Source organism: Erithacus rubecula (assembly GCF_903797595.1).
Source record: "Erithacus rubecula genome assembly, contig: SUPER_Z_unloc_1, whole genome shotgun sequence".
Lineage (NCBI taxonomy): Eukaryota > Metazoa > Chordata > Aves > Passeriformes > Muscicapidae > Erithacus > Erithacus rubecula.
The window spans coordinates 652,057-796,235 of NW_027635590.1; the positions used below are offsets into that span (position 1 = coordinate 652,057).

Here is a 144,179-nt window from a genome sequence, read left to right on the forward strand (position 1 = left end):
GGTGCTATCCAGGGGGAGCACACAAAGGACTTAGTTAGATCTGCTCTAAGGATACTGTGCAAAGACCATATTGTTACAGTTTTTAAATACCTCAAATCATTACTGTTCATCTTCCCAGAAAGCAGTGACTCCTGTGGACAGTAGCTAGTAGCTCCCTGTTCTGCCTTTCTATCTCCTCTCTCTCTCTTCTCTCTTCCTCTTTCCTTTTCCTTCTCTTGGCAAGACAACAAAAAAGGTCGGATGATTTATCTAGGTCTTTCCTGCATATTGGCCATCTTAATTGAATTTCTAATGTTTGGAAGACCTGTTTTGTGGTAATTTCAGTTTCTCTTCAGTGCAATTTACCATGTCATTGGATGCACATCCTGTTATATGCTCCTTCAGCTGGACATTTATCTGGAATGGAATTCCCTTCCTAAACCTAACTCAAAACACCAATGAGGATGTTGTCATTTTTGATTGCTAGTAACTACAGAGTTCTCAGAGTTCTTTTTCAGTTTTGCTTTTCAGCAGTCAAGTGCAGTAATGTAATCCTTCTACTTTTTAAAAATTTACAGATGTAGAGAGCAGCTACAAATATACAGGCTTGGTGAGGCCTATATAGGCTGGCAGAGGATTTTAGACAACTAAGTGCAAAGGTCTACAAGGTTATTTCTGTCCTCTTTTGTTTTGCCTGTGTCTGTGCATGCCAGAAATCCCCTGCAAAGGACTTGTTAATCTCTCTGCAAGAGGACACACAGTATGTTCACACACCCACAGCACATGCAGGCATGCATGCTTGCTTTACTCCTGGTCTTCTGCTGTCAGTTTATGTAATGGAAAAGAGCAATTCAGTATTTTTATTAGATGGTGGCGGCAGAAAATGGTGTTTGGAAACTTCAAAGAAGTCCAGAATTAACCACTTTTGAGGAGAAATCTCAGTCCTCCTTTTGTTTCTGAAATAGCTGCTGACCAGTAAACAGGAAACACACCAACCAGGCCTAAACCAGCCCAGAAGGATGAGAAATGGCAAAGTAATTATGTTTGCCATGCATGCAGTCAGTGTTGCTGAAAACGAGAGCTAGCAAGTATTTGTGAAAGAAGGACAATTTGCTTAGTGCTGCACTAGAAGACGCATCCCCTTGCCAAGGGAAAAGTCTGTCATCTATATTAGTAACTTTTTGTATGTGTTGACCTGCTTCAGTAATGCTGGACAGAAGGGTAGAAATCACAATGGCCTTGTTGTCATATACATTTCATCAAAGTTGGTCTCTAGGAAGAAGAGAAGGAAGACACAGTACTGTGTGTAAGTGAAGGCAGAGAAGAGTCAGGTATTCTGTCTTTGGTGAGCTCCACAAAAGCCCAGGAGTAGAGTTAAGCTGTGCAGCTGGCACCCTGTCTCCTGTTCCAAGCCAGCCAAGGCACACACTGCCCTCTGTCCACTCAACCAAAAAGAGCTCAGGGTCAAGAGAGACACTCTAGGTCTTAGAGGGAGACCAAAAGGAAAGATTCACATGGTAGAGTAGATACTGGGAAGAAATGGATGAAAAACACACCATTTCTGTAGAAAGAGCGATTTGTTCAGATTTTTATTATACCAGGCCAGAAAGTAAAAACCAGCTAGTTAAAAAAACTTGCCTATTTTCTTGCTGCTTTTTTCAGCTTTAATGATTCTTGTTTCAGAGTATCACAGAGTTGTTAGGCTAACATGTAGGGTCTGTCTTCAAATTTGTTAGACTAGGATAGTATTTCACAGAGAACCTCTTCTGTGTTCTCATGCTGAGTTTCACATTTGCTTCCCACCCTGAGCAAATACGCAGTTCTTGTTTCCATGCATAACTAACAGATCTGAAGACAGAATTATTTAATACAGATCCCAATTGTTATGATTTTAAATTCTCTTTGTGGCCCTGCAGAATCACTGAAATGCTTTAAAGCTTAACTCCTATTAGAACTTTATCCACCAGAGACTGATTTGTTTTCTATCCTGTGCTGTCACATGTGCCAATATAGTTGAAAATGCAATTACACCATTTAAATATTCTCAGCTGCAGAAATTTTTAAAATAAAAATTGTTACAGAAAATCTTCAGATACTTTTAGGGAATAATTAGCTTCTGTGTAAATGATGGGAAATTTACATCCTGTGGCTTGAGACTAGGAAGCTGGAATTATCATTTGACTTTGAAAAACTCATAGACTGCATGGTCGGTAAAGCTTCTATGTGACAAACGCAAACAATTTTTTATTCCAGCAGAAATAATGAGGTTGGTATTTGACTGTCATTGTGGCCTTTGCACATGCCCAAGAGAAACACTGCAATGTGTTACCCAGAGAAGTTGTTCATACAAAGATCATGGGATAAATTACACACCATAGAGGCCAGTGAAAGTAACCTGTGTAGAACTGGTTGCTTGTAAAATAAAGGTCAACTGTGATAGCAGAGCCAATGCAGTCAGCCATGCAGGCTGGTGCTGTAGTATGTTATGCTGACACATCAATGTAAAGAAAAAGAAACTACACAAAAACAATTTGTTATATTAATGTTCTAAAATCCAGCTGTTCAGTTCCACATTGAACAAATCATCAATTGCAATTTTAGATGAGCTTCCTTGTAGATTTAAAGGTTTAATGCAAGAGGGGAATTGTGCACTCTCCTTTTGTAAAGGTGAGGTTGTTTGCTTTTCACCTATGCACTCAGAAAAATACCACTATTGTGAAAAATCATGTCCTTACTTTTCTCATATCAGAAGTACTGTGAATTGCAGCAGGAGCTACTGTTGCCTCCTCAGACACCACATTCCCACACTGGAAGATGCAGCTTCCTGCTGACAATAAATCACACTGTTCTCCTCTACTTTGTCTCCAAGTACAGTCAGCATGAGTTCAGCTGTGTATTCTGCCTAGTTACTGAACAGTCAATAGGGTACAGGGAAATTTTATTTGTCAAGGTAAGCTTCTGATTTGGCACTGAAATCTAGAAAGACGACTAGCAAAAAATGTTGAGTGAAATAAGCTGTGTCTTAAAATTAAATTTCTCTCACATGACTTCTTGGCAGAGAAGATGTCTGAAATGAGCTGTAACTACAAGAGACTCAGAGACTGCCTGGCTCTTCTGCTTCACCACCATATGCTCACAAGCTTTCCTTGCAGTCAGCTGCTATACACTCATCATCTCTGACACTGGTGCAATTTATTTCTATTTCTAAATTCCCCTTGGGTTGGGGATAAGACTGTAGCTTCTGATAGCTTTTTGTAAAACCATATAAGCCAGGTTTTCTCCTCTGACCCATCTAAATCTTTAGCAGCCTGCATTTTATTTAAGAGGTAAGGCTTACCTCTGTATTGGAATAAATACTTCAAATACCTTTGAGAAAGCAAAAAGCCATCTCTCTGCAATTTATCTATACAACCTTTCTCCCACATTTTCATTTTCCTAAGGAGAAGCATTTTGTGTAAAACTTATTGATATCATTCTTAAGACCAAAGCCATGAATACATTCCAACATAACTAATTTTCTTTTTTGACCTCTGACTATCTTATTGCAGTGTTGGCAGCCTCAAAGTTTGACCTATTATGCTAATTCTATTGTAAAAAGTATAAATAAGTTTCCTTTATTTAGATCCAACATCTAGGTTCACTGCAATAAAAGACTTTGTAATAAAATAATCACTGACGATATCAGGGAGCTTTTCAAGCATGTATTTAGGTCCTGTATTAATAGTTCATGTTCTGTTCTTTAATCTGGTTTTAACTGGGTGAAGTAGCACCATTTCAAGAGACAGCATATTAACTTATTAAGGAAATAAAAGGCTAAGTAGAATTATATCACTGAACAGTAACTATGGTAGATAATGTTCAGTGTTTAAGCTAGGGTAAGTATCTGCAAGCCAATAGTGAAGAAACTGTGAATGGAGGCACCTATTACAATGAAGACCCTTGGAAGGGGAAGGAAGATAAATCGTTATAACAGTATGGACATCCTCTTGCTGAGAAAGTGCATGTGGAACTAACAACAAACACCACTCAAACCAAAGCTTCTCATGCTCTATGGCACTGGCAATACTCTGCCTTTCTTTTTTCAAGGCCTTCTCCTGCTGTGGATTGTTCTGGATCACAGGGTTAAATACACGAATAGTCTGCCTTGAAAATGTGGTTGAAGAGCTGTGGAATAAGAGCCAGTCACGTACTGGCAGTCAATTCCCCTTTGACCTGTAGCTCAAAGGCACATCAGAAATGCAATTTAACTAATCTCATTAATAACATGATGAAACCCATATCGTACACATTGGAGGGCAACTGTTATGCTAAAACTAATTTGCATTAAATTGTAGGAGTTTTCCATAGTCCAAGTGCAGAAAGAAGTACTCTTTTAGCCTGTTTGTTATAAGTTGCTGATGTCAAATGCCTGGAAAAAGTATTTGTTGTGATGTGCTCAATTTTCAAGATGCAAACATCTGACACAGGTATGTTGGTTGTAATTAAGTCACAGAGGCTTCTGGTGTGAAGTTGCCTCCCTCTTTGCAGAATTAGTTTCCATCTGTCCATCTACACAGATAAAATGTCTCTTGAGCATGTGTGAAGGCCACAATCAAAGTCAAATCTCAGTGAGATTTCTACTAGCATAAAAGAATCATTGAGATCTATCTCTTAGAATTCTGCACAGGCAGATGGAAACGAGCTAATGTCTCTAGGCTGCTCCAGTGTTACTGTTTGAGAAAATGAAGAAAAGATTTCCATATCTGTTGCTGCATGTGCTCTGAAGAGCATGCAGAAAGCCTGACTTGCATTTAAAACCAGGAGCAAAGGCACATGTCATAGTAATGAATCATTTTGTACAGCGAAGTACCTATCTCCACCAAATCCTCCTAAAAAAGACTTCTAACAAGAAAATTTACAGGCCTGGCCTCAGTGGGAAAATGCCTATTATAAAAGTTTGCTTTGTCCTGAGTAAATTGGGAGAAGAGCAACTTCTGGGCAATGGCTCATCTGTTATGGCAATGTGGTTTATAATTTCCTTTTCCAGATAATGCCATAACAAAACATGAACACGTCTAGTGGTTTTTCCCCACATCTGCCTGACCTAAACATTCAGTAATGAAGAAAAGACAATCCCTATGCTTTCCATTTTCCCCAGTGCTACTCAGGTGCTAAATCACTCATTTAAGATAAATAAAATAGGAACTTTATCACTGTCTCCTGGTCACTAAGCTTTTAGGATCTCTCATTTGATGTTGACGTTTTTTCCAGAAGTCTGGAATTTTACTTGTGTGTTCAAGTGGTCTTTCTGGTTAAAATTTTACATTCACATACAGTCATATGTACCATGAGAACTAGTTCTCGCTGCAGAGAGATCTGGATTGCAACAGGATAAGGAAATCCCAAGGCCCATTTGCAACAGTATCTAGACTGCCCAGTGTGTTTTCCCTTATGGGTATTATTACTCTGACTCATGCCTGGCATAAAATTTGACAATGTGTTGTTGCCATACCCACATCTCTAAATCATTCCATGTTCAGGAATTTTTTCTCTTGCTTCTATTTAATGAGTCAGCAGTTGAATTATGTTTGTTTAATTTATGTCCAGCAAGAATGACTTGTTAGGCTATTTTCTTAGCATCCTTTTGAACAGTGTTCATTTTACAGAGGGGAATCACAAGATTGTTTTTGTTGCAAGAATATTGAAGAACATCATAAATTAGATCAGCCATGCCCAGATAATTTCTGCATATAATCTGTAAAATTGGTCTTTAAAGTTATTCCAGGGCAGGAATGTATTTGTTCAGATTAACAATGCCTTAAAGGATATGGACAAAAAATTCATGTCAGCTCCTCCTATCCCAACAAATATTCTACCTCTGATGTGCAGCCTGTTTTTCCTGCTGGTAGTTTGCTGTGGGTGGGTATGGGAGGATGTTTGGAGCGTGGAAATGTTATTACAAAGGCAAGTCAAGACTCCAGAAGCCAGGGCTCCTAAAGCCTATGGTGTTTGTGAAGGTTTCTCATGTTTATCACTCTGGCCGCACTTGTTTCTCCTGTCCATGACCCCTGCCAGCACAGAGCAGCTCTGACTTTCGAATCATGCTGCCTGTGAGCCTGTGGGCTTCTCTTTTCCCTGTCTCACCAGTATGTCCCAGGTAGTGATAATAGCTATTTCACTGAGGCCAGATGGTGGCTCAGTCTCTGAAAAGGGCTTCCTCCTGCAGGCAGGGACAGCAAAGAAGGAGTTCCTCAAGAACTGCCCCGTTATCACAAAGCAGTTTCTCTTCCTCCATAACAATGTAAAGCTACCCTCAGCACCAATACTGGCCTCCTGAAGGAGCAGCCTGTATCATCTGAAAGAAACATTTACCCCATCTCAGCTGGGAATCTGTGTTTTCTGTGCTTCTAAGCTTTGGGGTGTCCTCGATCCCTCAGGTCAAGGCAGGAAATGCATGGGGCTTCAGCTCTGCTCTGCAGCTCTGCATCCCACGCTGAGGTGAGTACCTCACCATTATCACCCCACCCGTGCCCTTCATCTTCCTTCTGAGTGTGAGCTCCTACCAAGTACTCCAGCCTGTCAGGAAATGCTTCATCTTGCCTTCACCCTGCCATTGCAGGAGGTAGGGGTCTTGCTGGGCGTTGGCATGAAGCAGGAGTAAGGAGCTGACACCTCCTGGCCCAGGGTTTGACTGGAGCACTGCTCTGCACAGGGAGGAAGGCTGTCTTAGGGTGGCTGCTGACAGCACCTCCTCATTGCTGTGGTGGGGATCACAGCCTCACAGGGCCACAAAACAGCTGAGGGTGTCAGGGGTCTCTGCTCCAGCCCACCCTCCTGCTCCAGCAGGGTTGCTGAGGGTGAGCTGCCCAGGTGAGATGTGAGTGAGCTGGATTTAATTGCAGACAGAGTTTGCATTAGACAGAGTCTGCAAACTCTCTGCAATTGAAGGCAGCTAGGGCTCCAAGACTGCAGACAGTAATCATATGTGGTTTCTCACTTCCCCATCATAGGAGAACTGGCGCTGTGGGTTTGCAACAATAAGCCCTTGCTACTCCAAGGAAAGAGCTGATCATGTTTTCTCCTCTCCTAGGGTTGTTTGTAAGTACTTTTTATCTGAAATGATTACAGAAGAGTAGAGTTTGAACCATGGGATTTACTCTGCTAAAATGATTGATTTTAATTTCTCAAATTTAAACTATAGTCAAGCTAATTACAATGCAATAATAACTAATCATTTTTGAACTCCAGCTCCAAATTCAACAGTTTATTTAAAGAATCTAAAATTATTTCTATGGATTTTTGTGTCTAAAATTAATGCTGTCTTTTTGAGAAAAAAAGTTTCAGAGACAATTTTAGATCAATCCTTTAGTCCTGAAAATTGTTTCAGTGCCTTTAAATCATTGTACAAAGACAAGTCTTTGAGCAGTTTCTGAAAGGTACTCACAAAAATTTGAATTAAAATACTGTTATCAATGTTTAAGGATTATTATGGAGTGCGTAGATATTCCAGGTAGAGGTTAGGGTGTCTGTCAGTGGTTTTCTCACGGACACGAAAACCCTCTGCCCTGGGCAGACAGGCAATGGGACAGTATTCATTTATTGTGCTAGACTCTGGATCATTGTTTCACACATTAGCATCTGCCAGAAATGAAAACTAAAATTAATAAGTACAATTATTTAAGGGATTATTTGGGCACAAATAGATTACAGTATAAAACCTGTCAATTTTTCACCTCTTATGAGGCCAAAGTAAATCAGGTACAAGCACTTAAAGGAACAAGACAGTGGAAAGAAGCACGTCTAGTCCAGCATCCATGAGGACAGTTTTAAACAGTGTTCCCCTGCAGAGCTGGCACAGTGTTAAACAGTTCTATACACCTGATTCTGTGCCACTCACATTTTGATGTCTCCTCCTGGAAAAATCAGTATGTGGTGCTCAAAAACTTCTCACCCAAGAGTTCCTCTGTCCAGTTCAGAAGAGCACAAAGGCCAGTGCTTCAGATAACTCTAATAGACTCAGCTGACTGAACTTGCTGCTGTGCCACTTCATCCCAAACTTAGGTGTCTTTCTCCTTGCATCAGCACCAGTGAGCCTGGCTGCATCTGGAGACTTGTGTTCAGTTTTGCCTCCTCGGAACTGAGCAGCCACTGACTCCATGGAAAAAGTCAGCAGATGCCACAGAAATAGAGAGAGAAGGTGATGGAGCACTTGGAAAGGGATGGAGAAAATTGTTCAATCTGGAGTCAAGAAGGGAAAGGAGGAGTCTTTTGGATGTCTTCAACTTCTTTTCAGTGAGGAAAAAGAAAGGTGAGAGACAGCTCTTCTCCGAGGTACAGAGGGACAGCATCAAAGACACTTGCCAGAGACCTAAAGGGCCCCTTATTCCCCAGAAAGATGCTTGACTGAGGAAGAGAGATACAGAGAAGCCATGGGATCTCCACTCTTGTAGATCTTCCCTGCTCTGCTGAACAAGTCCTGAGGCAACCTGGTTCAGCTGTCACTCCTTTAAGCATGGACCTTAAAGGTGTAGTGGGGAAAGTGGTGGACCACAGACCTCCAGAGGTCTCATGTGAAAAAAATGTTCTACAAGTCTATGTCACAGCTTCCTGAACACTATTTCAGCTCATTTTCCTGAAATAATCTCTGTAATCTGTCAGCATTCTAGAGCTGATAGGAGTAGTATTAAGTGTGTTGGGTGAATCTTTGTCTTGCAGGACAAACACAGACAATACAAGACAATTTGTTGTGAGGCTTCTTTGTCCTTAAGTTGTAGTATTGGTGACAATTGCCCTGGGAGCAGGTCACCAAGTTTATTTCTACTGCCTCTTCCTTGTGAAACTATGATACCTTGATTTATCCTGATTTCAGAAATTAATAGTGTTTTAAGAAAAGAGACTTTTAATGTGTCATGTTACAACCAGAAAAATAAGCTGGGGTTTTTACAAGATTTAAAGATTTAAGAAAGCCTTACAGGAATAAAGGGAGTCAGAGGCTTCTGCAAGTCAAGCTAGATGATGGCTACTGTAGAGGGCTAAGGGAAGTTGGTGGTAGAATCTGTAGTAGTAGTAGTACCAGGTGCAAGCAGGTACAAGAAAAGACTAATGGCCTAGTCCAGGTAGGAAAGTTGCAGAAGATATTTATGAACATATTACTGGAGAAAACAAAACTAAACAAAACAAAAATAATTTTAGCAAGAAACAGGATAGACCTGAAGTCTAACACAGGTATATGCTTTCAGTTTATCCCAAACTTGGAAAACTATCTGTTTGACATGCTCAAAACATGAAGGTTTTCAGAGGAAAATTATCATAGAGCTATGGAACGATGTTTCCCTTTATAGATGGCTCTTCTAAGAAACAATGTGCAATTTATAGCAAGATGGACTTTGGGATTATTTTCTATTTCCTGGGTCTGAGCCTTGTAACCATGATTTTCCCTGGCTTCCTTAGCAACAAAACATCAATGTCAAACTGAAAACAACTGAGCTGTGATGTTTTCTTCATAAACTAAAATTACATTCTTTGTATTCCTCTGGTATCCAGCTTCCCAAATGCACCCATTGTTCCTGCTTGTTTTGTGCCTGTTGCACTAGAAATACTGAAAAAGAAGTGCTGTAGTCTCTGAGCTGTACTTGGGAATCTAAGAGCCCTCATATCTGAGCTTCAAACTTCTGCATGGCTAGAACAGTGTTTCCGTCTGTGTTTTTTTTATCTCTGGGAAACACCTTTATCTTCCTTTTAAAGCATACTGAGCTCCCTAAAGGTCTGGCTGCTTTAGGAGCCAGGACTCAACCATCAATATCTCTTAGCACTGTAGTCTAAATATGATGCTGCACTGGTCACCATAGTAATACCCTGTCACTCTGAGTCTTTCGTGCATTTCTCATCATGCAAATACGTTTCTCAATTTTCTTTTTTAAATCTAAGCAGTAAGCCAACCCACAAATGTCTTGGCATGATCACCCTATTAATCACTGACATTGCTTTTTAGGAGCCTGGCATCTTGTTTCATCCTGTGTTTGCAGTCTGCTCTTTGATATTAAAGCTGACTTGTGAGGAGGGAAGAAAGGTGGGATGGAAGCTTTACTGCCCTCCAACTCTTGCCCACTCAGAGCTGCAAAAGCTTATGGAAGTTCTATGCCACTGAAATAAACCTGCAGCCTGCAGATCCTCCCCCATGTGCTTGGAAATGTGGCACAGATGGAGCTGTACTGTCTGTGGGGATTACATACTGGGGAGAGTAGCTATGCACAAAAACCCTGTCAGTATTTAAATCCACTCACTGGTGGCTCATGGGGTGAGTGGGTAGAAAAGAACACGGAGAAGAGTTACAAGATCCCAGTATTGGGCTGAGTCCTGTCCTGGGCAGGGAAGCACAGATTGAGAGGTTGTATTCTGACCAAAGAGAGAGAAGAACCTCTGGAGAACCACAATGGAAATGGATTTCCTAGCATCTCTAGAAAGGCTGTAAGTGAGGCTGAAAAATAGATTTTTAATGGGCAAAAGACAGTCAGGGAAAAAAACTTGAACTATATGTATGTTTTCTGTTTGCACAGAATGCGAATTACAATCCAGAGACCCAAATGGATCAGATCACATCAAATGGAAGTAAATTCTGTCTTTTGCTACTGTTCTCTGCAGGGCTGCTTCTCCACAGCTCTTATTTTCAGGACACAGTAACTCCTCCATGCTGCACCCCTCAAAAGCTACACATACTACCAAATCAGGAATGCCAAAAATCTTTGTTGAGATAATATCTCCTCCTCAAAGGAGAATCATGCACTGTTTTGTATTCAGGAGAGTTTCAGGTTTTTCAGTGTCCATCTGGTGTTAGACATGGGGCTAATGAGGAGGAATTAGTTCAGAGGCCACTTACTCAAGTAAGGTCTCTGAGCTCTCACAGATTTTTTGACTGCTTTGCTTTTTAAATGATAGTTGAGCATTTTATGTCTTTCAGATAACATGGTAATTGAGCTGGTACTGTTGACCAAAGAGGCTGTTGTAATGGTCATGGATGGCTGCTCAGTATGCAAATGTCATAATGACACTGAACTCTGGAAAGAGAAAAGCACCCATATGGGAACTGTGTGCTGTAGCATGCAACATATCTTAGAACTGCCCAGTGTTAAATGAGCCAAGCTGAATCTTTAAATAAATGGGTGTAAATTAACCATCAGAGTATTATCTTCAGTAATTGATTAAATTCTAACACATAGCACTCAACAGAATTCTCTTTGACAGAGATTTGGACTCCCCAGCTGAATCCCTTCCCACTCTCACCCATCCCATCCCAAAGTGAAAGGTCATCCGGTAGGAATCTGCTGAGGTATTTTTTAATCTCTAAATGAGGAGCATAGAACAGCTGCAACCCTGGCTCAGATGGCCCAAACACTGTCCTCAGTCTATGCCATAGACTACTGAGCAGATTGACCACTACATTAGACTGGAGATAAATGTGAAGATTTGACTCTCTCTTTACATGAAATTTAATTTAAATGCCTTAGGCATGAATGTAAATACAAAACTTTGTATCCACAAGCAGTGTTAGTTGACATTACTGGCTGGATCTGATTTCAGAGAGTGCTGGCTAAAGGAGCCATATAATTGGTGTTTGCCCTGTTAACTGCTCATTTTCTCCAAAGTCCTTTACTGTGAGCCTGGTTTTCTCCCAGGTTAACAGTGAGGACTAGCTCTCCAAAACCACCAAAACAGTGCCAATAAAGCAGCACTTGAGGTACAAATAAGGAAGAAAAATTTTAAGAAAAAAATCCAGATTTCAAAGCAGGCTACTACCATGGTTGGTACTTCAGAAGTGCTTGTAGTTTTATTTTTCATTCTCATAGAAACATGGCACACTTTCATTCAAGCCAAAAACTTAAGGGAACATAAAAGGGATTTAAGAAGGGAAGCAAGATTCTAACTCAAATTTTCTACTTATTAAAAAAAAAAAAAAAAAAAAAAAAAAAAAAAGACCAATATATTTCAAAAGGGATTAAAGAAATTGATTTAAGAAACCAAAATAAGATCCCTGACTTCCAGAGTGATTATACAATGCTTCTTATACTGCACCCATTTGAAATACCCCAAATCATTAATTACTGGAGAGTAACATCATCTTCAGAGTTCATAGAAGGGATAAATGTGTTGCTGTCCATGACTGGGAACCTTAGCAGATGAAGATTCATTAATCAGAAGTGCCTTTTCCTCAAGAAAAATGACAACTCTCATAAATTTTATCTGTAGTTCTCCTATGTGTGGGTGATTTGGCTGACTCATTAATCGAGGCAGAGATTGTTAATCAGTGGATGACTGCTATGTGTGCCACAAAACCATGATTCAGATTTGCTCCCTTATGGGAATGCCTGATTGAAATAATAGTATGTCTCATATTAAGCTGTAGCTTTCTCATTTTGATCTTTGTTTTCCTAAGAAAAATGGCTCATGTCTGCCTCCTCCAAAGCTTTGCTTTCCTTTGCCAATCTCCAAGACATTCAGCAATAAAACAGTGACCTCAGTCCCTAGCTGTCACGAGGTTTATGATAGCAGGTAGCTGTGTCAAGAGACACTACATCACTGTAGCCCTCTTGATGGAAAGAGCTGCAGTCCTTACTAAATCTGGGAGGAAGAAGGGTACAGGAGCCAGGCCTTCCCTTTCTTTGTTAGGCTCAGTGAGTGTATCATTTCGGGAACTCCATTGTGGCCAGTGCAGGAATTTTAGATATGCAATTACAGATTTCCATCTGAAATGCTTGGCTTCTCTCCACTCAGAGAGCTGATTTATTTCTATGGTGCTGAGGGAACTAGTTCTTCTACAGTTGTGTAGAAGAACTATCCATGTGTGCAGATACAGAATGGGACAGATAACTGTAGCAGTGAAGAGGACTTAGAGGAGTCAGTATTCAAATCTTAGGATTCTTCAGTATAAACTACTGTAAAAAGTTATGTTAGTCATAAGCCTGAAAGCATTGTAGGCTTTGGTACATGTTGCTGGACAAAGGCTAACTGCCTCAAATCAGCAATTCCTTGACTAAAGCTGTTTAAAAGAAATATGAAAAAACCCAACCCAGAAATTCCTCAGCTTTATAGTGGCTGCATTTTAGAAGAAGGACTGCATTCTAAATATCTTTTCAAAACCAGATGTAAATTCACAGCTTCAACTATATCTTAGTTTGGAATACCTTGTATTGAAAGTAAGAGGAATGCACTAGTGTCAGTTTGAAAATACAATAAATCTAACAAACCAGATTGCTTTAGGTCATGGCATATATCCTTGAGACACTTGATGTAACCTCAGGTCATGCACAAAACAGAAGGAGGACACCCATCTCATTTTGCCTGGCAATGCTTTCAACTTTCCCGCAAATGAGAAATGTGTTTGCAGAATATCTGAAAGTGATATTGGCTTTTATGTATACTTATTACATTTTCTGTAAAACTTAAGAAAAAACAAATTCAAACTTCGTATGCTCTCTCCTCCGCTTAGACTCTTTGTCCTCTTTCCTCTCTCTCCTATAGACTTTCAAAGTCTTGTTTTAATATTTTTCCCTCCCTCTCTGCAGTGTTCTTCTTTTCTTAGTATTAATTTGTGCTTACTTTTTCCCTGCTTAGTTTACCTAGCAGACCTCAGGGTGCCTATCTCCCAGCCTCCTTTCACTCCTCTTGCATAGCCCATTGCTTTGCTCCTTGGCCGTTCCTCCTCATTCCCTGAAGCCATTAATTTGAAAGTCCTTGCATTCCTTAAAATTTGCTACTACCTCCTCAGTCTTCTGTGGTATTGTCCACTCCTTCTGTCTTGTTTCCCATCAGTGGCTGAGGCTCCAAGGTACTCCTGACCTCTCTCCAGCTTTCCTACCTTCTTTCTAGCTAGCAAGAGCTCCTTATTCACCCACAGAGAAACCCAGACTCAATCTGTAGAGTTCTTCACCTGTGAAAAAGGTTTATGTGACAAAGTTTCAGTGGAGGGGCTGCAGGTAGACCTTTGTGAGAAGAAGCCACTGCTGCTTCATGCCAGACACACCAGAGGGCACAGCTGAGCTCTTCTGCCAATATGGTGCCACCTTAAGAAAAGGCAAAATAGAGGTGTGAGCAACAGACGCCAAGAAGGGTGAAGAAGGAGGAAGAGGAAGTGCTCCAGATGCTGGGCCAGAGATTTCCCTGAAACCCATGGAGAAGACCATGGTAGAGTAGGTGTGGGTCATGGGACACATACAATGGAACAGTCTGTTCCTGAAGAACTCTACTCTGTGGGGAAGGCCCACGCTGATCCCGTGGGAGGGACCCTACAAAGGAGCAAGGGAACAGGGTATGGAGGAGGGAACAGCAGGTAGGAACCATTATGGCCCAAACACAACTCTTGTTCCCCATTCCTCTTCATGTCCCTTTGTGGCCTTAGAGTTCATGATTTTTACTGAGAAGTCCTCACAGATGTCGTTGATTCTTGTCTCCCTGGTTAGTAATAAATTGTCAGTAAGTCTTTTGTTGTGGCAGTTTGTCCAGACTGCCTATGATGTAGCATAGTGTAACAGTCATGGCTAAATTTCTTCAGTAACTTGAAGGTTAACATGTACACCACTGGCTGCTCAGCCCTGGGCTTCTGTACCACTTAGGAAAGAATTTGTTTTTCTTTTACATTATCAAGAATCTCACTTAGAACTGAGGCCCTAAAAGTGATTTTAATTTTCCTCCTTGTCCTGTAGGTTATAAAGCGACTGTGACCAAACATGTCCACTGAAAACTGTGCTCCCATTCAGAAAGACCAGAATGTGCTGACTGCCCACAATTGCTTTTGAGGCTGAAGCTGAAGCATCCTTGAGGAACCTGTTGAAAATTCTACATGTTGGTGCAAGGGCAAGCAGAACTTACCAATGTTCTTACTGCAACCAGTATATTAAATAAACATGAATTTTTCTTCTTTTCAAGTTCATCGTACACATCCAGATGAAAACAGAGTGGTGTGCAAACCTCCTCCAGAACAGAAATCAAACGTGAGGAAAATAGGGAAGAGACAGGAGAAAGGAGAAATATTTGAAATAAGTTTCTTGAGGGTCACTAAGTGTGGTATTACTTTTGAGGTATGCATTACTTACAGGGTGTTAGGCCTGATTTGTAATAATGTCTGTTTGAGTTCAGGGAATGGATTGTAGGAAACCTGCCCATGGCTTGTGTGTGGGACCTTATATTATCCGTCGCTGCAGACAGAAACTGTACAACTACCTAATAATTTAAATATAACCCCCTTCTGTCTAAGGCAAAAGTCTGCAAGATAGTGGGTATATGCAAGTGAAGTAGTGGCCACACCTGCCTTCGACTGTCAATCCTGCTTCTGCAGTAGAAATGATTTCCTCCTTACCTGGACTGGCCAACTGACATGGCCATTTGCTTCTGATCACCAGTTACTGACTGTGATGACACAAACCAGGAAACTGTTCAGTATCGTTCCCATGGCTACTGACTAGGTACAGAGGTTTAGAACAATTAAATAATTTTGTCAGGAGAACAACTCTTTAGAAGTTTTGTATACGCAGACATAACCTTGAGCCAGATCTATGAAGAGATTAACTCTATCCCAGCCAAATCTAGGATATTTGTCTCCTATATATAGACAGCCTTGTTATGTATCTAAATGTTTGAAGTAATACTGTTAAATAAAGAGTTGGGTAGATATAAATGGCAGGTAAATAAACTGAAAATCAGACTACTGTAGCTAAATTATATTTAATACTTTCAATAGCATTTATTTTGTTTTCATCCTGCATTTCTGTTTCATTTTCATGATGGATTAGGTGATGGATGGGTTGGGCAGTAGAAAATATTTCTTTGTGATAGTTAGCTGTTTTTCCCTCATCCTTAGTAGAATGTAGCATTTTCTGATTTGCAAGTAAAGTGGGAGCCACTTTCTGTTTGTGAAATGTTAAAACTGGTGTAATTTCTACCTCTTTCCTGAGCTCAGGAAAAAAAAATAATTTATGATGCTCTGGTGAACCATTCTTCCTCTTAGAAGTGACTATTATTAATTGTAATGTTTTGAAGGCGGTGCTGGAATCACAATTCCTATTTACCTGCCCACTAATCCTGCAAAATTCCAAGGATGACATTAATCTCTGGCCCACATTTTTTTAGCCTTGCTGAGTCCTTAAAATAGAAATACTTTCAAAATGTCACCTAGAACAAAAATGTCATGCTGAATGAGTGACGCTGATTTGACTGTTAAGGTTCAAGATGGAGGCAACATATTGTTATAATTGCCATTGTATTTTGTGACTAATGAATCCAGAAGCCAGAATCTCTCTATCTTGGTCTTCCAGAAGTTCCTAAACTATATGTACTTGTGCTGATATGCAAACCGTTTCAGAGTAGTGTTCTACTACAACAGACAGCCTTTTCCCTCATGTTCACCTAGAAAAGCTTGGGAACCTTTGATCAAACATGATGAATAAAAGATCAGTCATTCTTCCTCCTTCTCATCTAGCTGAGAGGCAGAGAAGTCAGAGAGGTAGAGGCACAGCAGTAGCAGAGCCAGGATGATAGAGGAGATCCATGCAAACAGTGAGATTTCAATTTGAGTGTGCATCAATTGCTGCTTTGCTTTTTCTTTGCTGGGGAGAGATAGTCCTTCCCTTGTAGGGCTCGACTTGACTTGGCAACTGGAAAACCTTAAATGCTCGGCTGTTTTGTCTCTGCAGAAAACAGCACAGATTTCTCCCTGCTGGGGTGAGCACTTCCTCTTGCTCCCTGCCTTCCCTGTCAAATTCCCAGAGGCCAGAAGGTTCAGGGAAAGTTCAACCCTTGCAGAGCTTTTTGTTGCACATAATTCATGGGTTGACTGGACCTTGTCCTTAATTACCTCTCCCTTGTCTCTGTGTTCTCAGACATTGTTTCTCTTAGAGAAAAAGGCAAAATACTATGCAGTATGAGATGATGGAAGAGTGGAGGAACCAGGTAAAGATCTAGGAGTATGTTCTGTGATTATAAAAAGGAATACAGTCCACTTTCAGTGTCAATATCTACAAGGCATTTGCCTTCAATTTGAGACGTCTAAGACTGTCTTTGGATAATTATCTTACAAAATTGTATCAGTATCTCATCCAAAAGAAATAGCTACTTTGGGAACTTCCACTCACCATTAAACATTTCTCTTTGTCCTAGGTTTTATATAAACTTTTCCAGGTATACATCACAGAAGCAGGAAACTTGTTCCGCTGTGAGACAGGGTCACAAAGATCAACCAGAAAAAAATTGATTTACAGTAAAGTGCCTTGCCTGGCCTTGCCAAGTGTCTTGCCAAGGTGGCTGTTTTTCACTGAGTCACGTTATCTAACTGAATGCTAAATTATAAAAGGTAGTTCCTAGGTGTGGGTACAGCTCTTTAAAGGTCCAGGTCACTAGCAAACTGGTTTAATCAAACAGCTTTAGATATCCTGTTTGCCCTTCATATATATACACATTTGAATCCTTTCCAGTCCTGGGAGTCTATGCTTAAAGTTGAGTACCTCACATGCTTTTGTGGAGCTTCATGTGGTGGTGTTAGTAGTTCCTGCTTTAGTAAAGGCTGTGAGAATCACCTATGTGATGCAGACCCAGATATTTCACAGGATGGTTTGTGTCACTTAGCACAGATGGTCTCATGCAGAATCCCTGTAGCTCTTTCAACAGTCACAATGGAAAGTCTGATCAAGTCCTACCTAAAGCTGTTCAAGACATGATTTCCCCCTGTGTCTGCAGGTGCAGCCTAGTTTTGCTGTACTCAAGCCTAGCCATCTGATACAGCTTATCATAAGACAACTTTTCCATAATGGACTGTAACTATTTCTTCAGAGGGCAGTGGCTGTTTGTGGCTGTGTCTGGCACAGTATAAATATGCTAGTCTCCCAATTGAATATGATCAGAAGGTGAACATAGGAATTCCTGAAGTCTTGATGTCAGTAAATGATTCTTTTTCAGCCTTTTTTACTCCCTATATCTCTCTACTGATTTCTAGATCAACAGCATACTTCACCTTAAAAGCTGCAGCAGCATCTGGAAACATTTGCACTCCAGTACATCTGCTATTGTTACTGATCTGACAAACTTTAGCATATCATCATGTAACCTATTTTTCCTGCCACAGGACACCTGATCATAAGTTTATAAATCCTATGGTGGACTTTCCTAACTACATCCAATTCCATATGGATGAATTAACAGGTGGCCACATTTATAGGAAAAAATGCTTTCCCACAGCATACTGGACATGTGCATTCTGGCCATGTCCATCTACTTACAAAATAATTCATTGTGCGATTGTACATTGTGTGATCTCTTGTAATACCATTGTGAAAAAATGCTATAGAGAAGCCTTGCAAAGAATTGGAAAGCTTAGGAGGGAAAGTCCAAGGATGCTCAGGACAGGTTTAAAAAGGAGATGGTTAAAGGCCTCAGGAATCCCCATGCCTTGCTGATGATCACATATAGGATGGGCTATATGTGTCTTCCCATGGAAGGAAGTACTTTCACTTCAGGATCAGACAGGATGCCATTGGTTTTCTTGGCCACTTGGGCACAGTCCTGGCTCATATTCAGCCTGCCATCAACCAGCACCTCCTTTTCCATCAGGCAGTTTTCCAGCCACTGTTTCTCAAGCCTGTGGCACTGCATGGTGTTGTTGTAACCCAAGGGCAGGACCCAGGACTTCACCTTATTGAACCTCATACAGTTGGTCTGAGCCTATCGATGCAGCTGAGCCTTCCTGCCCTGCAGCAGAGCAACATTTCTGCTTAATTTGGTGTCATCTACTGACTGACTGAAGGGGGCACTTGTTCCCTTGTCCAAATCATCAAAAAAGATGTTAAACAAGAGTGGCCCTAATACTGAGCCCTGGGGAAAAGTAATTGCAACAATTTACCAGCTGAATGTAATTCCATTTGCCACCACTCTCTTGGTACAGCGTTTCATCCAGATACTTACCCACCCAAGACTGCATCAATCCAAGCCATGAACAGCCAGTTTCTGCAGAGAATGCTGTGGGAGACAGTGCCAAAGGCTTTGCCAAAGTTCAAGGAGACAACATCCACAGCCTTTCTCCCATCCACTAAGTGGGTCATCCTGTTATAGAAGGAGATCAGGTTGGTCAAGCAGGATCTGCCTTTCCTAAACCTTTGCTGGCTGGGCCTGATCCCCTGGTTGTCCTGTATGTGCTGCATAATGGCATTCAGCATGATCTGCTCCATGTCCTTCCCTGGCACCACTGTCAGACTGGCAGGCCTGTAGTTCCCTGGATTGTATCTCCAGCCCTTCTTGTAGATGGGTGTCACACTGACTAACTTCTGGTCACTGGGACCTCCCTGTTTAGTCAGGCCTGCTGGTAAATGATGGAAAGTGCCTCTGTCAGCTCTTCCTCACTACCCTTGGGTGGGTCCCATCTGCACCACTTGTGTGTGTATAAGTGGTAAATCAGAACATGCTGGATACTCAAGAAGAAACTATTCCTTTTTCTAAATGTTGCTTTCTCCTGTAGCCTGCTCCTCTTTATAGACTTTACTTCTGGTTTACCACCTCTGCTTTTGATTTTGTACAGGTTGTGTACAAGTGTATCTGAAACTGAATTGCTGGAATTTAAGCATTGATGTTTGTGGTTTGTACATGTGTAGTCAATCAAAAAACTGAGCAGTGTTCTTGTCAGTGTTCAGTCTGGCATACTACAGACAAATTAAAATTGATGGTCGTGAGGAAGTTAGGAAGGCAAGCACCAGCCAGGAAGATAACGTCCTCCTCAGCTGTAATGCAACAACTATAGATGACAGTCACAGGGACAACACACTGCCTTACACAATGGAGCAGGCTGCTGATAACTTCCCTCTTACTGGAGCAAGCTCCAGGTTCTGAGAACAGAATATCCAAGATGCAGAACTCCTGGGACCTGAGTAAGAATTTCTGTTTGGCTTCTCCCTGCTGCCCCCTGCCCTCAGTAAAAAATTAATCATTTAAACACAAGTATATTGCTAAGCTTTTGTGTTTAAAACCCAGACAGCTGAAGGGATCTAAGTTGTATTTATGTAAGTAATTAGTGGCAAAAGATTCTTATTTTTTCAGTCACTAAATCCCTCACTATTTCCAATTTTCTATCTAATGATCATCTTTGAAGCATTAAGAGGTTTTCTGGTGAGGAAGACTTCATATCAGAAGTTTCTAATTGCTAGCTAGCAGTTACATGCTCTGGCAAGAGCATTAGTCTTTCACTTACCAGTGGGAATATTTGTAAGACTAGAGATACTTAAATGGCTGGTATTTGCTTTTTCCTCTTTTACAAATGATTGCTGAATCCATTTGTCTCATACAGTTGAGTGGATTTGGCTAGAGAATGAACTTAATTTATTTGACTTTGAGACCAGAGAGGAAAAAAAAGGATTTTTTTTCCATGTGAAATGGAGGACCTTGAAAGCCAAGTAAGAGTGATGATTGAAGAGTTCAAGAGGGTTGGAATGACTAAGGGTATAGTTAAATATGTATCATTTAGGTTTAAACCTCCTGAGTTTTATAGTATCCTTAAATCATCAAAAAATATGCAGATCAGTTTAGGAATAAAATTGTTCAGCTAGAAACGGAAAGAATGCTTTATCAATTCTTTAGCAAAGGCAACAGGGAGAAAGATATCAACTTGCCAAACCCCTAATATTAAAAGCTATGGAAAGAAGCAGGAATGTTCTATTATTTTATAGATGCAGGAGTTGCATAATAATTACAGAGTTAAAAAGTTATGGATTATGCTTATGCTCAGGTACATCTACAAAAAAATGCTGAACCATATTTCAGAATGTCTGAATTTGGGGAGCAGTGAACCTCTTAACAGCCTCTTGCCAAGTCAGTTTGCTGTTTGATTGGCCTGTCACTTATCCGCCTGTGTCCGTAGGGGATGGCAGCTCATAGCTCCTCCTGTGAAGGACCTCTAGGTCTTCATTTTTAAATCAGATTAATTGACCACATCTCTGAAGCCAGCATGTAGCTGTGGTGTAATTGACATTCAAAAGACTGTTTTCCAGTGGTTCCTGGGCAAGATTGAAGTTATCATACAGTCCTTAGGATGACCATGCAGAATCTACAGGGTAAGAATGGCAGTGCTTGGTCTGGTGATAATTAAAGAAGCGACACTGCTGCTCTACCATCTCCTTTGTGCAGGGATGTCCTGAATGATCTCCAAATGCCCTTTCCAACCTCACACATTCTGTGTGTGTGCTGTGATCGTGCTGAGTTCTTACAGATTGACCATTAAAATATGGTGATTAAATAATTTGCGCCTGGTACATCTGAGTGTAAAAAATAAACTGGTCAATGCTTAAGCTCTTTGGTTTTAGGCTGCAAGATGTTTGAGCCCAGCTCAGAGATCTTTGATTTCTTCATGATTCTCAGGGACTAAAGTGAAACTGTAGGTGTCTAAATTCTTACTATTTTCAAAGACAGGTGAAATATTTACTATTCTCCAGTACTGGGGGACTTGCCTGGTCACCCTGATCTCAAAAAGGTAATGCTTGAGGAGCAGCCTTGCAATGGCATCAACAGACTCTCAGCACTTGCTGATGCAGTCTCATTCACAGGCCCACAGAATCAATGTAGCTCTCATGCTCTGAGAAACTACTGGGAATATTAGTTCTCGATTTTTCTATTTCTAAACACTTCATCATAGTAAGTCTGAAACTAGAGTAACTTTGTCCTTTACTTCCTTACTTTGTGCTTTATTAATTTTATTTGCTACTTTTCTTCTTTGTTTATTAAAATGTGTTGCTTTCTTGGGTTTCTAGTAATTTCTTTGTTTACATCATTACTATTAACATGCTCATGCTGATACCAGTTTCTTTTCACTGTTAGAAGACCTAAAGAAGATTAAAAAATTATTTTACCTGAGGTGTTCGGGGTTTCTTTCTGTCAAGAGGTTCTCAGATTCTGTTCTATCAATTGTTTTAGTAAGAAAAGTTTCTGAAAGCTGGAAATTCAATTTACCCACATTCACATCATGCTCTTACTTGGGTGAAAACTGTAAAGACTAATGCATGTAAAGCTAACTTCTTTAAATAGTTTCTAGTTCTCCTCAAGTCACTCTCTGAAATTCTGTAGCTTGACCACAGCTCACTAACTGCAAAGCAAACAAAAAGTTTCACTTCTCTTCTAATATCCAGTGTTGCAGTTCAGAAAAGGCACTCTAGTTGTGATATTAGAGGCTGTAGTCACTGGAAAAGCTTAGAAACATCACTTATGGCTAACACACACTTTGATGGCATTGCCAAAGCTGATGTTAGCTGATGAGGTTGTGAAGAGAGCAAACCACTGCCTGTGCTCTGAGGGTCAAAAGTCTTGTCATATAGTGGTATATTAGAGAAGATTGTTTTAGTAGGCATGGACATATAATCTTGCTTAAGGAGCCATCTTCTAAAACAATTCTATAGTAAGAGAAAATCAACACCTATACACCATTGCCTTAATGGTTTTTCCAGTTTGCAGTGTTTGGTATGGAAACACCAGGAAAAAACAACCCAACCAAACAAGTAAAGCAGGCATACAATTTATAATTTCATGCATATTCTTACAGTTTGTTACTTCTGCTTCCGGCTACTTGAACCCCAGTTCCAGGGGTCACAAAGAAGCCCCCTTATTTTCTACAACACACAACAAAGGCCCATACAAAGTAACGGTTAAACTGGAAGTTTGTGGTTAAACTGGAAACAGAATTTATATTTCAGATAGACAAGATGCACTCATGTAACTACATAACCCTTGAACTGAAGCAAACAAAATCTAAAATGCTGACATATTTTCCATTAACTCAGTCTTAGCATCTGGAAAACATAGCTCCCAGAGCCAAGCACAGCCCCTGTCTTGGCACACAATAAAAGTTCAGCAGTTTGTAGAACATGGAGGGCTTGTGCCATATCAGATAGCCCATTTCCAATTGCATTTTTAGACAAGGTGGAAGATTGTCCCATGGCTCATTCTTTGTTGCAAAGAAAGAAAGAATAGAGACAAATATGCAGGTATTTTAAAGGATTATATTCAAAATATATGAATATTTGAGAAGGTTGAGTATTTGGTTTGGTGTCTTTAGTCTTTGGACAGGTAAATTTTTAAGTACTTGTCTTTGCAAGTGTTCAGCTGTTTGGTGCAAACTTGAGCATGGCATGGGCTTCCGAAGCTTTATGCATGTTTTCTGACCTCACACCTTCAGGAAGACAGGGTTTTTGTCATTTCATCAGCCAGGATTGTTTTGAGCCACCCACAGTTTGATACCAGTGTGTCTTGTGGCCAGCACTTGTATTAAAGTTTCTCCTTCCACCCAGCTCCTACTCAAGTTTCCACTCTCGTCGGTTGAAATGACACCTGTGCACTTTTGAGGAAAACCTTTCAGAGAGAAGAGGCAGCTTGGAAAAATGCACAGGTACATTCTGCCTAAAAGCCACCCATCTTTGCTGATCTCACCTTCCTGCTCACAGTGGCATGGATTTTTCCAGGCTGGGCAGCCAGCCTCTACTCCTTCCTCTACTCTGTGCTGGTGGCCTCATCTTGAGCACTAGCTACAGTTTCAGGCATCTCAATGCAAGAAGGGCATTGAGCCATTAATGTCCAAAGGAGAGCAATGAAGACAGTGAAGGGCTTTGAGGGGAAGCCATTCGAGCAGCGGCTGAGGTCAGTTGGTCTGTTCAGGATGGAGGAGACTGAGGGGGGACTGGAATTGTCACCATCCTCACCAGGGGCAGGCGGATGGGCAGGCACTGATTCCTCTGGTGACCAACGACAGGACTCAAGGGAATGGCCTGAGCTTGTGTCGGAGGGGCTTTAAACCAGGTATCTGGAAAAGGCTCTTCCCCCAGCGGGTGGCTGGGCACTGGAGCAGGCTCCCCAGGGAAGTGCTCACGGCACCAGCCTGACAGAGCTCAAGAAGCGTTTGGACAATGCTCTCAGCTATATGGTGTCACTCTCGGGTGTCCTGTGCAAGGATAAGAGCCGGACTCGATGATCCTGACGGCTGCGTGCCCACCCAGCGCACCCCTTGGCTCTGTAACCGGCCCACGGCCCGGGCCAGGCCTGCCGGGGGCTCCGGCCCCCCTTTCGCCGGCCCCGCCGCCGGGGGAGGGAGGAAGGGGGCGGCCGGCGCCGTGCCCGGGTGAGCGCCCTGCGCGCATGCGCTGCTAGCGCGGCGCCCCCGCTCGGCTCCGCTCGGGCCGCACTCGGCTATTTCCGCCTCTTTGTTTTAAACTCCGGGCCGAGCCCTTTAAATCCCCCTTTTTTCTTTTTAAAATTTTCTTGGGAAGGGGAAGAGGGGACGGCGTTTCCCTCGGCCTCGCGTTTCCGACTCCTCTGCTCTCTGCCCTGCCGTGGCGCCCGGAGAAGGACGGGCCGGGGAGCGGAGGGTCGGCGGCGGCGGGGGGAGCCCCCGCTGTAGCCCCGAGCGGCGGCCGCGCCCCCCCCCGTCAGGTCAGTGCGGGGCCGGGGGGGGCGCGGGGGTCCCGGCCTTGCCCCGCCGAGGGGCTGGAGGGCAGCCGAGGGGCTCGGGGGCGGGGCGGGCCCGCCCGTCTGCGGGGTATTTGCGGTGTGGGCTGCGGGGTGAGAGGCGGAGGTGCGGGGGGTGCGGGCCGAGGGTCTTCTCCGCCTCGACGGCGTGGGGGCTGCGGAGGAGCGGGCCGGGGCTGCGGGGGCCGCGCTGGAACTTTCGGGGCGGGCGTGGGGTGGTCACAGGCGGGGTCGGGGTTCTGTGGGATTCCTCTCCCGAAACTGTCAGGGAACCTCGGTGGGCCGGGGGAGCGTCTGTCCCCGTCCTGCTGCGTGTGCCCAGCGTGGGGGAAGGTGTGGGGAGAGGAAACCCCCCGCCCCACCCGTTCCTGCCCACGGGAGGAGTTGCCGGTTGTGTGGAGGGGCCTGGGCAGGGGGCAGAACCCCTCAGCTTGGGGAGAAAGGGTCTGAGTGGAGGGGTGAAGATGGCGTTTCCGGTAAGGTGGAGATAGAGAGGACACGTCCCTTGGGTGTGCGACTTCAGCCGTGCAGGTATGTGGCTCCAGCGCTGTGGATCTGGCATATGGAGTCGTGAGGAATAGGAAGTGAATTGATACTCATAGGTAAAGTATAGGGGCTTGAACTGTTTCACAGTCTAAGGACGAATATACATATATGTGCATACACATACACACACACACACACACATATATATATATGTGTGTGTATGTATTCGGGATTAAGAAATTTGCGAAATTCTGAGTTCTAGTTAGTAACTTGTGGTGTCACATTTGGCCTCTTAAGTTGGTCTCTTTTAGCCTGGAAGTGTTGGGTGCTACTTCAGTGCCGTGTGTGGAAAGTTTTGCATGTCCCAAAGTTAATAAGGTTCTAAGGAGGTTTGGTTATTGTGGGTTATCAAGTGCTTGGATGTTCTTTTGCTGCTTCACCTATTTGCAATTTCTCCTTTTTTTTTTTTTTTCATTTTTTTTTTTCCCTATTTTTTGGTTACAAAACTGTTTGTGCAGGCTGTCTGTCAGATCAGTTTGGACTCTTCCTACTTTCCTGCTTTCTGTATGAAGTGCATGCCTCTGAGAAACCAGTTAAAGAAATTCTGGTTTATTACCCCTTCATCTTCTGGAATGTGTTGAAAATATTTTCTTTGGTATTTTTCAAAATGAGACTGTGTATTTTCTTCCAGAGTTTCACATAGCAATTAAGTTTGTGGATGAAAAGCTTTGAGTTAAAAAAAAAAAAAAAAAAAAAAAAAAAAAAAAAGTTGAGATGAGCCTTTATGTTGAGGGAGCAACCCATCTATGTGTCTTCCATTCCAGATTGGTTTTGTTTATACAGAATGAACAATTAAGCATATGCTAGATATGTTGTTAAGAATTGTTTTAGTATTAGGTAGTGTGCTGTTAAAAAATATTAGTTATTTTGGGGTGGGATGCTTGTGAAGTTTTGTGTTCGTTCTTTTATTGACAAATCAGGTTAGAATCTCAACTGGCATACTCATCATGTGTCTAATGAAGGTGCTCTGAAATTCATAAAATTGTTTGGTAACAAGGGCAATAGAAATGGAAACTTTGTACCCTTTCAGTAGCTTTGCTATTTCTTTTGAAGCTGTACTTGTAGACAATTTATGATATGTTTAAGGGAATACAGAAGCTGTGCAGCACCTAAGATACTTGATGAAAACACGTAGGGTGCGTTAGAAGGGGGTCAGGTGGCTTTCTAGAGATGCATAGGTGCACAGTGGCAGAAAACTTGGATATAAAACACTTCATAAACCACTTTTTGAGGAAAATCTATTGGACTTTTTTTTCTGTGGGCTGATCTGGCTGCTTTGATCTTGTTACTCTGCTGTCACTATAGAAAACCAAGACTGAACTCTTGTAAATGTTACAATAAAGTCGACATACAGTTTGTAATTATCCTAGCCTAATACTAATGCCAAGAATGGCAGAAATTAATTACTATGGTGTGAAAGATTTCTGCTACTAAGAGACTGTTAAGTACAGCATTTAGTAGCTGCAGCTGTCCTGCTCTTAGGTTTGTCTAACGTGGTTTAGAGGAGGTCATCACAAAGCTTTGTATTTGAGATACAGGTAAATTTTCTTGTCAAGAACCCTTCTACCCTTGCTTTAATAGCTTTCATTTCTTTTTTCCCATATGGCCATTTAATCTGGGTAGCGTGCCTTTTTAGCTTTTGTCATGTAATGAGCTCCCAGGACTGAAATAATTCTGGACTAAATTCCTGAACTCCTTGAGCAGTGCTGTGAGAAGAAATTGAAGCATTTCCATTGAAACTCTTAAATAGAGCTACTAAGCTCTAAGCCACAAAGTGGATGTGGACATGATGTTTTGAAAAGCGTGCACGTTGAGAGCATTTCATTGTACAACTACTGTCTTAAATTGTGATACCAGCTTGCAAGGAAATGTAAGGACATCTTGTATCTTTAAAAAAAAAATATTGACTACTTCTTGCTTTGTAGCTGCTTTCATTTGGTACATGTATGTGGTAACTCAGTAGTTACTAAGTGGAAGCTTGTTTTGATAGTAGTGTTTGGAGATGCAGTTGATTTAAGACTGTCAGCATTCCTCAGATTTCATTAATCTAAACTCTGGTTTCTTTTTGTCAGTGCTACTAAAGATGTTTAATGATGTTTGAAACTTCTCTGATTTGCTAGGTTAGGGTTGCTGTCATGTTTTAAGGAAATATGGAGGAAAACCTCAAGGCAGTTTGACTGCAGTAGGTTAGAAGTCAGGCAGAAGGTGCCCATGTCTTTTAGCTTACACAAGACTTACTTGGAAGCTCTGTCTTGAAGTAGTTTTGTATTTCTTATAACTCCCTTTTTAGAATACAAGCTTGCTGTATTAGACTGCAAGCTTAGCTGGTATGTGAAAGTTTTATCTGCAGTACAGGAGAAAAAAGAAGCAGGTTATTCTGTGTTAAAAACAATCTTGGCTGTTGTTATATGTAACACGGTTTCATTGCTAACTGAAAAAACACTGTAAATAGTGGTTTGTTTTGTAATTGCTCTGAAGAGCCTAAAGAAAACTTTGCTGCTTAATCAAAATTCACAGAATCATAGGATGTTTGAATTGGAAGGGACCTTAAACATAATTTTGTTCCAACTTCCCTGCTGTGGGCAAGGACACCTCCCACTAAACTCAGTTGCTCAGGGCAGCATCCAAACTGGCCTTGAACATCTCTAGGGATGGAGCATCCACAGCTTCTCTGGGTAACCTGTTTCAGTGCCTCATCACCCTCACAGCAAAGAGTTTCCTTGCAGTATCTAATCTAAACCTCCTGTCTTTCACTTTGAAGCCATTCCCCCTTGTTCTGTCAGTACAGGCTCTTGTAAAAAGCTCCCTCTCTTTTCTTATAGGCTCCCTTCAGGTACTGGAAGGCTACTAGTAAGTCATCCTAAAGCTTTTATTTTTCCAGGCGGAACAATCCTAGTTCACTCAGCCTTTCCTTGTAGGAACTGCTCCATCCCTGTGATCATCTTGATGGCCTCCTCTGGACTTGCTCCAACAGGTCCATCTCCTTCCTGTGCTGGGACCCCAGAGTGGATGCAGGGTTAGGGTTAGACCCATATGGGTTTCACCAGAGCAGAGCAGAGGGGCAGAATTCCCTCTCTCGCTGTGCTTGCCACCACCAGCACCTCCAGGGCTGTTCTCCATATGTTCGTATGCCAGCCCGATTGGCTCACCAAGGCTTCCAGGTGTGGATGCAGCTCTGATCTTTTGCTCAGGTGTCCCTGAGCTTGGGAGCCCCGCTTACAGTTTCATCTAGTGCTCACCCCCATACTTAACTCAGTCGCTGCTGGTGATGCTGCCTCATTGACTGAAAATTAGCTTTTCTCAATTTTACTGAAAAAGTGCATCTACACTTAAATCAACAGAATATGAAATTAAAATAGTCAGTGTGGTGAGAAACTGATTGGACTGGAAACCTTATGTGTTACTGAAAGTTTGATTGAAGTCTGTAGAGAACTAAAGTCCTGCAATCATACTAGAGAGCCAGCATTGTAGGAACAAATAAACCAGCAGTGTGTTTTTCAATTGCACTATTTTCTTTCCCACTTCTGCCTTTTTTCTCCTAAATCAGAAACACTACTTTAGACTAGGAACTTCAAACTGTATGTAGGAACTTGTGGGTCTCTTTATTGCTTTGACAAATGCAACACATACTTTTCAAAGGTAGAGGGTGGTACAGGTCATTAAAAGTAGGAGGAATGACGAACTTTGGTGAGCTCAAGTTACTTGTTCTTTGTATGAGAAAATGACTGTTCTCACAGTTATGACTGCCTCTCTCAAATCACAATTATAAGTTGATCAAGCCAGTGGGTGAAATTGTTGAGGGAGTGAGGTTGAGAACTGGAGTAAATCAAGGTATGCATGGTAGCATTATGATAGTGCAGGGACTGTAAGGAAGAAATATGCATGAGTGATAACCAGTCTTTTTTGTAGTTTTGTTGCCAGTTGAAGAACTTACTTATACTAGCTCTGATACTATTTTTCATCTCTGCAAAGTGACATGGAGAAGACTTACTCTCCCAGCAGATGTTTATTTTGGATGGTCTTAAGAAATAACTATTTTGTATTCTGAATTTTTAACTGACAGTAACTTAGAACTTTGACTACATTAAAAAGGTGTGTGTTCTGGCAGCAGTAAGAATACTTCTTGTTTGATACTGAGACTGTTCTTATTGCTGGAAACTGTTGCTTTATGAATAGCATGAGTCTGTTTTGAAGACAGAAAACATTCTGCATATGTTTGGTGTCAATGAGAAAATACTGTGCAGTACTTAAGAGAGGAAAAGTTCATTTTTTAGGATAATGGAATGAGTTTGATGTTATTTGCTAACTTGCAAATGGCTGTTTTGTCAAGATTTTCACTTAGAAACTTCCTTTTCCCTCTAAAAAACCAGACAGCGTACAATTCCTTCTCTTGTTGGTTATTATCCAGTAACATCACAATTATTATATATAATGCAAATTTTGTGCGAATTATGTTGCTGTTATGCTACTAGTGGTTATCTCTGTTATTCTTTTACAATATGTATGTGAACAATATAGTTTTTGTAATCATAACTGTCATTCTTGCATGCAAATGTGTCAATGAAGTGTTTGGTGACTTTTCAGGTAATGTGCTGTACAGTTTTTTCTAGTTTGTCATCTGAAAGAACAAGCTGAAAGATACAGTATAGCTGGCTAAGTTATAAATTCTTTATTTGTATATAATTGTATGTGACACTTATTGTAATATTTGAACTACTGAGTACACAAATTGGCATAATAAAAGCCATGGGTCAGTTGATTACTTAGTTAAAGGATGTTTCCAAATTTATTTTAACTGACTAGACAAAATGTTTTTATGATAAAAAGTTATCTGTTGTAGTAAGCAGTGGTGATCAGTAGAGCAGATTTGAGGAACAGGATTTTTTGTGTTGGTTTCTTTTATCAACATAGGGCCATTCTTTGTTCCTTCAGAGTGACTTTTCCTAAAAATGATTTGCACATGTAGACATTTAGAAGCTTAAGCTCTGCCTTGGCACTAACATTAAGATGGTCTGGGATCTTAACTCCTGCATTTCAGATGGTTGTATTTCATACATTTTTGCTGTGATAATAACTGGATTTTCTTTCATTTACCTTTTTTCTCTAATATATAAATCATGTTCTAGACACAAGGACTCAGATTGATTTCAGGATTCAAAACAGGAAGAGGTAAGGGAATTTTTAATGTGCTGTGTAAGTACCTAATCATGCACGCTGCTGAAAGTATATATGTCCCTGTTCCTACATCTAGGTATTTACATTTCAGAGCACAACTTCTGTTAAATCTCTATCTCTAAAAGATACTTCTAATAGTATTTTATCACTTAAAGAATCTGCTGATACGCTGTATTCAAACTCATCTTCTTAATGCTCGAAATGGTTTTCTTTCCATCTTTGAGTTGTTCCTTTCCTCTGAGGTCCAGACCCCACTCTCCAGTACAGTGTTTGCCTGATTACTTCTGTCTCTACTTAGGAAAGACCTGCAGCTGCAGTGCTATAGCAAGTGATTAATCTTTCTTGCTTTGCATTGTACTAGTTGTTTTTTTACTGTCTGGTTTTTAAGCTTTACTGAAACTCTTTTTGGAAAAAGTAAGCATAACCTGTTAAATGCTCACTTTACTGGCATATGCAGGTTGTTCTTGCCATGTGCAAACAACATGGAAAAGTTCTTTGGTGTGGTAAGTGCAGTAAAAAATTGTACTACTGAGTGAAATCCATGGTCTTAGAGATTAACATTTACTTTTTATAGTAAAAATTGCATGAGTTTATTTAATTTGTTGAATGAAATAAGTAATTAAACTATCTTTTCCTGTAGCACTTTCCTTAAACTAATTGCAAAGTTGCAGCTTAAATCAATTTATGTTTTAAGATCATGCTTTTTTAATTGGTTTGCCATAAGATGATAATTATTTCACAGATATTTAGTTCAAATATTGGTAAAAGAAAGTTCTCTGATTTATGCATATTTTGTTCTCAGACAAATTGCAGATGCCCAAAATTTTTCTATTTTCTCTTGAAAAATTCATATAGGCCTTTTCAGTGATTGAAATACTGTGGTAATAACATACTTTACCAAAAGTTTCAATCTAACTATTATTGAGTAGGAGGAGTTTAATTGAAATGTTTTTTAATAAAATACATACTTGTTAATATTAGTGTTAGACTTGGTCGCACCAGAGTAAATAATTTATTTGCATACACATTTATTAATTTTATGTTGTACTTCCCTTTCTTGACTGACAAGAATGAGATAGAAATCCCACCCAAGAACATGTTATTCTACATAAATTTCAGAAGACTTGTGTTTATATTAGTAGAATACTTCATTTGTTATTCTCTGACCATAGGTGACAGGAGAAGTAGCCTAGACTTGAATAGCCTTGCATCTGATGTATTGTAGATGGCACCACACCAGGTGAAAAGGACTCTGGCTGGAATAGTTTCTTCACTTCAACTTGCTTGTAATATTCTTTTGAGTTTTGATAAAAGCCACCAGTAGGAGTCTGCACATAGATCTATGTAGTGTTAAGTGAATCTTGGCACTTTCAAGTTTCATTTTACTGTCTTGGAAATACAAAGGTGTTAAAAATACTGTATTAGTTGCAGTCATTTTAAATGTAACATTTTAGGGATAATCTTTAGATAGTGCCGCTGGAAGTTGTTTATCTAAATTTATTTGCTCAAATTTCTGACAGTTTTCAAATTACGTAAGGTTATTTTGTCGGACAATAGTAGCTCTTGGGTTGTGTGATTATGGTTTTATAACTAAAAATGGCTTGAATTTAGACAAAATTTTGCTGACATAGGGAGGATAATATTTTGTTTTGTTTCCCACTGGTTTTGATTTTTCTTTTTGTTTGAACAAAGATGTATTTTACCATGGCCTTTTTTCTAATTTATTGAATTTGTCAATGCTGTGGATTGAAAATAATTGTAGGACTAATTCTTTATATAATCTACTCTGTGATCAGATGTGTTAATCGATTATGGTCTTCAAATGAAATATTTTTGCTGCTTCCCTTAGGGAAGAGAAAGTACATCCTGTCCCCATTCTTCAGTTCCTCTCTTCATCACTTCACCAAATGGGTAAAATTACTTTCATAGTGGAACTTGATGTACACTTTCAAAGCTAGTGCTCTGTCAGAGCATTTGTTCTCCAGTCACAAGCATTAGTTTCCAATGAATTTAATTTCTGGAGGTGTTTGGAAATTTTTTAAAAAATCTTTAGAATGGGAAATCTGGAGTGTAAGTATGTGTGAAAAGTTTCTGGAGTCCTCTTCTGTAGCTTCCATTATTAGGCCTGATGTTACCATAAGATATAGTCACTCTAAGAGTGAAAACAAGGGGAAAATGAGCTGCTTTTGCTTCTCCCCCGGATTCCTTACCCATTTATGGCTTCCCATAAGTAACCTTTTTTCCGGCTTACTCATCCATTATCGCCATCTGCAGGGTTTGACAATTTTAGCATTCAAATAAAAAAAAAAAAACAACAAATGCAGCTCTCTTTTCCCAACTTTAATCCAAAATCAAAGGAATTAATTTTTTTCTTTTTTCTCTAAAATCAATAATTTCTAATATGAAGAAATCTGTAAATCTAAGAACAGAAAGTCATTCAGGTGCCCAGGATTTGTTTTGTGGAAATTGCTGGGAGAACATGGTCCTTTCTGACCTTGTCAGGCAAACTTTTACTGGTGCATGGATGTTGTGATGAATGTTGTGTTCTGAAGAATGGGGAGAGGCAAGTGTCAGTGTGGGTGTCTATTAAAAAGCTATTACATTTTCAATAAAGTTGGTTAGTTAAGTTACTTTGATTGTCTCTTTTGGCATGGTTCAGTCACCAAAAGCAGATCTTCGTGACTTGGAGGGAAGGTCCAAATTCAAGCCTACAGATTCTACTACCAGACTGCAGTAGTTAATAACTTGCAGTGAAAGATTTTCTTCTCTTTTAACTGCATGTCATCCATCAATCTATCATTTGAAATTTGTTATAGGAAGCAATGGGGTCAATAAAAGTGATTTGGCTTTAAGAAATTCCTGAGGGGATTTTAAAAGTGTACCTGGAATACAATTATTAAGATAAGTAGTGGATACAGTGTTTATTTATTTATTCCTTGCATGGACTGTCAGACTCTGTTTAAGATGAGCCTTTTCAGGGAATAGTTTATTTCTACAGTTTTTGAACAGTTTATATCAATGTGCAGGTGAACAGGTTTGGGTGGTAATGGCTATCTCTTTGAATATTAATTATCAGTGCTGTAAGTTCAGTGATGTTTCTAATGATGGATACCATTTTATACAAACTGAGTAAAAGATAATTATAAAATATTGTAGCTCATCAATGACTTGCCTTTGCTTTCTTTGTAATTTGCTGCTTTTTGATCTTAAACTGTGGAGTAGAAAAGTTTATCAGTGTATGAGAATATCATTATGTCTGTGTGAAATGCTGTCATAATCCCTCACAACATAAAAGCCATTTTAGTAATTATTTTAGTCATGATTTGTCTGGTTTCGTGCTAGTTTTCCACATCAGTGTTGTTACTTTGTTTCACCTGTCTGTGCTGGTTTTGTACTTGAAGTTGGCAGTGGCTAGCTGGTTATTTGGTTTGTATTCCAGCTTCTTTATTTTCACTAACAGTTTTCATTACCTATGAAAGTTGACATCTAGGTCTTGTTTTAAGGGATTCTGAGGAGTTTTCTGCAAAGATCTAAATGCAGAACATGTCTTCAACTCGTTTTAGAACTAAAATCAGACTATTCCAGAGACTGTGGAGTACCATTACCAGGATTGGATAGGGAAGAGTGGTTTAACTTTTGCTCTGCTCAGTTGTTTTCTATATTTCTGGTTCCAGAGAGACAGGCTTCTGTTTAGCAAAATGACTACAGGCAAGGCTAGAAAGGGAAACTTCTACTAGCTGGATTATGTGAATCTTTTGTTAGTGTTTCAATGGGTGCTAAGGTGTTTATAAGAGAAGCTGGTGACCAGTTATTTTCTGGGATTCAGTTAAGTAGCTGGTATTTGGCAATTTAGCAAGTGTTTCCTTGGCTACTCCTTCCTGATTGAGCTTTAACTCTTAATGAGCCATAGGAAGGTAATACAGACTATCATTTTGATAGGTCTTAATAATGTATGCTGTTAAAACAGCACTTAAGAATTCTGTCTGTCAGGCAGAGTGGTGGATGTAGCTCTTCTTAGACCTTTCTTCCTGAAGTTTCTCCTTGCTCTTTGTCCATATGAAGCCTGTACTGCCATAAAATTGCCTTAATCATTAATTTGTTGTAGTATCTGTTGAAATAAGCACCTGATGTGTAAGGAGGTTTTGCTTCTAGGTGGCAGTCTCCAGCAAGGGGAGTGGACAGTTCTGATAAGTTGCTTCTAAAACTGCAGAAGTGAGTTTGTCTAGGCTCTTGAAAAAGTCAAACCAACCTCCTGGTGAGATTTTGTTGCCTTGGTAATTTAGGCCTCTCAGCTCCTGCATACTGCCAAGCAAATTTTCTCCATTTTAAAGAAACCAGCAAATACCACATCATGGCAGTGATTAGGTCACAGCAAGGAATTCAGATGTAAGTGCTGAAGCATCTCATGCTCTTGCTGTCTGCTGTGCACAAAGTTCTTCACTGGCACTAACAGACAAGATAGCAGTGGTATAATGGTGTCACTCTGCTTTTTGGTAGGGTTTTAGGTACTATCTATTTATATTGACTTTGATGCAATGCTTGGAATTATTGATACTCTGTATTTACTGTCAGGTTTTCTTGAACTATGACACATTATTAGATTATGCAATAGAAAAAAACTTAACAGTTGAACTTCGGAAATCTTTTCTTTCTGCAACATTGATAGTGAAATATAAAAAAAATCCCCAAACCCACAAACTAACCAACAACCTGAAACAAAACAATGAAAAAACCTCAAACCAAAACCTAGAAAAACAGGAGACGTTTTGATAACTGCAGATATTTTTTCTGTGAAGTGTCATTTCATTGTGGAAGATAACTCATGTTTTTGTGTTTTGAGAATATTTTGAACTGGAAAGTGGAGTAATCCTCATTGCTGAAGTCATTCAGACTGGGAAGTGTAGTAGTTGTTTTACATGAGCACACATAGCAATGTAAGGAAATGTCAGAGGTGCCAGGCTCATATCTCTGTAATTATTTCATTAAGCCTGCCACAAGCATGAGTGAAATCTTTCCTTTGTGTAAAGGGACCAATCCTAAGTACAAACTTAGTAAGACAAGTTCAGAACCTATGAAATATGAGAGATGTGGCTGATGAAATCTAGTTATGAATGTCTTCTGTGTTTTGGTAGAAGATACATTGAGATATCTATGCTGTCTGGTTCTAATGCATACGGCACCTAATTGCTGAAAAGTTCTAAAGGTTAAAAAAACCTCTTAAGATGGCTGGGTTAGTAGTTAAGGGCTGCTCTTTATGTTCCGATTTTGATTTAATACAGTGAAAGTGGTATGTTTGTCATGTCAAAATAAGCTTGGATCCTAAAAGCTAGATTTTTACTGTATTGGAAGGATCTGGTTTCATGCTTATTGGTTGAGTGCAGGGGTTTTTTTGCCCTGTCTTAATCGTCCTTTGTTCAAAGTACTGTTTTTCACTTTCCTTTTTATTACCTGTTGTTCATTTCTTTCCTAATTCCTGTCAGCTATTCCTTCTTCTATTACAAGCCTACCTGGTTTTGTCACTCTAGTGCCAGCCTTCCTGTTAGACTGTTCATATTGAAGGCTGTTACTTGAGTGCAGTTTGCATTGGTACTAAGGGAGAAAAGGAGAGATCTACGAGGTTTTATTTGTCCGGGTTGCTGTTTTTTCCCTGCCTTTGTGAGATTGGCAAGTGCTTATTCATTGCCCTTGATTCTGCAGAGGACACATGGGCCTAAAGGATTTTTGTGCAGCTGCAGAATAGTGTCTCACAATTTTCGAGCAGTTCTGCTCATCAGTTGTGGCCCGATGGAAATGACTTTTGGGCCTTCACTGCTGACTGACTTCTGTCTTTCGAGGGAAGCTCATCAGGTGTTATGAGATGTACTTGAATGAAAATGATTTAACCAGGAGAAAGGTATGTGCAGTACAAGGTCTATTGGGTAGACACTGAAGAAGGGTCCGCTAGAATAGGAGTGGATGCTGCTTTGTGGCAAAGGCACTCTTACTAATAAGAAATTATTTTTTCCTGGTATTTTTTTTTGCTTGCAGTGATTGACAAGTGTGGCTTTATCCCAGCTATTAATGGGTTAATGTGTCATTAAAATTATTTGCAGGTCTCCTTGTTAAAGAAGGGAAACTTTTAGTAGTATATTCTAGCATGTATTTAACAAGAAGAATCTTCCAGTCTTTGTAAATAACATGTAAAAGCCTCTTGTGGTTTAACTCCAGGCAGCAGCCAAAGTAGATTCCTGTATTATCAGCACTGTTCAGCGCACATCCTAAACACATCCCTATACTAGCCACTGTGAAGAGAATTAGCTCTGCCCTATTCAAAACCAGCAGATTCTACCCCTTGTTCCATACCATTTGCATCATGCTCAGGTCCCACACTGTTCAATACAAGTTCATTAAGCCCCATTCTTCCTCCCAGTCTTTGATAAAATACCTAGATGTCATTCCCCTGGTCTGTGGACCACCCCTGTAAAATGTCCATAGTAAGTCCTTTGAGTTCATGTAGTCCATGACTTGGGGCTCCATCTGTTATGGTAGTCACTCAGGACAGGAGAGGAGATGTGTTGCATGTCATTACTGGGCACCAAAGCCATATCAGATTGTGATTGTGCTGCTGTGCTTGTACTTTTTTGAGGGCTTCTCCTCTGTTGGTTTGTGTAGTTCCTGTTATATTTATTCCTGTAATATACAACTCAGATAATGGATTATAACAATTTAATGATATATCCATTATAATCTCCACACCGGATTCTTACGAACTCTCAGGGTGAACTCATTTTCTTGTCCCCAGCCTGACTGCAGCAAGGGGTTCCTGTTGGAGTCCACTTTTAGTGGAGTCCACATCATAGTCCTCCCAGGGCTGCAGGAACACAGCCTGCTTCACCATCGTCTTCACCACAGGCAGCAAGGGACTCTCTGCTTCCCCTTCTCCTGTGTGGAAGCCCCACTGTTGGGAAACAGTTGTCCTTGGACTTGTTCAGTGTGGGTCCTTGCCACGGGTTGCAGTTGTTCATAAACTGATCCAGTGAGGGTTTCCTGTGGAGTCACAGGTCCTGCCAGCAAACCTGCTCCAGCATGGGCTTCTTACAGTGCCACAGCCTCTTTAAAACATCTGCCTGCTCTAGCAGGGGATTTTACATGGGCTGCAGGTGCATCGCTCCTCCACCATGGAGGTATTCCCACATCACAGTGTCTTCAGCTCAACTTCAGACTGAAGTTCAGCCTGTGTGCACAGCAGCATTACCCTGGCTGTCTGCCAGCCCAGGCACATTGGTGTGCTGTTATCAAAGTCTTCCCAGGCACAATTTAGTAAGGTGCAAAGCAGTACAGAAAGCAGTGAAAGCAAAAAGCGAGAACTAGGCTCTTAATACATGTTAGGAAAGCAAGCTCCGTGGCAAGCATGGGAGGCTGCTGCTTACCAGCTGAATAGTACTAACACCTATATGTTCAGTCTAATATGTCCCAATGGAATCTGTCATTATCTTGAAACCTTTGTGCCTCATGTCTGGTGCAAAAAAGGGCTGTCACGGTTTAACCAAGCCCTATGCAGCCACTTACCCACTCCCCTGGAGCAGGAGTGGGGAGAGAATCAGAAGGGCTTACTCTGAAAAAACTCATGGGTTTAGATAATGACAGTTAAACAGGGAAAGCAAAAACTGTGCGTAGAAGCAGAGAAAACAAGAAAACAAATTCACCACTACACATGGGCAGTTGTTCAGCCATCTCCAGGAACAAGGCCCCATCATTTTCAACGGACACTTGGGAAGACAAATGCCATCATGCCCTTTTTCCTCTTTCTTCCGCCCTGCTTAATATACTGAATATGATGTCACTTTAACAATTACATTTGTTTTGAGAGAGGAAAAAATGGAAAATTTTTAAAACCAAGTTTCAAGACTTCAAGTCAGGAATTCAGGTGAATGCTGAAAGAAATGGAGGACTGAACAACTGTAGGTGGAAAGAAAAATAGCTTTTCTGGTCTATTGATTAAAATGCTACTGTAGTATTAAATTTTGAATAAATAATGCAAACTATCAGCTTTGTTTTCACGTTGCCAGACATGAGGATTGTGTCTGGGGTAAGAAAGCTGCAGCAGCAAGAGTTCCAAGGAGACTGAGTGTGTTCTATTATTGCTGCAATTTATATCTGAAAGAATGTCAGAATAATGGGAGAAGTGTATGAACAGAGTGCATATTAGAGTCCTCCCAGGCTTTCAAGAACAAAAGAACAATTCTGCAAGGCTCCTTTATAATTTGAATTACATGATACATGTATAGCTAATTTTATGGAATTTATTGTCTGTACATTTGAATCCAGAAAGACTCCAGAATCCCTGCTAACCACTTGCAGGTTATGGAGTAATTCTAGCAACATTTTCTTGTTAACTTGTTGTAGCAGCACAGAGGCAGATTGGTAAAGTTGAAAGCTGTAGTTACTTAGTATTTTTTTTTTAACCAGAGGATATGTAGTTTCTCACGCCCTTTCAAGTATTAGTTTGTATTAATTAACCATCAAGTGCTGCAATCTGGGCTTAATGTGCATGAGAATGTGAAAAAGTGATTGTTGGTAAAATGAGCATTCAAATGAATTGTAGCACCTTCCTACTTCTTAGCAGCTGATACCTTTTGGCCTCTCACTACAGATACCCATTTTAACAGCTATTCTTTTACTGGTCTGCCAGGGTATCTGGACCAGGAAGTGGAGTCAGGTGAATGGAAACCTGAATTTTAAGGGCTTTTTAATAGATACCTAGAGGAATTGTCTTATGACACTTATATGAAGATTCTTCCTCTCTTTTTCAGAAATAATTGATAGAGAAAATTGTTTTTTTGATAGAGATCTGTGATAAAAGACACAAAAATCCCAGCACTCAGGTTATCATACAGTTACTTACTAGGGATACACATTTTTCTTGTCTTTGTTAATGTGTGGTTGATTTCTGGAATTATAGAATTGAATTTAATTTTTTTATGTAATTAGATGTGTTCATTGCATGATGAGGATTTTTCAATGATGGAAGTTAAAACATACATGTGTAAGTGAAATGAGGAAGGTGAAGATCACCAAAGCTTAAAGATTTTGAGGAGTTGATGGCACAGATCCATAAAGCTTCTTACTTCTTCATGGTAAACCTTTCAAGCTGTGGTTTTCTTTTCTGGATGGAGTTAGAGCAGTCAGTTCAAATGTACACTATCAGATTCAAATGACAGCTTGAAAGTTGTATCTGCAGAGGTCTTCATAATGAACATTACAGTCTGTTTCAGCTGTGTTTAAGACCTTAAATTACTTATCTGAAGTGCGTGGATAATAAAAATTCAAAAAGTGATGTGAAATCAGGCAGTAAAATCTCACTGAAGATTTTTTTCTTCATGAGATTTGGGGCTAGTTTTGATCTGAGTTTTAATTACTGGAAGTCAAGGATCTCTTGCTCTCCTGGTCTGTGTGAAATGAAGTGCTTTTTAAATGACTTGTAGTTTACATTTCTAAATTCTCAAGTAGGACATTGGAATATATGTTCTTCCAGTGTACGACAAATATCTCCATAATGTTTTGCAAGACTTGATCTGGGATAACACTCAATAGTAGTCTTTTCTTCAAAAGCCTCCTGCCTCTAGCAGTGATTTTGATTTCTGATAATGAGACAGATTTTATTTAGTGGTCATAGTGGTGTTCATTACAGAAAATAAGTTCACTTCAGCACTAAAAAAGGAAATGGCAGAATGCAAAGAGTAATTTGAATGTAATTAAATCAGTGTTTCTTTGTCAGAAGTTGGAAAATGTTTAGTAGGATAAAATCTTGCCAGACAGATGTTTTTATTCAAGCTGTCTTGCCGAGCATTTTATCTGTTGTTGCACAAATATTTTTCTGTGTCCTTGTATTTGATGCTTTTTTCTTAGGACTGTGTCAAGACCTTGTCATGAGCATCTCATGTTCTGAGCAACTAAGCATGTTTTAATTGGAAGAAGGGTCTGGAAAGCACCTAAATTAAGAGTTTTGAAGGAAGTGGTTTAACAGACTGTGGAGCCAAGCTAGTGGTGTTTTGCTGCCAAACAAATTTCAGTTTTCACCGTGCAGTGCATCCTCTTTGCTTGAGCATTCTCAAGTTCTCCATTAACCTTCCTGTGAGTAAGTGAATTTAGCAGTCCTTCAGAAGTCCATCCACAGACCTGAGTCATTCCCAAAGCATCTCTAAGCTTTGAAACAGCACTACCTGTGTGGAAGTTACACAGAGAGATTTAATTAGATTATTGGGAGGTGCTTTGAACAGTACAGTGGTGAAATTCTCAAGTTCTGCTAATCAAGAAAAGCTAAATGTCAGTTAAGGAAACTTGTTTTCCAATATAAAGTGCAACAAAATATTTTTCTTGCAAGAAATTTTACTGACAATGTAATTCATAAAAGCTTTTCTAACCAAAGTAAATTGTATTTTAAATGTATACTTATACAGGTATATAGTCTATATAGGACTTTGTGAACATACAGGTATTATGTAATGATAATACACAATAAATGACAAATACAGTAGTAAATCTATTTGATTTTAAAAAAATCCACCAAAATAAAAACAAATAATAACTGATATTTTAGAACTTTGAGACCATTAAAACACCTTTTCTAGTTGGATTATATTACAAATGCATGAGATTATTTTAGGTTTTCTGTTACCAAATGACGCATCTGCTTTGAGACAGTGTTTCCTCATTTTCCTGTTATTGTAGTTTTCTGTTTATGCTGCAGCTGCCTAGGCCTTGCCAGAATGAAATGGAAATTACTTACATTACCATGACATGATTCCACATAGATACATTGAATACTTGCTGTTACTGAAAGCAACTGTGTCAAAAATGGGTTCTGTGGACGGCAAGTTAGTGGCTGGGCTGAAATACAAGTTGCAAATTGGGTGTTTGCATGTGACAGTGAAATGAGTTTTAAGAAACATGCCCTGCCTATTAATAGATGTGTGCAAAAGTTGCAAAGAATAATTCTTTGTCCTGTGACTCTTTGTATTTAATATCTTTCTTTTTCCTGGAGATGGTACTCAGTCTGTTGGAGTGTATAAAAGAAGGGCATAACATTCTTGGAAATAAAATTTCATCCTCTTTCTAAATGGGCTTAATAGTGTAATAACTGACATTATAGTTAAGTACACATTCTTAATTTCAGTGATACTGAGTACAAGCACAGCCAAAACCAGTCCAGGACACCAAGTTTTAAGGGTGTTTTGTTGTTTTCAAAACCTTTTTGTCTTGCCTTTGCTTTCCCTCTGGTTTTGTGCTGCTGACTCCTACTCTGCCCACTACATTATTTGTCTCAGAGGTTAAAAGGAGTGAATGATTCGGAAAGCTGGAGCTGAAAAGGAAAGAATTATGTTTCCCTTAGCAGCTGGCACTGCAGGTACAATAAAACTTAATTTTTGTGCTGTTGCAGTAGGGCCACCTCATATGCTCTCTCTCTCTAAGTCTCCAGATACACTGCTGCTCATTGCAGATCTTTTGACTGACACTTTTCCTCCCAAGATACAGAAATTCAGTATTAGTTCAAAAGCTTGTAAATGTGATCCCAGTGATTAGGGTCCCATACTAATGCAGTTCAATATTTTGCATCTGAAATTTGACTGGCTAGCCAGTTGCCTCCCACTGCCCAGTGAAGAAAATGTTGATGTGGAAAAAATAAGTTTAAATTATACGAATTCACAATGCTAAATATTCCTGTATTTTTCTGGTAGTATGCTTACTGCTGTTTTAAATGTCATCAAGAAACCTTGAACAGTTTAATCAGCTTTTTATCCCCTTTATTAAAGTTTACAGTCGAGCTATGTTATTAATACGTAAGACCAATACAATTTAGGAATACTGACTGTAGCATGCTGCCTTTGAGATGACTGCTTTGAGACAAAATAGTGAACCACTACATAAACAAACAATTCTCCAAATCCTAGTATCCTGATATATTTCAGTAAAATAATAAGGAAAAGAATTTAGTCAATCTGAAAGTACTCTGAGAACTGGATTTATCTTGTGTTTTGTACATTTTTGGCTAGCTATAGGAATACATGGTCTTTATAATTAGTGCTTCTTTCTCTAGAATGAATGTTTTTTCCAGTAGTCAGCCCCATTTTTTTAAAAAAAATCCTTTTGTAACAGCAGCAGTTTTGGATTAGTTTTAATAAATGTTGAATATTAATTTTAAGGTAAGACATCCTTTATACAGTGAAATGTGTATTGTACCTTACAGTGCTTTTACTTGAGCATGTAATTGTACTTTGTATTAACTTTTTGAGTTAATACTCTGATTGAAAGAGAACTAAAATTAACTACAAAAAAATTCTCATATAATATATTACTTTATGTTCATTATCATGTTTTATTTCTGATAAGAAATGCCTGCATCTGTTGCCACTTAAAAAGCTTCCTGTTGATGAACTACAGGAATGTGATCTCTTCTAATAACACTTCCAGTGTGTTTTGGTGGAAGTAATACTTGTTTATCCCTCGTCTGACTCTAAGAAATGTTGAGGCAGTGGAAAAAGTGGAGGAGGAAGGAAATGGGGAATAACGCACTGGGGCTGACAGTTGTGATGGTAGGTGGGAAGCAATCAAGTAAGTAGGCCAGGTTGTTGCATTAGTGTGTATGTACATGTTCCTTACTTTAAAAATCTGCCGTTCTCTTACTTTTCACTCTCATTGCTCTTCTTCCTAAACAGAACCTTTTAAAATGCCAGCTCTGATCTAGTATTGGTGCTTTATGCATATTAATATAAGACAATTTTTAATCATCATTGCTTGACGTCAGGAAAACCTGAGTCTTTAATTTCTTTACACTGTGTTTGCTTTTGCCTTCAGAGCTGAAGGCAGCTAATGCCAAAATCCGTCTCCAGCTTCCTATGGAGAAGCAGGGTGCTTATTTCTCTGCTCTGTTGAATTCCCATTTATACTTTTAGAGGCACTTTCATTTTCTTTCTTCATGGTGTAGTCCTACAACAAAACTCTTTAGTGGGCTTCTATAATAAAGTTTTGGAGAGATTACAGGTGATCTTTATGGGAAGGGTTTAATGATGGTTGTGCTCCAAGCTAGAGTTGAGGGTATGATATTGTTTGCACTTGTTTTTCTGCAGCTGGCATGCTGAGAAGTGAAAAACACACTTATTGTCATTTTCCTGTGTTGGCTGTGACCTTGTTGTATCAAAGGCTCCATCCTGGAGAAACTGTAAAAGCCTGAAACACTGTCAGGATCATTCATTTAATGTCACTCTCCCACTGTCTTTAAGTAAACAAAGTGCCTGATTACACTGTCATTATCTGAAGTATAAGAGTTTTTCAGACATTGGAGAACATTTTTCTGAAGCCCACCATAATTCTTTCTAAAGCCAAATATAGCTCTTAGATAGTTTGTTCATGTGGTTTCTTTCCAGTTTGTATTTAATTTAAATAACTCCTTCTGTTTTCTCCTTACGTTCTAAGTAACATTCATACAGTCCTCTCAGACCAAGATGTAATAGGTGAGTAAAGGAAGGACAGAGGGGTTTTTTCACTCATACATTGTTCTGATACTTGGTTCAGTTTCATGCCATTCTTCCTTAATTTGTTCATCTAGAATTGAACATGCTTTTAGAAGATGCTTTATTTAGTGGCATATAACATTGCATTTAAGGCAGGCTGTGGCTATTTAAGTTGGCCCATTATATGCTTTGGATTAGTCTCTATCTGATTATGGCTGCATTATTTATTGTTAATGTTTGAATCCTGAGCTTTCACATGTTTGGGTGGAAGGCACTGTTCATCTGTCCATGGGGATTTTTATACTGATAAGTCTTTGTATCTATGAATTCAAATCTATGATGAATCTAATGAAACTCAGTAGCTATTGAAAATGAATTATGAATCTCAGTGCAGGGATTATGTCTTTATTTTTTGAAGTGTTCTGTTATGCTATTGGTAGGTGAATATGTAGGTGTGTTTTTAAAGTAAATATTGTGTATAACAACACTCTAGTTTTGCCATTTTTCTGACAAATAGATATTTATTGTCTTTAGTTGATTTTACTAGTGGAATAATAGCTTACTTGATTTTCAATATATATTCCTTAATGTAGTCCTTTATAAGCATCTGTTGTCAGTTGAAAATTTAAAGATATTGATATTTATTTATCTCTGGCTGCAAACACATTGATAGATCAGTTTTGCAACCATTTTTAAGCTAAATTCAGCAGGTTACTTCATGGTTCAGGACTCTAATGCAGTCAATTAATTTTAATAAAGACTCCAAATCTAAGCAATGTGTAAGAGAAAATACTGAAATAAAATCTTTTATCAAAATGTCATTGTAGTTAACCCTGGTATTAAACACATGTCTAGTAATGAGTAATGAGATTCTTAAGATATTTGCCAAAGAGATTGATTGGCTCTTGTTGTTGTTTGTGTTGATGACTTTGTATGTGGGAAATTAAGTTTATTTTTAATATGTTAAAAATTTTAGTAGTACTTTTGACCTATGAATTTTCTAAGAAAGTTAATTCCTGTGACAGCTGGGAGGAGGTGGTGTTTCATGTTCATAATTTCATTCTTCAAGTTGAAATGACAGAAAATGTTACCAAAATTTGTGTGAAGGGGTGTGGGACCCAGTTTTGAGTCACTCAGTCACTTCAACTTCATTGCTATTTCTCCTGCCTTTTCTTTAACCTGTCAGTCAAGTCTCCTCAAAAAAAGAGGAGTTACAGGTTCTCTTGAGATGAAAGAAATAAATACTACATGGTCATTTTCAAGGATGTTTTCGTGAAAGTTATGTGATATCGAAGACTACTTTGTTTTGTATTACTTGTTACCTGACATTACCATTAATCATGATCTAAGTTTTCTAAAATAATGTGGCAAGCTTAATTGTGAATTAGTTGGTATCTGTGCTTTAGTTGACTTGTCAGCTCTTTGTCTTTTCATCATGAATATGAATTGTGAATTGGCTAGTGAATAGTAGCAACTTCTAGACTGAAAATCTGTCTAGTGTAAAGCTCATCAGTCTCTTGAGTAGTAATATTGAGGATCAGGTTATGCTTCCTATGTATAGGAAATGTTCAGATACAGGAAGTGTTCAGATAGAGTTTATTTGGGTTGCCAGCTGGTTGCAGGAAGGGAGATAAAAACATTTCAGTTATTTGTTTAGTTCCAGAACCAAGACTAGAAATGAAAAAAAAAACCAATAGCAAAATCTAAACAGCCTTTTCATTTACCAGCTCACACAGTCATTTTAAAACTAGGATTATAAGCTTTGATTTTCAAGAAGATTTCTCTACTATTCTTGTGGCAATAGCAATGCTCTTGTATAAATTAAACATTTTAATATTGTGGGTGCTTTTACTTGCTGTGTGCAAAATAAAGTGGGGTTTTCATCCTTGGATGATTTTTTGTTTGGTTGGTTTTTTTTCCCTTTCGTGATTTCCTTTAAACTGTGGTTGAAACAAGTAAACTTAGACTTGGTAAATGTTTCAGGGAGAAAAATGTGCTAGTCTAGAGCTTTAAGTATTGCTCCAACTTTCTTCTCTATCACCTTCCCTTTTTCTTACATGTTTTCTCAGGATTTGTGGATATCTTTGGTAAGCATTGTTCTTGGAATTAGTACCTTTGATACAAGCATGCAATAATACAAGTTATTGGAAATAAATCCATTAACTTTCCTGTGTCCTATAAAGTTATCCCTGCTAAAGAAAGTTCCTGGTTTATTAAGGAACAATGAAACATCCCAGCATCCCCACCTGCCTTGTTCTTCCCGAGTACTGGGATACATTAAAACAAAATAGATGTGGATGTTAGCTTAGAGTAGCAAGGCACGGTGATTTTCTTCCTGGTCACTTCATCAAAGGTAAGTGCATTCTGATAACTTTTACACAGGCCTTGTATTGACCTAGTTTTTAGTCTTGATTGACTGACCTGATCTCCTTCAGTGACAAGGTGACCCACTTAGTGAATGAGGGGAAGGCTCATCTTGTTTATGTGAACTTCAGTAGAGCCTTTGGCACTGTTTCCCACAGTGTTCTGTAGAAACTGGCTGCTCATGGCTTGGAAAAGCATTCTTTGTCGGATAAAAAGCTCTCTGGATGGCCAGCCTAGAGAGTGGTGGGAAATGGAATTAAATCCATCTGGCCATTGGTGTTCCCAAGGGCTCAGTACTGGGTTTTATTTAATGTTTTTATCAACAACCTGTGTCAGTGGATCAAGTGCTGCTTCAGTCAGCCTGCAGATGACACTGAATTGCGTGAGAGTAATGATCTGGAGGGCAGGAAGGCTCTGCAGGGTTATCTGGACAGGATGGATTGGTAGGCTGAGACCAGTGGTATGAGACTGAACAAGGCCCAGTGCCATGTCCTCCCCTTGGATCAAAACAACCAGATGCAGTGCAAGTTTGGGGCAGAAAAGCTGGAAAACTTTCAGGGGGTGTTGGGGACAGTGGCTGAACATGAGCCAGGAGTGTGCCCAGGTGTCCAAGAAGGCCAATGGCCCCTGACCTGTATTAGCAATACTGTGGGCAGCAGGATCAGGGCAGTGATTGTCCCCCTGTATTTGTCACTGGTGAGGCCATACCTCAAGTTCTGTGTCCAATTCTGGGTGCCTCACTACAGGAATGACACTGAGGTGCTGGAGCAAGTCCAGACAAGAGCAATGGAGCTGGTCTAGGGTCTAGAGCACAAGTCCAATGAGGAGCAGCTGAGGAAGCTGAGGTTGTTTACTCTGGCGGAAAGGAGGCTTGGGGAGACTTTCTTACTCTCCACCTGAGAGGAGGCTGTAGCCATATGTGGATCAATCTCTTCTTCTAAGTAGCAAGTGATAGAAGAAGAGGAAGTGGCCACAAACTGCCAGATGTGGTTTAGACTGGATATTCAGAAACATTTCTGTGCTGAAACAGTTGTCAGGCATCAAACCAGTCTGTCCAGGGCAGTGTTGGAACCTGAAGGTATTTAGAAGATGTGTAGATGGGGTATTAAGGGACATGGTTTAGTGATGTGCTTGGCTGAATCCACAGTCATAGTGCCAGCAATTACAGTCAAGTGAGTGCTACTGACAAACCAGAGTGTAGAAGGGAAACGGGAGGAACTGACTGTTGGGGTGACCACATGAGTCTGGATGAGTGCCAGGGTCACAGCAAGGTCTGGAAATCTCCATCGTAAGACTGCTGGTGAATGTGTTGTTTTAATTTATTTTTTCTGTTTTAGGGCAATCCTGTTTTTCTGTGTTCGGTTACTAAGGTACAGCTACCTGCTTTATTGAAAGTAGAGTGCCGGTGCCATCTAGTGGTGTTAGGACATTCCCAGGAATGTGAGAAACTGCTTGTGAGGAATTCCACTGAGATGAGGAAAATTGCTGGCATGATACTAAAAAAGTACATGGATATATTTTCTGCCTTAGCATGTAATTATTCTCTTGAATTAAGTAATAAAAATCTGTACATGTGCTCATAAAAAGGCTTGCTACAGCAAATTTAAATCTTTTTTCTATTTATTTTTGCTCAACAGAAAGGTTTGTTTCTAGTAGTTTCTTTTATAAAACAGTGCTTTGCAATAGGAGAGTTTTATTGGAGCTTACAATTTTTTAAAACTCAATTTGAAAGACAAATTATCTTCTATTATTGCATTTTGATAAACCTAGCACAGACTTCGCACTGCTAATGTTTGAAGTCACTGCACTCTTTTCTAAGTTTCTTATATATTGTTTTAAAGTAAAAGTTCAAAATATACATCTGCCAACAGTTGAAATAAAAAACTTTGGCATCTGAAGCCAAAGCAACCACAATAATGTTTTCTTTGTTCTTCTGTCTGTTGAAATTGTGTCCTGCATCTTAAATTGCTTACCTGAGGTAATATCCTCATCCTTCAGAATACTGTACAGGCTGTATTGATATTTCTAGCAATGGAAGTAGGACTAAGACTGCTTCTGCAGTTCTCTTGAAGTGAATTTCTGACTTAGAAGTATTTTGCCCTACGATGGAAAAACTTAAAAAAGAAGATATTTTATTTTAAGCTGGTGAGACTTTTCAATTAATTTCATTTAGCTGTTACTCTTCATCTTGCAAGTTGCAAGTCAGCATATTATTCAAAGAAGTTACTTTTAAATAAATTTTCTTATGGAACATAGGTCTGTCTATTTTGTCATGAACAACTTCCATCTTTTTATTGTAACTGATTAGAATAGCAGACTTTTTGTTTCAAACCAGCTAGTTGAAAAAGACAAATTCAGTGCTTTTATCTCTTCATAATCTCAGACCTCATGACTATAGTACACTTTACTTGCATTGTGATGTAAGTGAGAACTAGACTTAGTTCTAATAACTGATAAATAATTGCATTATTTCTCTCATTGCATGGTTGTGCTCACAATATCAGGAGCCATTTGTTAATTCTGTTGTTATGAAAGAAGATGTTTCCAGGCCTGTTCAGCTAGTATAGTTTGTGGAATTAGATAGAAACAGCTATTAAAATTGAATGTATGTTGTCCCAGTCTGGGATTTCTCCTTTGCCCCGAGATCACCCCAGAGGGACACGAAGGTGGTTCAAACCCTGGTTTTCTCTGAAGCAGCCAAAGAGAGACTGCCGGAGACGGTTTTCTCTTTTTCCAGGGATTGTTTATTGTTTCTTATCTCTGGGACCTTTTGCCTGGCCAGCAGTGGTCTCCTCAGCCTGGCATCCATGGTGGAATCTGCCTGGTGAAGGCAGGGCTTATCTTAGATAGTTTGTATTATGTATTACATGTTTATAAAGTTTTCCCAATACAGTACAGTTTTATTAAATGGTCCAGCCCTGACCCCATCCAATCCAAGAGTGCCAGCATGTCACCCAACATGGATGACGTGGAGAAGAAGGAGGAAAAGGTGTCCACCCCCCAAATTCTCCATCTTGGCCACGTGTCCCTTATCATAAACATTCAAGAAAACCTATTTATCTACATTCTAATAATCTAGTTTACACTTCACTAATTTTGGCAGCTTGTTTCCATTCTCTTTGTGCTGACAACTTTCCCCACGGGTCAGAACTCAGCACCTGTGACACCAGGGTCTCACTCAGGAGCCTTTGAGACCCTTGCCAGGGGGATTTTGATACCCCCCCAAGGAGGCCAGGGGTATGCCCTGGGCTCCCAAATCTCCCCCCTCTGCTTGCACCAAAAACACCCTTTTCACAGTTTTGTTCAAGGTGCGCCGAGTGCATGGGATGATGCAGGCAAAGCAATGAGAATAGCAACAAGCTCCACTAATATATAAAAACCTACTTTCAAAATTTCTTTTTACAAAGGTAAAAGATCAAAAAGGTCAAACAGACCATCCAGGTACAATAACTGTGCTAGAACTCGGAAGGATAGTTTGTTTGAGACTACAATATAATTGCTATATATGTTCTGATTCGGAGTAACATCCATTGTTTGGTTCTTTTTCACCCCGAAAACATCACATACAACTCAAAAATCCATTGCCGAACCAAAAATTTCTAATTCTTTTGGTTTGAAAACAGCCACAGGGAGAAATTGAACCCACACATGCCATCCATTCACAGGAGTTGTCACAACTCACATCACCCATGAAGGGATGCCCTCCGGAATGGGCCATTCTTTTACTGTCAATCCCACCAGACATGTTGAAAATGGTTTTTTGCCTGGAATGCCTCAAACAAATTGTGCCCAACCCCACTGTCCATGCTAAATTTTCCCAAATCTTCTCCCTTGGCTGCACCATTGGTAAATCCGCTTTTTCACCTAATACAGTTGACAAAAAATAAGATACAACAACATATAAACAAACATGTTTCACTGTCAGTCCTTAAGTCTTTTAAATCTTGTTTGAAGAGAAGTTCACATCCTTTTTCCTTGATGTCTGCCAACATTCCCCTGGGAATCCTGGCGGCTTGTTGTACTGGATCATTGTGAGGAGGGTCTCCTGCTAATTCTGCCATGGTGAGGTTAGCATGAGCACCACCTCGGTATTTCTTTCGCAGCTCTTCCAAAGCTCTTCTCCATTTGCTCTCCCACATAAGTCCTTGTGTGTCAGTAAGTATCAATGACACAAGAGATCTCATGTCATATGAAGTCAAGTCATATTCATTGAGAATACCTTTTAAAAGCTGTTTAAAATATGCAGATCCAAGTCCATAATCTCTAATTGCCTTAATAAAATCTTTAACTAAATCATGATTTAATTTTTGCCATCTCAGGTTTTGTCCTTGTGGGTCATAATTCACTGCATGGCTATTTCACCAGTCCCAATTGCAGGACATTCTCTGCTTCTTGTCGAGCCCGTTCTAATATTTGCCCAATCAACTAAAGTATCTTGAGCTGCTGTTGCAGGTCTGTGTGTCTCTGTAGGAATTTGTCTGCTCAAAGGTGTTACTTGTTGAGATTGAGGCCAAGCTGCTGCCTCACTCATTTTTTGATCCATTGGTATTGTAGAAATCTGCGGTCCTTGCTGCATTCATTGCAAATTCCCTGCCTGTCATTGTCATCAACCTTGTTCTTCCTTTTATTATCATTTGTGCTTTCATTTCTAAGTCTGTAAGAATTGTCCTTGGTGATCTGTAAGATTGGAAAACCCATTCTATAATTGAAAGAGGGTCTTTTTTGTGTTTGTCCCACTGAAAAATCAAACCATATAGCTGTGTTTCTTCTCCCAACACTGCTAAATGGAATGGTAAAGAGTTTACATATTGGTGTGCTTGTCTGTCCTGTATCATTTCTGAAACTTTTTTGCAAGCTTGCTTGTGCTTCTGGTGTAAGAGTCCTGAGGGATTTGATGCTGTCGTCTCCTTTCAGAAGATCGAACAAAGATGAAAGGTCTTCATTCGTGATTCCCAAAATCGATCTCATCCAGTTGATCTCTCCAAGGAGTTGCTGCAGGTCTTGGAGATTGTTGACTTTTGAGCTGATCTTTAATTTTTGAGGTTTGATTGTCTGTTCAGTGATTTTCCATCCAAGGTATTTCCAGGGTGTGATTTCTTGAATCTTTGAAATGCTGACTTCGAGTCCTGCTTTTTGTATTTCTTGGATCACACAAGCACGGACTTCTTGCAGTTCTTGGTCTGTTGACGCAGCAATCAGCAAATCGTCTATATAGTGTATAATTCTTGCTTTGGGATATTTGTGTCTTGCTGGAGCCAAAGTTTGTGCCACATACCATTGACAAATCGTTGGCGAGTTCTTGAGGCCTTGGGGTAAAACAAACCCAATGATACCTCTTCATTGGCTCTTCTCTGCTCAAACTTGGAAAATGCCATCCGGTAAACATTGTCTTCATGAAGAGGAATACTGAAAAAGCAATCTTTGAGGTCAATAATAACAAGAGGCCAGTCTCTGGGAATCATTGTGAGTGATGCAAGTCCTTGCTGAAGAGGTCCCATCTCCTCCACTATTTCATTCAATTTTCTGAGGTTGTGAAGCAATCTCCACGATCCAGAAGACTTTTTCGGATGACAAACACTGGAAAATTCCAAGGGCTGCTTGTCAGTTTTACGTGTCCTTTTCTTAGTTGTTCTTTCACCAAAGTTTTCAATGCACTCAACTTCTTCTTCTCCAAGGCCCACTGATCCACCCAATGAAGTGTATCAGTTTTCCATGTTTGGAGTGGCGAGTGCCGCAGTGAGGCCTACTAAAAATCCATCGTCAGGTACATGTTCCACTGTGAATGGAGATCTCTTCCCCATACAGTGAATGGCTTTTACACAAGTGATAGCTGTCTTCTGTCCGGGTCCTGTGAATGTTATTGAATTTTCACTTTGGAGGCATACAGAACTTCCTCCAATGCCTGTGACTTGATCCAAAGGTACAATCAAGTTCCATTCTCGAGGTCAGAAAATATATGAAATATATGAAATCAGTGTCACGTCCGGTGTCCACCATCCCTGTGATGGTTATTTCCCTGTTACTGTATATCAAGTCCCAAATAATAGTTGGCTGTTCACAGGTTATGTACTTCAACCATAATGCGTGTACTTTGACATGGTCATTGTAGTGTGGATGCCCTTCGCCCATCACCGGCATTGCTTGATGCTCCAATGGATGCGATGGCAGAGCTATCCCTTTTGCCAGTTGAGTATTTTGTGGAATTGTCAATGGAGGTTGAAGAGCCCTTGCTAAAACTGTCAGCTCTTCGAAGCAGTCTGCTGAAACAACAGTAGGATACATTGTCAGTCCAAAATTGTTGCACCGGTCTCTGCCTATTATCAAAAAATCTTGTCTCTTTTGGCACCGTGCTTTGAATCCTGTACGTATAGATGCAGATTCTTCATTCAAAAAACAAACCACTTTTGAAGCTGACAGGATGTACTGCGTTCCTGGGCAGCAAATCCCTGTCACAGGGGATGTCCCCTAACGCCCTGCTGAGGGAGTCAGATTGACGTTCCCCGGCAGTTGTATTGTCTGTGCCGGTGTTGTTGCTGTTCCTTGTTGCACCGCCATCATTTCTGTTGTAGCACAAGGTGGTCCTGCACTTCGTGTTTTTTGGCAGTGGCAATGGTTTTCCATCCACATCCATCAGAGAATAACATTCACTTGCCAGATGTCTTCCTTTGCGACATCTAGGGCAAAGTTCTGGTAGCTTGGAAGTCTTTGTGGATTGAGGACAATTTTTCCTAAAATGTCCAAAACCCCCACAGTCGTAGCATTGTCCTTCAGATGGATTCTTTTTCTTCTTGAAATTTGCAAAAACCTTTTCATGTTGTTCTTAAAGAACTTCTGTCATTTGCTCCTTGACAACTGAAGCTATATGTTGTGGTGTTCCAATCTTGCTGCAGGCTTCAACCATCTCCGTCCTCCCTCTGTGGAGACACAAACAGAACCCTTCCCCCAAATGCTTACTTTGAAAGCTTTTCAACTTTCTCTCTCTAAATTTTTGATCAAAACTGGAAAATTTTCCCTTCTACTAATATTTCAACTATTATCTAACAAAGAAAACAAACCCAAAGTTTACAATCTTCTGCAAGTAAACACAATGCAATAATTATTTACAAGATTAGATAATCATCAATTAAAAAAAAACTGTGTCATCACCTCAGGGTCTGCAGACAGCTGACAAACCTTGTTTCAATGAGGAATTAGATGGTCATCTCTGGAAAATGAACACCAAATTCACTTCAAAGTCAGCTTCAGCTGTTATATTGATAAGTCAAATTACCAATCCAAATGACTGGAATATTATTTTGATGCAGAAAACACCTGGGTTTACACAATTTCTCTTTCAGTTAGAATCAAGGCTTGGCCAGAGCCTAAACTCTAATTGGAAGAGAACTCCCTGACATCTTCTTATTAAAGAAAAAAACACAACTCTTAACAACAAAGTTACAATTAAACATTTCAAAAAGAAATCAAACTCCTCTAGCAACTCATTTCCTCTAAAATTAAACTTTAGGGTAAGATACTTTGAAAATGGCAAGGCACTGCAGTGCTTCTCTGATAGCAACTCAGGAAAACCATAATACTAAAAATTTTTTCTGAGAATGAAGCTCAAATAATTTTTTGGAATTCTGCAAAGTAATCAAAACCATAAAATAGCACACTGCCAGGTCACAAAAGACCTGCCAAAATAAAACAGAAAATCAATAAAAAGAAAACAAAGAAACATTAAGTTCACAACTTAACTGATTATCTTCATACATTTGATTCAAGGACATGTCTGAGGGCTTTCCAAAACTTACTTAAAATATTGAAAGATTTCAAATTAAGCAATGAAATAGAAAACAAAATTGTTCTGTAATATAGAATTCATACAATCTAATTACAGTGTTTTTTAAAATTAAATACAGAAACTAAATATAAATTTTAAAATCCAACTCAAAATCTATTGATTTATATTGACAATATTGCAAATACTTATAAACTGGCTTCTCTAAAACAATTAACTATAGGAAAATTAAAACTCAATGTTGACATTTAAATAAATGTCCACTCATATCTGAGCAATAACAAATCACTAAATATAGATGATATATATTCAAATAAAATACAAAATACCTTATTATACCTTCAATTATTAAAATACCTAATACTATTAAAATACCTTCACCATTCTTGAAGTTTCAGCTATTTTTTTTTCCTTTTACAACAATGCAAAACAAACACCTTTAGCTTAACATACAAGAACTGAAAATAAAACTGACTGTCTTATCCTGTTCCCTTGTTCTGTTTGTTCTCCACAGTATAGATAAAAAGCAGCTCTTGGCCTCTCTCCATCCCCCATTCCCCTCCCGTCTGCAGCACTGGGTCTGTGCAGGCACAGGGGGAGCAGTGGGGGTGCTGCTGGAGCCTCTGGAGCAGGGTGGCTGTGCCTCCCCCTCCCTCTCTCGGTGAGCCTGGGCTGTGACCTCACGCTGCTGTGCCTGGGTTTGCTCTGTCCGGCTCTGTCCAGGCAGCTGCCTGCAGTTGCTTCAAAGTTGTTAATTTTTTCACCTTTGACTTAAAAAGCATAAATTTCTCTCCCCATTAGAATCTGCCAGTTCTAATGTGGACAACTCAGGTTTCCCTGAAACAGGGCATTCTTCTCCTCCCCCAGCATTTCTGACAGCTGGAGAAAGGCCTCTCTGTGTCTTTTTACAATTCTCGCTTTCCTGCGTCCTTGTTGCTGCCGCAGGTTGCCCCTCCCTGGACATCCCTTGCAGCGAAATGCACCGAACCCACGCTTTTTTCCTTATTTTTGTCCCGGTCAGTGTGAATGCTGCTGCTCCCTCCCCCTTTGGGCTGAGAGCTGCCCACATGGTCCTGTCCTTCTGCGTCCCGGTCCCCGCAGGTTGCCCCTCCCTGGACATCCCTGCGGCACCGAGCCTGCACTTTTCCATGGTCCCGTCCCCCTCCCCTCTGTCCCCCACGCCCGGGGAGTCGCCTGCAGCGCCCTCCTGCCTTCTGGGGTCAGGGTTTCTCTAGGGGTGAAATAGCAAAAATGTATGTCCTGTAACTCACTTGGAAATATTTCTAACTTAATTTTTCCCCGACCTTGCTGATGGCAAGGCCCTTGCTGAACCACCTGCTGCTGGCAAGGCAGTCATAAACTTCCCTCCCCCAGCTCGTCGCTAGGTGAGAATCCTATCATGTATCTCTTCCCCCAGTCTCTGAGGGACTTTAATTGCTTTCTCTGCCTGCTGATAGCAAGGCAGCCATAAACCTCCCTCCCCCCGCTCATGGCTAGGTGGGAATCCTATGATGTGTCTGATTCTGAACCATCTTACCCGCAAGCAATTCATCCAAAATTGATTCGGAGGTTTCTGATACCGACCAGCAGTGCACAGGAGCGAGGCTTCCCGGGACACCTCCTCTCCGACTCGCGTCTGGAGCTCGGCTTTTCTTGGCAGAGGGCCATAAATCTCCTCCACAGTCCTTTTCAGCAGCGTGCCTCTTCTGAAGTTCTGTGTTTTGGGGGTCTGTACCTGCCTTTGCAGGCTACAAGGATCCACCAGGGTCCGTGCCAAATGTCTCTGCCTGGGGGGGTCTCCTCCATCTCTGTGCGTCTTCTTGAGCTTGCCCTTCTGGGGGTCTGCACCCACCTTTGTGGGCTGTGGTGCATCCAGAGACGTCAGAGGTCACTGCCCAGCCAGGGGGATGCCAGGTGTCCCAGTCTGGGGTTCCTCCTTTGCCCGAGATCACCCCAGAGGGACACGAAGGTGGTTCAAACCCTGGTTTTCTCTGAAGCAGCCAAAGAGAGACTGACGGAGACCGTTTTCTCTTTTTCCAAGGATTGTTTATTATTTCTTATCTCTGAGACTTTTTGCCTGGCCAGCAGCGGTCTGCTCAGCCTGGCATCCATGGTGGAATCTTCCTGGTGAAGGCAGGGCTTATCTTAGATAGTTTGTATTACGTATTACATGTTTATAAAGTTTTCCCAATGCAATACAATTTTATTAAATGGTCCAGCCCTGACCCCATCCAATCCAAAAGTGCCAACGTGTCACCCAACATGGATGACATGGAGAAGAAGGAGGAAAAGGTGTTCACCCCCCAAATTCTCCATCTTGGCCACGTGTCCCTTATCATAAACATTCCCAAAAGTCTATTTATCTACGTTCTGACAATCTAATTTACACTTCACTAATTTTGGCAGCTTGTTTCCATTCTCTTTGTGCTGACAACTTTCCCCAAGGGTCAGAACTCAGCACCTGTGACACCAGGGTCTCACTCAGGAGCCTTTGAGACCCTTGCCAGGGGGATTTTGAGACCCCCAAGGAGGCCAGGGCTCCCACATTTGTAATAATACTTAAGAATTTAATGTTAATATTTAAATTAATATTTAAAATGTTAATTTATCAATATTTATTTGTCATCTTTGAGAACAATGAAACTAAATGCAAGGGCTACATTCTTTTTCTGCACTTCAATTCAGCTCGTTGAAAATCTAGGTTTATCTACTGAGTTTCACCAGTGTGCAACTTGTAGCAAAAGTGGGATGCTTATGCCCAATGTGAGCCATGCAATCATAAGCATCAGATTTGAAAATTTTGTTGTCCACAGTTAGTTTGGAATTGAACAGTTCTGTTGTTTTAATGCTTTGTTCTTAGAGCTGTGACTTTCACCTTAAATACACTGTCCTTGTGAATTGAGGTACACCTGCTGCTTCCAGTACTGTTGTCATTCAGCTTTTGGTGCTGTATGACTTTAGTACTTTTAGCAATTTTTAAGCAAAATTGTTATTATTTGCTACATTTAGCTGTATTCCTCAGGATTCCCCCACTTTGAGCATTGTACTTCTGCTTTTTAATGAATTAACATTATTGTGCTATGTTTCAGCTAAAGAAAAGCATATATGCTTATTCTGTTAAAATAGAGCAAAGTTGTGGTTTGTAAGTCTGCCATTCCTTTCAGCTCTGGATTTGTACCTGGTAAGAATAACTTCCTGTTTTGCTTTACAAAGCTTTGTGGTACTAACAACAGTTAAAGTTCGATAAACTCACAAGTTGTTAGAAGCAATCACAGCACTTAAGAAATTTTTTAAAGAAAGTTTTAGTACTTGCTTCTAAATTATTACAGGATCAGCAGAATGATCCACTTTCCCAGTCTCCAGCAACCATCTACGAAGGAACTGAATTTTCCTGTCTTTTGCTTTTGTAGTGCATCACTCTCACCCTGTAACTAGAAGAGGAAGAATATGGTGATGATTGAGGACCAATTTGATTGTTGTTTTGTTTTTTTTTTCTCACAAATTGAGTGCCACTTCCTTCTTCCACATGAGCCAAAGTGTAATCTTGTCCTCTTCCACCAGCAATGAGGGAAGATGCATGATAAGTCCTTTTGGAAGACTCTTATTCAAGGTCAAGTTGTGATGTGCTTTTGGAGTGTTGATAAGCTTCTGAACTGGTTTCTTTAGAAGCAGAGTGTCATTGTTACCCCAAGATATTCTGTTACTCTGTTTTGGTTACCCCAAGACACAAAGTCGCTGTTCTGTCCTCCACATTTTGCTGGAGAAATACATCTATTAAATGACAAAGTCTCAAGGAGTTTATTCTACTATATGAGAGGCTGGGTCCTCGGTGGGGATCTTTTTTGTGTGTTGCAACGAAAGAGCATCTCTTGCAACTTGCATTGCTTTCAGTTAATAGTAATTTTTAATTCTGAATTCCAGCAAAGAACCTCACAGTGGAATTATAAATAGATTTTTATTGGCATTGTTCTGAAGGTTTTGTCAAGTACTATCATTAACATCTTGTTTTGTCATTTTTTTCATAATTCCTTTAGCAATATAACAGCAAAATCAGTAACTACAGGCTATGCCTCTAAGTTTTTGGAGGCAGAAGATGGAGCTAGTAATACTCTACCTGTCTCTGAAACAGCTGAATCTTCCCTGCGTAAATCAAAAGGAAAAATTGCTTCTTCTGTCGAACTTACCTATTCTTTAGCTAAAGAATAAAGGTCTTATATTTTACTGTTGTTTTAAATATAATTTTATTCTGGCAAATACCTAGCAATTCTGGAAATACTAATTATTTCCTTAAAAGTATTTTGGAAGATTAAGATACAAAAAGCAGATTACTTGAAAATATAGCTTGAAAACTGCTTGCTCATCTAAATGTGCACCTTCAATTCAAAATCTTTTATTTTCTTACAGACTTTCTAGTCCATAGATTGTTGTTCAAGAATTCTGCTTATTTATTTCGTTATTTTTCATGTCATTTTTGAAGATAATGAATTTGTTTTTCTTTTCCCATCACATGGTAACAGGACTTCTTAGGACTTCTTTTTTGAGCCATTTTCCTAGTTGGAGACTGTATTAAATTTTTTTTTTTCTTTCTTTTTTCCTGAGGATCAAATTTTTCCCCCTTTTCTTGCTTACAGGTGCTTCTCCCCCACTGTTGTCTTAAATTAATAGAGATAACTAAATATTTAGGTGAATTTAGTGAGCTGAGTGGCAGCTGTATTTTGAGGAATTTTGGATGTTAACTTTCAGACTATTTTTCTGTCTTTTCAGGTCTCTGGATGGCAGACTCTGAAAAGAAATGCTGTTTTAAGAGGTATGCCTCATGTAGGCTATGATATTCTGGACTGATTTATATATAAATGATAAGGCTGTACTTCTGAGGAGTCCGTCTGCTGATCCTCTCTGTAATAGTTTCAGTGCTGACTTCTATCTGAAGTCTTGCACTGAGATATGCAGGCTTGTCTTATCAGTGACACGATTTTATTAGAGAGGACTGCAATACATTGCTTAACTTTTTTCATCATCAACCTAAGAGACCATGGCCTTAGTGAACAAAGTGGATGAAGCACAAACCAAATTAGCTGACATTCTGAAATGTGCATATCTCCTTTCAGCCTCTCCTGACTGTGTGTGTGGGTTTGTTTGTTTGCTTGTTTTTCAATTGGGAATATAGTCCATGTTTTGTGAATGTCCCTTTTTGAGGCTTTGTAAGACTTCCAGATAGTGAGAGGCCAGCAGTGTGATTTAAAATAATGTCAGCTAAAACCAAGATGAAGAAATACTAATCTTTTTGCATATTATCTTTTTTCATGTTAGCTGAATGTTAGCAACAATTTCTGTTTGTTTGGGCTTTTATGTTCCAGCACTGAAAGAAAGTGTCTCTTCTCTCTCCATTGTTGGTATGTTGTTCCTGAATAATTCATTGCTTGGCAGCTGTTAAGAAAACAGTCTCTTCAAAATGGAATTCTTTAAGCAGATGTGGTGGCATATGTTAGAAAAGTAGACTCAGTCTTTGTAAGAGAGTGATTGGTGTATTTTCTTTTCTTAACTTTTTTAAACAGGATCTCTCAATTCTTTTTAAGTCCTTCAGAGGGCTTCCTGTTTCTCTAGAGCAGGGCAGTGCTGATTTTTCTGCCTCCAAAATAATGACCAGGATGAAGTACTAACAACTTGAGTTAAGAGTGGCTCTTCAGCTATTGAGTAAGATTTCAGCATTGGTCTTTTTTAGGCTGTATTTACAGAAGTCCTAAAGAAAGTGATGCTAAGAATTAGGGAAGATGTTATTGCTATGTTCAACACAACCTATGAATAGAAAGCGAGATGAGGGTACTGCACTGTGCTGGAGGTGCACACTTGTAGGATGAGAGGCATCGTACCCAAGTTGCAATGCAGGAGATTCCCGTGAGACAGTAGGAACATTTTTTGCCAGTGAGCCTGGTCGGGCCCTAGAACAGATTTCCCAAAGAGGCTGTGGAATCTTCACTGCTGAACATTTTTGGGAGTAAAGCAGGAATAGCCTACTGTGACTCAATATAAGTGGGCCTGCTTTGAGTGCAAGGTTGGATTAGAGTAATTTATATTATAAACGTAGCATTATCCTTATGAATCCATGTAAAATGCTGAAGGGATGCTTTTTATGCATTTTACATTTCCTGTAAAAACAGCTGAGGCTCAGGTTGGTGTGTTGTGTGTCTTTTTTTTGTTTGTTTAGGGTTGTTTTGTTGGGTTTTTTTACTTTTTTTTTTTTTTTGATTGGTGGGTGAATTGAGAAGAGTTTAGTATTATAGAACTGAGAAGTGATTTCTTACCGTTCCAGCCACATGGTTTTGAGGGAGAAGGACTATGTTTTAGCTCCAGTGTTCATTAGTTGACTAAGTACGAAATAAAACTACATTTTTTAATCAAATGTCGTGGTCTAGTTAGTGGATTGAGAATTTCAATCCACTTTCATCTAGTTCTTAAAGTTTGAGACTGCTTGCTTTCATAGATTACTACTTCAGCAGGTATATCTGAGAAGAACTAACAATTTAATTTAGAAGAAATAAGAATTTCTGTGTTACAGAGATTTGGCTTTCTAAAAACTAAATTAAAGTATGGTATTTTTCTATTTTCTGCTAACTGATGTGAGCCCGTGAGAGCCTGCAGTTCGCAGTGTTCAAATGAGCTATTAGGTTTAGAAAATGATACTGTAAATGTTCAGAATTTGGTCTGTCCTCTGAATTTACCCTTTTTTGTATAATATGGTAGCTTTCCATGTTTAGCTTCTGAATTTGACTGTGATCCTATGAGAGACTGAGAAGCTCTTGAGCATGCATCTTCTACAGTGCATGCTGGGTCACATTACAAAATAAGGCAAATGTAAATAGTATCTTTCAGAAGCTAGCTATTCTTACTAAATCCTGTGCAGTCTATAGAGTCTGGGAAAAAAAGTGTCAATTGTGATATATATTTTTGTCTTATTTTTTTAATACGTATTTTTAGGCAAGAATGCGTCAGTCTAGTTGTGCTTCGGCAAAGTAAACTTATAATTGCTCTATTATTGCTTCAAGCTAGTGTGTGTAACTTTAATGTCAACCTGATTCTTGTGCGTTTTCTTTTTACAGCAGCCAGTTTTAGATGTTGAGCTCATGCTAACTTCATTGAGTTAGTGTCTTTGTGATTATGATTGTCTATCAGTCATCAGCAATTTGAGATTAGTCGATATAGTAAGAAGTTCAGCTTGTTTGTTACATGGATAGGAAAAGGTAGTAAATTCATAGAATCATATGATGGTTCAGGTTACAAAAGACATCAGGAGATCATGTGCATCATATGATGTAGTTACATCCATTAGGACCTGTAGGAATGGCATGACTTGTGTGAGGGGAAGTTTAGGTTAGCTATTGGGGAAAGGTTCTTCACACAGAGGGTGGCTGGGCACTGTAACAGGCTCCTCAGGGAAGTGCTCACAGCACCAACGTGACAGAGTTCAAGAAGTGTTTGAACAATGCTGTCAGGCACATGACGTGATTGTTAGGGATGTCCTGTGCAGGGCAGGATTTGGACTTGACGATTCCATGGGTCTCTTCCAACTCAGGATATTCTATATAATCCAGCTGCTCAAAGCAATGTAAGCTGAGGTCAGACCAAGTGGCTCAGTGTGTTATCCATGTATCTGACTGTGCTATTGAGCTGCATGGTTCCTTGGGAATGTGTATTTAGACATCTGCAGTTTTTGTTTTTAAGATTAGATTTCTTGTTTTGGAGGTATGTGAATTCATTTTTAGCTTTCTTTTCAGCATATAACAGTTTGAGAATGGAAAGATGAGTTCTGTGAAAGATACCACCTGGAATTCAGATTTGAAAAAAATATCCCTTTTTCAAAGGGAAGGTGTTTAAGGGAGACCTGGATTTATCTGGAAAATAGAAGAATAGGTTGTGTGATTCTTAGTCAAACTTGATGTTTTGAATGTTATGTAGTCTTGCTGTTTACTTCCAGTTTGTGTGAGATTAATGGCATGGACTAGTTGCATGTGCAGAAGCTGTCAGTAGCCTAAGCAGAAGGATGTCACTTCATTCAGATACTTCAGAGGAATCCATCACCTGGAAATGTGCTTTTCTTCTTTTACATTACTACATGTTGATATGCTAAAAGTAGCTCTTTAAGAGTCTACTTAAATGATAGAAACATATGCTGAGACTTCTGAAGGACACTGAAATTTTGTCAAAAGACATTGTCATCTTGTATTCGTGGGAGGCCAGTAGTTAAAAAGGCCTAACTTTTAAGGTCTTCAGTTCATTGTTTGATAAACTCAGTACTTGTATGTTTGATAAACTCAAATAAACTGAATTTTCAAGGTGATTAGACTGATGTAAAATCTTAAATATTTGAGAAATATTGTTTTATTTAATTTCTGTACTCTTAATGTTAAAATAACGAGTGGTCTTTATGACAAGCTGGGACTGAGATAATGTAGAAATAGGACTTGGCATATCAATTATGATGTATTTGTCAGAATTAATGTCTTGGGAATATTTTGTACCTTCTGCTTGCTTCTAATCTCCAGATCTAATGCACATTTCTTCTCCTGCAGCAGTGTACTTATGATTATATATGATTACTTAAAATAAGTGTTTGGTGTGGGGCTTTTTGGTAGCATAATAACAGCTTGGCTGTCTTATGTGATAAAACTGGTGCTTCACTTTTGTTTGGCAGTAGGCCGTAGAAACATGGGTATCTTGGGATGCCTTCCCAGGAGCAGATGTGTGGTTGAGGTAGACTAGTTCTGCTTCTGAGTGGATAGTTAATGTATTCCAGGTAGGAACATGAAAGACATTCTGTATTATCCACCTATCCACATGGAGAGTTTCTTCTTAAGCATTGTGAGTGGTAGCTTAGCTTTGTATTTCCTAGTATGACTGTGTATCATCTTCAAATGCAGTAAAAATGAGAAGAAATAGTTGATGATGAAATCTGCAATTATGTTATTTACTTCCCTCTGAAGTGATACAGAACAGGCACGTAATTAATGTGGAATTACTTTATATAATGTGGAATTACTTTATGGTTTTAATTAGTTGCTATGATTAGTGAATTTAATTTCTTATATGAGGTTATAACGTTAATGTCTCTGTTTTTTCTTTATATGTGTCATTAGTTCTGCTAAATTTTTTTTCTATTTCCCTCTAGGAAGCAATTCAAGTTTTCTGCAAGTTTTCTGAGTATTTATGTTATCTGACTGAACTGACATCTTGGTAATATGCCTTTTTTTGCAAGCTTCTCTCTACCTTTCTAAATAGATATGAAGTGGTATGGCCTTTTGTAAATTTTACTTTTATTGGTTTTTAAATTTTTGCTAGGTCCTCTTGTTATAACAGGTTAACTGTTTTGAAAAGCAAGAGAGGCATTCTAAGTTCTTCTTTTTCCTAAGACTAGAGGACATGGGCCACAATTGTGCAAAACACAAGCATAAATAAAGTCTGACACTGTTAGTTTGCTTACAGATCTTAAAAGCTGCATTGTTTATTGGAGATTCAAGGTGTGCTGAGGCAACCATGTCTGCATCTCTGCATGAGCAGAGAAGAGATCCTTTTCCTGTTCTAGTAGCTGCAAGAAAGCAGCATGGGACAGGCCTTCTAGAGAAATCTCCTCCTACTGTAGGTTTTATCACCTTTTGTCTACTGCCCTGGAAAGACCTGTTACCATTCTGTTGCTTCTTCCAGTAGTTCTTATTTTCAGTCCTTTGAACATCTAATGAAAGGTACTTTCTGTCCTCCTTCAAAGGTGTATGAAATTTTCATAAGGTTGATTTGATAGGCTTGCACATGTAAGTCTAGAAGATACTCATTCTTTCAGTGCCAAAATGAGTATGATTTTTTTTCCTGGTAAGTTGGAAAAGTGTTGCTATCAACATTTTTTTCTTTTCCCCTGGCACAATGGGCTTTATTAGTATTTTGTATTATTTTTGCCTTTGTTGTATGATTCAGTCACTGTTCTATAATATACCCCATCTGAATTTTTTTTGTTTGCTGTTAGTTCTTCTAGTGGCAGTGTTTATCCCTACTGTCTTGAGGAAAAATTATAATTTTTTTCTACAAAATAAACAACTTCATTGCTTCAGATTTCACTGTTAAGTCTTTGGCTCTTCTGCCTTAGTAGTGCTTAGATTCTGCCTATGGTTGTCCTGAACACCTTCTTCTGAATTGCTGCCTAGACAAGCAACTAGAGTTGTATTGATACTGCCTTTTTCAGGATCTGTGTTGGCTAATTTCTCTTTTGTCTGTCATGAATTGTGTTTTTTAACATGCTCACTTTCTATTTAACTAGTGGCTTGATGGCATTGCTTGAGCTCTTCTTTAAGAGCTATGTTGAATAGGTCTTTGTGAGCACCACAGAAAGCTACATAACTGCACACTACTACATAACTCATGTAGTAGCTTTTAACTGATGACTTAATGCAGTTACTTTCAATGATGTGGTTTTCAGAAGGTTAAAAAAAATTCTACAATTTAGAAAACTAATTCAGTTTCTGAGTATAGGTTCTCACCTATTTTGTCTACTGGAAAAACTAAGCTGCTCTTTTATTCTTCTGTAATGGAAGGTCACTAGATTTAAAACTAAATCTCAAATACTGTGAAGTAAGTTTGGTTCCCCTCTGCTCCCCCATAGTTTACTTTTTAACTGTGAGAACTAGAAGTCTTCCTAGTACTTTCTGTGTAGGCCAATGCAGATTTGAATAAGTGGGTGTTGGATATGTTTCTCCATGTTTTTTAGGGGAACATATGGTACTTCTCTGCACTGGAATAGTTCAGATTGGTGTGGAAGTTTGCTGTTTGGTAGTTCTTTTCTCTTAGTACCACTTCACTGAACATAGGAAAAAGATGACAAAATTAAAGATCAGACAATATTATTGCAATAGTTCTGTGTGAATATGTTTCACCATTCAAATCCTGAAATGTTTCCAGACTGAGCTATACGAAAACCAGTGGAGAGTCAATTCACTTTAGAGGGAAAAAGTGCAATTTAGTGAATTCTGCAGTATGAGAACCAAATGTCATAGGTTGTAAGCAAGTATAGCCTACTCTGTTAATTGACTAAGAATACTAGTCAAGTTTTGTAACAAAACAATTTTCAAAATATTTTGAAAAATGTAATACAGCTATGTTCAAAATATAACAGTTTATTTGTAGAGGTATTGGCTTTGTGTGGTGTTTTCTCACTACTCAGTTTGGCTTGCTGCAAAAAAAAGTTAAATTGGCTTTGTCATTTTTGTTTTCTTTTTTTTTTTCCTTTTTAAGATGCTTATGCCATCCCATGCTCAAAAGAAAGGAAGCATTTCTAGTTCAAGTTTTAGCACAACTAACTGCTTCTCTGCCAATGAAATTATTTTAATCTATAATGTAGTCTTTAATTAACTTGCTTAAATAAAAGGGATTTCAGAAGGTTTACTTTCCAGCCCCATTATTGAGAGACAGATTCAAAATTATGCTTTAACATAGTGACACAAGACAAACACTTAAAAATGTGGTTAAACCTCAGAGATGACTTTTCAATTGTCCAAAAACTCTTAAATCTGAAATTACTTTAAGGATTTTCTCCCTCCATATTTTGTGAGTTTTCCATCATTATTGGACTGAATATGATGACTTAGATTACCAGGATAGTAGGGGTTTGCCTTAAATCTGAGTCTGTTGATTGGTAAAGGAACTTATTAGTAGCATATTGGAAGGGCTGTTTTCTGTGCTCTTACAGTACTGACTTGCAGAATAGTGTGGGGTTTACATTTTTTAGTTTTTGTGAAGTGACATGAAAGTTAGTGCCACCACTGTGTGCACGCATCCATGTACGTTGTACGAAAGTCTGAAGCTGGGTTAACACAAGTTACTCATTTATTCCCAAATGACTACAGCTGTGTTACCTTATGATATGTCTCTTCCACAGACACCAAAGATGCTAACAAGGAAGATTAAGCTTTGGGACATTAATGCCCATATAACGTGTCGTCTGTGCAATGGATACCTGATCGATGCTACTACTGTAACAGAATGCTTGCATACTTGTAAGTAAAAGTAAAATGAAGTTAAAGGGTTTGTTTTGTTTTGTTTTGTTTTGTTTTGTTTTGTTGGGGTTTTTTTTGGGTTTTTTTTTTAAGCTTGATATGCAGCATGTTGTAATGGTTTCCAGTTGAAATTGAAAGTATTGATGCATCAGCCAAAATAGCATGCACTTTACTGGACTGCTTTTGTTTAAAAGATGATTTACTTTTTTAACAAAGTAAATGAAGGGAACATTAAAGCTGTGCTGCATAAACTTGAAGCCATATACAATTAGTAGTAATGTAAATATTCAAGAATGCAGTTTGTCTTCATGCTAAAGGAATGTCAAATACCTAGTTCTCTCTTCTGTGACAGTTGATGTAGCCTATGTTCTCCACCTGGAGCCTTTCATATGTCTTTTTCCCATGTTTCTCTGCAGGAAGCAGAGTAGCATATCGATAAAGAAACAAGTGTGTTGTATTGTATCCTAAAATGCGCTTGTATTCCATAACTTTGGGATAAAGTGATTTTTAGTTGTTAAATTACTTTGTGAATTTCTACTTTCCTGTAAGTGAGGGATGACTTAGAACCCTGCCATGCATGTGTTTTAAAATCATTCTGCAACAATATTTATGTTTATTTTGAAAAAGCTAGTATGTTATTTCATTAGTTTAACGACTTATTCCTAAATTCTGAAAGGCAATTATTTGGTAACTGTGTTTTCATCATAAAACAAAAAGTGTCAGCAGACTTCACCTTATGTATCTGCCAAAGGGGAAAGGCAGTGTTTGTGATTTATCAGTGATTATGTTTTTTATTATATTCCATTTAGAAGTTCTGTTTATCAGCGTTGATGAATTTGTTGTACTTGTCACACTTCATATCGTTCTGGATGTAGTCATAGAATCTAGGATCACAGAATGGTTTGTTCTATGGTTCCAAGAACCACAGAATGGTTCTAGAATTTATATCCAATCCCCTGGCCATGGGCAGGGTGAGCATGTACTGGATCAGGTTGCTCAAAACTCCATATAACCTGGCCTTGAATGCTTTCAGGGTTGCGACATCCACAGCTTCTTTGGGCAGCCTGTGCCAGTTACCCTTAGAGTAAAGAATTTATTTCTAATATCTAATCTGAACCTATCCTCCTTCAGTTTGAAGCCATTCCCCCTTGTCCTGTCAGTACGTGCCCCCATACAAATGTATGTGCCTGTCACCATCTCTCTTGTAGTGCCCTTCAACTTTTAGAAGATTGCATTGTGGTCTTTCCAGAACCTTCTTGCTTCATATCTCAATTCCCATAGTGTTGTTTTCAGAGCTAGACTTCTGCCTAGTTTTGCCCAAATTTCTTTACTGCTGCTATTAAGAAAATTGTTGTCTTGGTTTCAAAGACAGATGTTTGCTAGAGAAGGCAAGAGTTTCTCTTGGATTGGAGAATGTAAGCCCCCTCTCTCCAAATTAGTATAATTTTGAAATTAAGAGACTTTTAGGTAAAAAGATATGGGAATAGGAATAACAGTTCTTTGCTAGTACAACTAGTATAACAAGGCAAACAAAAGAGCAACAGCTGCAGCATTAACTCCAACAGAACAGGAGCCCAGTTCAGCTCTGGGCCGTGGGCACTTTTCCCTGGGTGCAGTTCCCGTCACTGCCAGCAGGGGCACTGTGATGATCCCGCGCGGCTGCAGGGGGCGCTGTGGGGCGGGATGGGGAGAGCGGGGATGGCGGCTGGGCCGGATGGGAAGGGATGGGAGAGGCTTTGGGTCTAAAACCCCTGGGACAGCTGATCCCAGTGCCCAGACAGGAAGGGATGGGAGAGGCTTTGGGTCACCAACACAGGGGCAGCGGAAACAGGATGTCCTGGCCAGGCAGGGATGTAGGATCCAGCAACAGCTCTGGGCTGGGCTGTGGCGATGGTTGCAGCAACCCACTTCTGAAGTCAGGAGCAAGCAAGAGCTAGCAACTGCCCCCACTCTCCTTTTGCCTGCTTCTAATCTCATGGTGTCTGTCCCTCCAAGAGAAACCCAAGAACCTGAGGAGTTCCCCCTTGTCCATCTGAGGTACTCAGACATCAGTGCTTCTGAGCAGCGCAATGGGAAAATTTCCACGGGTAACAAGGAAAAGAAAACCTAACCCCCAACAAGTGTGTACAAAATGAGTATCATAACAAATTAACATGGCTGACAGAGACCTAGAGAGATATAATCTTTTATTTTCTTTAAAAATATAACAAAACCTCACGAATACCCCGTAGCTGATATCATCTACACCACCTCTTTTACTTGCTTACCGAGGAAATACCTAGATTAATCCACAGCAGTACAATGCTCACTGCAAGTCAGGAAATGCACCTTACTACCATTTCTTGCTGCTTTTTCTGGGGCAGAAAGATTTTCTTTGGCTTGTTTCTCCCTTATTTTGACAGTTTGTATTTTACTTCACCCTATGCCCTGTAGAATTAATTTTGTGAAAAGAGGCGCAGAATCCTGTCTTTTTATCAAAACTTCATACATTTTGGAATTGTTTGTATTGTGTAAGATAATGGTAATCATGTATGTTCCTGGATTAGCATCCTTGCAAAATCTATCATGAAATTACCCTGTCTGTCTCTTCTGAATTGTACCACCTTGAAATTTTCATTCTGTTCTACTCAGAACTGCACATTTTTCTTACCTTTTCAATTTTTCTTTAATTTCTTGATCTCCAGCCATTCAAAGGCTCTTCAGTAGCAAATTAAATTCTTGAATTCTTTAGTGGAGGTAATTTGGAGGACCAAGGCCAGTCCTGTGGAGGATCAGGACAAATTTTTGTAAAACTGAATTCAGAAGAAAAAGTGTTTTTATATTCATTCCTGCTTATTTCTTTTAACTTGGTCACAGGCAAGCCTCTGAGTCAGTTGCTAAAAACTTCCTTAACAGTAAGAGTCTTAAGTCTTTTTTTAGTCTGTGTATGTTCCTTGATTAAACTTCTATACTAGATGATACAGGCAGGTCTTGTTAAACTTTGTGTTTGTGATGCCAGTTTTGTTAGTGTTGACATGTGAAAGCTATCCTATGTTATGGAAGGGAAAACCTCATATTATGAAAGGTATCATCTTCTGGATTCATCAGGATGATAAAAGGTCAACTTGAACTAGATACAGAAATGAAAAAAAATCAAGAGAAGTGAAACTGTTAAAATAAAAAAGTGAACATTAACTTTGTCTGCTCCTGTTCTGATGGAACCTCTCTGATACATTTAAGAAATAAGAAAACAAAAAAAACCAGCTCAGTTCATGTCCACAGTCAGTGCCTGAATATCTGGGTAAACAGATCAGAGATACTAGAAAACCAAGGTAATGGAAAATTTTAGTAATACTGTTGTTTCAAACCGTAGAATGATTTCCATGTTGTCTGTCCATTACTCCAAAGACTTCCAATTTCAGTAGAGTTTATTAATCCCAACCTGACCCCAGGAAAAAAAACCCTAGACATCTGCAGCCCCTCATAAGCCATCTAGTGGCATTTATTTGGATGCTGTGCTCAGGCTGAAACCTGCCAGAACATTAGCCAACTTGTGACCAGTTCAGTTAAGGAGGAGTTAGTGTTTACCTAGTCCAAGCTGGAAGACATGATGTTTTAGATATCAGAGAATCACAGAATGCTTTGGTTTGGAAGGGACCTATAAAAGTCACCTAATGCATCATCCTGCAATGGGCAGGGGCATCTTCAGCTGCATCAAGTTGCTCAGAGCCCTTGGTGAGGCTGTGCTGGCTGCCTGGAATCATCTCGCTGTCCTTCATGTGCGTTAACACAGCTTCTAGGAAGATTTGCTCCATGATCTTCCCAGGCACAGAGTTAAGGAGACAGGTTGGTGATTTCCAGGTCTCTCCCTTTCTATCTCTTCCTAAAATTGGAAGCAGTATTTCCCTTCTAGTCACCGGGGATTTCACATGACTGTCAGGACTATCGCTGTGAGTGGCTTGGCAACTACACCAGCCAATTCAAGACCCTGAGACACTTCTCATCAAGTCCCAAAGACTTAGGTGTATTCAGGTTCCCAGGTGTTCATAAATCTGATCGTTTCATATAGTGGAATGGGCTTTGTGCCTCCTCTGTGGTTCATCTGTGTGAGAGCTGTGGGAAGAGAAATTTCTAGAGAAGACTGAGGCAGGAAAGTGGAGTACCTCAGCCACCTTCTTGTCCATTGTTACTGGTTTGCCAGTCATGTTTATCTGGGGAGGTACACATTCTTTGACCTTCTCTTTGACCTTCTTTTTATAACATACTTATAGAAGCCTTTGTAATACTTCATATCCCTTCCCAAGTTCAGCTTCAGCTGTGATGTGGCCTTTCTGAGCCCTCCCTACACATGGCAGCAACATCCGTATTGTCTTCCCAGAATACCTGTCCCTGTTTCCTCTGTCAGATTCTCTTTTTTTGACTTGGTAGGAATGGAGTTTGGCTTCACTTTTGCAAATGGATCTACTGTTCTGGCACTCTACTGGAACAAACTGCTGTGTGAGATGTGTCCTTAATGTGCAAAGCTATGAGGCTTTGTCTAATATTTGCCACCAGCACCACTGTCATCCTGAGTGTGTAAATGCAAAGCACAGTGCAAAGTTATACTGCTTTGTTTACTGATACTTTATTTTTTTAATTAACAGATGTTTATGTAATTGTACTGTCTTCTTGTCTCAGAGGTAGATGGCACTATAGTTACAGAAATCCTTTCATTTTGTGTGATAAGTGCATTGATACCAATACTACATGAACTAGTGCACTTCAAGAAAATCTCTATTCTTTTCTCCATATCCTTTTCAGTTGTAACTTTAAGTGAGTGAGGATATTTTTCAGTAGTGTGATTTACGAGTATGGTTTTGGGGCAGAACAGAGGAGACTAATGTATAAGTAGTTTACTTTGAAAGAGATGGGTGGTTGTATGTAAGCATATAGAAACGTGCAGCTTAATAGTGAATGACTACTTTAGCAACTCTTAGCAGGACATTTTACTATTACTGAGGGTCTGTGACAATGTAATTTTTTTTTTTTTTCTGTGAAAGTTTAGCTGTAGTGTACTCTGTGAAAATTAGAATTAAAATAATACCCAGATATCCACTTTCCTGCTTTGGAATTTTTTTTTTTGTGTTGGCTTTACTGTCACCACACACATTTGTTCTGTATATGACCATGGTTAAATCAAATATGTTTTGTTTGGTTTTTTTATTGGCAAGTAGTTCCTGTGATGTCTCCATGCAATGTTTACCTGCTAGAATCTGTTGTTCTAGTAAATTTCAAAGTGGGATTTTGTGTTGCATGCTGTGCTAAGAAAGTTTTCAATAGGTGTGGAAGCTTTAATTCTAGTGCATCCCTTCCCTGTATTAAGAAAATGAATGAGAGGTGCTGGAAATTGTATTCTGCAAGACTAGACATCATGCACATATGATGTAAAAAAAATGAACTTTAGGAAAATTTCAGTAATGTGCATTCTGTGACTATATAAAACAAGACTTTTATTATGCTACTTCTATTCATTTTTAATTGTGAATGTCTTTGTTATTAGTCTGTAGAAGCTGCCTAGTGAAATATTTGGAGGAAAACAACACCTGTCCAACGTGTAGGATTGTTATACATCAGAGCCACCCATTACAGTATATTGGGTAAGTATAATAATAGAAGTGCAAGTAGCTTCACTCTAGACTGGTTCATCCCCTTTGATATAGTATAGCTTCTTCCAAAATTTTGATTCTTGCTTGTCAGCATGTTAAACATGTGAAAAGAGTTTTGAAGGAGATTGAGGAGGAGATACAGGATGAATGTTCTGCTATGAATTTACAAGGTCTTAGCACGACAGTTTGTTCCAGACTTAAAAACAACTGAACTATACCCTTAAATGTTTAATTTCTGTGTGATTTTTAATGGGATTTAGTCATTCCTCATTTTGTATGTTTGAGTTGCAAAAACTATATTTATGAAACATTTGTAGGAATTGCACTTTTACAAAATTATCACAAATTAGTCTCAGTTGAGGAGTGCTTTTCAGTGTCTGACAGTAATGAGAGAAATAATTTTCAGCTTTATTGTTAAGTTAATCTTTCAAAGGTCAGCTTAAGTCATAGGAACAGATAAGAATGTCATAGAATCATCATAAAATATTTTGGGTTGGAAAGGACCTTTGAAATCATCTAGTTCCAGCTGCCCTGCTGTGGGCAGGGACACCTTTTACTCGGACCAGGTTTCTCAAAGTTCCATGTAGCCTGGACTGAACTTTTCTGGGGGTGGGAGTATGCACAACTTCTCTAGGGAACCTCTTCCAGCTTTTCCACTCTCACTGAAGAATTTCTACCTATTATCTAACCTACACCTGCCATATTTTAGTTTAAAACCATTCCCCCTTGTCCTATGACTACATGCCCATGTAAAAAGTCTGTGTCCAACTTTCTTGTGTGTTTCCTGCATGTACTTGAAGGCTGTTCTGAGGATTCCCTGCCATCTTCCTCTCTGAGCTTTACAGCCCCAACTCTCTCAGCTTGTCTTCACAGTAGAGGAGGTCTTTCCATCTTGTCATTTTCATGGCTCTCCTCTGGACTCACTCCAACTGGTCTATATCCTTCTTTTTTGGGGGCCCCTGAGCTGAAAGCAGCAGTCCAGGTGGGGGTCTTTTGCAGGCAGAGTAGAAGAACAGAATCACCTGCTTCGATCTGCTGCTAAGTTTCTTTTGATGCAGCCCTGGATGCAGTTGTCTTTCGGGATTGCAAGTGCAAATTGCCAGGTCATGTTGATTTTCCCATGTGGTAATACCCCAAGTCCTTCTCCTCAGAGCTGCTCTCAATCACTTCTCTGTGCAGCCTGTATTTGTTCTTGGGATTATTCCAACCCAGATGCAGGACCTTGTACTTGGCCTTGGCCTTGTTGAACTTCATGCTTCACATGGACCACCTCCTAAATATTCCTTCTTTCCAGCATGTCAACTGCCTCACACAGCTTGGTGCCACTGCCAAATTTGCTGAGAGTGCCCTCTATCCCTGTCACTGTTTCATCCCTGACAGAGTCACTGTCACTGACAAAGATGTTAAACCTCGAAGGTTCCAGTACTGACCCCTGAGGGACAGCACTTGAGACTGGTCTCCTCATGGATAGTGAACTGTTGATCACAGCTCTTTTGAGTGCAGCCCTCCAGCCAATTCCTTATCCACCAAGTGCTGCATTGCCTCCACAGTTAGGGACAAGCATGTTGTGCAGAACAACATCCAATGCTTTGCTCAAGTCCAGGTAGATGCCATAAGTCACCCTTTCCTCATCCACTGTCCCTTGTAACCTCATCATACAAAACCACCAAATTTGTAATACACGGTTTGCTCTTAGTGAAAGCCATGTTGGGTGTTGCAAATCACCTCATTTTGTATCTGCATTTGCATAGACAAATTGCATTTTCACTAAGTATTTTTGTCGGGTTTTTTCCTCCTTTTCTTATTAGAAAAGACATTCTTTTTCTTGAGTGCTTTATTTCCATTTTACTGCGGTGTAGTAACTCCTGCTGATGAAAATGCATTGTGATGCTGTGTCTGCATTAGCTGTTGCATATCAAGTAGTGTTGTGTCTTCCATTATAAAGAACTTGTATTTGGTCATTTTTCAATGTGCCTTTCTCACTTCTGTAACAATTTCTGAAGCAAAGGTTATAGAAAATGAGTCTGATTGTACTTTTACTTTTTATTGACAGAAAACTGTCAATATTCTATACACACTTTTATTGCTCAAGCTCATCCTCATTCAGGAGCCTGAAACTAAGTATGGTGTCTCCATATTTATATAATACAGTGATAACATGTAACATAGTATGTGTGTAATTAAAGGGATGGGTACATGCAAATAGACAAGAATGAATAAATGACATGTAAGACATGTTTGCCTTGGTTCAGAAACCTGTTTTTTGTGCAAAAAGAGACCAGGAGACATGGTATTGAGAAGAGCAAGAAGACAATTTGTTACTTGTTTTTTGTTGTTAAACACACTGCAATTTAAATAAGCTGCTTGAACTAGTTGTAACATACTGCCCTGTCAAAACAGACTTTTTCCATCCTGCTTTTGGACCTTTTTTAAAAAATAATTGACAGTCTGGAGTTTTACAAGGTATTTAAAATAGAGATCTAAACTCCTATTTCCTTCTGTGTCTGGAAAATAGGTAAACCAACTGTGTCTCCTTATTTACATTTCTAAATACTCTTAAACAGAATCATAGAATCTTAAAATTCTTTGGGAACTTTAAGATCATCTGTATCATCTAGTTCCAACCCCCAAATTGTCACCTCTGATGTAATGGTGATGTCTTATATATTTTTGTTGAAATATTTTTGGCAATGTGTTTGCGTCCACATGTGACACTTCATAATCTCAGCCTGTACAAATGGAATTTCTTCTGGTCAAAATGACATGAATTTAGGATTAGTGATATTCTGAATCTTGTTTTAGTTTATAAATGTCTTGATTTGTCACCATTTCTATACTTGCTTACTGATTTTCACTGCTGTGAAGTGCTCATGTCAGGTGATGAGAAGCCTGAGACTGCTCTTGTAAGCCTTTTCTGTTCAGGTCACATTCAGGACTTGATGCTGCAGACTCTTTTGGGGCAATGACATTACAGCAGCCAATGCAGACATTTAGAATGTTTTTTGTACTATTTCTTAGTTGAAACTTAATGTAATATTTAATTTCTTTGAGACCATAAATAATTTTTAGACTGTAACAGGATATTCATAGGTGAGTTTGGGATTAAAGTTTAGAATCTTAACTGGCGCTACAGTTCTACTTGTAGTGGAATTGTTGCCTTTTTAAAATTTAATTTAAATTTAGATTTTTAGTGACATACTTGTCTTGATGCAGAAGGACATGTTCAGTGGGGTGATTTCTTCCACACCCTAGTCTTTCTCAAACTTCTATTTGTTTTCTTAGCCTGTACTTTTTCATAATTTGTTTTGTGTTGCTGTTCATTCTGGTTTGATAGAAATATTGATTAAGAAGTAAAATTCTTCTTAGGTGAATTTAGAGATTTTTGCATAGGTTAGTACTGAAACTTCTTAAAGAGAAATGTTTCCAATCCAGGTGGTGAATTTAAGCTTTGGATTTTGTTTTTGTTTTTTTTCCCCTTGCTAGTCATGACAGAACAATGCAAGATATTGTTTACAAACTTGTGCCAGGCCTGCAAGAAGGTAAGTTGTGGTGTGACCTTTTTAAAGGTCAGTTTGCACATACTTCTTTGTCATTAAGAGTTTCAAGTGATGAAAAAGGGGAGGGGGGGCAACTAAGAAAAAATACAGTGGAAAACCAGACTCTTTCACTTGTGTAGTTTTTGGCAATTAATTTAATTTCATACCTGTACTAGCAGCAACTGAGTGTGGGGGTGGTGGATGGCAACAATGGATGTTTCTTCCCAGAGCAGTATTATGTAAAGCAGAATAGTTGTTCAGCTTTTGAATGTTGCCATACCATAACTCTTAATTTGTTTTTGTTAAACTATGTGCCTGTTGTGCAAGCTTTCTAGAATCCTCAGAGGTAAAATACAATGCAGAACTGCTTTTAGTTTCTGCTATTTTCAGAGTTCTTTCTTATCAGGGGACTTTCAGTTTCTGTTTTCATAATCTTCTTTGACACCAGATCTGTTAAACTAGAGAAATACTTTATAAAAATTGCTCAGTATTTTTTGTCGTAATGTATCTTAAAGCTTTTGCTTTCATTTAGAGTATTTTAATCTATTTAAGCTGCTTTTAAACCAGAGTATTTTTAAATATCAGTGCAATTAAATAAATACTTCAAACATTATTTCTAGAATAATGAAAATTAGAACTATAAATAAAAATTCAAAAATCAATGTTTTGACTGAAATACGGTCATTAAAAATGGGGGCTATTCAAAATTAGCTACAGTATTTTAAATTACATCTAACTCTAGCAGTAATGCTATAGTGGTAATTATACAGATAACTTTGTGCTGTTGTGATTCTGAAAAATGAGACATGACTTATCATGAGATAGCAGAGAAAGAAGACTGTAAACAATGATACCACCACCACTTGTTGGCAATCCTTAAGTGGGAAGGGATCTGGAATAACTTCATAAATATTGCATTAGAACTTTATTACAGGGATTAATATTTGCAATTTTAAACAGCGGAAATGAAAAAGCAAAGGGAGTTTTATCACAAGCTGGGCATGGAAGTTCCAGGAGACATCAAAGGGGAGACATGTTCTACAAAACAGCACCTAGATTCTCATCGAAATGGTAAATAGTCTTTATTTATTCTGTCTTTGGTGGGTGACAGGTAGTAAATTGATAAACAGGTCTGTCAGAAGCATGTCCCCAGTGGGTATATTACAGTCATAATTGTTTCCTAAAAGTGAGGAATAGAGTCAGCGTAGGATTGTTGCCTTGTCCCTTATTTGTGCACAGATTTTTTTTTTTTTAGGTGCTAATAGCATGTTGCTTGTGGCAAACTCGGTTTCCATAGTAGTGGCTACATGGGGACTGTTAAACTACCTACCTTCTGGGCTGCTAGCAGCTGAGCTCCATAGGTGTTCTCCTCTTTCATGTCACCGGCTGTTGGCTGCAAGTGTTGCTTGAGCTGATAAGCACAATTTGGGGGATGGCAAAGCTTATTCTATCCTGTGTCCTGAAATGTGCTGTTTTAATTGTATTAGCATTATAGGCTGCTGCTGAGTGTGTCTGGGGTTTTTATATAAAAATAATATATATGTATCCTGTATATCTGGATTTTTTATCTAAGGTGAAACTAAAGCAGATGAAAATATAAATAAAGAAACTTCGGAAGAAAAGCAGGAAGAAGATAATGACTACCACCGAAGTGATGAACAGGTGGGCTCATAGGACATGCTCTAGTTTTATCTTGTGTTTTAGCTATTGTGCTTTGGTAAGGTAACTGATAATCTAACCGAGAAGAAAATAAGCTTTTTTCAAGCTAGTTTTTCTGTTCTCTGATACAAACATGATGCAATTTGGGCAATGATTTTTTTGTAAGAATGAGGTTTTACCTTTGGATTTTGGCAGGAATGGAGAATACATTCTTCATGCAAATGTCTTTATAGTTCTGACTGCTTATGAATCTTCAAAGTTTGCTGTCAAAACAAATTCATGTGATTTTTCCACCTTCTATAGGAGTGTACCCCTGTGTTACCATGATACATTGAGCTGAGTGCGTATTGCTAATTAAGAAATAAACCTTTGGCACTGTTAATACATGTGAAGGTAGCTCGGGGTGCAGTTGCAATGAGAGCTGCATCCTCTGGATGGGAGCCTGAGGCAAGAGGCCATGAACTGCCAGCCCTTGGCACAGGAAAGGGCACAGGGACCTCTGGCACCAGCCTGGGCTGAGACACAGCAGGAGCTGAGACCCCCCAGACTTTGGTGCTGTGAGGGTATGAAAGCCCAGGGTTCCTTTGTTCAGGGTCCCTTCCCAGAGACATCAGCTGGAGCTGGTGTTATTTAGTTATTGCACCATGATTAAGCTGTTTGAAGGAACTGGATGTCTGAGAATCTGCCATGGAAACCTGGGGTGGAGCTGCTGAGGAATCCTGGTCTGAATGTGAGTGTGAGGGGTGTGGCTGTGAGAGGGCTTCAGTCCCAGCTCAGGTGGTGCATATGTGACTGCCAGAGTGGCTCCTGGGTGGTCAGACAGGGAAGTTTCCTTAACAGCACTCTTACTAACTACATATTTTGTTTTCAGCCTTTAATACTAAGACAGTATTAGCCCTATATAATAAAATTATCATAAAATATGGGAAACCCACTGTTAAGTTTTAAACACAAAGCTTTTCATTATCCTTCTGGGATAAACAAGCCATGCCTTTTATGTTTTCCAGTTATGTGTTTCCAGAGTAACTTAAGCTTGGGTTAATTTTCTTTTCAGTTGCAATGTGAGGGAACTTTCAAAGGGATTGTACTTGTTACTAGATCCTCCTAGTGCAATACAAGGATATCATCACAAAGAGGTTTGACTGTAACAAATAGCTGGATGGGAAAATCAGTGAGAATTTGAAAAATTTGTCATATAATTTGTATTCATTCTTTTTAAACATGTTAAAATTAAACTAGATTAGCAGTTGCTTTAACAGTAAGAAATTATGTTAGAAGCCATCATTAAGTACCGGCAATGATTTTCTTACTGTTGTCTTGCTCTAACTTTTTAGCATATGATGCTCTTAAGCTATTGACAGCCTAAGAATTTGGACTAAGAAGCAGCCTTGTTCTGACATAAAAAAATTACACTTGAACATTTTTGTCTTATTACTTACCACTTAGCTTATGAGATCTTAGAAAATGTGGGTTTTTTTAATAGGCATTTCAGTTTAAAGAATACTAGTACTGTACTTTACTTAATTGGATTAATAAAAACTGCATGTCAAATACTAAGAGGGACCACAGAAAATTGTTGCAGCCAACTCTTGATTGTTTGCCTTTCCCTGAAGGTAAGCATCTGCTTGGAGTGCAATAGCAGCAAACTGCGTGGATTGAAACGAAAATGGATTCGTTGCTCTGCACAAGCAACAGTCTTGCATCTAAAGAAGTTCATTGCCAAAAAACTCAACCTTTCTTCTTTTAATGAGGTAATATTTTAATTTTTGAAACTAAGTTTGCAGATATAAAATTGAAAATGAATGGGTTTGTTTCTTTGCAGAAGGATGTCTTGTATTCTGATTTTTTTTCTTCAGAAAACAGAAGCATACACTGCTTCTTAAATTATATGTTAAATGGCCATTTTCTTGTCCTTTCTTGGTTCTGTACAGTACTTTCCACTTAGTTTGCAGTGCAACTTTTCATATGAATTTATAAATAGTTGAGCTAAAAGCCTTGGTTATGTGCTTCCATAGACTCTGGCAAGATGATTTGTTTGATAGATTGTAGTTGAGTTTATCCCCAGCATTTCGGAAGTTTGCACTCTACAGGGACCAGGCAGAAACCAGAATTTGAACAACACTGAAGCCCAGTTGAAGAGAAAGCACGACAAATACTTAGTTCTTTTTTGTGCTCTTAGTGGAGCTCAATCTGAAGTTTCTACCTACCACAACAATAATGTTATCAGATGCCTACTTTTCCTTGTCTTTATAAGGAATCATGGGAAGAACTTAAGTTAAAAGGTACAGAAGGAAAGGCAGTACTTTGCACTTCTCCTAGGGCAGATTCAAAAATTAACAGTGGCAAACTATGAACACAGCCCCTGTTTATCACTTGGCTGGATCTTGGTCACAGTTTCTGGACATCTCAGTTGACTCTCAGCTTGACATCTCTCAATTCCATATTATGACACAGATTCACTGAATTTCATTAAGATATTTCATCCAAATCAAATAATTTCCTTTCCAGTCCACTGTGTCAACACCTCAGCACTCAAACTTGTCAACAGATAGTTTGCATCTCTATCACATTTTTTTCATAACTTCTGTACACTTCAAATTAACACTCTCTCTGTCTTACGGTTCAAGTATATCCCCAAACTCTGCCAGTCTTCCTGAAACAAAACCATGTATCCTATCTTGTCTTCAGCTGGCTCAGAGGTGGTTGACTTCTGGTTTTAGCTCAGCAGCTTCATAACTACAAGGATTGTTCAAAAGAGGTGTTTTTAAATATATTCTTTTGGTATATGCATATGTAAGCACTCCAATGCACTGTACCAATCTGTGACTTTAAAATCTACTTGGTTTCAACTGAAAGAAAAGCTTCTCAGGAGTTTCAGTTCACTGTTTATTCCTTTGATAGCCCTTTCTGCCTTCTTAAAAAGTAAAATAAATGGTCATATAATTGTTGTACCAGAAAGAGAATTTGAGCTTGTGGTCATTTGGTTGCTTGACAGAGACTATTCTGGGTTTGAGTTATTGTCATGTAAGTGGGCTGCATGCACATTCACGCCTTTCTGGGCTGGGGGGTAAAGAATTGTACTATGAGCCATTTGGTGGTACTATTTTCATACTTGCTCCCTGGTTTTAGTTCATGTTCAGATATTGTAGTTCAGCTGATTACAATTCCTACAATCATCATGTTTCTGTATTGAGATCACCACTGTTTCTGGTATCAACAATTTTTTAAAAACTGAGATACACAACAAGTATTTTTGTTTTCTGTCTGTTAAAACTTCATAACTATGGTGTATGAGTATATGGCAGACAGTATTTTTTTAAAAAAGTCTATTCTTGTAACCTATAATGCCACCTGACTGGTTTTAGGGGGAAAAAATCATAGTGTGTTTAATAGCAGCTTTCTTAGACATTTCTGTCTCCTTGTTCATGTATTCAGCCTTTTTTAAAGCATTTGAAACTTTCAGGAAAGGACATTAGTATTGCATGGAAAGATAAATCAAGCAGTTTATTCCAGATCATACTGTGTTTCCTAGGCATTGACATGGTCTTTCAGTACTTTGTTGAGAGCAGATACTATCTTTTCTTTCCTGGTATGATTTTTGTCTGCAGGGCAACTGCAGGATTACCAGTTGTAGTATCTTCAGAGAAGAAAAGGCTTGTCAAATGTGTAGTATTATGTCAAATATGTTGTTTGGTGTATTGGGTCCCAATGAATTAACTGTCACCTTCATTTTGTCAGCTTGACATATTATGCAACGAAGAGATTCTTGGCAAGGACCACACGCTCAAGTTTGTAGTTGTTACTAGATGGAGATTTAAGGTAGGACACAATGGTTCAATGTAAATAATGAAGTGGCCAAATAAAATGTTTATAAAATAGCAATTACTTGGAGCTATGCTGCTGTATACCTTTATAAAAGGTACTTTTATAAATACCTACTACAACGTCCTTAGGCACCAAGTATTTATTTGTTTCCAGTAAATGAAGGAAAGGAGAATTAAGTATTCGTTGCAAGAGAACAGGGAACACTGCATTAGCTGTCAAATTGTTATCAAGTCTAGTAGAGGAAGCAGAAGCTACAAAAAGTATGATTTTTAACCCCTTCAGGCAGTAAGAATGAATAGCAAAATTGAACACTTACGAGAGAAGTCAACACTGAACAGATTTGATATATGTATACATGGAGTTATTGGAGCAAGAAGTTCATATTGGTAATGCAAAAGCAACACATCTGAGCATACAGTGCACAGTGAGTTGAAATCATTCGGTGGCTTTGGATGCATATCTATAAGAGATCTGCATATCTAGAAGAGAAACATTATTCAGTCTTGAAGTTAAAAAATAATTGACCTGTGTAAGAGTCACAGGATAAAGGCAATGATTAGTGTTAAAAATGCGGAGATTTCACAAGTGGAATCCTGCTGGAATCTGTTCCATATGGTGTTTCTGAATGACTTGGAAATGGGTTTGAGTAGTTCATTAACAGTTCAAGTGACAGCATTGTCATTATTTAAGTTAGTGACAGATAGATGATAGTCTTGGATGAAGTCTTTACAGTTCTGAGTGACAGGTGATTAACAAACACCTGAAGTTGAATATAGTTATAGATGAAAGGATGTAATGCAATTGTTACACCATAGGGTTTTATGGTGTAGCAGAGAGAACCAAACAGGAGCATCAAATTGATATTCATTTGTGTAGTCTACTCTTCATGTGTGAGAGATCTGTGTAATTGTGAGACATGTGGAAAGCAGAGCTGTAAACTGCCTTTCCAGATGAAAATGGTGGATGTAAAATGAAGCTGAGACATGGAGGGTTCAGAACAAACAAGCTGAAGTAATTGTTTTCATGAGACACAGAACTCCATGGTGCAGGATGTTGTGGTTGTTATAAGTTTGCCTATTCATTAGAAAAAAAAAAAAAAAAATCTATGGATTCTCTCACAGAAGAGGAATCAAGTGAGAGCTATTAAATGTGAAGTACCACATACTCTAATGCTGCTTTCTAGACATGTCTCTAACTTCAGGGAGTTTTCCAAGATAAACAGATCTGCTCCTGAGATAAAGGGGGAAGGTTCCTGTATCTCTTGTTTGAGCTCTTGTTTGAGATGAAGATACACCTTGTCTTGGTTAATTTTTGACAGATCAGATAGCTGCTCTTTAACTGAACCTTTAGTTTATGACACAGAAGTTTTTCCTACTGAACAGATTAGTTCTGGATTTGTTTCTTGACTTACTGGTATTTCTGTCTTGCAGAAAGCACCTCTACTGCTACATTATAGACCCAAAATGGACTTGCTGTAAGGGAACTTTATTGTCCTTCTGGACAGAGCTTTTTGCAGAGACTATCATCTGGCACCTTCTTAGTGCATCACTAATCACATGACACAAACCAGCTGAATAATTTTGGAAGACTGGAGGGCTTTCATAGTGGACTGTCCTGAATATTTCTTCTAGGGATGTGTTACCTAGACTTCTGGGCAGACAGTATTTATACTTTTTTTGTACGGAAGAAAGAAGTTTCAACTCAGCAAGACACTACCAGCATTAAGTTTACAGATACTGAAAACACTTCACAGTTCCATGTAGCTCAGCCTGATTTGTCTCTTACAGTTACACACACAAAAAAAAAAAAAAAAAAAAAAAAGAGTGTTGTGGGGTGATATAAATATGTTGCTTTTGACACCAAGTTGCATTAGTTACTTCTCGCATTCTAAATCTTTAAAAACTATATTTTTGCAAAGTGTTATTGTCTTATATAGTATGCCTGATTGCATTGGCTTTATTCAAGTTATTCTGTAGAACACTGAACATGCCTGATAATACAGTGACTGGTGATAACTTATTACACTGCATTGAAAACTTAAGGAAATCTGGGAAACCAATAAATTGTCATTTTTGCCCAGCTATTGTTCTCTCTCACCTTGTGTTTTAATAAAGTTTTTATACTTCTGTATACGTGTTAATTTCGTAAGACTAATAGAAATAATTTCAGTTGATTATGTGCTGTGATATATACTTTGCTATGGTATAAATTGCACCACGTAATGACAAATACTCACAAGTGCTAGATTTGTGAATTTTTTAAAAATTAACATTTCTTATGTATTTGTGGCTTGCAGAAATCAGTTTTTAATTTAGAGAGAATTTGCTATCACTAGCTATTGAAACAGTGGCTCTTGGACAACTTTGGGAGTATTGCAGATTTTTCATTTCACTGATCAAAACTTCCTCAGATATTATGGGCAGCTTTAAATTTCTTTAGGAGTTCTCTTATGAAACCATAGCATTTTCCTTACTGCAATTCTTAGCTTACATAGGATGGGAGGAAGGGGGAGTCAAGACAAGATTATTTTAGCACCTTTTGGCCTTAACTAGTAATTTTGCTTGCATCAGCCCTAATGGATGCAAGATAATACACATTCATGTATGTATGGGTGCATACATCTGTATACACATGTAACTATGTATGCTATAGAAAGCACCCTCAATGGCACTTAGCAGGGCTCACTGCACTTTTTGTAAGGCTTTTTGAAATAATTGGCTTTTAAAATACAGTTGTTGAAAGTGATTTCTGCAAGCTATATCCACTATGTATCACCCATAGTATGATTGTAAGAACATTTGTCTGGCACAGGTGTGAAGTCACTGAAAACAGTGTATGCCCTATTATTGCCAGCTGGAAATAGTTAACCTAATTTTTGGAAGAGTTTTCCTGTCAGCTGAAAATGCTAGTTGCTATTCCTGTTACTAAACCCTGTTATTTTTTGATAAATTGTCTTTTGATAAGAAGCCCTGCTTCCTCTTGCTGTGCTCCATTGCTGGTTCTGCTAGAAAGTGTCACTTGATAGCCAGAAGCTGATACTGCAAGAGATTTATCTAAGCATTTTAAATATTCTTCCTCTTGAGTGTTCAAAGCGCTACATTTCTCAGCATACTTCCCTTAATTTCCCTCTCCGGAGTCTTCAGTTCTCCTTTCCCAGCTCTTCTGCTGCTTGTCCTTACCTTTGACAACAGGGCTCCTTATTTTTCATTATAGTCACAGATGTGAGTAGGAATGAAATTAAAAAAAAAAAAAAAGAGCAGAGAATGAAAAGAATCCTCCTGACCTGTGGAGGTGGAAAGGAGAGCCACACAAAGGCCAGGACATGCTGCTGTCCTTGCAAGTGAAAGTCTAAGATAGCTGCATTTGAATGTTTAGGTTAACACAGAACTCTACATCTGGTTCTTGTGTGGTGTTGTGTGTGTGTGTATGTCTGTGATTCATGGAACCAAATTTGGCTCTGATTTTGTCTTGCTGTTTGTGTATTTTCAGCTTTTTTTCTGTCTTTAGCATTACTTGATCTGGCAGAAAAGAACAAATGAAATCCTGTGTCTACCATTTTTACAAACTGTTCATGAAAGCAGTGAATGCGATATACTGGGCCTCTCTGGAGCTGTTTCTTACGTGGTTGTTACTGTTCTAGAGTCAGTAAGAGGCTGGCATTGCCACTGAGGCACTGAGGATATGGACAGGACTGTAAGGGTCCCTGTTCTGTGCACCCAGAGTATACACACAGTGGCTGCACCTGATGTAGACATAAAACTAAAGCTGCCAGACAGCATTCTGATTAATCATCTTAATCAGAACATATATATAGATATATATACACAAACATAAATATATATACATATACACATATAAATGAGATCTGTCTACCTCAAATGTGTGTACTGCAGAAAATTTTTGTATGACTAGATATTGACGCAGTGCTGTTAAAAGTACATTGGGATTTCATTGCTTCCTTGTGTACTTGAGCAACTGAGAAATTAATTACCAACACATTCAGAAGCCTTTCAAATCTATCTCTTGCTGTAACAACTTACAATACAAAACTTACAAGTTTATAACCATCTTTAGAATCACTTGAATTTGTTATGGTGCTATCAGTATATAGAAAACTGTTTATATGGATACATAAATTCAAGCCAGTATTAATATCTATAGCTGGGGTTTTTGCTTGTAATTGTGTGTAACTGCTCTTGCAATGTGTTTAATCTGATAAAAGTGCACCAGTAAAAAAAAACAAACAAACAAAAAACAACAAAAACAAACAAAGAAAACCAAACAAAAAACCCCCAAACCAACAAAAAGCCCCAAAGTTACTCAGTTGTTTTTTCTGAATCACATGTGATAACATCTTCACTACAAAAATTGCCCTCAGGAGTGGTGTGACTGTGTCTGTACCATATGTTAGTCTCACTAAAAGACTACAGTGTAGAGCAAGGTCTTCTTTGGGTCAGAGCCTTGTTTAATTTCTGTGACACTTAAGAGACAATTTATATCAAGATTATATTGGGTAATGTAACCCTGTACTGTTCAAAGTTGAACTACAATTTAGGCTCGTCCATTGATATATCTTAGTCCTGGTGAGATCATGGTAGCTTATTTTGGCTTTTGTGAAGATGCCATTACTGTGAAGTAGTTTTTACAATTTCATACGCTGGTATATAGTTGCAGTAAGGAAGTATCTTGTTGCATTATCCTCAGCAGCAATGAGACTGTTGAATCACCTGGGCTTAGAGTCTCATTAAGTATACTTTCATTAAAAAGAAAGAATTCAGATAGGATATATAATACTGAATTTAAATAAGATTTGGGGGTTTAAATTTTAACTTTATAAAATTATTTATTCTATTTTAAGCCTTCTGTCTTATTTTACCATCCAAGTATTTTTTGTTTCAGTGGTCCAGCTTTATTTACGGGCATATAAAATGAAATTGTAAGATGTTTTTACAAGCTTCTTCCTTTTACATTGAGTTTGAGTAGCTTTCATCTGTATGTTTTTGTTTTGTATGGATAAAGAGCATTACTTATGCTTTTGTGCAATAGGTTTGAAACATGCATTTATTAGGCTTATGTTTAAATTGTAAATGTAGCATCTACTTACCATTACATTTAAAAGGAATGTAGATGGCTTTTCTCACTTGTTCAAATGGAGTTTTATTTGGGGCTGTTATTTGGGGGTGGGTGTGTGTGTTTTATGCCTGTTCCATTTTTTATTTTAAGAGTGAAATGGGGGATTTAAAATTTCTGTAAGTACAAGAACTATATGTCAGCAATATTTTAAAATAAATGATCTTGCAAGAAACCTTAATGTGAATTGTGGAAGCAATCAACAAGACTTGCAGCCTATCTGAAAATGTTTTGTGCCATTGTTAAGTCTGGTATATTTGTGTACCATCACACCTGGGAATACTTATTTCTATTGGTTGTGCAATAGTATACACAACATTGTCACTCAGGAGAAATGGGACCATAAAAAATATCAGACTACAACTATGATGGTGCTATTTTTTCCAATAGGCTATGAGCCTTTGAAAGCTTATCTGGCTCTTATTGTCTTTATAACAACGCAGTCCTAGGGGATTTACAGATTTTTTTTTTTTTTCTACTAGATGATAAATATAACTTGCTATTTTACAGCATTCTGAATATTACATTGAGATAAATATAATAGGAAAAAGCCAACCAGTCTGTACATCAGTGAGATGAATCTTAGGTACACATTTTGTACAGAAGGCTTTACTGAAGAGAAAAATCAAATTTCTGCTTTTCCTCAGGTAATCACTTCAGTTTGGATGTTTCACTGAAAACATTAATGCAACTTCAGTTAGTCTGTCTAAAGTTGGTAACAGGGAAAGAAATTGTTCCACACATAAGTCTCCCTACATAAGATATAATTAGATGTTACTTGGGTCTTGATCTGTTTTTGAAGAAAAAGCTGCAGAGAACAACATTAAATAATGTGGAACAATGCTTCAATCTCTGCTCTAGTCAAAACTTGCAGTCAGGATAAAAATTACCTAGGAACTTGGGTCTTGTGGCAAGTCAACAGGTAATGTTTTACCTGTTTATTTATATACAAATTAAAGATAGGATTCTACTATTTGCTCTGTATTTTATCCTACTTAGAGTTTTTTGGAAATCTTTTGAAGCCACGATGATCTATCTATATCCTGGTGGTAGGGTAAGAACTAAATGTCCAATTCTGTGAACTTTTACATTGGTAATTTTACTAAAAATCTGAGTGGTTCCACCAGTGGGATCATTCATTCAAACAGTGGTATGGCTAAAGGGAGAACTCCTGAGTTTTGAATACTGATATTCCACTATTTTTGTTATTTCTGTTTGAAACTGAAAGTATTGGTTTGATAGAATCTTTAATTCAAGTGACTTATCTGGACAAATGGAACATTTGTTCTCTCCTTCTGCAAACAGGATCATTTTGCAGTTAAGGGACAATTAGCCAGTGCAACCACTAAGCCTTTTATCCTCATATGTGGCATAATAAAGATTCTGGAACTGTCAGAGTGTAAAACCATATTTTTGGCTTAGCTTCATTTAAGAGTTTACAATTTTTTATGCTTTGTGTTGCTGTGTAATTTCTGTACTACTGGTGGCTAGTTTTGTCTGAATAAGCCTTTTGGGGATTAATGCTTAATGTTTTGATTTTATGATAGTGAAGCTTGTATCCAGTGTTTTGCCAATGAATATTATATGCTTGTTAATAAAAGCAGAGAAACTAACTGAAATGCTGTGAGGCTGGAAGTTTTTGTCCCATTCTTTCCTGGGAACATAAGGAACTAGCAGTCATCGTAGCACTGAATAAATGCAGTGTGACTGAAACAGAGGTGGTGTGGCATTGCATTGTCATAAAATCTGCCTTTTACTCAAAACACAAGGATGGCCTAAAGCATTACTCCACTAGCAGAATGTCTGTGACAAGTGTGCATGTCAAGTAACACAAGCCAGGTAGGAAATTAAATGGTTTCAGTCACCAAAAGGGAAAACAGCATTATCCTGGTGTCTTTATGTACCTGGATAAAAAGGTACTTACTGATCTGCATGGGTTCTTTTCAACCTTACCCTTACAAATGTAAGCTTGAGACAATACATTAACAATGCAAAACTGATGCTGCAGTAGTTGAATTTCTTGCAGCGTCTACATGTAATGGGGATGTATAGCATCTAGCAGTAATGTAGATTTATAGCTTGTGAAATGCTCTACAGGCTGAGAGGGCAACACCTTTATTTTATGCTCTTGGCTTGTTAGGAACTGCCAGCAGCTGAAGTCAGTTTTATTCATACCCATATATTTTATTTGCATTGATATTACTCATGCATAATTGTCCTGAGGAAATTTGCATTTGCCACTTACTAGCTTCATTTAAATGTGAGTATGAGAGACTAACTGCAGAAATGTCCCTTTGCCAGTGTACAGTCACTTAAAAGTGAATGAAAATTAGCACTAATTCAGCAAGTGTAATGCTTGGTAAGTCTTCTGTGCCTGTATTAAGTGGTTCTAATACTTATCTGAAATTTGTACTAATGGTTGCTTCCAACTTTCTGTGAAGTAACCAGTGATGGGCCTGGCTCCCTCCCTTTCCTGAACATGGTGTTATTCTAAGAAATAAAGAGTGAAAACTTTTCCGGTTTGACTGAAATTCCGAAGAATCATGAAAAGAAATTGTGGTAACAGTTGTGCTTGCTAGTCCTGAAAGCATAAACTTGACCTACAGCCAGTATGAGCTAACTACTTTTTTTACCCCAGAAGAAATAGAATATGAAAAAGTTTTTACTGGTACTTCTTTATATATAACTGATATTTTCTTACCTTGCTGATTGACTATTCTGCTATTAAAAAGAAAACATTATTTTGAGTGGAATACCTCTTTTTGTGCAGTAACTTTTTCCTTGGGATTAGAGCAGTCAGAGAAAAAATCCATATAATTGAATATGTGCATTTAAGATAGATACATTCAGCTATTTAAACCCAGGTGTAGACATAGTCACTCAGAATTCAATTGGTCTCAACTCAAGTTAGGCTTAATCCAGTGCCACGTATCAATAGAGGTATACTGCAGTGCAAATCCCTGCATACCTCTATGTATCTTTAATTTCCAACATTATCCTTGTTTAGCTTTTATATTCATGATTTTTTTTTAGGCTTCCTTTTGATTCTTTGTCAAAGTCAAGCACTGATCTGGTATTAGTGGAGAAAAAGGTTTACAAGAGTAGACTAAGAGATTTGGCTAAGAGGAAGATGTGATCCACATCTGTACAAATATGTCCAGTCTTTCACATGTCAATGTGCTTGCACTTGTCACTATGTAGAGGTGTTTTACTGAAGGGTTTCAATTGGACATGTCTGTTCGTGTTTCCATGGACACATCAACACGTGTTTCGTGTAGTGATTGCATGTTGATGTGTCCATGGTGTCCTGGTTTCAATTTGTAACCAGGCAGAAACACCAATTTACTTTAGTGGGTTTGATTCGCCAGTTTCAATATACTTATTTCCTGCTGTGAGATAGGATTAGGAGCAAAAGTAAGGCAGATTTAAAGGGTGTAAAGAAAACTTTTATTAACAACATAAAAGAGTAATAAAATTCACAATAAAACCTTCAGACCACCTCTCCTCCCTTCTCCCACACCCTCTTTTCTTCCTCAATGACAACATACAGTCAGTTACCAACTGAAGAATAATCTTTTTCAGTTCACTCTAGGGAGAGGAGTGTCCCCTTGTCAGGCTATAGGGACTTTTCCACAGGAGAAAAAACCCAGTTTTCTCATGGCTTCACTCTTCACAAATACCAGCTGCTCAGGAATCTGCAATTGTGAAATTCCTTCTATCTCCACAGCCTTTCCAGAGCTGTGTTTATGGGCCATGTTAAACTCATGGGGTATTACTTTTAAGGATGAATTGTTCAAAGACAAATGAGCTCTTCGTCTAACTTTGAAATCATCTCTAGGAACAGAGGTCTCCTTCTCTCAGGGCAAAGGGTCTTCATCATTTTTCTCTCTCTGTTCATGCACAGGTACATGTCCTCATAATCTACAAGTTGAACACTCCACCTCCCATGTTTTTCTCCAGGAATTTTTAGTGTAATACACCCATAACTTACAAAAGGATTTTCAGCCTAAATTCACGGCATCTGCTCGTTCTCCTTCCATCTGGAACCCGACTCCTGCTTCACTGACCTTGGTGTCGTCTCTCTGTTCTTCTTCCCTCTCACTCAAGGGAGGATTGAAGGTCTGCAAGCTTTGTCTGAGCATTGAAAGAGTTAAGATCTCACACAGGGAGTGCAGAGGCTGTGGCCAGGCCATGGTGGAGCTGTGCCAGATCTCCGAGGCTCAGGCTGTGCTGGGGGGCTGGCCCGGGCCAGAGCCAGCAGCGGCTGCTGTAAAGGATGGGAGGGATGGCTGGGATGGCAGTCAGCCTCCCCGGGCTCAGCTGGCACCCCCTGCCTGTGGCCACCCCTAACTCCCTGACAACATGCCAGCCTCCCACGGGCCCCAGCCTGCCCCCCAGCCCTGTTCCAGCACTCCTGGCAGAAAGGAAAAGGCCCTTCCCAGCTTTGCTCACTTCAAAATGTGAATGCATAGCGACAGACCAAATCCTTCAATTGGTTTCTCAGGCTGTTAACAACCAACGCAGCCTCCAATTGATCCCATCAAGTCAAAGAGGAAGTTCTCAGGGAGAAAACTTCTGTAGATGCCCACTTCTAGATGTCAATTAATGCAAAACCAGTAGTCATAGAAATAAGAACAGAACAAAAATGAAAGCCATTTGCTTCAGTACAAAGAATAATTGCATGGTTTCCGTGAGGAGATGTTGCCTTTAAAGCCTTGCCTGTTGTTTTCAGCCTCTGTTTGTAGGTTGCAATTGTTTCTTCACACACCTGAAGAAAGAGAAACCTTCTTCCCATTAAATTCTTTAAGGCTACTTGTTTATTTGTTTTCTCCTTTGATAGAAAGTTCACTGTCTCTTGCCTGAATCCTTGTTCCAAGAGAAGACAAAAGCTTTAATTCTGGGTGGTCCAAGGCTGCACCATATAACCATATAGTTTCCATTGCTGTTGAGAGCCATGCTGACTGCTGATGCAGCAAATAATGTCTCTATTTCTGGTCTTTTCTGCTGGTTCTCAGCAGGGGGCAGAGCAGAACTTCTACTTTGGTGTGATTTGTAATACAATACATTGTCCAAACGTTTCTGTTTTCCCATTTAAGCAATACCTTTGTAACCAGCTGCAATGGATTGTATTAGCATTACTTGGGTTATTGTTTAAATGTATTTAGTTGTTTTGCAGAAGTATTTGGAAAGAAACTATTATATGAGTGAATCTTGATGTCAGGTAATGTATCACCTCTGAAAAAAATTTCTTTCTCTGCTTCATGGCAGTGTTATGGACTGCAGCATCTGAGACTTGCTGATTTCAACTGAAATGCTCAGCTTTGAGGGTCTCTCTAGATTTTATTGCAGCCATTGCACTGGGCATTGTTTAAAAATAGTCAATGCTGATTTGAAACACAGTTGGTGAGTTGTTTCTGGATCCTCTGGCACTGGCACTTCAAAAGATCCTGTGTGTTGTGACTCAAGAGAAAACAGCCTTCTCATTCTGATGACTGTCTCCTCTTTCCCTAGAAAACAAGCAATCCCGAGGCTGTGCATCCTAATGTGATAGGGACTGCTTCACCATTTCTCTCTTCAAGAGTTTTTTGAGATTAGAGTATCCTTTACAGACAAGTTGTCTATTCAGGCTCACATGGTTTCACAAGTAACTTTGCTAGTTTTAATCAGAATGGCTGGAGGCTAAATATATGCAAAGACTTGCTCACAGGGCTGTGATGGGCAGCTGGGGTACCTTGCATTGTCTTAAAGAAAGTTCACAGGTGTGAGATACTAGATGGGTCCCATCTTCAGCATTTTCCATAGCTGATTGTCATCTTGGTATTGTTTGTCTGATCTCTGAGGGTCCTTCATAAGAAAGTGTGCTTTCAACTTGCCTTGGGCCTCATCCTCTTGCTTCATTGGCTTTGGTGAGTTGACTGGCTTTGTTGCTTCAGTGTGGGAGCTGTTCCTGCTGGATATGACAAGACCTTGTCTCTCCATCTTTCCTTGTTCAGTTACTCTGATCTGGGGCCCATTTGATGTTGCACATTTTATTTAAGTGGTGCAGGTGCAGTTCAGCTTCCTGCTTCACACTAGGAGCAGGAGATAGTTCTGTTGGTGCTGTTACAGTCTGCCCCCATTATGGAGGAGCAAAGAAAACTCCCTGTGAATAAAGCAGGACGAACTCAAAGGTTCAATTATTCTCAGAAACAAGAATAAAACCAAAATAAGGTTAAGCATTGATAGCAAAATTTGATGTATTTTATTTAACAGCAATAGAGGCAAAGAGAAAGAAGAGAGAAGTTAGAAAAAGCTAAGGTTACATTAAAAAATACACTATAGCTCACCACCACACTGTTGCTACCTTTTATTGCCGCTGGTACCTATCTGGGGCAAAGTAGTTTGTGCCTTTTTTTCCTTATTTTCTGCCATTTGAGGTGTCTTATCTGCCTTCTCCAATCTCAGGAGCAGCTTAGCTGGAAAGCAGCTGCATTTATCCTCCAAAATGCAAGTGCAGTGCCCAATCCCACAGCCAAGCCTCAATGCACTCACAGTGCTCTCACCACAGGAGGCAGGAGCAGGGAGATGGGGGGTTTCCACAACTGGCTGGTAACTTGGATCCCAGGAAGAAGGATCAGAGGATTCTCCTCCAGCTGGCACCATGGGCTCCTGGAGGTCTCAGGGTGTCCTGCAACAGGCAGTGGTGGTGGGTGGGTGAAGGTGAGGGTCAGAGATTCTGCCCTTCTCTTTCTTCTCAACACCTTTGCACAGGTCTTGCCTTCCTTTCTATGGGCCTCAAGCTGGGCTGCTCACAGAACATCCTGCACGTAGCTTTCAGGTGTTCAAAAGATATTTTGGTAAGCAGACATAATGATGAAGTACCTTTTGTATCTTTTCTCTTATTATCAGGTTCTGCAGACACAGGTATCATGATGTTAAAAATTATCTACTGTTTTCTGGATTTTGTAGTGGAATTGGAGAGGAGGCTGATTTTGTTACTAATGAATCATTATCCATAATTCATGGAAGCAGTAAGAACTGTGTGTAGACTAACACACTATGTGCCTGGAGCATATAAAATGTAATTATTGTGACTCTGGATCTGAAAGGACAGCCACTGTTATATAATTGATGATAGACTTAATTTGAAGTCAAAGAAAAAAAACTTGAATTCTACAGGAGATTTCTGAAGGTCATCAGGAAGAGTAAGCTGACTGTGAATTAGATAGTGGAAAAAATACGGGCTTCACAGGGATTACTTGGGATGCCTGAGAAGTCTATACACTTCTGAATGCAAAGTAATTTGAAAAGGACACAGTGGAAAAGAGAGATAAGTTGGGAAATGCCTGTTCCAACCACCATCGGGTGGATTCTGTGAGGAGATGTTGCAATCCAAAGGTTGCATTGAATTTTGTGTTGTGTACCACATAATGTCTTGTTGGGTGTTGGAGGTACTGGGTGTGTGTCCCTGCATACTTCCTGGTGACCCAGCAGCCCCAGTGCAGAAACTGTGCAAGAAGGCTTTTACTGAGTCCTAGGGCTGTGAGGGAGTCAGGTCCTTGGTTAGAAATGAGGCTCCAAGGTGGCCAGTCACATCTGGAGGGGAAGAAACTGTGTCCTGGGGTGTTCCAGGGTCATTGGATCACCTCTGAGGCAATCCAACAGCCAGAGGGAGAGGTAAGCCCTGGAAGTAGCAAGAAGGATATCCAAAGACAACTGTGTAGCTTTATGGATGGCTAGCAGCTAGCCAGCCTCAGGGAAAAGATGGTATGTGTTTGAGAGAATGGGTATGCCACACCATCTTGTTGGTCTTGGAGTCCAGAAATGGCTCTGATTGTTTTGCAACTGAATTTTCCTGATTTAGCTGCAGTTTTTCTTTCTTTATCAAAGAACTCCTTAGTTGGTTTTCCCTTACTTCTTTTGTTTCATATTAGGGCATTTTGTATCACACTATGGCAGCTCCTTTCCAAGTGTTTTTTGGTCTCATTCATCCACTGATTATTAATAGTAACAAGGCAGTGCTGGACTACTTAGCTGCCTCAAAGCAAACAATTGGGCCAAGGCAATGGTGGGTCCATTCTCTGCAGCAGAGAAGCAGTTAGAAATCCCCTTGTAACTACAGGATATAGATATTTACAGATCTCAGAGTAGTGGATGAGGTAGATGATGGCTGCAGATAGTGTGATGCACTAGAGACAGGTGACTTTGTTATTGTACACTGGGCTGTATGCTAACACATCTCTTAGACTTTTGGAATTGTAATTCAGGAAGCCTCTTGGTTTTATTCTCCATTCTGTATAAACCTGACTTCTTAATAACAGACATGAAAGCTGAGTTATATGGACTTTTCTTAACACTCATGCATCTGTTTTTTGTCTCACTGTGTAACGGGTCTATTTGAAAACTGTGTTCCTCACTAGCCATTTGCAAATTGTTTCAGAGCGGCCAAAGTCATGCACAACATGTAGCAAAATAAACAGATGATGAACAGCACACTGCTCACAAAAGTGTGTTTGTTAGGGAAGAGCAAAGTTTTGAGAAACACAGCACTTTTGTCTAAAAGCCAAAGACCAAACAAAAGCTCAGAACTGGCACCAGTAGCAGAACGTGTGGACTGCAGATGCTTGTGTGTGTTTTGTGGGGCCTCTGAGCTGCAGCTGTAGTCATTCTCAGAAAGCATTTACTCAGTAGAAGGTGGACTGGACTTAGTCCCCTGCCTGTCCCATAGCTGGACACCAAATCCCAGTCTCCAGTTGCTGTTGGTTTGGCATGCATGTCTTGGAGGCCACAGCTCCAGTCGGGCTCCTGGTACTGACATATCACTCACCATGCCCAGACACCTGCATGTAGAACTGAGTGCCCCCATGCAAGAGGGGGGTAGAAAGAAGTTCAGTATGAAAGATGGGACAGAGGCACACCAGGTACAGGGCACAGTAAGACATAGGAACTGACGAGCTGACTATTTACACAAACCTGGTCCTTTTAAATCCCTTTACAGTTCTGTTTTCCTATAGGTTTTTTCATCCCTCAAATCACCTAAGCCTCTCCCCTTTCCTGCCTTTGTTTCCTCCTCTAAATATCCCATAATAAGTCCTGTGTAATCCAGAACTGCTTTTCCCCTCTATTTCATAAAACTTCTCATAGCCCTAGGCAGCAAAACCCCTCAACACCTGATCTGGAGAGCTGCTCCTGAATGACTCCTGAGGGTGGGTATGACACCTGAACACTGGGAAGATGGTTCTTCTGGGACAGCCCTCAGAGGGGTCAGATAAGGCTCCTCAAGAGTCATTAATTTTCCTGCCCTTGTGTCCTTGTGTCAGAATTAAATGATTGCTAAAAATAAATCATCCTGGTGCAAAAGTAATTTAGTTTTGCTGCCGTGGACATGCAGAGTAGCAGGAGGGGTAGTCAACAAGAGTTGGATGCAGATCTTCCTCTTCTTCTTGCCAGCTTCTCTTGTTGGAAAGATGCTCCCTGCTCCCAGCTATCCTTAAAGGACAATGAAGCACATCTCAGCTCAGCTGCAGTCAGACTTGCATGTTTATGAATTTTCCAAGGCATTTTGAATAAACTCTCTTTAAAGCCCACCACTCTTTTGTATAAGTCAAGAAGAAGCCTATTACTTTTAACTCTATCAAGCATGCCTATGTTAAATAATTTCCATCTCTTACAATGTGGTGGCAGTGCTCACCTTTGCAGGAAAAGCAATTCTTCCTGGAGAGCCTCTGTAGGTGATCATCATGAGGTTTGGTAAGTGCTTTGCACAGATTCCTCTCCTCATGTGTTCCCCTTTGCTGGGGATGGAATATATTTCTCCAGGGCAAGAATACAGGATTATAGCTGGCAAAGTAAAGTACAAACTGAGCTGCCCACAGGCTTTGAGTGCACTAACAGCACTGTGGCAGCTACCTGATGGCTTTTCAAAGCAACAGGCTTTCTAGACAGACTGGAAGTGGGGTCACAGTCAGGGGTGGACTGTTGTGAAATGTTGCAGGAGGGAGGATTGACATTTAGAGAGCACTTAAACTAATGGCTTTTTTTATGATCTGCCTCCTCCTGGTTTACATTCTGGGGGAATGTCCATGCTCCTGCTTTCAAAAGTCAATTTTTGCTAATTGTGGGTTCTGCAGAGCACATCCTAGTCCAGGGAGTGCAAAAAAAGCTGAGTTTAGTGTAATGTGCTGTTTGATGTCTTCTCTTCATCCTGGTTAGCACTGCTTTTCTCTAACCATTTTGTAAAACTTTCCTGATCCAGCCATGTTTTTTTATGTGCAGTCTGTGGGCATGAAGGTACGTCAATAGGTTTGGGTCACTGATTACAGTATTGGACAAAATGGGGACAGGACAAGCAGAGCTCTCATGGTCTGCTTGGCAGTGAGTTTGGAAGCACTTAGGTAAAGCTGACCTTTCCCAGGTTTGGAGTAGAAACGGACTGTGAGTCTAAGTCAGGTTAGTCCTGGAGGTCTGGATCATTTTGGGGCTCCAAATGAAAGCTCCAGGCTTTTATCAGCTTTCTGGAACATAACCCAAAGCTCCTCTTTGCAGGACAATTTTTTCAACTGCTTTGCGCCAGAGGGAACCAGCAGTGTATGCAGAATGTTATATGCTGACATAATGAAATATTTCAAGGGCACCTCAGATGGCTGGGCTGGTTATAAATAGTACTGGAGGAAAGCTGCATGAGAGTCACATAAACCACTCCTAAAAATCTCTGCAGGGAGGTATTTTTAAAACCCACCCACTGCAGTTTCATTAGCACCACCTGTCTTAGATTTGGAGAAAGACAGAGATTATGTTCTCCAAATATTTGTGGTACCCTAAAAAGCAATGCATGCAAGTGTCCCTTCATATTCAAATGTTTCTTTTTTTAAGCCTGCAGTTGACCATTGCCTGCCTTAGAGAGACGTGAGGACTGCAGGACTCTGTGAGATTTCATATCCAATATCTGAAGCAAATTAACTGCTGGCCCTAGGAAACTTTCAGTTGAGATGTCTGCAATATACTCAGTTGTGGGAAACAAGCAGAAATTCCTGTGTATTTCATAGTTGCAAATTTTGTTTAACTTTTCAAAGGATTATTTGAAATTATGAGAAGATAGTAGAAATACGTAAAATTCAGGGGGCTAATTGAGTAATGCATTAGCCTTTTAATGAGTAGAAATTCTCCCATCTGTCCTAGGGAGCTAGCAGGGGACATTTGAATCATACTGTAGCTTGGTGGCTGCTCTGCAGATTTAGTTAGGAAGAGTAAATGGAAGATTTGAGACTGGTTAGACTGGTCCCCAAACAGTCACTGGAATTTTCCTCAAGATATGAACAAACTTTATCAGACTTCCTCCTGCCTCAACCACACTTGCTTTCAGACCTAGGACTTCAGCCTGTTACAGTAATGCAAGGCAATTCCTGGAGGGATTCCTTTCTACAGATTGTCTCGTCCATATCCCAGCTTTTCCCTTGAGTGAAGAGCTGCAATGGTTCAGTTAAGCCAGGAAGTGGCACTGTTTGAAAGGAGTGAGAAGTCGACCTGCTCAGCAGCTCCCATAAAAGCCAGCTCGCAAGGAAACAGATAATCGGGTGGGACAGTGGGATGGAGGGTTTGACCCAGCCACCAAGGCTGTGAGTAACATTTCTGTGTCACTACATCCACCCTGAGCCCTCTGTGGGGGTCACCTCTATTCAAGATTTAGCAAAGACATGTAATGACAGAAATAAAGAATCACTGGTTTCTTCACTGCCTGCCCTTCAGACCCTCTACCAGAGCACAGATAATTCAGCAGGTTCTGTCTTGCAGTGCCTATGTATTTTAATTTTTAGAAGGTACAACACGGAGAAGAGAAGACATGCAAGCCCAGGTTGCTCTCTTAAGGCCTCAGATCTCTTCTGGAAAGCCTTTCTTCTTTGGGAAAAAAAAATCAGGAATGATACTGAGTGACTGACACCTGCAAAATTAAAGATGTGTGTCATGTTTTGCATGGTGATCTGGTGGTGCTGCTGTTCAGTACTATTACCTGTGAGACAGAAGAAAGCACTTGAAAATTTTCAAGGCATAGGCACTGACTTAACTCTTAGAAGTTGTGATTCTTCCTGAGAGAGAGAGGCAGAGTCTCTCTGCCCCAGGGTTCACTTCTTTCACAGCTTCTCCTCTTGATGGCCACTGACATAAACCTTAGCATTTCCCAAAATGGTCAAACACCCAACAGTTATGTCCATAGCAGCCTCTGTGTGCTGCCTATTTGAACTCTTCCTGTAGCTTGATCTCAAGGAGCTGATATAAGTCTGCTAGAAGGAAGACACCAGCAGCCATTTTGTAGCATTTGAACTTTGGAGTCACCAGCTGTATTTCTCTGAGACTAAATTTACAGCAGCAATTTTTGGAAGATATCAAAGTTCATTATATTGTAGAAGAAATGTCCTTTCTCTTTTCCTCTTCTTGCCTTATCTTTTGAGCAGCTATGCTCTAGTTAATGCCATGCTTTAATAAACTGACTGACAAGCATCTCCTTTAGGTTTTCAGAAGGAAACAGTCCCTTGATTCAAGTGCCTGTGCAGTTGCCTGGCAGCATGGTGCCATCATATTCCAATGTCACCTTGCAGAGCTCCAGGGCCTGGCCAGTGGGCAGGTGTAGGCTGGAGAAAAACTGAGAAAAACTCCTCCTCTGCCATTGCAGAGATTTGCATCCTGATTCCATGGAGACTATTTGTGTTTTTCACACTGTGGCTGCAAAGATTTAAGGGTGCATCAGTCAGAGCCTCTAACAGAAATGTCCTGGGAGATGAGTAGGTGCATGGACACTCCTGATAGATTTCTCCCATGACCCTGTTCACACTGGTTAGCATTGCTCTCCAGGTATGTAGAAGTGGAAATTATAGCATTCCTAAAGACTGAACAGCTTTTTCTGATCTTGGTTTCTAGGTAATTTCATTTCATTCAAATCTGATGTAGTATTGTCATGTGTTATTTGAACAAAAATTTGTGTTAGATTTCTTGTAGAGAGGCAGCTGAAGCAGCTAGCTCACCACCCAAACATTTTCAGTGTTAATATTTCTTCTGCATTCCTCGACCTGCCAATATAAACTGCTACTCAGGATCTCCTAGCAGAGCTGTAGTAGTAAACATATAATTCTTTTGGCAGTCTGTAGCTGTTTTATAAATTTAGACAAACTAAAATATATAAGCATTTCTTAGTAATACATTGAGGTTTAAAAAAAAATTATCCATCCATTTTGGATCACTTTTTTTACTAAATAAAACAACTTTTGTTAAAGGTAGTTCAAAAGAGAAAGTTAATAATTTAGTTATATAAAAAAATCTTCAAGATTTCTTTCTATATATCCATCTCTTACAGTTCTTAGGAGAATACTCATATCTCCTCTTGGGAAAGTAGTGTATTTAATTAAATACATGTATGATGGCAGTGCAGTGACTCACATTTAATTTTTCACTCCCATAAACCAACTTTGGGTGATGCATTTTCAGTGCACGAGGCATTTAAAACTTCTGGTCCAGGCATATTTTTACACAGGAATGCTGTACCTGGTTCTGGGGAAACCTGTGGTTTCAGACTCTCCCCTCAATGCTGGAACAGGACTGCTTTCTCACGAGGCTCCTCCCTCTGGAGCCAGACCAGGGCTGGTGAAGGGTCTCACCACAAGCCTTATGAGGAGAATCTGAGGCAGCTGTGTGTGTTTTGCCTGGAGAAACACATCTAAAACTCAGGGGTGACCTTATCACTCTCTACAGCACCCTGAAAAGAGGCTGTAGCCAGGTGGGGGCCAGCCTCTTCTCTCAGGCAACAAGTGACAGGACAAGAGGACACAGTCCTAAGCTGGACCTTATGAGTTCCTTCACAGAAAGGGTGATTAGACATGGGAATGGGCTGCCCAGGGAGGTGGTGGAGTCACTGCCCCTGGAGGTGTTTAAGCTAAAACTGGACATGGCACTTAGTCAAAGGAGTCTTGATCATTCAAAAGGTTTGTCTTGATGATCCCAGAGGTCTTTTCCAGACTAATAAATTCTGTGATTCTGTCCTGCACTGTGTCACCTGTCCCCAAAGACCTCATTGGGCCATCAAAAAATTTACCTTTGACAAAATCAAGGTGCTTCCTTGGAACTTTGACCAGCCAGACTTCCCACTGTGAGGAGTGAGGCAGGGGCCTGCTGGCAGGGAAGGTGGAGGCTCTGTGAGAGCAGCTGCTGCTCTGGCTGCCCTTGGTCCAGCTGGCAGGGTTACCCAAAGCACATTAGCGAAAGTACTTTGGCACCAGTCGATGACTTTATCCCTCACTTAAACTCCATTACTTAATTTTGGAGGCCACAGCCTGAAAGTCAAACTGCAGTAATGCAATTTGGGTGGATAATAAAAAAGGAAAAAAGCAAAACCACTCTTACAAATAGTCAAGAAACATGTATTTTGTGTAATGCTATGGTATATGGTATAATGTCTCTTAATTCAATGCAGAATAAAGTTTATTAATCTAGTTTTATTTTCATGCAAAGTTGTTGTGCATTCACCCTATTTGAGGTGCAAACCATTGTCTTATTGCTTTATTAATGCAGAGTATGTCACTGCAGCTTTCCCAGCTATCTTCTTTAGTCTGACTCTTTGTAGTTTTGCTTTACTTCCACACATTAGGTCAGAAAAGAGAATTACAGCTGCCCCAGGAGAGACAGTTTCTACCTTAAAATTTATGGTAAAATGACTTTTCTGCAAGTGGTCTGATAAGTATGTTCTTTTTTTAATTAAACTTTTTAGCCTATCAAGACCAAGGAAGTCAAGCTGGTGGTTTAGTACAGAGGAAAGTAGCACTGCGTATTTTGATACCTGCACTCCTTATTTCTATATGATTTATTGCTGTTACATACCTTAGAAGGACTGAGCATCAGAATAGATCATTTTTACTCTACCACTAGGCTGTAAGAAATGGATAAAAATACCATCATTTTTATCCTGGTTTTGTTTGAGAAAAGTTGCTCTGGACTCTAAAACATACATGTTCATGGATTTACAGATAAGATCTTTCTTTCTGGTTAGGAATAGTGCTTGTCTTCAATGTTGTTCTATGGAATTTGCAAAAGAATGAGTGGAATCCTCACATTGTCTTCATTTCTACCTGGACAAGAGACACAGAAATAAGCTCACAAATAATTTCAATTTTCAATCATCAGTATATTTCTGGAGCCTTGTTCTTTCACAAGAGAAAGAAATAGAAAATTTGGTCACGATGAGGATTAAGTGGGGGACAAGTGTGGAGTTCCTGACAGTTCTCCACTGGGGAGAGTATTGCTATGATAGACTACTTATGAAAGTTATGGTGAAGTGATATCCCTGTAACATATCTGGATGCAAGTTCCCTTGAACAGCACATTAATTTTACTGATCAAGTCCAATCATGTGGCATGGCTCTAAGTGAAATACTGTATTTCACACTTTTTTGGTAATTGCTTGATGGGTCCTTGTCTTGTGGCATTGAAATCCCAACACAGCTTTTGCCTAAGATAACACTTCACATCTGTTTTGGCTGAGAGTGGGGGAGAAACATCCTCCACTAACCTTTGTCACAAGTACTCTGTGACAAAAGTCCCTTTGGGCTGGCACAGAATGAAATTCCTCCAGGTCTGCAGACTGGCAGACAAAGACTTAGATTGTGATGCTTCAGTGAGCTCTGGCTGGCTTTAAATTTCACCTTCCCTTTGGCTCCCTGCTCCCCCACATGCTGCTGATGTTGCTGTTGTAAGGTGTCAATTAACACCTTCTACAGAAGCAGCCATTTCCACCTGATGGGGATGCAGCTGCCATTGTATTCATTAGGTCTGCAGGATCGGGTCTGAACCAGAGGCTTGGAGGACATTTCTGAGGAAATGCCCCAAGGCCCAGCCTGCCAGGTTCTCTGCCTCGTTAGGTAACAGATTGAACACTCTTCAAATGAAGAGTTAATAGCAAAGTAACCTAGAGTGACACTTGGTAAGCAGCCCAGGGGTCAGAGGCATAAACTGTGTGATCCCTCTTGCAAACATTTTGGTTAGTCACCAGCAGCTTTGCTCTGCATGTGTCCGATTCCTGAGACCAAGAAGTTGGAGAGGGCTGTCTGGGATGGCTCTCCTGGAACTGCACAAGGGGAGCTGGAAAGAAACCTATCTGGAAATCATGATAGCCATGTCAACAGGAAAGAATTTCATTTAGCAAAACCAAGAAACTATTCTCCCCTTCCTGACAAAGGTCCTGATGCAGCAATCTCAGATTCACTGCACAGTGTGTGAGCAGGGCACATTATGGATGAGGGCAAATAGCTACACATTTCACTGATAACTCTGCAGGGTTCTTCAGAAGATTGGCCACTTCAGGCTTCTGATTCTTCTGTCTGATAACTGAATTTGATTTGCCACCACACTCATGAGATCTGGTTGAATGTGCTTCCCTCCCACCTTGGGGAAGTAGAAACTCTGAGAGAGAAAAGGAAATTTTCCTAGTTCATCCAGAATAAGTAAAGATTTCAGCCTCTCTCATGCTATAATAATATATACTGTGATTGGTCCATCACTCCTAACACAAGGCAGCTTAAAGTGCACCTGAAAATGGAAATAAAAGAGAAATAAATGGAAATAAAAGATGCCTTAGGACCCCATCTGCTCGCAGCATCCACTTCTGCTTTAAGTCTGTCTCTGGCACCAACTGAAACAATCGATGTGTAAAACTTTGAAACTTGTAGTGAAAATGGAGTGCACAGCAAAGGGGAAGACAGTTTGGCTTATGATCAGACAACAGCCAGAAGTTACTTGGAAGACATGGGATCTGTGCATTTTGAGGTTATATGGGAATTAATTTTTTTTTTTTTTTTGTTAAGAATAAAATGTAGTTAAGAGGAAAGTACCATTATTTGACTAGCAAAACATAGAAAATGACTGTAGCTTAGCTAGGATATTGATGGACCCACTGGAACAGCTGTGTTCTGATTTTTTTCCTACAGTGTGCCGCAGCCAGCTCTTGGCAGGATTATAATTATTTTGTTTTTAATTATGTCTACTATTTGACATTATTGATTTTGTAAGGTGCTACTATTCCAGCATGCTAGGCTTTATAATCTATAATTAGATAGGTTTGCACATGGCCTAGAAAACATGCCTCAAAGAGTGACTACAAGTCATCAAGAGCTATTTACCCTGTAAATGCTTCCTTCCTTCGGGCATTAATTCTGCTCCCTTCATGTCCTGTTCTGCTGTCTCCAGGATGCTGTGCTAAGCTGGTGCATAAGGAATAAATTAAATGACAATGGCAGTTAACAGATCAGGGAAGCAAGTTGTAGTTTATATCTGGACTAGAGTTACATAGGTAGATACTTACCTAAATATAGATCAATAGTTTAAGTGAACTGTCACAGAAACTTGTGCAGAAAGCTCAAGATTTATACAGGAAGACAATAATTATGTTTTCTATAGTGTCTTCCATTACTTGTGGAAGAATAATCCTGAGAAAAATTCTGAGAATGTGAAAGTTTTGACTACTGTTGAGTACAGAGCTGGTGTCTTTGGTGTATCATTAGCTAAAATGTGATTCCTGGGATTATTACTAGCTCAGATACCACAGTTTTATTTATTAAATTGATAGCAGTATTTTCCTCACCCATAATACATAATTTTATGCTTATCCACATAGAATTTAATCTGCTCTTTTATTATCCAGTCACTTGATATAACCAGATACATGTGCAAAGTCAGCTTTTGTCATAATAACTATGATTAGCCTAGTGAAGTTTCTGGCCTCCCTGCTTCTCCTCTGACCTTTTACACTGGTCCTTATTTGAGTTTGTGTTGAACAGTAAAGGTCACTGATTCTCACCTCTCTTGAGATTTTCCTCTGATGAAGTAAACCCCCACTTTCTCCTGCTCTTTATCCTTTCTCTTTTAATCATTTATATGAGGGCTTTAGCCTGCCATCCCACAGTAGAGTTGTATCTCTCAAAGGCTGTGTTGAAAGCTACCAGAACTGTTTCAAGCTGGCATGTTTAGCAGGCATCCCAAAAGCACAAATAAATTAGTAAGGCACATATTTCCTTCACAAACACCACTGTGACCTGTTCTTAGTGCCTGTGGTTTATCCATGTGCCTGTAAGCCCCCCTGTTGGTCAGAAGGCTCTCTGTGAATTTGATACACACATATATATTGTGTTTGCAGGCCTGTGATTCCCCAGGTCTCATGGCTCTGGCTCTTGGTGACCTGGCTGTCTCTAGAGAGATTCCCAGTCAGCAGCAGAGTGTGGACATGTTAATCAGGTCAGATAAATATAGATTTCCCTGAGAACATACTGGGAATAAAAGCAGAGGGAGAGGTGGCCACATAAGACCTTCATTGTCCTTCATAGCTCTGGGCTAAAAGGAACTGGGAAAAGAGGAAAAGAGGAGCTTTCAACTCTGCTATGAGTGGCAGAAGAGTGAAGACAAAAGTGGTGTGAAGGAAGTTAGATGAGGAGTGAAAAGTCATTCAGGGATAATGGGAGAACTAGTAACAGAATGCTGCTTTTTGGGAAGGGCACACAGGTGTCCATAGTCTGATTTTTGGCTAAAGTGGAGAAATGAGAAGAATTTCCATCTCCTTGTTAATGTTTTATAAATAAAATAATAATAAATACTAATAAAAGAAGCAGAAACTTAAAAAATCAGTGGGGTCATGTTTGTGTATTTTTAAATCAAAGTCAGTTGCTTCAGCAGAGGAGAATTGATGATAGACTCACAGTGGTATGGATATTTATCCCTGGTTGGGATGGTGTTTTATGGGAGCCAAACCATTCTGGCAGATAGAACAAATGATCCATGGTAATTCAAGCTTCTATTTGCATAGCTAGTTCTCTCCTGGTATGCAAGCAAACAAATGCTTGGGAGATATACCCTGGCTACCTGATTGCAGAGCTGCATCCAGAGTAGTTTTCTGCATTCACCTTTGGCCACCACGACTGCTTGTCTCCTCTGCCCTAGCACTGCCTCAGTTGTTCTTGCCCTCCTGGCTGCCTCCAGCAGTTTCTACTCAGGACACAGTACACCTGTGTGAAACCTTCCAGCACCATTCTTGCCCCAGTTATTGGATGTTAAACTTTTCTCATGGTACAGAACATTGCCAAAAGCTTAGTGCAATCATCAGTAGTAATAGCTGAAAGTTGTCATTTTAGGTGTGACTAATAGAGTGAAGAAAAGAGTGAATGCTTCATTACAGTAAAGGCCTTGCAGACAGGAAAAAGTAATTATTGCCACCTTGGAAACTTATGGCCTAGGGATGCATTTAGTGTTCAACACCTTGTGATTATTTCTCTGTTGATATAATAGAAAAATGGCAACCTTGTCTTCAGCTCATAAAGGCTTCAGAAGTTCTAAAAAGTAAAGCTGTGAATTCCACCCTCTCCAAATCTGTTATCACTGATTCCATAATTTTCTGTTCAGTTTTAGCAATATTGGTGTCATAGTAACAAAGGCATTTTCTTTTAGGTTATTGAAAAGGAGCTGTGAGAGCACAACAGATCTTTCCTGTCCTCTGTATATTCTTTAAAAGACCAGTGTACACACATAGATATATTAAGATCTCCAACCCTCCCCCAAACCACAGAGCTGAATATGTGCATTTCTAGGTAATTTTTTGTGTTCTTTTGCTGCAGAGCTGGCTTTCCCTAAAGATCTTGAATAGTTAGTGATGCTGTTAAGATGAATTCACAGTAACAGGATTTTCATGACAGCATCTCCTCTTTTGCAATTTCCAAGCATCTGAGGATTAATAAGCTGAACCACAGTTGCTCCTTGGCACCTCTGTCATGGCAGTCAGGTTCTCAGTTTCCATTACACCACCTGTGACAAGGCCCTGTGACACCCTGGAAACAGAATTGCCCTTGGCTGGGCACGCCTCTTCATCTCCCTTCCTGCTCTGCTGCTGGTTTGAATTTCCAGGCATGTGATTCAACATGACCTGCTTGCTCTTCTTGCAGTGCTCATGTGGCAGTATAGAACAGGCTCTGTGCACTGCTGTGACACAAAGAAAGGGAAATGATGCAGAGGTGAAAAGATATTATGAAGAAAAGCTGCTGTGGTACATGGACCAGCAAGTGAGACCCGTGAACTGGGAGAAGAGGATGATGAAGCCCTTTCAAATCAGCACCATGGAAAATCAGGAAAAAGGGAAAAGGACAGCTTCTGACCTGTTCTGCACTTTAATCATATGGAAGCTGGGAAACATTGAAACCATAGGAGGAAAACCAAGCAAAGTGCGAAACCTATGTATGCACAAGAGTCACAGAGTAGGAGTTCACCAGCGAAGAAAAATTCGTATCTTTTTGATCATGCTATGGCTTATCTCACTTGGGAAAAAGTTTAGTGGGAAAGTTGTTTTGAAACAAAATTAATTCTTTCAGCCATTATGCACAAGTGGTAAAAATGTATGTACTTCCCAAAGCTTTCTGGAATTCACATAAACCACCTGAATGAAATGTTAAAATTTGTTAATGCTTGAACTTAATTCTGTTGTAGGTGAATCACCTAGAACCTAGGTAAAAAATGTAGATGTTGATGGATGATATGCATCAAATTTGCAAAGCACTGAAAAATTCTTCTTCAGAAGCTTCATTGTGTCTAGACACTTGGAGCTGGAGTCTCTCCAAGGTCTGAAAACTGTGAACCAGGAGTTGTCAGGTTGTGCCATGGGGGAAACACCCCAAAAAGCATGAAGATTTCTAGTGATAAAATCTTTTGGCTCTCAGTTGACAGAACTTTGCACAGAATAGAAACAAATGCCATCTCCTGGCCCTGGCTGTAACACTCTTGAAGTGAATTATCCATATGCTCAGCTTGCTTGATGATATGTGAGAAGAAACAAGTATTTTCTAAATTCAGGTTTTATTACCTAAAATCACAACTTTCCCAACAGATGGGCAACAAGGGCTTCACATGATTGTGCCAAGAGTTTCACTGTGCAGATGAAAGAGGAAATTGGATAAATTTAGAAGGGCCAGGGACAAAGACACTGACATTTCTTGTGGGACTTTTATTTCAGGAAACAACTGAAAGTAGTTTGGAACATGGGTGGAGAAAGTGTTTGCAAATGCTTTATTTCAGTCTTTTTCCTCTGGCAGATTTTTTTCTGATAGAAAATGATTTAGCTCATTGTTCTTCTGTTCCAGTAGCAGAACAGAGAAAGCTGGCATCTAAGGATGCTCACTAGCATGACATGGGCACTGCTTCCTGCCAGGTTTTTGCTCCTTTGGGATTGCATTATGGCCTGCAACACCCATTTCCTGGGAAGCGCCCTTGAGCGGGTGTCCTCCCATGTGTCCATTGCCTGTGAGGACTGGGGGAGATCTTTTGGAGAAGAGGGAGAGCCATGGGTTGGCAGAGAGCAATGCTCTGCTTGGGCAGCTGTTTCCCAGTTGTTGTATTTGAGGAAGCAGGTGCAGCTTAGCAGCCACTGCCTGAGTCATGGCCAAACCCCTGTAAAACTTGTAAAGGCTTCAAGTCAGCAAGTGCAGAGCAGCAAATGGGCTGATGGGTTTGTCATCTGGGCAGTACCTTTGTGCTCTTGCAAGTGAAAGGACTTGAACAGTCACAATCCATGTGCAGTGTGTGCTTTGTCCCTCTCTGGCCATTGTTGCTTCTTTCAAGCCATGCTGGGTAAGAGCTCTAGGACCAATGCAGCCTCTGAACCACGTGGCAATAAGTGGCACTTGATGCAGTTTCTGAGCCTGAGGAGGGCTTGGGAGGCCAAAGTGGATTGTGATATAGTTTTGCATGTTCAAATTTTGATACAATCCAAAGTCTAGTTCTCTAATGTCAGTGTCTGTTGTCCTGCAAAAGTTGTGTCTGTTGCATTGTAAACAAAAGAAGCAACCTCTTGCAAAGAATGTATTTTGAAATGAGAGACTAGGGAAGCAAAAAATGAGAAACTTGTTGTGTCCATGATATCATGCTGGAAACAAGCTAAATTCCACTTGCAAGTGAAAACCTGCTCTCTGTTGGTTTTTTTTCGGTTTTTTTCTCCCTCTGGTAACATAAACAGCTTAACTTGTCAGCAGTGATATCAGTTGTACACAGAAGTGCTTGTGTGGGTTTTGTGTAAAGCAGATTTCTTTATTTGGAATTATTTCAGTGAAACATTTTCCCCTTTCCCTAGGTCACCAAAAGATGTTTTGAGACTACAATCTTTTCTAAGCAATTAGATTTTCTAACCTGCTGTTCTGGTCTTCACCAATCCATGCAACTGATTTTGGATGGGGAAGTTTGAGCTGGCCCACCTGCTAAGGGCTTGTGCACGTAGCAACAAACTGCAATGAACACAGTGAGAGGTAGAAACACTTTGCAACGTGGTCAGGGAGGAAAACTTCTGAAGGTCAGGGCAACAGCAGTCTGTGGGGAGGGAGAGTGACCTAAAATAATGCCACAGGAAAAGTTAAGGGGATGATCTCCTACAGGCTTGAGGGAAGGTGAGGTCAGTCTCTGTCTTCCTCAGAAGCTGGTGTTCTATAACACCTTTTTTCTTTTTTTTTTCTTTTTTTCCGCCTTGTGGGAATTTTCACTGCTTTATTTTATTATTCCCTCCTGATTCAGAACAAAAGGTTAGGTCTAAAAATAAACTGTGGACTGGAAACAGGAAAAGAGAAACCACCAGCCTACACACACACACACACACACACACACACACACACACACACACACACTTCAAAAGAAGTGAATTAAGTACCAAAATTGAATTGAAAATGTCTTTAAAACAAAGAAAATTATAAAGCTCTTTTTTTTTTTTTTTTTTTTGAAAAGTGTTTATCGGGACCATTGTGTTTATGAGCAGAAAATTGAATTTTAACAACTGGCTGCAGGTTGATGACAGCTTTGTGTTTTGTTCATCCTTCACTGGGATCCACTGTTTATTCCTGCTTGTGTTTGTTTAACTGATCCCACAGGACTTGCTCTGCAATACTTATCCTTTGCCTAGTTGATGCAATTGTCCATTCATCTGCCATTGGTCTTCCCTGAGACTTGCACCAATTCCCGCATCAGGATTTGAAGAGATTCCTCCCCACCCTCATCCCCAGCAATGATTTATTTTTAGCTTTTCGCTGAATTTTATGTTTTGGATGGGTCTGCCTTTTGCCATGTGTGTGTGCAGATTGGGAAGGTACTGCCTTCTTCCCCAGCCGCCTCTTCCATGCTGTCTTCTTGGGAACACACAACCTGCTTTATTTTCATTCATTTGCTTTTCTTATCCAGGTTTGTTTTCTTAGAGAGCTTCCAGCCTCACCAAGACTCTCCTCATTTCTCACAACACAGACTCAGTGGTGATTCCCAAAGGAGAATTTCAGGGTGTTGAGATGCCATGGAGAGCCAGGGTAAGCTGCACAGGAGAAGTGCATGCCCCTTTCTGTTGAGATTTCCAGGCTGTCTCTTGCCAGGTGAGTCAAGCCTCCACCTCTGAGCTCACACCACAGTGAGGCATCATCTTCAGGAAGCTCTGTGAAAGCTTTCCACCATCCTTAGCAGAGGACCAGGACAGTAAGTTTTCTCTCAGTGCCCACTCAAGTGTGCAGATGGCTGCAAGGTGCAGCACTCTGACAGAGGCCTTACATTCAGTTGTGTGGTCCCTCTTTCCACATCTAGATTCTTGAGTGATCTTGCACTGGTGAAACAATTGCTGCCAGTATCAGCAAACTCTGTCCCTCCTGGCTTGACCCCACTCCAGCCGAGAACAAAGATCACTGTGAGCAAGTGGCTCTTCCTGACCCCAAATGTACATTCCTCTCTCCACGTTTTCTTGAAACATTTTATCTGTTAGATGTAGCTGAGAGAAGACAACACCTGTGAATATCAGCTCTGTCTTTCATCATATACTGCATACAAAAACACATGAAGGTGTGGTACAAGGAATTTTAAGGGGTAGTCCAGAGTTTTCCATAGGGAATTAATTGTGGATTATCCTGGTAATGATTTATTCAGAGCCTCCAGGATTTTAGGGGTTAAAGGAAAGTTAGAACACATGTAAAGTTGTCCATTCCCATTCAGTTGAAGTTTTGGAGTTTGATACTTGGCAAAGAATATATGAAAGAGAATTTCTGTGGCACTCCAGCCGGTCAAATCTTACGCTGGAGCAGTGTGAACAATATGTGATTTTCTAGATCCATTTCCTGTGTGCTTGGTAAGAATTATTACTTTTGTTTTGTGATTTCTCTGTTAAGAAACATTTGGAAAAAACCCTCTACCACCTCAAACAGAATGCTTTGATTCCTATAAAAAAGAGAATGGAAGAATGATGTTTTGTCTGCTTGTCCACAACTGTTTTCTCAAACTCCATAGTCTCAGCTGACTCCTTCTAGATGAGATTTGCTATAAACTGGAGGCTATAATACTTTATGGACACTCAGGGAAGATTTTGGCAAATTAGAGTACCTTGGTAAACATAATTTTACTATCTATTACTTATTACAGTATGTGCCAAAGCATTTTATGTGCTTTAAAGCTGATGTGTGTTTCTCAGTACTCTCTGATATTTAAACTTTGTTTACTTCTTATGCAATCTAATTTATATTGCAGCAAAACTTCTGTCAGTGCTTGTGCTCATAACGTGACAGTTTGAGAGATGTAGCCCATTAATTTCCAAATGAAATGTAACAAATCTTGTCAGAATCAACACTGAATCACAGAAGCAACACAGCTGAAATGGTCATGAAGAGACCATCTTCACAATGTGTACCATTTGTTCAGGGAAACAACTCTGGAAACTAAAGGAAGAAAATAATTACAAGTTATTAATGGCTTGGTGTACTCTGTTCAAAGCCCTCCCAGGTGTTAGTGTTCATGCTCTGTCATGAGGGATTCTGTTGTAAAAAGAAAAGTATTTTCTTTTTGAAAATAAAATTTTGACTGTCTGGAAGAGGAAATTTCTTAATCTTCCTCCACTTCAGTCTCCTGTGTTTGTGTGCCAAGTGTCTTAGCATTTGGTAGGTGTGGATAAGAGATGGAGTTGAGCTTGAATTCATAATAAGTTTGAATCTGAAAATACATTTTTGAAGGGAATTGACTTTATTTTTTTTTTTTAATAATCCAGAAATATGCCAAGGCAGAGTTGCTGAAAATTGTGAATGCTTGCACGAGTAAAATGAGTGAAGATGAAAGTCTAAATCTATAACAGAAAATATTCTTCTGAGCAGTCAAATCTTTAAGAAAGGGTGGCTCTAATGTGGTACATACTATGTGCCTAGTATTTGCATCTAACTCTCCTGCCCACTTGAGCAAAATGTGTCCCAGTTCATCACCTCTACAATTTAGTGCAGTCTTGTGAAGAACAGATTACCTTCTCAAAGTCTGACACACCAGGCCCCCTTCTGATTCCCAGGCTCAGCCTGCTGGTGAGTTTCAACATGGCCTTGTCCATGTCAACAAGAACAGGGCTCAGCCAGCCTGAAGTCTGATGCAAAGGTCTGGCTTCTGCTTTGGGACTTCAGTATTGGATAGAAATACAAATATGTGTAACTCAGCAATTTAGAGTACCTTGATAAACAGAAATACACAGTCCATTTCTTGATCTATATGAGCATATGAAAACATTTCTCCTAAGGAAGATAACCCCATTCTGTTGTAAGGAGGAACACCTCTCTAAGCATAAAAATGCCTTTTGCAGAATAAAGAAAGCTAGGGGGTGAAAAGAAGGTATTCTCTAAGGTTGCTGCATAGAAATGAAATTTTAAAACAGGTTCTGCAACTATAGCAAAGAACAAAACTTTCCCTTGCTTCCACTAAGTCTTCAGTTTATCAGAGATAAAAGTCCATGTCACTGCTGAGTACTCTGTCCTTGAATTTTTTGCCCTCAGGCCAGTCTGACCTGTTTCCAGGAATGGCACAGACGTCTTCAGGGGGTCAGGGAGCTGTGCTCATATATAAATAAGCTGATCTTTCTGATCTGAATCTCACAGCTGCTATTGATTTCCTTTTATCTGAAAGTACACTGGAGTAGAAAAATGAAAACTTTTTCTTGTGGATTTGTTCTTCATTGGACTTTTATTATGCGTGAAGGCACAGTTTCTATTTCAAAGGCATTAGAAGAGAATTTTTATTTAACCTAGCAGTATCTGGATTGCAAAACCTTCTCTTTATCTCCTTTTGAACACTTCTGAAGTCAAATTTGAGGCAGTGAATAAGAAAATTGTAGACATGTTGATTTAATAAAAATCTTTCTCATCTAATGATGCATTTCCTGATTTTTTTTAACTCTGGATTTAACAAAGTAGTTCAAAGAAGTATTCTGGATAAAATTTCCCTAACAGGAATAGAAATAGGATTTTGTAAAGCCTGTCTTTCCTTAGCTGGCAAAGCATAAGTATTCATAGCTGAGTTGTCATACCCATGAGCCCTAAGTCCCCAGCTTTTCCCATGTGAGCTCTTACAAACATCCCAGTGTATCCTATGGACCACAGAATCCACAGCCAGAGAGAGATGGAGGTGAAAGAGCAACTCACACCTCAGTGTTTTCTTATGGTGGTGTCATTACTGGAGCCAGGCAGTGTAGGAATAGGTGCAGCTTAGCAAACATTCCATTCAGTCAATTGCACACTGTCAAAAGTATAATAATTATGTGAATTTCCTTTTTATAGTCTTGTTAGTAGTCTCAGATTGGTTGACTAGATACAGGAGAACTAAAAAGTGAGCAGTAAAAGGTTTAGCTGTTGAGTTAACAGTTTTCACTTGAAACATGATAAGAAATATGGTATGGAAGCAGAATTTAGAAGGAATTGTGAGCAGATTTCTTATCTCAGACCACCTTGGGAATGAAATGCATCAGAAGATTTCAGCCCAGATAAATTGGAGATTTTTAAAAATTCCAGTGAAATCAGCATGAGGTACTAGTAATTGAAATATGACATTGCCCAATCCCAAGTCCTGTGGTTAAATGCAAAGCAACTTGAATGAATAACTCAAATTAACCAAATAACACAAATTAACCAGTACAGCAGGAGAGCTAGACTGCATGAACTTTTGCATTCGCCTGTAACCATGCTTCTAAAGACTGTGAAAGGTTTAGTAGCCTCTTCTGCTATTTGTGTTATTTCCATTAATAGGACGCTTGCTAACAAGTAGGTAATTATTTGAAAGTAGTGCAGTGCCAAGGTCAGATTTGCAATTGCAGTTTCTCAGTCCTTTGAGGGCTTTAAGTCTTCCCAAGCCTAGTAAGTCTGGTTAAAAAAGTTATAATCCATGCTGATGAAGCAAGGCTGTGGGGCATTTTTTAAGCTGCCACACTCAGCAAATGTGTGAAATCTTGCAGGGAGGAGACACTGCTCAAATACAACTACCTCAGTAGAACTGACTAGGCACTCTAGCAGATATGAAAATTTACTCAATCTATGCAAGTATCAAATCAAGTCCTACAGCAATGTTCATCTACTGCTAAAGTTGGCAGGAGTTCTGTCTCTCACGAGGAGCAAAAACTGCTATCAGGGAGAAGCTCAGGAGTTTGTGTCAGTGAATTTGCACTGACTATGCAGTAAGGAAATACAGACCTGCCCAGGAGATTTCCCTTTCTGACTGTTTTAACACCTGTGAAGTGTTTTAATGAAAAAAGTTACAAATATTTGTTTTAGTCATCATTTGTAGCCATGTCCAGTGCAACTATAATTTCACAGTTGTGCTTTTTGCCAGATATGTCAGTCCATGAGCAGAGGGGTTTGTAGTCTATTCTAAGTCTGCTTTATTTCTAAATTATCTTGATATTTTCTAGCACTCCTGAGCATTAGATTTTTGCAATGACTTCCATCCAGTGCACAGGGGGAAGAGAAGAATTCAAAGGATTTCTAAGATTTACTGGCACTTTGGTGTTGGTTGATGCTGAGCTAGGTTGGCATGCACTGCCATGGTACTTCTAACTCTAACATCTAGCAGATGGCAGTTCTGGGGACTGTATTTGTGCCTCCTAATGTCAGACAGGACACAATTCTTTCTCTGAGAGGTTGTGTGCAGGTGTTGATGGGTGAAGCTAGCTGCTACCTGAAGGGGGGTGGGGGGGTGGTGAGGGGGTGGTGACCACACGTCTGGTTCATCTCTGGTTTGGTTGAGTATGCAATGATGGCTCTGTAAAGGCAAGTTTGTCCTGAGCCACAGGAGATTAACAACTGCACCAGCAAAGCAAGGATGGAAGAAATTGGTTGTTACTGGCTTTTACAATTTAGGGCATCAGATGCACCCTCCTCAAAGCTGAGGCAGGGGAGTTAAAAAGAACAGAGTTTAAAAACAGGTTTGTGTTTTCCTTATTCACAGGTTCCTCTAGGAGAAGCTGTGAGTGACACATATAGGTGACTCCCACCACTCTCTTTTAGGAGTCTGAATGAATGTGTATGTGTGCATGTGGGATTTTTAGCCACACTGTCACAAGTGTTTTCTACAGTCCAGTCACCTCCAATCAAGCTGTGGGTCCAGTGCTCAAACCCTGGCCAGACTCTCCCTGTGGGACCAGCACTGCCACTGCTCATGGCAGAAGGAAGCCTAAAAATGGTTACATAACCTGTGAAAAGTGTGGAGAAGGTTTTTATCTCTTTTTCAAGCCCAGGAAGGCTGAATACGGCACTCACATTTTTTTTTGCATCCATGAAAGCTAGAAAGGGAATTTTCCCCAGCAGAAAGGATTTTGGTAGAATTTAATGATCACAGAAGGTAAAGATTAACATGCATGAGTCATAGATATTTCTGGCTCTGGATGCAGCAGAAGTACTATACTCAAGTACACATCCGATCTCCCTACAGTGCAGCTGCAAAATTAAGCATAGAGAACACCCCGAACTTCAAAGATCTTGTCAAAATTGCTTGTATTTTCTTGATTTTACCTTAAAGAATGTCTGTAATTTACAGTAGAGCCCTTTTCTATTCTAGACTGAAACAGCAGGACTGATTTCTGGGTGTGAAAAGTGACAGTTTTTCTCAGTACCACTGTTGCAGAATGAGGAATATGTCAAAATTATCTTAAGTTGGGATGTTCTTTAAATACTTTAGGTTGGCTAATTAAGACTTTCCTATATCAGCAAGAAAGGACTCCTAAGCAGTGGAACAAATAGTTAGCATTCCTTAGTCAAGGACTTCCAGGAACCAAGTTATAAGAATGTAATAATTGAAGATACTGCATGTCTATGAATGTCACTGAATAAACCTGGCAAATTACTTAAGGTCCATGTATCCCTTTGAGGAGCTGTCTGTATATATATAATAGTGAAAGTCATGCCTAAAATTCAGAATGACATGTGCCTTTTCCTCATGTAGAAGTTAGGGTTACCTAGTTTAGATGGTATGAAGGCCAGCAGCTGGCATGGAGGCCTCACAGTCAGAAATGACACTGACCAAACTCGAACAGCTTACACAGTTAAAGGAAAAGAAGTAAATGTCTCTATGAAGAAGGCACTGAGAGGCCAAGAGATTCAAATGCAAACAGCAGATGCCAGCCAATCCCAGGTAAGCATGCACACAGGCAGCTTTTGGCCAGGGAGCTGGGAGGTCACAAAATTGTAGCCAATTGGGACCAAACATGGGGTTTTTGAAAATCATATAAATGAAAGCTGTAAACAATAAAATTTGCTGTTGCTGCACGGACCAAGGAGTGTTGAGTCGTGTGTGTCTCAACAGCGGCAAGAGGTGATCCCAACATGATGGCAGCAGCCTGCTGCATGGAGAGCAGAGAGATGGAGCCCATTGGAGAGAGCAGGACGGAGAGCTGCTGGCAGCATACAGAGCTGCCAGAGTCCAGAACGATGGAAAAGAGGAACAATGGAAAAGATAAAGAATCTGCTGGGGACATGGGGACTCCTGTCTTGACAGATGAAAAGGCTATAGAGAAGGTGTGGGATATCAGAAATTCTGCAAAGTGCATTCGGACATTGATATCTTCAGACCAAGGTATGCCCGCTGAGTTGTGTTCAGGAACTGCTAACAGAACAGTTATCAGGGCTGGAGAAAACCAGAACAATCAAACTGCACTAAATCCAACTGGCACATTCCTCTATGCAGCTGCTGGAAACTCAGTGAGGATGTGGGACCTGAAAAGATTTCAGTCTACAGGAAAATTAACTGGTCACTAGGGTCCTGTTATGTACTGTCGATCAAATTTCCAATGGACAAGATTCTCTTATCACTGGTTCAAAGGATCATTATATAAAGGTGTTTGATGTTGTGTGTTGAAGGGGCTTTTGGAAGAGTAAGCCTACACACAATTTTGAACCTCCTCATTATGATGGCATTGAAGCACTTGCTATTATGGGAGATAGCCTTTTTAGTGGATCAAGAGATAATGGAATTAAGAAATGGCATTTGTCTCAAAAAGACTTTCTTCAGCAATCTGAAGATCTAATGATCATGAGGACTGGGTTGGTGCTCTTGGCCTGGTGCCTGATGTGCCAGTTCTGCTCAGAGGCTGCAGAGGAGGGATCCTCAAGCTCTGGAACATGGATACCTTCACACCCATTGGGGAGATGAAAGGACATGACAGCCCTATAAATGCCATCTGCACCATCTCCAGCCAGATTTTTACAGCAGCAGATGATTGCACTGTGAGGATCTAGAAAGGTTGAAATATTCAGTTTGCTGCATGCTTATTAGTTAAACATTGACGACTAGAATGGAATGAAAATGTGTGAACCCTGTCACTAGACCCGCTGTTCTTAAATTATGTACCATATCTAATAACCTCTTGGCAACATGCTTGAGTCTCAACAGTCACATGTATCTCTATATATTATGGCTGAATTTGTGTGCATATGTAATACTTGCAGTATAAATTAACTGGAATTCAGTCTTCTCTAACGACCATCTGAATATTATAACTTGAAATATATAGCAAAAGAGCTCTATTGCATTTCACTTACAAGTATGATTGGCTGCTTTGCATTTTAGGGTAACAGGGGAAAGAACATGTCCCAGGAATAAGCCTTTGATTATGAGAGGCAGTTTGAAGATTTTTAAAGGTCACTTACACTGTTGTTAGGAAAATGAATAATAGATGGGAAGAAATTGTTAACAATACACCTACCTGAAATGGCTGTATCCTGCTAACAGCAAATGCCATATGATTTGTGTGTTGATAGCATGTAATCAGTGTTGACCAAAGTTGTGCAGCTGTATGTAGTCTGTGCTTAGGACTAGAACTCAAATGCTCTAGCTGATTGGTTGGCTTGCCTTTCCTGGACAGCTCCACAGCCAGATCTGCTAGCACAAGCAAGAGCATCATATGCTCATATAATGGCCCTGCAGAACACTCAACAATTTCTGCACCTCTGGGGTGTGTTGCATCACATTGGTATTCCTCATTCCCCTACAGGACAAGCCATTGTTGAGCATGCCCATGTCACTTTAAAGTGTATCCTTGAAAAACAAAACAGGCAAATGTGTTGTGAAACTGCACTGAGTAGGGTGGCCAAAGCTCTGTACACTTTAAATCACCTAACAATACTGACAAATGCCAAAAATCCTGTCATTTTCAATCACTTTTTTATAATTAGAGTCCTTTAGTGATGTCCAGTCACCCAAGCATAAGGTATTGGTATTTCTATATCATTACTAACAAAGGGCAGGTCCTTGGTGCCTCATCACCTGGGGGCATGGGAATGCCCCAGGTCAGTACGCCTGTATTTGCACAGACTCTGGCATCTGATGGGTACCTGCTTGGTGTGTGTGTCCTGCTCTATGCTCTGCTCTGGATCACAACCAGCAACACCTCCCTGACAGCACCACAGCAGATGCCATAGAACAGTAACCCAAACAATATTTTGTACCTGCTGTATGGAAATATGGGACTTTTGGAGTCACAATTTACCTATGACTTCACTTAAACCTCAACAGTCAGATATTTTAGAGACAACAATACCAGAGGGATGTGTGTTTTCAATTGAAACATGAAAGCAAAATGTTACCCCTATAGTTTTTTTTAATTGACTTCCTTGTAACAAAAGATAAGTGAAAACTTATTTGAGTGATTTGGCCATAGATGTAAATAGAGTATGGCATGTCATGCTGTGAAATTGTGTTGTTATTAATCTCCTTTTTGATAGCTCCTGGACATAATTGAAAAAATTTCGATGGTATGTGGGATAGACCACCAGCTGGTAAGGTTAGGCTTGTCAGGTTGGGTGAAGAGCCTCATTCAAAATAGTTTTATAATTTGTATATTATAATTATTGTTTTGCTCATTGTGCTGTATTTGTTATCCTTTCTGCAAGGGGCATGGCAGAGGAATGACAAAGACCTTTGTAGTCAAAAGGCAAAAAGGCAGAACTGTGCCAGCAGCTGGCATGGAGGCCTCACAGTTTAAGTAACCCTGATCATAACTCGACCAGCCCATACCATTAAAGAAAAAGAAGCAAATGTCTCTATGCAGAAGGCACTGAGAGGCTGAGATATAAACAACGGAGGCCAGCCAGTCCCAGGTGAGCATGTACACAGGCAGATTTTGGCCAGGGAGCTGGGTGGTAACAAAATTGTAGCCAATTGGGAATGAACATGAGGTTTTTGAAAACTCCATAAAAGAAAGCTGTAAACAATAAAATTTGCTGTTGCTGCATGAACTGAGTACTGTTGTGTCTCATCCCTCTCAACTGTGACAAAATGGAAACTACTAACCAATCACTGTAAGTGGCCTGAACTTGGAAAGTTACTAACTTTTAACTTCTCTTTTTAAATAATGGTACAGAGGGTCCTACTGATGTCCTTTTATGTAGAAAACCTCTGTACACAGCACAAACCTGAATAAAGTAATCAATGTCTCAGTCAATGTGCAATTAGTGGCTTGTTGCACACCAGCCAAATAAATACAATTTTGTGGGCAGCACCACCATGCTTTTCCCTCTGCTCAGAAGGGCTCATGCAGTGGTGGAGGATTCTGGTGTGAAACAGCAAAATAGGGAAGCTGTTCAGGCATGTCTTCTATTGCTCATCTTTCACAATGCATATTTTTGAAAACTGTTGAGAAATTACACAGGAGTTAGAAACAATGAAACAATTTTCCTGGTATATTTTGATTTTTCTAGGAAAGCATGACATCTGCAAGTGCTTCAGGCCTTTCACTACATAATGTTACTTAAAATGTAGAAAAACAGCTGGAAAAAATTTTTATGAAATGCTGATGTGACATTTACAGAACTTTAGCAAAACTGATTTTGCTACAATTTTTAAGCTGTGAGATTTTTGGGGAATTTAATGCTTCTAAAAGCCATTTACTATTCTTAAACACCATTAGTCACACTGTTTTACCAGTAAAAGCCTTCCTTGTAGCTGATGGTAATGTACTTTTTCTTCCCAACTTTAATGAGGGAAGGGTGAAGGGATCAGAGATAGGAGGTTGAACCATTATGTAATTGCTCTCTACAGCCTTGCCTGTTGTAGCTCATGTGCACAGATGGGAAGATGAGCTATGCTTGTTTTGTCTGGAGTGGCACCAAGTGTACCAAAATGCTGACAAATTTCAGAGGTGAGCTGGTTAAAGCTGCAATTTCTCTCCTGTGGGGATGTCGTGACATTTTCACATATTTTTCACATTTATGAAAAAGGGGAAAAGACACATTTCTCTCGCAGCTTACGAATTCACTTTTGAATCAAGTTTCTCCTGGGGTCCAGCAGCCTGCCTGAAGAAAGCTGGGAGCCCCAGAGCCCTGTCAGGCAGTTAGCTGAAAGGCTGCCTGGACAATTGGCAGCACCTGAAGGACTAGTTGTTCTTAAAGCAAAAACTTGGGCTAATCCCTACCCTACACACTCAGAATTGGACAGCATGGCCCAATGTCTGTGAGGGAGTTTTGGGAGTAACTGGTCCCATTGTCTTGAGCAGCAGCAACACTAACTGAGCTGCTGGTGAGACATTTGGTGAGGGTGCCAAGTAGCTTTTTCCAATTAAGGTAAGGACAGCTATTCCTCAAAGAAAGCTTCATAGAGGGGTTCTGCTTCCCTCTCCTTATGGGGCCCAGACACCTCTTGCTATGACAGGAAGGAGGCCAGAGATCTGGCATTTATTAGTCTACTTTAAGAACCCTTTCATTGTACTGATTTACTGCCCCCAGAAATGTGAAAATGCAAGATTTTGACACTGCTGTTGCTGTTTCAGGGATGTAGTCACAGGCTGTCACTTAAAATATGAGGTGATATTCCCATCTTGCATCTTGTTTCTTCGATGTCCTTTCTGGGGCCAGGCACTGATGTAGATTTGGGCATATTTTAACTGGTTTCCCTGGCATGGAACCTCAGATAGAAACAGTCCATCCTTTTCCAACCTCACTTTCAGCAGTCCATCTGAAAAGAACCTGAATGTCTGCAGGCAATAGCCAGAATCACTGAGCAATGCCATCCCCGCTGTTGCTTGTTGTACAGTCTTGTATTAGAGCTGTCTGTGACATTTATTTTGTTTATGAAGCAAACACTCCTACACCCACTCCTGTTTTTGTTTGCTCATGTAAATTACGGCACTTTGCAACTTAATTGCTATGGGCTTTATGAAACTGCATTAAGAACCGTGCTAATTGTGGGCTTGCTCCCTTCCTATTTCTGAATGAATTTTGAAATTCTGTAATTGGATGTATTTAATTTTTTGTAACTTTATATAATGAAATTGTGGATTAATATGAAAGAAGCAGAAAAAATCTGGCTCTGCATCAGAGCAGAGCTATTTCTAGCAAAAGGTTTTGTGTTCTGGAAGTTTTGGCTGGTTTTCAGAACAGTGATCCTGGAAAACGCTTAGGGGATTGAGATTTGATAATTGGAGAGAAGGGTCCTACAGAAATACCTGAGCTAACCATCTTACAGGTATGAACTGCAGAACCTACCCAACTTTCTCACCTGTCAGAAGCACCTTCACAAAAGGTCAGGGGAAGTGGTTTTGCCATGAGGTACAAGAATTTTGGGACATATTCAATGAGATGAGCCATTTTAAAACATGAACAACCAGATGGTGGGTCTGGCTCACTGCAGGGCAACATCCTAGGTATTGCTGTAATGGGCAGCAGAGGGCTGAATCCTCAGTTAGCAAATATGCTTTTAGAAAAAGCATTGACTTGGGATGAAGACCATTCATCAGTGAATGTTTTCTATATGTCTTTATGAGCCCAGATTCTCATACAATAAAAGATCAACAAATTTCATGAAGACAGTCTTTCCATACCTGGCTGGCCAAAGCTCCAGACATTTGTATCTGAGTTACCTATCAGGTTGTTTCACCTTTTCTGTCATTGGCTCCACACAACTATGAAAACTGCATCATATTCAGCAGTTCAGTGAACCAATCCTGCTTTTTGCTGATCCAGTCTTTCATGGTACAGTTAAATCCATGAACGTGAAGAGTAGCAGATGGTCCTGACTATTTGCAAAGCATTCTTTTTGTCTGGAAAAATGTCTATGTTATTTTTAACCTCATTTCATAGTTTATCTTCTTCTTTCTATTTTATCTAATTCATTGTGGAAATTAAAAGCTCTGTATTTGGTTCTCAGTGCCGGGTTTTAGTAGAGATCAGGGGAGAAGTCACAGCTGTAGGAGTGGTTGCTGTAAGATGATGCTGGAAGCTTCTCCCATATTTGTCAGAGCCAATTCCAGATGGCTCCAAAACACACCCATCACTGGCAAAGTGTGAGTCAGTCAGAGATGGCAGTAATGACTATGATAACATCTTTAAGGGGGAAAAAATTGGTGAAGACTGTGATGAAGCAGCTGTGCCTCCAAAGAACCATGGAGGTACATGGAGGGTGCAGAGATACAATCTCTACCATGGCAAAGCCTCACACTGAACCAATAGATATCTGAGAGGAGATTGTGACCCCATGGGAAGCCCATGGTGGAGAAGGGTCCCCACAGGGACTTGTGGACCTGTGGACAGAGGAGGCCATGCTGGAGCAGCTTTTCTGGCAGGATTTGTGACCTTCTCTGCAGCAGCGAATAACTGTAGTCCATGGGAAGGACTCAGGCTGGAGAATTTCATGGAGAACTGTCTCCTGTGGGAGGGACCCCGTGCTGCAGCAGGGGAAGAATTCCTCTCTCTAAGCAGTGGCAGGAACAGTGTATGATGAACTGACCATGGCTCCCATTCCCAACTCCCTGTGCTGCTGCAAGGAGAAGGTAAAGCTGGGAAGAAGGGAGGGGTTGGGGAAGGTATTGATATTAGATATTTGTTTTACTTCTCATTACCCTGCTCTGATTTTGATTGATAATAAATTCACCTAATTTCAGACATGCCACGGTTAGCTCAGCCTGCTGTGCCCACCTGACTGCTCCAGCTGACTGGCTCTGCAGTGACAGTGGTTTTTAGTTTGCAAGAGCTAGTGACTCCACACTCTTCCTGAATGCTGTGTCTGTTTCCCTAGAAAGATATTTTGCATTTGCCTCTGGATAGTTTCATAGTAAGATCTGAACTGTTGCTCTGGGTCTTTCCAGGATATAATTACCCTGTTGTCCTAATCAGTATCAGACTACATGTTATGCCTCCCTTTATCACTGTGGTCTCCTTACAATACTGCATAGCATGTTTTCTTCATACATGATTCCTGACTTTTGCAATTGTTTGTAGCTAGGGCTATGCCACTGCGGTACTATGAAGAACAAATTGGGCTGGAAAAGGGAAAATAGACATCTACAGTTGTGGCAATGCATATTGCAGCTAGTCTAAAAGCTGCAATCCGAAACCGAGACCACCTGTAAGCAGGCAGGTACCTGGATGGGAATCCCAGCCCATCTATTGGACCCTAAGTGCAGATGTATCACTGGTCAAGGAAACAAGTGACTGAGAATGTAACCAATCACCTGTGTGTGCCTGGGAAATTCAATCATCTTATTTAAGGGTGCTCACAGAGAATAAAGTGCTTTTGTCCTTGTTACAAGAACCGTGAGTGCTGTGTCTTTGCCTCAGACCTGGCACCAAGCGACATCACGTACAGTGACCAACTTTATTTCTGAATGCTAATCAAGTATTCATACAGTTGTTGACATGTCCTCTCATGTTACCAAAATAAATAATTTTATATTTATGAAATCAACAGTAAGAACACTCGTGTATAAGACCCTCTGGAAAAGCTGTACATTTGAAAAGAAGGAAGGATTTGTTTCCACTTAACTGCCTGCCTGGTTGACTGACATATCCAAATCATCTTGCTATTAGCTGTCTGATTTTTTTGAACTACCAGTCTGAAGCCCTGAGGAGAAGCAGTTTACAAATAAAACAGTGGAAAAGCATACCAGAAAATAAGACAATCTCTTAAATCTCTTGGCATAAGTGAGATGAAGAATAGGTTGTATTTAGAGGAATTTACATATGTGTCTATTGTTGAAACAGAGATTTGATTCAAATTACAGTATGACCTGTGGAAACTTCTCCACCAAATGACTGATCTACAGACATCGCTCTTGGTTACAGCTATTTTGCATTCAGAGCCTGAACCTGTTCTCAAATAATGTGTTATTTTTGGCATTTCAGCAGTTCTCTGACTTTATATTGCATCAATTAGGCAACCTGAAAAGTCATACAATATTATCAAGCACTAAAATTTAACACTTGAGTGATAATTTTAATATGAGGATTCCTTATAGCTTTATTTGAATTGAATTCCTTTGAATAATAAAGAGATGAAACACAGGTCTCTAGACTAGTTTTTTTATTTGAGAAGCCAGTGTGATAAATGACGGTGCAGATTTAATTCTCCCAATAATTTATTTTCAAATGTCCTTAAATAATTTTTTGTTCTAGTGTTTGGAGGATTCTGGGTTTTTTTCACTGAGTTTGATTCTTATTAAGAAAATCATTGTTTTGAATGGAAAGAGATCCAGAGAACTTGAAATTTCCCTAATGTACTGAAAAAAAAAGAAGAAAAATTAAGCAGTGAATTAACCTCCTTTCACATTCCCATTCTCAGCTATGTGTTTGCCATAAAGTGCTCATTTTGCTGCTTCTTGTATCAAAGTTCACGTGCAGAGGATGACAAGTGCTCATCAGCAGGGCCTCTCTTTAAAAGGTTTGGAGCTGTCAACAGATATTTTTTGAACTCATGTCATATCTTTTGAACTCATGTTGCAATATAGAATGTGGCCAGAAATGTGTATTCTATCACCATCTGTTCAAATTGGGTGGGGCAGTGACCCTTATCTCTGTGGTACATATTATCTGCTAATGGGCCATCTTTAAAACCATGTGGGGCAATCATCTTCATCTTTTCCATAACCCATCCTCCCTCCAGGGAGATATCATCTGCTGCTGGGCCATTCAGTCTCACTGTATGACTGATAAAACTACATCATCCCACTGGGAGATGCTCCAGCCAGGGGGAAGAGACAAGCATTTCCTACCTAGATAAAATCTGAGATTTTGGACACCAAGATAGCTTCTTTCCACTGGATTCCAGAGGAAAGTTGGACCTTTCCACATCATCCCTGGACCTTCAGAGGAAAACTGCACCATTCTACAGGAGCACTGCTTCAACAGAACCACACCTGCCACTGCAGGAGGACTGCAGCCACTGCTACCAACACCCTGACTGACAGGGGGTCAGGTTGTATTCTAACTCTGTCAGTGTTTTTGGGATTGTTCTTTGTAGTACTGCATTTCTATTTTAATTTTCCTAGCAAAGAACTGTTATTCCTAATTCCTATATCTTTGCCTGAGAGCCCCTTAATTCCAAAATTATAATAATTTTGGAGGGAGGGGGTTGCATTCTCAATTTGAAACAGAGGCTCCTGTCTTTCTTAGCAGACACCTGTCCTCCAAACCTGGACAACTCAGTAAAATGTCCGGAGGACCCAAAGACCAGGGCTTGTATGTAGTGGGCAAAGGTATCCCAGTAAGAAACTACAAACAGGCTTCAGAGGAGCACGCAGTTTTAAAATATGACACCCTGGGGTGACTATTAACAGCCAAGGTAATACCGGTCAGAAAAATTTTGTTCCCAAGATTTGCATTAGTTTTATTTCTTGGAGGCCAGAAAAACTGAATTGCTAAGAGATGATGCTTGAGCAGATGCTGGACCTTCTTTGCCACTTTTTGAACTCAGACCAGTATTGTTTGGCTGGGTGCTCTGGCCTGCTGAATCATTCTTATTTCCCCTCTGAGTACTTGTCATTTACATTTGCAGCTGCAGAACCTGTAGCTTGGGCAAGGTGGGAGTAACTTCAAGCCTGTCAGTATAGCCAGGGCAATTCAGGTGACCTTAGTAAAATGTTTCTTCATCCAAAACAGTTATCCCTGATCAGGTGTAGAGCCTGTGGGAGAAACCTCTTCTCAAATACAGGACATTTCTTCTGCATGGTTGGAAACTCTTCTGCTTGTCTCATTTAAAAGAGTCTAGTGCAGACAATCTGATTATCCAAGGATGAGGCCTGATCAGAATTTTATTAGCTTTACTTGCTTCTATTAATTTTTATATCTGTATGCACCCCACTTCCAGAAACCACCCTTCCAGCATTACAAATTTAACTTCTTTGGAAACAAATGAGATGGTAAAAAAAAAGGTAAAATCAAGGAAGTTATTTGAGGGAGAGATGAGATAAGAATCAGATTATACTTCCTTTGTTCAGTTCAGTGTTCTGCAAAATCTATTTATTTTTATTTAAATGCAGATTCTATTGAGCAGTTTTGCTATTGCAAGCATTTAGTCATACTTCCCCTTTGCTGTCTTCTGGTTGACCATGCAGTAAAACAAAAAGCACACATCAGACTCTAAGGAGGACATTGTAAATCAGAAATCCACTAACACAGAAAATAAGACAAGAAGAATAACTCTTGTGCTGATTGTTTCCTTTCCTGAAATAAATGGCACATTTTTTCAGGGAGATGTATGTGGGTTTAATAATGATATGGATATTATGCTGAACTGGAAGTGAGACTGTGAAGCGGTCCTGACTGCAAACAAGTATGCAAAAGACTCTGGAGGAGCCATGAAATAGAGTGGAAAATGTGAGCACAGGTAAAAATCTCTCAATATTTTCAAGACACTGATGGGAAAACAAACAAAGCTTTAAAGAATACAGAGCAACGCTGTACACAGTGAATCAAAAGGAAGGTGTTCTGCATTAAACTACTTAATGCATGCAGCTGGACTCTGCATCCACTTTGCACCTGCATAATGAGCACTTTGGATGCAAGGAGGGAGAGGGGCTGGGAATCAGTTCTTATGTGACTTCTTCTGAATTCTCTTATTCATTTATGTAATTCATTTCTCTTAATGTACTATTCCTTATACTACACTTAGAGAAAGTGGGGAATTTAACAGTAGACAACTTGGGATGTGTGTGGGGGGGTTCAGTCTCCTCAGGAAGATGACAGACATGAGCAGGTACTAAATAAGTAATTCAATAAACTGCTAATGGCAAGTGATAATTTTATACCTAGAGCACAAGGAATTTCAAAGCCTTGAACATGACCAGGCCCTGCTTTGGGTAAGAAAGAGAAGACATAGCGTTGAACAGAGGAGATAAGCAAGAGCTGGGGAAGAGATAAATTTTGCCCTTTTATCTGAAATTAGTTTTGAGTCAGAAGAAAGCTCAGGGCTGAACTGAGTTATGTTGGATTTGCACGGCAAGATTTTGGCAGTGGAGAGACAATTGGGGTGGATTCTGTAAGCAGCTCCTGGAAGTTTCCTCCGTGTCCAGCAGAACCAATGCCAGATAGCTCCAGGATGGAGCTGCCACTGGCCAGGGCCAAGCCAATCAAAGATGTCAATAATGATTCTGGTAACATATCTTAGAAGGAAAAAAATACTGTGCAGATGTAGTAGTGCTCAGAGAATTGTGGAGTACAAAGTGAAAGGAAGAGTGCTGCAGACACCAGGATCAGTGGGGAATGAGGGGGAGGAGATGCTCCGAGTGACATTCATGCTGAGAAGACATTCTCCTTCAGCCTATCGTGAAGACTATGGTGAAGCAGCTCTGCCCCTGCTTCCCATGGAGATCCGTGGGGATGCAGAGATCCACCTGTGGCTCATGGAGGAGCCCCACGCTGCAGCAGCTGGATGCCTAAAAGGAGGCAGTGACCCTGTGGGAAGCTCACCCTGGGGTAGGGTCCTGTCAGGGACCTGCAGACCATGGCAAGAGGTGAAGGAGCTGAAGGAGGTAGGATTCCTGGAAGGAGGTAGTTCCTGGTAGGACTCTTGACCCTGTTGGGGGACTGTCCTGGGCTCATCCAGGACTGAGTTAATTTTTTTGCAGTATGTGTGAGGGAGCAAAGCCTGAAGCCATGTGGGCATGTCTAGATTGTTATTCCGTACTGCTTCAAGTCACAGCCAGAGGTGGAGGTGAGGGACTTCTGGGAAGGAGGGCGTGACTTGTGGTCAAAAAATGCAAAAAGTGTGGTAGGGTAGGGAACCTGGCTGTTTTTGATTGTCCCATGCTTGGTGAGCATTTTTCATGTGCATCATCCTCTATCTGTACAATATTAGTAACTTACATTGTTAATATTGTTGCTGTTTGTATTTTATTTTTTTCTTAACTCGTTGCTGTTTCTAGTGAACTGTTCTCATGTCAACCAGTGATCTTTGCTTTTTGTGCTTCCATTTCTCCTCTCCAGCTACCCACAGTGGGAGCGGAAGAGAGGGGAGGGGGAGTGAGCCAGAAGCTGTGTGGTTTGGAAGGTCTTGGTGGGAGTACTAAACTGGGGAGTACCACTCCTAAACAATGACAGGGACCCACACTGGAGCTGGCTGTGCCTTGAGGACTTCACCCTGTGGAAATGGACCCAAGGTGGTGCAGTTTGTGAAGAGCTGCTTCTCATGGTATGGGATCACCGTGGAGAAGCTCATGAGGGATGGTCTCCTGGGAGAGGAACCCCATGCTGGAGCAGGGGAATGGCTCCTCTCCCTGAGCAGCAGCAGAAATGTGATGACCTGATCACAACCCCCATTCCCTGTCTCCCTGTGCCACTGGGAGAGGAGGCACACCCCAGGAAAAAGGCAGGGGTGGGGTAAAGGTGTTATCCTGCTCTGATTTTATTGGTAATAAATTCAGCCAATATCCACAAGTTCAGTCTGTTTTGCCCATGATAGTAATGAGTAATGATCTCTCCCTGTCCTTATCTAAATTAATGAACCTTTCATTTTACTTTCTCTTCCCAGGCCACTTGCAGAGAGGAGTGATAGAGAGGCTTTGGTAATACCTGGTATCCAGACAGGGTAAACATGAGTAATGGAAAACCTGCTTTCAAATTTAGCTTTTCTGCTCTCAGTAAGAAAAGATGGCTCATATCCTTCCAAGCAGTGAATTAAATTCTCCAGGAGTTAATTCTCCACTCTGCAAGTGGACTCTCTACTGACAGAAAGAAAGAAGCAGAGAGAATCTAGCACAGTTTTTTGCAGAGAGCATTGCCTTGGCTGTGTGGTACCTGCATAATCTCCTTCTGTCTCTGTCCTGGATCAGCAGCATTTTTTAATCAGGCACGTGTTACAAAGCTCTAGATAGGGTAATTATAACAGGAACTTTCTGAGAACTACCTGAATTGAGAACTGAGAATCATGTCCACCTTGTATTCTACTCCTACCTTTCTTGTCTTGGTATGAGCACTCCCTTCTACCTTCTCAGCCTTAGACTTGCAAATTTCTGCTTTGCACACCAATAGCAGATAATGTCACCACTTTTCCACCTGTCTCAAATTCTTTCTCTTAGGCAGCACACCTCCAGCATTATGGCCCACTTATACTCTCAAGCATGGCAGCATCTCTCAGTGTGGCTATAGGGAGGCTGGCCTCTGACTGATTAAACTTCATTATTCTTGAAGCAGAAGGGGAAGGAGGGAGTGAAACACCTGTAGTTGTTCCAAATATCACTCTTGGCATAAAGAAGCTACAAGATCCTTGCAGGGACTAAGATTTTTGCTGCTGCTGCAGATAGGTACCAATTAAAAACATGGGTGTGTGGATTACTGACCTCCTTGGCAAGACAGTCATATTGTTCTAATTATAAGGTTTCATGCTTGTGAGCCTGGCTGCAGGAAATCAAATATCATTGTGTGTTTAAAAAAAAAAAAGTACCCTGGAGGAGCCACTAATTTATAATTAGCAGATGAAATAAATATGGAAAATCTGTCTGTTACACTCCAAAGGTTTGCAAAAACAAATATATGAGTACCAGAAAGTTGATATTTGAACTTGCTTTGACTTTTAGAGAATCACTCTCTAAATTGCACACAACAAACTGAACCCTGGAGCTCTGAGAGGCCCCACTCAGAGAGAGGTGCTGGTCACAGCTCACTGTGGTCCAGGTCAAAGGATCTCTCCTAGGAGCACCATTTGGGGGGTAGCAAGAGCATGGGCTTTAGTCATAGTACTTTTCCTTCCTGTCTGAAATTCAGATTGGTAGATTTCTTTGAAATTTTGATGATGAAATTATTATTCCATTTCGGTTGTTATTCAGACAAGGGAAATTAGTTTCCAATGGTGTATGTTAAAAACAGGCATTCATCAGATAGCATCAGTTCCTGGGAGCAGAGTGGGTTTCTGATAAGCTCAGGAGGAGTGGAGCCCAGGTGCTGCTCATCAAGGCTTGATGAGTGACATATGGGAGGTGGCACTGGGATGAGTGAAGTGCTGAGAGGAGGACTCGAAACAGACAGACTTGCAGAAGAAATAACCAGGAGGAGGAGTGCAGAGCAGCAAAGGCTGTTGAAGTATCAGGGAGATTCAGCATAAAAGAAGTCCCTATACTAGAAAAATAAGAGGTTGTGGAGACTTCCTGAAACCTGCTTAGAGGCAAAGCCTATCTGGTGAGAATCAAACTCTGTAATGTATTGGAGGGCAAGCCAGGATGTGGAGAAGCCTGATATCCAGAAAAAGGGTATGAATAGCCCAAGGATAGTCCTGTGGAACACAGTAAAACTGCATTTCGGTCTGAAGAGCAGATCTGAGTGCCAAAGGAGGAGGAGAAAAACATTTCTTATGCTGTCAGTGGAAGAAGAAATGAAGGCAGAGTGAGAGCAGGGGATCCTACATCAAGAAAGGTCTTACTGAGAGCAAGAGCTGTGCAGAGCATGTGGACAATGTTGCTTCCCATGCGCTGCTCTTGGGGAGCACTGGGAGAAGATCAAAGATACTTGGAGAGGTTGCAGCATGACAGGGACTGATCAGGAATCCTCGTGAGGAATAAGAGGTCTGAAGATCCTGAAGGCAAATCTCTGATGAAAGGGACCAACACAGTCCTATCTTTCTAAGAGTACTAGGAAAAATCTTGAAAAGTAAAGGAAAGGTTTGACCAAACATTATGTTTCTGCCAAAGTTTGCCATTTGCCCTGTAAGCTGGGCTGCCTTCATGAGTTCATGAAGGACAGAAGGATATTGTGCCATAATGGCTCTGCCATGTTTTGATGAAGCGTCAGATACTTGAGGGATGTCATTTTGGATGATGTGATGATGGATCTCCTCTGCAGCAATTCCCCAGATAATTCCAGGAGAGCAGGCCAGGGGCCTGTGGGACTTCAAGAGGTAATTTTGCTTATGCTTTGAAGAATGGCCCTGGTAACTGTTGCAACACAAAAAAAAGTTTCCTCTAGCTGGTTCCTTGCCAGGTTGTTCAACTTCCACAAATGTGTGACCCGCAACAGTGCAGGACTCACAGCTCCAGGTGCCAGGGGCAAGTGTCAAGTGAGGAATCACACCAGGGCAGCATTTGTCAAAGCAAAATGCCAATGGTGAGTCCAGGAAAGATGGAAATTCAATGTTGAGTAAAATGACAAAATCTCACCGGTTTTAATTTTCAGATTTTTTGTGAAAGAGGGGCCTTGGGCACATCTGTGTTTTTGTTTAGTAAGCTGTGTTTAGTAGGTCATGAAAACTACCAAAGAGATGACATGGAGTCCAAGTTATTATAATAACACAAGACTGAAAATTTAAATCTGGTTTGGTTTTTTTTTTCCCCAATTTTTTTCCTATTTTTACTTCTTGTCAGTTTAAGAAATAATTCACTAAGCTCTGGATTGTTCTTCCTCTAAAGAGAAATATGACCTGAATTTCAGCTGTTGCAAGTTAGTTGCAACTTTAGAAGCAAAATAAAAAATAAAATCAAAAAACTCCAACATACATATGCATAAAATCTGTCATGGTTGAAGTCCAGGTGGCAGCTAAGAACCACACAGTCACTGTCTCACTCTCCCCACAGTGGGATGGGGAAGAGAATCAAAAGAGTGAAAGTAAGAAAACTCCTGGGTTGAGATAAATAGAGTCTGTTAGGGAAAGCAAAAGCCAGACACACAAGAAAAGCAAAGGAAGGGATTCTTTCACCACTTCCTGCTGTCAGGCAGGTGTTCAACCATCTCCAGGAAAGCAGGGCTCTATTACAAGAAGGGTTACTTGGGAAGAAAAACACTGTCACTGTGAATGTCCCCTCTTCTCCCAGCTTTATGCTGAGCATGATACTCTATGGTGTGGAATGCCACTTTGGTAAGTTCAGATCAGATGTCCTGGCTGTCTTCCCTCCCAGCCTCTTGTGCACCTGCTCACTGGGAGAGCACAGAAAACTGAAATGTCCTTGGATTAGAGAAGGCTCTACTTCTAGCTGCTAAGACAACAGTGTGTTATAACATTATTCTCATAGAAAATCCAAAGTAGAGCACTGTACCAGCTACTAAGAAAACCAACTCCATGCTAGCTGAAATCATGTCTGTCTGTTTCTCAAGGTGCAAATTAAGTACAGTAATGATGTTCAAATCCAAGCAAAGTTCATTTTGTAGGGAGGAATAAGTATTACTTTTTAGTTATGTGGCCCCTCAAAAATATTCGTTGTCCACAGAGGAACTGGATCTTTTTCTGAGATGGAGGAGTGTGGAAAATTTTCAAGTGAACCATACTTTTTTTTTTTTTTTTGTCTGTTTTTCATACCACTTCTGATATCCCAGAGATGATGTTAACACTTCCCAGTTCACTGTTTCTGTGAATTTAAATAGCACACGGCTGATCCTTATCTTCTAGCTCATTAATAAAATGCTAGAAGATACCTGACCTACAATCTAGTTCTTTTGAGAAATATTACTGCTTGACTTAATTCGCTGCTGTTCAACACTGCCCTTTGTATGCTAAATCCCTTCAGGCTGCTGAAATATATGCAACAGCATTGACAGCTAAGACAGTCTGAGTTAACACTCTTGGGTAAGACTGTCACAATTTTTGTTTTCAAAATCAGAAAGAAGCTTCATCACTGAAGTCCAGCTATAGAGAGTATACATGAGAACTGATGCAGTATCTGGATAGATATTACTGGGTTAGCTATTGGTATTGAACTATAGAGGTCTTACACAGTAAGCTATAGCTAACTGTTAGCAAAAAGAGTGATCGGAATTATTTTTTCTTTAAAATTTCTGAGTGTTTGGAACTCATTAGAAAAATTCTGTCTGACTTCTGTGAGCTTGGGGTTGGATTCTTTGCAGTTCAGGCCTCTCCTACTGTGTTTGCACTATCAATGATTGTGGTGGTCGGTGATTGTTTCCCAGTGAGGCCCTAAATCCCATGTAAGTAATCAATACAAGCCCATAAGTCTTCATGTATCTTTTGCCAGCTTATTACAGAACCTCCTATACCCATCTGGATGGTGGAAATAGTGTCGGATTGTTTTTACTTCCTTGCATCCCCATGGAGCTTCAGAGAAGTAATGATGCATAACTCAATCCATATTCCTTCTCTGAGTCCCCCTCAAGTGTGGCTGTTGGCTAGCTTTTCCTGCCAGGGCACCAACAGAAGCTGTTATCCAATGTTCTGGAAGGAGTTTTGTCATCCATTTGTTTACAGTTGCCAGCCTGTTTTTAAACTGACAGCCCCAAATCAGTCTGGAGCCACAAAAATACTGATGGTGATTTTTGGCTTGAAGTAGGTGTAGATGCACTGTGCAGCACACCACCAGTCACACTGGCATCTTTACCAGTGCACAGGAGAAAAGATAGCAGCCCATGAGTCTGAATTTAGATATTCAGGGGAAAGATAGGATGAATATTGCTTAAATTATGAATATTTGCTTCTAATTTGAAGACTGATTCAGAGAAGAACAGATGTAGGAAATTAATCAGAAGCCCAGGGATGAACACTGTTCAATATTCACTCCATTGTCCTCAGGACCTAAAAACATGCTCTCTGAAGCTGGAGTCTGGAGAGTTTTTGTGAGAGCACTTTCTGGAGAAGGGTAGGATGCCAGGACAGAACAGGGCTTTAAAGTAAAATAGCACTTGATGAAACGAGCTCCTCTTTATTCTTTCAGAGCTTGTGTACTTGTGGCTTTGCTAAATGAAGCCATTATATAATAGATTTGATCTCTAACCCTCTGGAAGGGGATGAAACTGTCTGGTGCCAGGTGACCAGTAATGTTTCTAGCTGAGTGGCCCTGCGGTTCTGTCCTAGCCCTGAGCCACAACCTCTCAGCTGGCCTGCTGCTCCAGCAGCTGTGTGGCACATGCTGGTCCCTGCTCATTTCCTTTCAGCAGCTCAGATAAGGGATTTTTGTCATTGCCTTGCCCAGCAGTTGAGCACTGAGGACATTTGCTGCTTTTGTTATTTTTCCTAAGGTTTCTTGGATGTAATACAAGGGCTGGGAAGGGGAGCAGAAGCCAGTTGTGTCCCTCACTTGGCCAGCATGGGGTGAGGTGGTGTTTAGATACCTGGGCTCTTCTTTATCTGTTTGTCTTCAGCAGATGGCTGAAATGAGAAATGACTGTATGAGAGTGTAGGGGGTGACACAGTTTTCTCTGTTGAGCAGAGTATGAGGAGAGAGACCTTTTTCACGAGTCTCTAGTTAGCCATCTCTCACAAATTGCTTCCTGCTAGTAAGGGAGGAAGTGGAGACGTTGACTAGAATAGTAGAAACTTGTTAGTTTGTGCAAGAGAATCTCTTGCTGCTACTTCTTTGCCATTTTTACTTGTGTCAGCTGAAATACACCATCCTGGTCTTGTTTATTTCACAGTGCACAGGGACTTAGAAACTGCTTCCCATTTAGGCACTATAAAGCTTTCATTATCATGGATCATCAAGTGTCCCAAATGTACAGGACATTAGCCAGAATCTCCTTCATGCATAACTATTTCCCAAGCCCCTCTAGCTTTCTTATACTTTTTTTTAGTGTTGAGCCAAGAACTTGTCACCAGGGCTTCTATTTATTTCTCTTGGAGCCAGAGCTTCAAATGCTTTTTTGGTTTTGAAGTAATCTCAAAATGGCAATTGTGCTTGCCTGCTGCTGCACCTGCATTATTAAAATTAATAATAAATACATGCCATTTAAACAGGGGCTTTTTACGTGCTGAGTGCTTCAAAAACAATTTCTAAAACCGGTGTTAAAAGTGTATAAATGTTGCATGGCTGGGCACTTGAAAGCTGGGAATTGCTAATGTGAACCTGGCTACTACGGTTATGTGCTTTGTGCATAATTATTATTTATTAATTCTTGGCTTATTCAAGTCCCCAAAAGCTCCTACAATAGGAAGAGGATTCCAAAGAGCTGGAAATACACAGAGAATGGAAATATGGCCTGGGGAGAGTACAGAGATACAGTTCAGATATGTAGGGATGGAATCAGCAAAGGTAAGACACAAATGGAATAGAACTTGGCAAAGGATGTAAAGAATAACAAAAAAAACCTATATATGCAAATGAGTCAGAAAAAAAAGGACAAGGAGACTGTACCCCCTGAAAAATGAGAAAGGTGAACAGGTGACAAGGATCACCTTGAGAAGGTAGAAGTACTCAATGAGTTCTTTGCCTCAGTCTTCACTGGCAGTCAGGCTTCTCACTTCTCTCAAGTTCCTGAACCTCCAGATGGGATTTGGGAAAATGAAGTCCCACCCAGTGTAAGCAAAGAGCAGGTTCAAGACCACCTAATGGAACTGAACAGGCACAAGTCTGTGTTGTCTGATGACATACATCCATATCCCAGGGCCCTGAGGGAACTGGATGATATTACCACCAAAACATTCTACACCCTATTTGAAAACTCTCAGTGGTCAGACAAAGAGCCCAGTGACTGGAAAAAGGGAAATGTCACTTGTATTCTGGAAAGGGAGAAGGGAAGGTCCAGGGAACTACAACCTTCCCTTCACCATCACGCCTGGGGAAGTGATGGAGCAGATCCTCATTGAATCGATGTCAGTGTATGTGCAAGACTAGGGGGTGATCTGAGACACTCGGCATAGCTTTCTTTACTAAGGACAATTTGGAGACCTTCTGTGATGGAGAGATGGCAATGATCAACAGGGAAAGACTGACAGATAACACTTACCTAGATTTCTGTAAGGATTTTGATACAGTCCCACATCACATCCTGATATTCGAATTGGAGAGACATGGATTTAATAGATGGACTATTCAGTGGATAAGGAATTGTCTGGATGGATGTAACCAGACACTTGTGGCTCTATGTCCAGATGGAAGCTGATGACAAGTGATGTCCATCAGGGCTCTCTGCTGGCACTGGTGCTCTTCAACCCCCTCATCAATGACACAGGCAGTGGGATTGAGTGCATCCCCAGCAGGTTTGGAAATGGCACAAAGCTGAGCAGTGCAGTTGACACAACAGAAGGATGGGATGCCATCCAGAGGGATCTGGACAAAGGAGAATTGAGCCAATTAACTTAATGAAGTTCAACAAGTCCAAGTGTCAGGTGCTGCACCTGGATCAGCAATCCCAGAGAAGATTTGGGAAAGGTTGTGGCCTTTCAATATTTAAATGGAGCTAAAAATAAGGAGTTTTCCATAAGGACAAGGGACAATGGCTTCAACTGGAAATATGACAGGTTTAAATCAGGTATTAGGAGGAAATTCTGTACTGAGAGGGTAGTGAGGCACAGCAACAGGCTGCCTAAAGAAGCTGTGGATGCCCCATCCCTCTCAGTGCTCCAGACCAAGTTGGATGGGGCCTGGGCAACTAGAGATGATGGATAACAATCCTGCCCATGGTAGGGGGTAGGAAATTATTTTTAAAATTCCTGACAACCCAAACCATTGTGCAACTCTGTTGATTCTTCTTTTGAAAAGGAACAAGACAGGAGAGGAATTGCAGGGTAAGTGAGAATAGACACAGGAAGTAAAGGAGTACACCAGGAAAAGAAATTAAGTCTGTAGGTGAAGCTGAAAGCCATATAAGATATTTACTTTTTCTGTATCAGGTTGTCACTTGTTTCAAAAGCAAGACAGGTACTTTCTGCAACATTTGGTTCCCATGGTACAGGGCAATTTCATTCTTCTGAAAATATTTTAGCCAGCTGATGACACATTTTATTTGAGTGGTGTTCCCTTGACCTCAACTGGATAGTGAGGTCTCCTGATTAGCTCACTGAACCAGGGAAAATGCTGAATGTCCAAGTCATAGAATTTGGTTTTGGGAATCTGATCTTCCACCAAAGAAAAAAGACAACCAGGTTTTTATTTTTTTTCTCCTCCTTTTTTTTTTTTTTTTTTTCCTTGCCCTAAATGATGATTTCCAACTAGAGAGGATGCAGTAGAATAGGTAACCTGGACTAGTAACCTGGGAAAGAAAGGAATTATTTTGGCTGCCTGGCTTCACTACCTTTCCTTCCACCTCCCTTTTCCTCTTTTTATTCTCATTAGTGCCTAAGCCTGTAGTGGATGCACCCTGCTGTAGATAATATTGATTTGGGCTCAGGTTTGCAGTGTTTAGACGCCTCGTGGAGAAAAGCTTTTGTGCATCTGCCACGGTGTACAGATATAGAGGGACTTGCTTCAGCTACCAAAACACAGTTTAATATCTGTCCTCTGCTTGGAAGAGGCTGTGCAGTCAACACAGCTTGTGTGCACTAGGTTTGTGGTTTAATTATTTTTAACGCCATGCGTGAGGACAGCAATCACATGCAAATCTGAGACAATCAGCACAGGTGCTGGTTGTGCCCTCCATCAGCACAAGGGCTCTGCAAAGTTGGTGCCTGGGTGCTAGGCCACAGAAGCTGTATTTGCTTTCCTCTGTGCTTCGTGTGTTTTTCTTGTCATCAAGGAAGACAGAGTTAACCTTGCAAGAAACAATAGCAGGGAAGATATCCAGGCCAGCTCACCCAATCTTCTTTCCCATTGTCCTTCAGCAAAGGTGTTCCCAAATTTAGTATCAAACAAAAGGCTTGCTTGCAAGCAGAGGGGGTTAAAACCTGACAGCTCCTAATGTTCAGTAGCAACACAGAGTGTTCTTTTGTGGCAGCCTTTTAGATGCTATTTTTAATGTGGGGTTTTTTTTTAACATTATATATTAATATTTAATTATAATTAAATACATTGTGTGCTACATTAGAAATAATTTAGTACATCATTTATATATACATGAATATTTTATATCAGGCTTTCTAGAGAAGAAAGGTGATGAAATAATGTATGGAGATGCACAGAAAAACAATACTAATTTTTCTGTTCCCTTTAAAAATTTTGAACTTGTCAGCTGATTTCAACCAACTTGAAAAAAGGACAGAGATTTCAAAGAATTGCTTTAAACTTTTAAGAAAACATTTCTCTCAGTTAGGTGAAGGCAAGACACTCAAATCTGAGTCACTGTGAGTAGAAAAAAAAATAAATTTACACTCAGCCCTTGATTGGACAGCAAAAATCAATAAAGTTATCATCCTCTCACCATCTTTTCCCAGATACAGAACAAACTTGTTTATATTGGTTTATTGTTGTGTCACACAACAGCACTGGTGTGGTGTACATAATTTCCCTGAAATTGACTCAGTCTTCAAGCTCAATTCTTTTGGTGCTATTTTCTCTTGCCCTTATTTTGCCATAAGGGACATCTCTCTTGAAAATTCTTTGGGTAATTCTTATTGTCTCTGCTCTAAGTGAAAGCTTCATATCTGCTCAATACTTTGTTGAAATCCAGACAAAGGAACACTAGTGCATTTCCTTTATCTAGAAAATAAGTGATTAGGGAAAGACACCATTTCAGCCAGCCATGATGTATGCATGATGAAAGCACAAATTGTGCATGGTTCCTTCATCCCCTTTGAAAGTACTCCTCTACTCACTGTGCTTTTCTATTGGCCTGACTATAGGCCAGGTGACAGCCTGGGTGTTTTCTTTTCCTTCTGTTGGGGGTTGAGTGTTTTCTGTTACTGTGTTAATTGAAAGAATTTTTCCCATTACCATGCCAATGGAGCTGGCCGGGTTACACCCAGGGTCTCTGATGACTCCAGACAAAAGGGGTGGGTGGCAGCGGCTCCCGGAGGGGCCTCTGAGGCTTCCGGGAGGGCACTCGGGTTTCCGAGGAGCTCGGAGGAGGACGCCTGGGATCGTTCAGCCACGCGGCCGAGCACAGCAGAGCCAGACCCTCTGCGATCACCTGCTCTGCATCTGCCCCGTTTCCAGCCTCCTGCCTCTGCGGACACAGCTGATCCCCCGGACACACACGGTGAGTGAGGAGCCGCCGCCCTCGGTGAGGATGAGCCCGTTCCCGCCCGAGACCGGCGTGGCCGCTGCTGCCCCTCCCCCCTCCCTCCTGTCTCCGTTCCCGCCTGCCTTTCAGCAGATCCGGACTGGGACTAAGCACAGAGACAGCGTGCTTGCATCTAAAGGGACTGACACCGAGTTATCTATTTTGTTCTGTTAGTAATTTTAACTGTTATTGTTTTCTGTTTGTACAGTTAGATATATTAGTAAAAGAGCTGTTATTCCCACCCCCTTATCTCTGCCTCAGAGTCCTTGATTCAAACAATCGTAATACTTGGGGGAGGGGAGTGGAACCAAAGTCTCTATTCCAAAGGGAAACTTCTGCCCCTACTGGCAGACACCTGTCCTTTCAAACCAGGACAGATTTTGGCGCCCAACGTGTGGCAGAGGGCACTGAGTTGAGAGTTAAGAGAGGAATAACAGCTCTCTTAACTGGCAATATGTTGTCTGGTTTAATCTGGTTTGTGTTCCATGTGGTCACAGCCATCTCCCTCCCATTTGTAAGCCCTTTTTTGAATTCTGGCCCCCTCACCAAGGTTGCTGTGGCTATTGTCCGATTGGTTTGGTGGATTGATTATGTCAGGAATTCATGGGTTTTTAATTTTTTCTGGGAAGCGGTTGCATGGATCCGGAGCTATCGTACTCTAACTGCGTGTTTCTGGGGCTATTTCAGTAATGGTACTTACTGTGAGGTAACGAGTGCAAGGGAAATTTTCTCCCAACCCACCACCCAGTTTTTTGAGGCTACACCACTGGTTCTCAGGGATTTCAGATCTGCTTTAATTGCTAGTGTTATTAATCAGTGGCTGGTGTTGCTGATTGGCCTGTTCTACTTAGCATTCAGAAGCAAGGGAATATTGGCTTGGACAACAACTCTGATACCTGCCCCAGGGACTAGGGATATTGCTCCAGAACCTGCCTCTGCCCCAGGGACTAGGGATGCTGCCCCAGAGCCTGCCCCTGGGACTAGGGATGTTGCCCCAGAAGCTGCCTCTGCCCCAGGGACTAGGGATGCTGCCCCAGAGCCTGATGCTGCCCCACAGCCCACCGCAGAAATGAGCCACCCAGAGTGGGTGGGGGCTCTAGTGAAGGATATAGGCCAAATGCTGAAAGAGCAGAGTCAGATGTTGAAGGAACATAGCCAGATGATGAAGGAGTATTTTTCTCCAGCTGGTGAGAAACCCTCCCCCTGCCCTAAAGGGGGAGAGTCAGATGGTGCTGCAGTGGAACCCGTAGATGTTGTATCTGTCCAGGTTCCAGCTGGATCACAGGAGCAGCCACAGTCAGCAGCAGTTGCTCCTGTGGAAACTAGGAAATCTAAGATTAAAACGAGGCACTTAGATAATGGGGATCAGCAGGGAGGGTCCTCACAACTAGCAAGGGAGCCAGAGGTTGAGATTGTCACCGAGTCCCTCTCATACGATAGTCTCCGTAACCTGCGTAAAGACATTGCTCGGCAGGGCCGTGAGCCCTTTACAACTTGGTTACTCTGGGTCTGGGACCTTATGGGAACAGGTGTACAACTGGATGGAACTGAGGCCAGGAATTTGGGATCCTTGGCCCAGGATTCAGGTGTGGACCAGATATTCGTAAGGGAGCAAGGCCTCCTTTCCCTCTGGGACCGGCTTTTAATGAGTGTGAGAGAGAAGTTTTTACACAGAGAGAGAATACAGGAGCACCACCGTAGGATGCGCTGGAGGACCCTTGAGGAAGGGATCCAGCAGCTGAGAGAGACAGCAGTATTAGAGGTACTCTTTGGGAGGGATGGACAGCATGACAATGACCCTGACAAGGTCAAGTGCACAGGGCAGATGTTATGGAAGTTGGCAACCTTGGGTCCATCTCAATATACCACCTACATAGCAATGGTTAATGCTGATAACCATCCAGAGACAGTGTGTTCTGTTGCCAACAAACTCAGAAATTTTGAGAGCATGATGAATGGCCCAATGCAGGCCAATGTCTCTGCCGTGGCCAGGGACCTCCAGCAGGTCGAAGATAGGATGAGGGATATGAGGGAGGAGATGATAGAGAGAATTGAGGAGGTGAGGAAGATCAGTGTAGCACCAGTACGAGTCACAGGCCCCCAAGTCAGAGCTTCACGTCCCCCAGCTAGGGAGAGAGGGTACACCTCACGAGCTGACCTGTGGTTTTTCCTGCGAGACCATGGGGAAGACATGGGAAAATGGGATGGGAAACCCACTTCTGTCCTGGCAGCACGGGTGCGTCAGCTCAGGGAGGGAAATGCTAACCGAGGGAACCGCACTAAAATGAAGGTAGCCTCAACCTCCCACAAGCAAGGTGCAGGGTATTACAGCAAGGAGGATGTTCTGTCAGATCCCCTGGAAGGAACCTCCACTATGTATGCCCAGGAAATAATAACCAGGGCTAGAGGGGCCCTGCCTCTAGCCAGGGAGAAGTATGGGATGACAGGATCTATTGGATAGTGTGGGTGCGATGGCCTGGCACGTCAAAGCCACAGAAACATAAAGTGTTAGTTGATACTGGTTCACAATGCACCCTGATACCATCAGAACATGTGGGGAAGGTACCTGTTTCCATTGTTGGGGTGACGGGGGGATCACAGGAATTCACTTTGCTGGAAGCTGAGATTAGCCTGACAGGGAAGGGGTGGCAGAAACATCCAATTGTAACTGGCCCAGGGGCACCGTGCATTCTAGGCATAGACTTCCTCAGGAATGGCTACTACAAAGTCCCAAAGGGGTTCAAGTGGGCTTTTGGAATAGCTGCTGTAGAGACAGAGAGCATTAAGCAGTTGAACACCTTGCCTGGACTGTCAGAAAACCCCTCTGCAGTAGGACTCCTGAAAGTGACTGAGTAACAGGTGCCAATTGCCACCATGACCGTGCACCGCCGGCAGTACCGGACAAATCGAGATGCTGTGATCTCCATCCACAAAATGATCCGTGATCTAGAGAGCCAAGGGGTGGTCAGCAAGAGCCACTCACCCTTCAACAGTCCTATCTGGCCTGTGCAGAAATCTGATGGAGAATGGAGACTGACTGTGGACTATCGGGCATTGAATGAAGTGACTCCACCGCTGAGCGCTGCTGTGCCGGACATGCTGGAACTCCAGTACGAGCTGGAGTCCAAGGCAGCAAGGTGGTATGCCACCATTGACATTGCCAATGCATTCTTCTCCATTCCTTTGGCAGCAGAGTGCAGGCCTCAGTTTGCTTTCACCTGGAGGGGCGTGCAGTACACCTGGAACCGACTGCCCCAGGGGTGGAAGCACAGCCCCACCATCTGCCACGGACTGATCCAGGCTGCACTGGAGAAGGGTGAGGCTCCAGAACATCTGCAGTACATCGATGACATCATTGTGTGGGGGAACACAGCAATGGAGGTATTTGAGAAAGGAGAGAAGATCATCCAGATTTTGCTGGGAGCCGGTTTCGCCATTAAAAAGAGCAAAGTCAAAGGACCTGCCCGAGAGATCCAGTTCCTGGGAGTGAAGTGGCAGGATGGACGGCGCCAGATCCCCACTGAGGTCATCAATAAGATCACTGCAATGTCTCCACCAACAAGCAAGAAGGAGACAGAAGCTTTTCTAGGTACTATCGGCTTTTGGAGAATGCACGTCCCTGAGTACAGCCAGATTGTGAGCCCTCTCTACCAGGTCACTCGCAAGAAGAACGATTTCCATTGGGGCCCTAAACAACAGCAAGCCTTTGCCCAGATCAAACAGGAAATCGCTCATGCAGTAGCCCTTGGCCCAGTCAGGACAGGACCAGAGGTAAAGAATGTGCTCTACTCTGCAGCTGGGAACCATGGTCTGTCCTGGAGCCTTTGGCAGAAGGTGCCTGGTGAGACCCGAGGCCAATCCCTGGGATTTTGGAGCAGGAGCTACAAAGGATCTGAAGCCAACTACACTCCCACAGAGAAGGAAATCTTGGCTGCCTATGAGGGAGTTCAAGCTGCCTCAGAGGTGATTGGCACAGAAGCACAGCTTCTCCTGGCACCCCGACTGCCAGTGCTGGGGTGGATGTTCAAAGGAAAGGTTCCCTCTACCCACCACGCCACCGACGCCACATGGAGCAAGTGGATTGCCCTCATCACGCAGCGCGCCCGCATTGGTAACCCAAATCGCCCTGGAATTTTAGAGATAATTACGAACTGGCCAGAAGGTGAAGATTTTGGTCTCGCTGATGAAGAGGAGCAGAAACAAGTGACCCGGGCTGAAGAAGCTCCACCGTACAACCAGCTGCCAGCAGATGAAACACGCTACGCCCTTTTCACCGACGGTTCCTGCCGCATTGTGGGGATGAACCAGAAGTGGAAAGCTGCCGTATGGAGCCCCACACGACAGGTTGCACAAGCTACTGAAGGAGAAGGTGGATCGAGTCAACTTGCTGAACTCAAAGCTGTTCAGCTGGCCTTGGACATTGCTGAGAGAGAGAAATGGCCAAAGCTCTACCTTTACACTGATTCGTGGATGGTAGCCAATGCTCTGTGGGGTTGGCTGGAAAGGTGGAAAAAGGCTGACTGGCAACGTAGAGGAAAACCAATCTGGGCTGCTGATGAGTGGAAAGACATTGCCACTTGGGTAGAGAAGCTCCCTGTGAAAGTCCGTGATGTGGATGCCCATGTTCCCAAGAGTCGGGCTAATGAAGAACACAGGCACACCAAGCAAGTAGATCAGGCTGCACAGTTAGAGGTCTCAAAGATAGACTTAGATTGGGAACACAAGGGAGAACTGTTCCTGGCTCCATGGGCCCACGATGCCTCAGGCCATCAGGGCAGAGACGCCACCTACAAGTGGGCACGAGACCGAGGGGTGGATCTAACCATGGACAGCATCTCTCAGGTTATTCATGACTGTGACACGTGCGCTGCCATCAAACAGGCCAAGCGGGTGAAGCCCCTCTGGTATGGGGGGCGATGGTCCAAATATAAGTATGGAGAGGCCTGGCAGATTGACTATATCACACTGCCTCAGACCCGCCAGGGCAAGCGCTACGTGCTGACCATGGTAGAAGCCACCACCGGATGGTTGGAGACCTACGCTGTGCCCCACGCCACTGCTCGGAACACCATCCTGGGCCTGGAAAAAGAAGTCCTCTGGAGACATGGTACCCCTGAAAGAATTGAGTCAGACAATGGGACTCATTTCAAAAATAGCCTTATAAACACCTGGGCTAAAGAACACGGCATCGAGTGGGTGTACCATATTCCCTACCATGCACCAGCAGCTGGGAAAGTCGAACGGTGCAATGGTCTGCTTAAGACCACCTTAAAGGCACTTGGTAGGGGGACTTTCAAGAACTGGGAGATCAATCTACCAAAGGCCACATGGTTAGTGAATACCCGAGGTTCCACTAACCAAGCAGGCCCTGCCCAGTCAGAGCCCTTGGGAGCAGCAGATGGAGATAAGGTTCCAGTGGTACACCTGAGAGGCATGTTAGGGAAAACTGTCTGGGTGAACTCTGCTTCCAGCAAAGACAATCCTGTTCGTGGGGTGGTTTTCGCTAAAGGACCAGGTTGCACTTGGTGGGTGATGCAAAAGGATGGAGAGACCCGATGCATACCCCAAAGGGACCTTGTTCTAGGGTGAACTATCTATGATACTGTGCCTATAACTACATGTATGTATATAATTTAAAGGTTTCAATATGATGTAGCATGATGGTATGGAAAAAATTAGGGGTGGATAATGTTGGGGGTTGAGTGTTTTTCTGTTACTGTGTTAATTGAAAGAATTTTTCCCATTATCATGCCAATGGAGCTGGCCGGGCTACACCCAGGGTCCCTGATGGGTCCAGACAAAGGGGGTGGGTGGGAACGGCTCCCGGAGGGGCCTCTGAGGCTTCCGGGAGGGCACTCGCGTTTCCAGCGAGCCGGGAGGAGGACGCTTGGGATCGTTCAGCCACGCGGCGGAGCACAGGAGAGCCAGACCCTCTGTGATCACCTGCCCTGCATCTGCCCCGTTTCCAGCCTCCTGCCTCTGCGGACACAGCTGATCCCCTGGACACACACGGTGAGTGAGGAGCCGCCGCTCCAGCCCGTTCCCGCCCGGGACCGGCGTGGCCACTGCTGCCCCTCCCCCCTCCCTCCTGCCTTCGTTCCCGCCTGCCTTTCAGCAGATCCGGACTGGGACTAAGCACAGAGACAGCGTGCTTGCATCTAAATGGACTAACACCGAGTTATCTATTTCGTTCTGTTAGCAATTTTAACTGTTATTTTCTGTTATTTGTTTTCTGTTATTTGTTTTCTGTTTGTACAGTTAGATATATTAGTAAAAGAGCTGTTATTCCCACCCCCT

The 144,179-nt window shown here is 40.6% G+C and overlaps 1 protein-coding gene across 7 annotated transcripts; it reads left to right on the plus strand.

The window, feature by feature from the left end:
- Nucleotides 1–24,257: 24,257 nt before the first annotated feature.
- PCGF3 (polycomb group ring finger 3) lies at nucleotides 24,258–84,040 on the plus strand (the record flags this gene model as incomplete). Of its 7 annotated transcripts, XM_079330868.1 has the most annotated exons (12): nucleotides 24,261–24,393; nucleotides 30,102–30,144; nucleotides 58,546–58,588; nucleotides 62,945–63,009; nucleotides 65,696–65,813; nucleotides 71,332–71,428; nucleotides 74,921–74,976; nucleotides 75,934–76,044; nucleotides 76,547–76,635; nucleotides 78,246–78,383; nucleotides 80,371–80,451; nucleotides 81,888–84,040. In XM_079330868.1, 8 exons carry the CDS (start codon nucleotides 65,705–65,707, stop codon nucleotides 81,933–81,935), a joined length of 729 nt encoding a protein of 242 aa, XP_079186994.1. In that variant the 3' UTR covers nucleotides 81,936–84,040. The 7 variants fall into 7 exon arrangements, with proteins under 7 accessions (XP_079186996.1, XP_079186995.1, XP_079186994.1 ...); XM_079330870.1 differs by lacking the exon at nucleotides 30,102–30,144 and having other exon boundaries at nucleotides 24,258–24,393; XM_079330871.1 differs by lacking the exon at nucleotides 62,945–63,009.
- Nucleotides 84,041–144,179: the final 60,139 nt, after the last annotated feature.